Genomic DNA, 125,461 nt, shown 5'->3' on the forward strand with positions numbered 1-125,461 from the left:
CTTTCTTCTCCTCTAGATCCTTGGCCGGACAGTAGGGATTCGACCGCGCTCTTCCATTTTCCAATTCAAGGTACACTCCTCTCTCACTAATCTCTTAGCCTCACTCGTTCAATTGCCTTCGCATTTTGAGTTTTTATTCATTTTCTGTTTTCGATCGATGGCCTGGTCCTCCCGATCTGGTACAGAGCAGTGGACCGGTCGAACCCGAAGTTTTCAATTAGGGTTGGAACAGGGAGAGAAGGAGGAACCGGATCTGAGAGGCCTCAGGCTTGCGATCGCCGGCGAAAGGAGGACTCTCGGGTAGGTGGCCTAAATTTATTTGTAATTGAGTTCTTACTCTCAGCCAAACTGTGGATTCGGGGTCAATGTCAAAATCAATGCCATATCCTTGGAACAAAACAGAGCCACTTTTTTTTTCTTTTGGTTTGGTTTGGGGAGGGGGGGAGCTGATTAGCATTTATCTTAGTATTAAGTTTTCTGTTTTGAATCAAATCTTTAGTTTTGGTTGATGAACACTTTGAGGTTGCCGTGATACCCGAGAATGCTTTTGTATGGTTCCATTCAATGGAATGTGATTTTTTTTGTTTTCAATATATTTTTTCTGTTTATTTTTGGTTATACTGTAAGTGGAGATTAAGTATGAAGCATACTACCTGACTTGTATTTTTAATTAATTAATTAATTTTTTTTCTGAGTGAAGGTCACAGAGATTTTTTATTTGTCATTTCTAGTGTGTCTAGATGATCTGTGTACATGTAAAGAAATTTTACATTATAGTTCGAGATATTGGTTAGAGTGGCAATGAGGGTGGGTGCTGGTTAGTCGTGGATGTTGGAATTTGGTGGTAATGTTAATGTTAGTTTTATTGTCTGCTTATGTGATGATTGCGAAAGTTTTGTACGAGGCTTATCTCTTACTTGTTGCACTTCATTCAACTTATATGATATGTTGAATGTCTACTAGGTATGTTTCAGTACCTCCGTAGGTGGTGAAGGTTATGTATTGTCTATGCTTATGTGCCTTCTCTATGTAGAAGTTGCTAACTACAGCTAGAACTTGGGTTTTGTTCAAAGAATATTATCCAAAGATGGGGCGTCTAAAGCTGCAAACTGGAATCAAGGCAATTGAGGAAGAACCCGAGGACTATGATGCAACCTATTCTAATAAAGCTACTTTAGCATGCATCATTAATTCTGAAATAGGCTCTGTATTAGCGGTTATGAGGAGGAATGTTAGATGGGGGGGACGTTATATATCTGGTGATGATCAGCTGGAGCACTCTCTAATTCAATCTTTAAAGGCATTACGCAAGCAAATCTTTTCATGGCAGAATCAGTGGCATACCATCGATCCTGTTGTGTATCTCCAGCCATTTCTGGATGTGATTAGATCAGATGAAACTGGTGCACCAATCACTGGTGTGGCTTTGTCATCTGTTTACAATATCTTAACGCTTGATGTGATTGATCAAAATTCCGTGAATATTGAAGATGCCATGCACTTGTTAGTTGATGCCATCACAAGCTGCCGATTTGAGGTGACTGATCCTGCATCAGAAGAAGTGGTATTGATGAAGATACTACAGGTTCTTCTGGCTTGCATGAAGAGTAAGGCATCTGTTATGTTGAGTAATCAGCATGTTTGCACTATAGTGAATACATGTTTCCGTATAGTTCATCAAGCAGGAACAAAAGGGGAGTTGTTGCAACGGATAGCTCGCCACACTATGCATGAACTTATTAGATGTATTTTCTCACACCTTCCAGATGTTCAAAACACTGAACGTGCGTTGTTAAATGGAAGCAATACCATCAAACGAGAGGTACTACTATTATCAACATTGGCATATATTATAGGGTCTTAGCCTAGTGATTATCTGTTGATTAGGGGGCTTGAAATAATAAATTGATCTTGCAGATTTCTAGTCTTAAGACTGTTCTTCCTTACGTGTGTATTGTTTTTCCCCTGTGCAGATTGCAGGGCTAAATACTGACTATACTTTTGGGAGTAGACAATCGGAGAATGGCAACATGAGTTCTGAGTATGATGGCCAACCATTATCCACAAATCCTGCTTCAAATACTTCCTCAGTTCTGGTAGCATCTGGGTTGGATGAAAATACAATTGGGGCTTCTAACGGGAAGGAGGCTGTTCAATTTGACCTGCATCTCATGACTGAGCCGTATGGGGTCCCTTGCATGGTGGAAATATTTAATTTTCTGTGCTCTTTGTTAAACGTTGTTGAGCATATGGGAATGGGTCCCAGATCTAATACCATAGCATTTGATGAAGATGTGCCTCTTTTTGCCTTGGTTTTGATTAATTCTGCTATAGAGTTGGGTGGGTCCTCTATTCAGCATCACCCCAAGTTATTGAGTTTGGTTCAGGATGAATTGTTTCGAAATCTGATGCAATTTGGCTTATCAACGAGCCCACTTATTCTTTCAATGGTATGCAGCATTGTTCTTAATTTGTATCACCATCTGCGTACTGAACTTAAACTACAGCTCGAGGCCTTCTTTTCTTGTGTGATATTGAGGCTTGCACAAAGTAGGTATGGAGCTTCTTATCAACAGCAGGAGGTAGCCATGGAGGCTCTTGTTGACTTCTGCAGGCAGAAAACTTTCATGGTGGAGATGTACGCTAACTTAGATTGTGACATAACCTGCAGTAATGTCTTTGAAGAACTTGCTAATCTGTTGTCAAAGAGTGCATTCCCTGTTAATTGCCCATTGTCTTCAATTCACATTCTTGCTTTGGATGGTCTTATTGCTGTTATTCAAGGCATGGCAGAGAGGGTAGCGAATGGATCAGTTAGTTCTTCACATACTCAAGTGATTCTTGAAGAGTATACTCCATTCTGGATGGTGAAGTGTGACAACTACAGCGATCCTAATCATTGGGTTCCATTTGTTCGCCGAAGGAAGTACATAAAGAGAAGGTTGATGATTGGAGCTGATCACTTTAATCGTGACCCAAAGAAAGGGCTAGAGTTCCTTCAAGGAACACATCTATTGCCTGACAAACTTGATCCTCAAAGTGTGGCCTGCTTTTTTAGGTACACTGCTGGGTTGGACAAGAATCTTGTTGGGGATTTCCTGGGAAATCATGATGAATTTTGTGTTCAAGTTCTTCACAAATTTGCTGGTACATTTGATTTCCAAGATATGAATTTGGATACTGCACTGCGACTTTTTTTGGAGACATTTCGATTGCCTGGAGAATCACAAAAGATACAAAGGGTGCTCGAGGCATTCTCAGAGAGATACTATGAGCAATCCCCACAAATTCTAGCAAACAAGGATGCTGCTCTTCTGTTGTCATATTCAATCATAATGCTCAATACAGATCAGCACAACGTTCAGGTGAAGAAGAAGATGACAGAGGAGGATTTCATTCGGAATAATCGGCACATCAATGGAGGCAGTGATCTACCTCGAGAGTTCCTGGCAGAGCTCTACCACTCAATATGCAAGAATGAGATCCGCACAACTCCTGAACAAGGTGCGGGTTATCCAGAAATGACCCCTAGCCGGTGGATTGATTTAATGCACAAATCCAAGAAGAACGCTCCGTTTATTGTATCTGATTCCAGAGCCTACTTGGACCATGATATGTTTGCTATAATGTCTGGGCCTACAATTGCTGCTATCTCTGTGGTATTTGATCATGCAGAACATGAAGAGGTTTACCAAACATGCATTGATGGATTTTTAGCTATTGCAAAGATTTCAGCTTGCCATCATCTTGAAGATGTGCTGGATGATTTGGTTGTGTCTCTCTGTAAGTTCACAACCCTCTTAAACCCATCATCTGTTGATGAACCTGTGCTAGCTTTTGGTGATGACACAAAAGCTAGAATGGCAACTGTAACAGTTTTCACAATTGCCAATAGGTATGGTGACTATATTCGCTCAGGTTGGAGAAATATTCTTGATTGCATCTTAAGATTACACAAGCTTGGTCTTCTTCCAGCTCGTGTGGCCAGTGATGCAGCTGATGAGTCAGAGTTTTCTGCTGACATTGCCACTGGCAAGCCTATAACAAATTCTGTATCTTCTGTTAATATGCCTTCCATGGGTACTCCTAGGAGATCGTCTGGATTGATGGGTCGGTTTAGTCAGCTCTTATCTCTTGACACAGAGGAGCCGAGATCACAGCCTACTGAACAACAACTTGCTGCTCATCAACGCACCCTTCAGACAATTCAAAAGTGCCACATTGACAGCATATTTACTGAGAGCAAGTTTCTGCAGGCTGAATCCCTGTTACAGCTTGCACGAGCACTGATTTGGGCTGCAGGGCGACCCCAGAAAGGGAACAGCTCTCCTGAGGATGAAGATACTGCTGTTTTCTGTTTGGAGTTGCTGATTGCTATTACCCTAAATAATAGGGATAGGATTGTGCTTCTTTGGCAGGGTGTGTATGAGCACATATCCAACATTGTTCAGTCAACTGTGATGCCTTGTGCCCTGGTAGAGAAGGCTGTTTTTGGACTTCTTCGGATTTGCCAGCGGCTGCTTCCGTATAAAGAGAACCTTGCTGATGAACTCTTGAGGTCACTGCAGCTTGTCCTGAAGCTCGATGCTCGGGTTGCTGACGCATACTGTGAGCAAATTACACAGGAAGTCAGTCGACTTGTGAAAGCAAATGCTTCTCACATCAGATCGCAATTGGGGTGGCGCACAATTACATCCCTACTCTCCATCACTGCTCGGCACCCGGAAGCTTCTGAGGCTGGGTTTGACGCATTGTTCTTCGTTATGTCTGATGGAACCCACTTGTTGCCAGCCAATTATGTTCTCTGTCTAGATGCATCAAGACAGTTTGCTGAGTCTCGTGTTGGGCAGGCAGAGCGATCTGTGTGTGCACTGGATCTTATGGCGTGTTCTGTTGATTGTTTAGCAAGGTGGGCCCGTGAGGCTAAGCAAGCTATTAATGAGGAGGAAGCTGTGAAAATGTCTCAGGATATTGGGGAAATGTGGTTGCGGCTTGTTCAGGCATTAAGAAAAGTTTGTTTGGACCAGAGAGAAGAGGTTAGGAACCATGCTTTGTCATTGTTGCAGAAGTGCTTGACAGGAGTGGATGGGATCCCTCTTCCACATGGTCTGTGGTTGCAGTGCTTTGATCTGGTGATCTTTACAATGCTTGATGACTTGCTTGAAATTGCACAGGGACATTCCCAAAAGGACTACCGTAACATGGAAGGCACCCTTATCCTTGCCATGAAACTCTTGTCCAAAGTGTTTTTACAGCTACTACCTGACCTATCACAGTTAACAACCTTCTGCAAACTATGGCTGGGTGTTCTCAGTCGAATGGAAAAATATATGAAGGTAAAAGTTAGAGGGAGAAAAAGTGAGAAGCTTCAGGACCAAGTACCTGAGCTACTTAAGAACACCTTGCTTGTAATGAATTTAAGGGGTGTGCTTGTGCAGAGGAGTGCTTTAGGAGGAGATAGCTTGTGGGAGCTGACATGGCTACATGTAAATAACATTGCTCCATCCTTGCAATCTGAGGTTTTCCCTGATCAAATTATAGAGCAGCCAGAGACCAAGAAGGGTGAAACAGGGGGAGGTCTGGCATCTGATGAAACGGGTACTGTGCTTCCTACTGAAAATTCTGGCACTTGAGGTTAGCATGTTGTATGGTTGTTGGCAACTCGAGCTTGTCTTGTTAGTGCATGTTAATAAGCACGCATGATCATGACCACTGAGTAGTTATTTTAGGAGGCATTCTGTTCTGAAATTTGATGTAAAAACGGCAGACGGTATCTTAATTTTTGTTGTAGAGCTGCTAGATGTGTATTAGCACAGAGGGAACAGATATACCCAGTGGTTTGAAGACCCAAGCGGATTGGTCATTTTCTTAGTACTCATCTTCGTCTTCCTTGAAATGGTGTCTCATCCTTGCCACCACATAACTTTGTTGCGATCTACACCCCGGATAAGTACTGGCTTTCTTCTCTAAAGATGGCAGATTTGTCTTGCCTTCTATTAGGTTGCTAGTTAATCATTCTATATCTTTGTATTGCCTTGTTCAACAATGTACAGAACTCAAGATTTCTACTTCTAAGTAGTATTTTTACTCGGCGTGTAACTTCTAACGGTGGCATGCTTGGCATAGATAATTTCAGTTTCATGTATTTCAAATTGTTGGTTAATTCCAATGATAGGGTTGTATGATGGCCTTTTTCTTTTTTTGTGCGAAAGTTGGGATTTTATAATGCATTTTTGAGATATGCCATTGACATCTTTACTTTTGGATTTGCAGCATTAAATTAAGAGAGATTTAAAGTCTAATTTATTTTATAAGTTTCTTAGATTAAGACCGGTATTGATTTAAGATTTTTAATTAATTAATTTTTTTTGATGTTTTTATGTTAAAAGTTCAAAATTTCATAATTAAAATCTAACATGCAATTTTTATAAAGTTTATTTTTGCACAAAATTTTAAAGTTAAAATTTAATATGTAGTTTCTATAAAGTAACACTTTACATTCTAGAAGGGCAAATACCCTTCAAATTAGAGAATAATTTTATTATGAATTAAAATTTTTTTTTATAAATTAAAAAATTTTATTATAAATTAAAATAATTTTATTATAAATTTAAAATTTTTCCAATTAAAGTTTTATTTTTCTAAAAGACTCAAGCTTAATATCTTTTAAATTAGGAAAGTACCCTCACTTTCCCAAAATGCTTATGATTCTCGAGGCCAGTGAGACTAGTTTTGTATGATCTGTAGAATGGTGATATTAGTAGGGTATAAAACATTGACTTCTGAAAACTGTATTCCCAGTTCTATAAATTGGGCTTGTTATTAACTGAATCAAATTACTTGTAGAACACATTTAAATTTATAGTTAATGTCAAAAAGGCCATTGAAGAGTTTGTAAATTGTAATGCTAAAAGTCCAATAAAAGTTGATTTTAAATCACGTAAAAATGTAAAATCAACCTTTATTGGACCAAGATAAATGCTCGACGTGAACGCTCAAATACACAAATGCACAATGTAAATTTATTCGGACATTTAAAAATATACCGAACCCTAATTTTTGTTTGACATGTACGGATGTACCCTTCAGTTTGTCCTTATTCATAATTGACTTTAATAAGTAATCTCTAATGAGAGTGTAACAAAATGTGAGTATACTTTGGAGTGTATATATATACATATATATATATTTTGTTTTTTTCTCTTTTTGTTATATATCTTATTATCTTCTGATATATACAGAAATAAATTACTTTCTGATTTTAGTGGGCATTTTTTAAGAGATTTTGATAGTTTTTTTATTGTATAAATGTATAATTTAGACTGAGATGTTGATGGGAATATGGGATTAAACGCATGAAAAATCGCATAGTCCACGTTTTACGAGACACTGTACGGGAAGATCTCACTTTCATTCCCCCACCCCCCCAACAAAAAAAAAAATATGCAGCACTCTGCTTTACAATAACCGATCTGGTACCGAAGTGTTGGACGGTCAATCGAACCGGAATTTTACAATTAAGGCTGGCAGAGACAGAGGAACCGAATTCGAGAGCTTCAGGCTTGAGATCGCTGTCGAGGTGGTGGCCAAATGAAATTTGGAATTTGAATCCCTAGTCCCAACCAAATCTGATAATTGGGGCACATTTGGTATCCATTTGTGGATTCGACATTAGAGGGGCCAATCAAAATCAATGCCATGTCCATGGAACCGAACCGAGTCTTTATTTTCTTGGGAGCTGATTAGCATTGATTTTAGCTGTAAGTTTTCAATATAGAATTCAAATTTTTAGTTTTGATTGACAGCAATGCTAGAAGAGAAAATGATGAATACTTATGATTCCATGGAATGTTAATTTTATTTTTGTTGTTTTTTTATTTAAAAATTATTGTTTTTGTCATTTCTAGTATGTCTAGTCTGTCTAGATGATGGTCTGTCGAACATGTATAGACATTTGCATTATAGATTTTGATGGTTGTGGAATTGATTAGAGTGGCAATTTGGTAATGGTAGTTTCATTGGCTGCTTATGATATAATTCGCAATGTTTTGAAATAGGGATTCTCTATTACTTGTTGCACTTCAGCTGATTGGTTATGTTGAATCTCAAATAGGTATGTTTCAGTACCTCCATAGATCGTGAAGGTATGCGTTGCCTATGCTTCTTTGCCTTCTCTGCGTAGAAGTTGGTAAATACAGATAGAACTTGGTTTCTGTTCAAAGATATGGGGGGTGTAAAGATGCAAACTGGAATCAAGGCAGTTGAGGAAGAGCCCAAGAACTGTGATGCAACAAATTCTAATAAAGATACTTTGGCATGCATCATTAATTCAGAGATAGGCACTGTATTAGCGGTTATGAGGAGGAATGTAAGATGGGGAGGACATTATGTAAGTGATGAGGATCAGCTGGAACACTCTCTAATCCAATCTTTAAAGGCATTACGCAAGCAAATATTTTCATGGCAGCATCAGTGGCATACCATCAACCCTACTGTGTATCTCCAGCCATTTTTAGATGTGATTAGATCAGATGAAACTGGTGCACCAATCACTGGCGTGGCTTTGTCATCTGTTTACACTATCTTAACCCTTGATGTGATTGATCAAAATTCTGTGAATGTTGAAGATGCCATGCACTTGTTAGTTGATGCTATCACTGGCTGTCGATTTGAGGTGACTGATCCTGCATCAGAAGAAGTGGTACTGATGAAGATACTACAGGTTCTTCTGGCTTGCATGAAGAGTAAAGCATCTGTTATCTTGAGTAATCAGCATGTTTGCACTATAGTAAATACATGTTTCCGTATAGTCCATCAAGCAGGAACGAAAGGTGAGCTATTGCAACGAATAGCTCGCCACACAATGCATGAACTTGTTAGATGTATTTTCTCACATCTTCCAGATGTTCACAACACTGAACGTATATTGGTAAATGGAAACAATACTGTAAAACAAGAGGTACTACTTCTGTCAACGTTAGCATTTTTATAGGGTCTTAGTCTTCGCCTACAGGTGTTGATTATGTAAAATTGATCTTGCAGTCCAGTCTTAAAACTATGCTTCTTTACGAATATATGGTTTTCCTCCTATGCAGATTGCAGGGATAAATAATGAGTATGCTTCAGGGAGTAGACCATTGGAGAATGGCAACAAGAGTTCTGGGTATGAAAGTCAACTATTATCCACAAATTCTGCTTTGAATGCTTCCTCAGGTGTAGCATCTGATATGGATGAAAATACAACTGTGCCTTCTAGCGGGAAGGAGGCTGTTCAATATGACTTGCATCTCATGACTCAGCCATTTGGGGTCCCCTGCATGGTGGAAATATTTAACTTTCTGTGCTCTTTGTTAAATGTTGTTGACCATATGGGAATGGGTCCCAGATCTAATACCATAGCATTTGATGAAGATGTTCCTCTTTTTGCCTTGGGTTTGGTTAATTCGGCTATAGAATTGGGTGGGTCCTCCATTCAGCATCACCCCAAGTTATTGAGTTTGGTTCAGGATGCATTGTTTCAAAATCTGATGCATTTTGGCCTATCAACAAGTCCACTTATTCTTTCAATGGTATGCAGCATTGTTCTAAATTTGTATCACCATCTGCGCACTGAACTTAAACTACAGCTTGAGGCTTTCTTTTCTTGCGTGATATTGAGGCTTGCACAAAGCAGGTATGGAGCTTCTTTTCAACAGCAGGAGGTTGCCATGGAGGCTCTTGTTGACTTCTGCAGGCAGAAAACTTTCATGGTGGAGATGTACGCAAACTTAGATTGTGACATAACGTGCAGTAATATCTTTGAAGACCTTTCTAATCTGTTGTCAAAGAGTGCATTCCCTGTTAATTTCCCTTTGTCTTCAATTAACATTCTTTCTCTGGATGGTCTCATTGCTGTTATTCAGGGAATATCAGAAAGGGTAGGGAATGGATCAGTTAGTTCTGCTCATAATGCAGTGAATCTTGAAGAGTATACTCCATTCTGGATGGTGAAGTGTGACAACTACAGCGATCCTAATTATTGGGTTCCATTTGTTCACCGGAGGAAGTACATAAAAAGGAGGTTGATGATTGGAGCGGATCATTTTAACCACGATCTAAAGAAAGGGCTGGAGTTCCTCCAAGGAATTCATCTCTTGCCTGAGAAACTTGATCCTGAAAGTGTGGCCTGCTTTTTCAGGTACACTGCTGGGTTAGACAAGAATCTCATTGGGGATTTTCTGGGAAATCATGATGAATTTTGTATTCAGGTTCTTCACAAATTTGCTGGTACATTTGATTTCAAGGATATGAATTTGGATACAGCACTCCGTTTATTTTTGGAGACGTTTCGATTGCCTGGAGAATCGCAAAAGATACAAAGGGTGCTTGAAGCATTCTCAGAGAGATACTATGAGCAATCACCACAAATTCTAGCAAACAAGGATGCTGCTCTTCTGTTGTCATATTCAATCATACTGCTCAATACAGATCAGCACAACATTCAGGTGAAGAAGAAAATGACAGAGGAGGATTTCATTCGGAATAATCGACACATTAATGGAGGTAATGATCTACCTCGAGAATTCCTGTCAGAGCTTTACCACTCAATATGCAAAAATGAGATCCGCACAACTCCAGAACAAGGTGCGGGTTATCCTGAAATGACCCCAAGCCGGTGGATTGATTTAATACATAAATCCAAGAAGAACGCTCCATTTGTTCTATCTGATTCTAAGGCGTACCTCGACCATGATATGTTTGCTATAATCTCGGGTCCTACAATTGCTGCTATCTCTGTGGTATTTGATCATGCAGAACATGAAGAGGTTTACCAAACATGCATCGATGGATTTTTAGCAGTTGCAAAGATAGCAGCATGCTTTCATCTTGAAGATGTGCTGGATGATCTGGTTGTGTCTCTTTGTAATTTCACAACCCTCTTAAACCCATCATTGTTTGATGAACCCGTGCTAGCTTTTGGTGATGACACAAAAGCTAGAATGTCAACTGTGACTGTTTTCACAATTGCCAATAGGTATGGTGATTACATTCGCACAGGTTGGAGAAATGTTCTGGACTGCATCTTAAGATTACACAAGCTTGGTCTTCTTTCGGCTCGTGTGGTCAGTGATGCAGCTGATGAGTCGGAGTCTTCTGCTGACAAAGGTCATGGCAAGCCCATCACAAATTCTCTATCTTCTGTTCCTATGGTTTCTGTGACAACTCCTAAGAAATATTCTGGATTGATGGGCCGGTTTAGTCAGTTCTTATCTCTTGACACAGAGGAACCAAAATTGCAGCCAACTGAAGAAGAACTTGCTGCTCATCAACGAACCCTTCAGACAATTCAAGAGTGTCACGTTGATGGCATATTTACTGAAAGCAAGTTTCTGCAGGCTGAATCCCTTTTACAGCTTGCACAAGCACTAATCTGGGCTTCAGGGCGACCGCAGAAAGGGAACAGCTCTCCTGAGGATGAAGATACTGCAGTTTTCTGTTTGGAGTTGTTGATTGCTATTACCCTAAATAATAGGGATAGGATTATGCTTCTTTGGCAGGGTGTGTTTGATCACATATCCAACATTGTTCAGTCAACTGTGATGCCTTGTGCCCTGGTAGAGAAGGCTGTTTTTGGAACTCTTCGGATATGCCAGCGGCTGCTTCCCTATAAAGAGAACCTGGCTGATGAACTTTTGAGGTCACTGCAGCTTGTCTTGAAGCTAGATGCTCGGGTTGCTGACACATACTGTGAGCAAATTACACAGGAAGTCAGTCGCCTTGTGAAAGCAAATGCTTCTCACATCAGATCCTCATTGGGATGGCGCACAATTACATCCCTTCTCTCCATCACTGCTCGGCACCCGGAAGCTTCTGAGGCTGGGTTTGATGCACTGTTCTTCATTATGTCTGATAGAACCCACTTGTTGCCAGCTAATTTTGCTCTCTGTGTGGATGCATCAAGGCAGTTTGCTGAGTCTCGTGTTGGGCAGACAGAGCGATCTCTGTGCGCACTGGATCTTATGGCGGGTTCTGTTGATTGTTTGGCAAGTTGGGCCCATGAGGCTAAGCAATCTATGAACGAGGAGGATGCTGAGAAAATGTCTAAGGATTTTGGGGAAATGTGGTTGCGGCTTGTTCAGGGATTGAGAAAAGTTTGTTTGGACCAAAGAGAAGAGGTTAGGAACCATGGTTTGTTATCGTTGCAGAAGTGCTTGACAGGAGTGGATGGGATCCCTCTTCCACATGGACTGTGGTTACAGTGCTTTGATATGGTGATCTTCACAATGCTTGATGACTTGCTTGAAATTGCACAGGGACACTCTCAAAAGGACTACCGCAACATGGAAGGCACACTTATCCTTGCCATGAAGCTCTTGTCCATAGTGTTTTCACAGCAACTACCTGACTTATCACAGTTAACAACCTTCTGCAAACTATGGCTGGGTGTTCTCAGTCAAATGGAAAAATTTATGAAAGTTAAAGTTGGAGGGAAAAAAAGTGAGAAGCTTCAGGACCAAGTACCTGAGCTACTTAAGAACACCTTGCTTGTAATGAATTTAAGGGGAGTGCTTGTGCAGGGGAATGCTTTAGGAGGAGATAGCTTGTGGGAGCTGACATGGCTACATGTAAATAAAATTGCTCCATCTTTGCAATCTGAGGTTTTTCGTGATATAGAGCAGTCAAAGACTAAGCAGGGTGCAACACGGGGAGGATCTGATGAAATGGGTACTGTACTTCATCCTGAAACGATGTCCTCTGAAGGTTCTGGCAGTGGAGGTTAGATGCTATATAGTTGTTGCAACTTGAATTGGTCTTGCTAATGCATGCTAATAAGCACATATGATGATGACCACCGATTGGTTATATTTTGGTAGGCATTTTTTTATTTTCTGAAATTTGATGGTATAAAACTGGCTGGCGACATCTTAATTTTGGTTCTAGAGCTGCTAGACGTGGATTAGCACCGAGGAAAGCGATATCCCTAGTGGTTTGAAAACCCTATCGGATTGATCGTTATCTTAAGTGCACTCATCACCATCTTCTTTGAAATGGTGTCCTCATCTTTGCCTCCAGATAATTCCCTTAGATAAATATTAGCTTTTCTCTAAAGATATCATGTTCTTGTTTTCTAGCAGGGTGCTTCGTAGGCCTATAATTCCTCCACCCCAATTTTTTCATATTTAGAAGCTCGAAGGGACGGAATGATTTCTTCCCAAAGTGGTGTATTTTTTTGGCATTGATTTGTTCAACAGTGTACAGAACTCGAAATTGCTACTACGTATAACTGTATAAGTAGTACTTTTACTCGGCGTGGAACTTCTATTTGTGCCATGCTCAACATAGATAAATTCTATTTTCTTGAATTGCAATTTGTTTGTTAATTTAGTGCTAGTGAAGTGGTATGATGACTCTTTTTTCCTGCGAAAGTTGGGATTTTGTAATGGATTTTCAAGATAAGCCACGTTTACCAGAGACGTGGAGTTTGTATCACTGTAACAGTTATTTTTCTTTCATAAGTATACGTAGTTTTTTAGTAAGCCTGGCTTAGGTTGGCTCATTTGATCTTTGTTCATGTGCTTCTTCTTCTCACCCTGCTCTTGAAAGCCTCGTGCACTCTTTTAGAAAAGTGTATATCATACTATTACAACATAGGAGTGCAGAAATATACTGGAGACCGCGAATAACATTGTCCTAAAGTAAAGTTTTCACCAAGTTTGACCAAGTTATGTTTAAAACTATATATAGAGATTTTTTCTATTATTTTTTAACATCTAAGTATCTAACATAATTTGAACTTAGAATATACAACTTTCAAAACCTTGTTTTATGACTATAAGCCTCATTATAATTTATAATGGTGTTGTTAAATTGGTAATTTATTTTTTGTGGGTCTTTTGTTAACCTGCTTTTTAGAACTTGTAGATAAGTCCGGTCCCAAAGAGGAGAAGCCAGGGGAGGCCAGGGTTGGTCACAAGCCCACATCAACTTTTGAATATATAGCAGGCAGCAGGTCCAGGACAGTCACAGACTCACAGTGGTATTGGTAAAGCAAAAAAATTTCAAAAAGCGAATATATCATACGGTCGTACAGAATTACAGATAAACAATACATTACATTGTACACCCAAAACGGCAAAGTATTGAATGCAGTCCAATCCCAGTAGTCTTAGTCTTGTAGAGAGAGATGATTGAATGCAGGAGAAGATAATGTCTTATGAACATGCTAGTCTTATCGTCAACCACTTTTGAGCAGAGCATATAAATCTTTAGTTATTTTAGATTATAGGTTATAGTATTAAGTGTGAGTTTAATCTTTCTTAATAAGTCTATCAAATATGGAACAAGAAATTATTGTCTATTTTAATTGCTTACTCATGTCCAGTCCTATCCTCTAAACGAGGCCCTAGCTCTGTGGCTCATGGGGTGGTCTGTGGTGGCTCGGTTTTTGGCGGTGTGGTGTTCCAGAGAGACCAGACCTTGGCATTCGATACCTTGTCGGGACTCGCAGACAGTGACGTGTTCCCACTAGTCCATGCGCACGTTACCCCACACCCCACACCACTCTCTCTTTCTTTCTGTCTGTAAAAAACGAGAGATAAAGTCCCAACTCCCAACTCTTAAGAAACCCCCAAACAGCTCCGCAAGGTTCCTTGCACACATCTCCTACACCTTTCCACCACCAGCCCATTCTCTCTGGTCAAATCACAGTCCCACACGTAACCCCAAAAGGGTATCTCAGTAATTTCACATTTGGTGTAGAGAGTAAGGGTCTCACTCCAACTTGGAGCTTAGCTAGCTTAGCTTGGAACTTGTAGAGGCCCCGGCACCAAACACCGTTTAATTACCAGGGACAAGAAAAACCAGGCTCTCTGCAAAACCGCTTATTTACAGATTTGTAGAGGACGGATAGATAGATAGATAGGTACAGTGAGTGATGCACGAATTGTTATCGTACGCCAGGGAGTGTTGGGTCCCTTAACGTACGCCCGCACCCCCAGAAGTGGTAAAAGGTGCAGACCTATCAACCAGAGCTGCAGAGGCTTCAATGCTCAAAAATTAAAATACAGGAGGGCCCCCCACGGATAGAGAGAGATGCAAGGAAGCTGCTTATTAGCATGCACTAGCTTTGTATACGTATAAGATTGTAGTGGTATTAATGGAGTTGTTAGGTGAATCTCTGTGTACTTATTATTGAGGGTGGGTTTCGCAAGTGTCTTGACTCTTGAGGGTCAGATCTTTGAGTGTTATTGTTGAGCTTAAAGAAGGGTTTCTTTTCTCACCAATAAAAGAAGTGGGATTTCAAATGATCTGATATTTCTGTTTTAGGGTTTTCATGCAAAACAAAGGGAAATCAAGCCAAACCCAAGTGTTGTAATGTCCGATTCTGTCACCCAAAGATAGATTTGGGTAGGTGGGTTTTATAAAAGGGATAAGGTTTTGGATTGTATCTGTTGGATTTCTGGATTTTTTTTAGTAGTAGCTGTTAGGGATCTCTCAATCTACTACAGCAAGCAAACAAAGAACAAGGAGGAGATGTAAGTAAGTAACCGTGTGAGAGAAGCTAAAGATTTTATCTCTTGTATGAATCTAAGCTAGTCTTCCTTAATTGGCTAGCTGGGTGCTTTGTCGCTATCCTATTTTCTAACCAGCCAAAAACAGAAAGAGTGTAAAAGAGGATGCAGAGAAGGAGCTAGAAGAAGCTTGTTTGGTTTCTGGGATATATTTTGTTTGCTTCGATTTGGTTTTTGGTTTCCAAGATTTAGGAGTCCAGGCCATGGCGAATCGATGGTGGGCTGGAAATGTGGCTATGGGAGGTGGCGGTGGTGGTGGTGGTGGTGTTGACTCAATCTCCTCAGCTCCGCCGCCTTCACTTCACCTCAGAAACACCGAGGTCGAAGACCACCACCACCACAACAATGGCAATAACATCAACAACACCACTCCTACTAATAGCAGCACCAGCAACAACCCAAACACAACCCCTCAGAAGCAAAACCACAACCACAACGAAGGCGACGAAGATAGCAGGGATGACACTGATCCTCGTGGCGATGCTGAACAAGACCACAACAACTCGGGCGGCCGCGAAAGCGCCGAGCCCGGCAGCAGCAACCGCCGTCCTCGAGGCCGACCGCCCGGGTCGAAGAACAAACCCAAGCCGCCCATAATCATCACCAAAGAGAGTCCCAATGCTCTAAGAAGCCATGTCTTGGAAATCAGCAGTGGCAGTGACATTGTGGAAAGCATTGCAACCTTTGCCCAAAGGCGGCACAGAGGAGTCTCGGTTCTGAGCGGCAGCGGCATTGTCACCAATGTCACTCTCCGGCAACCCGCCGCTCCCAGCGGCGTTATCACGCTACACGGAAGGTTCGAGATACTGTCGCTTTCAGGGGCATTCTTGCCCGCCCCGTCCCCGCCGGGCGCGACCGGTTTAACAGTCTACTTGTCCGGCGGGCAGGGGCAGGTTGTTGGTGGGACTGTGATGGGGGCCTTGATGGCTTCTGGGCCGGTGATGGTTATTGCTGCCACGTTTACAAACGCAACATATGAGAGACTTCCGCTTGAGGAGGAGGCGGGTGGAGAAGGAATGCAATTGCAGCCGCAGCAGCAGCAGCAGCAACAACATTCAGTTGTGAATTCCGGTACTTCTCAGGCATTGGGTGATCAACAACAAACTCCAATTCCCATTTACAATTTGCCTCCGAATTTACTCCCCAATGGTCAGATGCCTCATGATATGTTCTGGGGTGCTCCTCCTCCTCCTCGGCCCCCTCCATCTTACTGAAACTGAGAGATTGAGGAAGAGGGAGAGAGTGGTGTTTGATTTCACCGACTGTTTTTTCTGTTTTGTGAAAAATGTTTTGGCAGCTTTTTGTAGGCACAACAAGCTAAGGTAGCACTCATTTGTTGTTTATATCTTTTGCTTGTGAATCTCAGTCTCAATATTCAGTTTGTTATTAGGTTTTGGATTTAGCTGTGTTAATTTCAAAACTCAGTGGATATATGTCTTTGTTCGTTCTTTCAATATTTCATCTTCTTGTGGAAGAATACAGTAATGACGGTGACATGGTATAGGCAAAGAAAAGATGGTCAAGAAATGGGGGTTGGAGCTATTGAAATTTCATTGCAAACTTTTTGTGAAATTCTTCTTTTATGGTAAGCCTTCCAAATATTATGTCATCTCCTACATAATTTCATTGCATATTTTATGTAACCATAGTTCCTAGAGAGAGACATATAGAGAGAGATACTAGTGTCATAGATATCTCCTAAGTTGAGAGAGAGAGTGTGTGTTAATACATCTGCATCTTCCCAAAAATAGGTGGTTTCAAACATTGAAAGTGCATGATCTGACATATCAATACGGTTTATCTGGATAGACTTTCCAGAATCGAGTAGCCTTGAGAGCAAGCCGATTTTGGTGCTTTATGCTTGCCGGAGCTTTATGATTTGATAGGTCGACATATTTGACCAAGTATGGCAAATGCCACTTGGCCATAGCTAGAGAACTGTTTAGGAACCATATCCCATCTTTCATTATATGAGCCTGGACTCAACTTACAGCTGTGGTAGCCCCAAGTTTTGATTGTTGATAATTATTCTATAATTTAAAAGCAGTTACCTTGATAGTGTCAATAGCTCCTAAGTTGGAAGCAAACCAATTGGTCTATCAATGTATTGTAATTAACTAGTGGTGTTTTGACCTTGTAATTATTTGGGGTAATTAAGTACCGAGAGACACTTAAGAGTTCACAATTTCTTAGTGTTGTGATTTCACTGATTAGGGTGGCATGACACTCATCCAAATTACTTGGATACAGAAGATTCTTCAGTTTTAATTGCATGCGTTTTTTCTTTTCATTTTATTCAGTATTATTGTTGATCTGTAACAAGAAACTTGGATCATTGTGCAAATGGATGTGAGCATTTTGGTTGCATGCATTCGTTTGATGTAGGATAAGATCTTTTTTATTGTTGGTGCTCTCATTTTTCTGCATACACTATATTCTTTCTCTAAAATTGTGAATGGATCATTGAAAATCGTTTTAGCAAGACTTGGTCCTTTTGGGTCATCGAGGTGTTCAATGGCATTATTTCCCTTTTATATATATAAACATAGATAGGATTAATTACTAATCTATGTTCAAACCTTAGATATGTGTGTGTGTAATATTCTAATTTAACAGTATATATTACCATTTGTTGAAAGTGAGTGATTAGAATTTTATATTAGAATTGTTTTAATTTATAATTCTTAAATAAAAGGTGGGAAGAAAATCAGAAGAAAGAAAAGAGCTAGCATGGGAAACTTAATTACATTTGTTATGTATGCCTGCTATAATTTATAGATATATTTTTTCCATAAATATTTGGAAAAGTTACAGAATTTGTAGGGATTTTGCCCTTAATTTTGTCTTTCACACCCCTCCACCCACCAAAAAAAATTGAAAGGACAACCAATTTATCTCTCTAGGTCAAAGGTGGCTGAACTAGTACTAGTAGTAGTTTCCAAGTTGGTAACTGATATAATGATATTGAAAAAATACAGACAGGTAAAGAAGTAGATCTTATCTTGAAATTTATTGATGCCCTTGACTTCTGCTACATGGGTACTGTGTTAACTTAAAAAAGAAACTACACAGGTGTCAAGCTGTTATTATTCTTTTTCTGATTGGTATGAATTCAATTTACATAATTGCAGATGATGGAAATAAATGAAGTAACAGTATTTGAACAATAGTAATGAATTGATGTGAGAAGGATGTATAAGTGGCTAGAAGATAATGTGAATTTGCTTTTGGCATTTGACTAAGCAAAATGTCAAAACTAAAATGTAAAGATCTAAATATCGAATGCACTGTTAGCATATTTGTAATCTCATTCTTGTGATCTTTTCCAGTCTTCCTGTAACTCATTCCAAAGATGAGAATGGCAATCTGAGTATTCCATTTTTATGTAAAGCAAATATATCAATGAAAGAAATCCCCATATTCATTTATGACAATTATTGTGCTCTAAAAGTTTAAACTGTTATATATAGGTTATCAATGTATATCAAGCTAATAATGTGAAGGTTGTGTGCTCTAAAGTTTAAGCTATTATATATAGGTTAATAATCCATATCAAGCTAACGTGCTGTGATGATGAGGAAGCCAAAGCTTTGTCATCTTATAAGTAGTTGATATAGATTCTTGCCTACCTCGACCACAAAGTGCTCTTAGTTGGCCAAGTTTTTTTCTTTTTCTATCCCAACAGGTTGGGTCCCAGGCAACAAGCTTGAGGTAGTGGATTGGTTGGACCCAGTTTGGGCCAGACAAGAATAAATAGCCAGTATGTCCTCATCTTATTTAGCCCAATTTTTCGTTGAGTTACATTGTTTGGTAGACTTGGTCCATATGCATAACTTTCAAGACTGATGACAATAGTTGCTTGATGAGGGTTAACTTAAGGATGCAAAATGATCCATTGACTTCGGATTGAGTTTTTTGTTTTTGGCCGAGACTTCGAATTGGTTTAGATATAACACCATTTTGAATACTTCATTTTAGAATAGGCTCAGTAGGTAAATAAATGTGAGTTTTTTTTTTTAATTTTTACGTCAGATAATAAGTTGGGCATAAATTTGTAGATATTTATAAAAGGATAACATTGCTCTAATTTGAGCAATATTTAAAAATGCACGATTTGAGGCATTTATTACTCTTAATTTTAAATGTTTTAATTAAGGAAAAAATTTACAAACAGTATATATACTTTGATGGTTGTTTCATTTTAGGACATTAATTTTGTTTTGTGTTAATGAATGACACATACTTTCATTTTGTGTCAATTAAAAACCTTTTTTTTTTTTTAGTTTTTATCTTAACTTTGACTCGACGTTAGACCCATCAAAACTCCACCAAATTCAGAAAAATTATACTGGGTTTAAAGATATGCATCTCCTCTTTACAACCATATAAAGATCACCCAAATCGGATCCTCTACAACTCCAGGCCCCAAAGTAGGGTATCCAAAACTGTCCGATTTTTCAAATTTTTTCTCAGAGTTCCGATTGAACAGTTTCTGGTACCCTACTTTTGGGCCAATTTTCTAGAGTTGTCGATGTCCGATTTGAGTGATCTTTATATGATTGTAAAGATGAGATGCATAGTTTTAAACCAAGTATAAGTTTGCTAAATTTGGTGAAGTTTTGATAAATCCAACGTCGAGCCAAAGTTGAGATAAAAACTGAAAAAATATGGTCCTTAATTGACACAACATAAAAGTATGTGTCATTCATTAACACGAATCAAAACTAATGTCCTGAAATAAAACAACCATCAAAGTATGTATCTGGTTTGTAAATTTTTTTCCTGTAATTGATGAAATTTCATGATTCATGCATCTAATTCAAAACAAAAAATTGTTACCAATTATGAACATGAATATATAAACACTCAAATACAAAAAAATTAAACACTCAATATACATATAATATATTTATAATATAGATTTAAAAAATGAACACAATAAGCCTCCACTTTGGGTAAAAAAAAAGTAATAAAAATATAACAAATCCAACACAATACAAATATAGCACTAAGATATATAAATACATTTAATCAATACATTGAACTCAGGTATATAAAAAAAATACATATCGCTCAGGTCAAGAAAAATGTATAATTACCAACCTTCTTTTGAGGTACGTATATATAATTACCAACCTCTTTTTGAGGTATATATACCAATGGTTTCATCACCTCTTATTTAGATAGAAAAATGTGGAAGAGAAAAACAAAAACCACAATCATGAAGGGCTTGGTGTTGAAAAAAAAAAAGATTGAAGAAAAAGATGGGAGGAAGAAGAAAAAGAATATCGAAGATTGATGATGAAGAAGGATAGAATATGAAGAAAAATCTAATAAGAAGAAAATTAAAAAAATAAAAAGAAGATTGAAGAAACCACAAACACAAACACAACCAAAACAAAATAATACATTACTTACCTGTAAGTAAGGATGAAATGAAACTTGAAAGATATTGCAAAAAACACCGTGTTGAACTTTCGAAATTGTTAACCTAAAAAACAAGTGAGGATGAAAGCTTAATGATGTTTAGAAAACGTAAATGACGTTTCTTTTTCATTTTTGAATGTTGGTCGTAATACACTAATTTAGACAAAAAAACACCCTATTTTGAAAATTTGAAAACAAAATTAAAAAAAATATACTTAATTTTCAAAGTCAAACATAAATGAGAATTAATTACCAAAAAAATAAATGACAAAACCTTTAAATAAAGCATTAATACACACTAATTTAGAAAACGCAATAAATTTTAAAATTTGAAAACGAAAACCAGAAATAGAAAATCTTAATATTCAACTTCATAAATTAATGGCAATTAATTACAAATTTTTTTCATGATAATACTTTGAAATAAGACATTAATTGACAAAAATAAAATTTATTTTTTTTCAACTCAAAGGGTAAAAGAGGAAATCACAAAATGAATTTTCTGCATAAAATGGATAATACCAACATGGCAAATTAAAAATGGGTGTATATCTAATTTAAAAAAAAATGAGGTAATATCAAATTGAATCTCCCGAAATGAATGTATTTCTAATTAGCTCTAAAGCACTTCATATAAAAACAGTTTCAAGCATATTAGTAATGCTTTTGCTAGGAGTTAAAAGAGAATTTAAGTATTTCTTATATATTGGCCTAATGATATTTTTCTACTTTGTTGAAAAAGGTCTCAAGTTTAATTTTTTTTTTTTTTTTTTTTCAGATTAACAAAAGAAAAAAGAATATTTCTCTGACTTCAGTAATATTTTTATCTGTTTCACTCAAACGTTATAGAAAGTTTTCATGGTTATTTAGAAGCACTTTTAACACTGTTAAACCGCTCTCAAACACAGGCCAGCTAGATACCATAGAAGAGAAGGATGCTTGTTAATAAAACTGAGATAGAAGGATGACTATTTACAGATTCAAACTACCAAAATCCAACACCTATGACTCAGAAGCTGATTGGACATATGAAAAAAGAAGAACAAGAACAAGGAAAAAGACGAAAAAACTATGATCATCTGACCAGATTGCAAAATAACTAGCTAAGCCAGTACAACCTTCTAGACAGTTCTCATATTGCACTACTGGCTCCTGCTTGTTCTGAAAGCTAATATAAATCCCAGCTAGAACCTTTATTATAGCTCCTGGGGTTGGCAGTGTCATTCAACCATGGATTCATATGTCCAAAGTTCTCTTGGTCAACACCTTCAAGAAATCTTTCTAAAGCATCTGGTGTAGACTCACCAAATAAGTTCACTTCTTCCCATTCATGTAAAGGAGGCATCTGCATATTCATCTGAGCATTAAGAACTTGGTTGGCAGTTGCAATTCCAGAGTTGGGAAGTAGTACTGGTTCAAGTTGGTTCTGAAAATATTGTGTTTGTATTTGATCAACAGCATCATGTTGTGAAAATACTTGTAACCCACTGAATGAGTTACTATTTGCTTCAGAACTACTTCCACTACTTGAATGGCCTGCAGATGCAAAGTTAACCATTTGATTCCCAAGAGTTTCGATCTCCTCCTGTAAGTAGGCAACCTGCAAGGGAAAGAGGTATAAATAACATGTACAATTGTGTGCATAGATTATTTACAAAATCAATCACACTCATTTAGGAGGCTAATAAGAATCATTGACATAATTAGTTACTGATGTCTCAATTAAATTTAAGAAACCTGTTGTTGGAGTGCAAATATTTGTGAAACACATCCATATATGGGGTCGCGCATACGAGCCAGTGCTTCATAAGACATGGTGATGGCAGCATCACTTCGGTTGTGTACTGGCAGGTGTAGTAAGAGTTTGGAAACATTGCTTGCACCAAACACCTTGTGCACTGCTGCAAAGTGGGCTGCAGCCTGGTCATAGCAGAAGTAAGGAGCAAACACACATTCACTTGTGCATTTTCTCCTCAGGAACTTGCAAGCTCCACATGAAGAGCCCAACCCTGTCATAGTCCTCTAATTCTTTTACTAATGATCTGTGGCAAAGATTTTTTTTCAGGTAGTACTATAAATTGTTACTGGTTCACATCCAAAGTTTAGATTTAGTCTTTATAGCCATCATTTACAAGGAGTTGGATGTTCTTTTTGTTTTGTACAGAAGACATTCTCAACTTTAGTGAAAAGTATTGTGCTGTTGGGTCTCCTTTATGGCCTACATTGTTAATCTCAAATTGGGTAAGCGTTTCCTGATTAATTAATGCCTCGAAAGGTCTTTATTCATAGAGAATCTTCAAGAATGAGACTATTTGATGGAAGACCTAATCATTATCATCATAAGTTGGGCTCTAAAGTTCAGTGATCATAGCTTTAATTAGTACAGTAAGCTTGAATCTCTAGTGGAGCCAAGTACAATAGCCTTATCGTTCTTTCTCATATATGGAATTGCCTTATCTCACTTTATTTCCCATACTAAGTTAAATAACATTAATGAGCAAAAGCATGAGAAAGGCTCTTTCACTTTTAAACATAATGGGAATATCTGTACAACAAAAGCTTAATCAAAAAGTAAGGAATCAATGGCAATTATATTGAACTAGTTTGATATACATGGCAGGCTTGGCAGGACATCAATGTAATTCAACCAAATTTTACTCTAGCTAGCTAGAGTAAGTTTATGAGTATCTAGAAGATCGAATTATCCTCTAGTTCCACTTACTTGGGCATTCATTCGATGATGAATCCATAAGCCAGTAATTAAGGAGCTTATGAGAAAGTTGTAGCAAATATTATATGTAAAATGTACCTGCAGTCAAAATCAAGTGATGGGGTTGGTGGATTTCGGCTATGTCATGCTTTTTTCAACTAATTAGAACAATTTTACATGTTTTTAATACTGCTAGTTTCCTAGCTTAGGGATTGGATATAGAGCCTGTGACTCATGGCGTCTAGTTGTCTGTATGTTACCAATCCTGCATTATTATGCTTAATTTAAAATTCATCATGCATGTACTTAATTCCTCATGTCCATATTTTAATCCTACATTATCAGGTTGGCTGTTGGCCACTTAATTATGGGTCGGTGGTAAGAGGACTGTTTTTGTCTTTGGAACACCACAAAAAGCTTGAATTAACAGCAAGCTTCCAATTCTCTCTCAACCCCAAGAAACAGGGTCACCTAGCTTAGCTATATATCTGGCAAGAGTAGTTGTAAGTGTATAAACTTGTACCTATACTGCTATACATATGCTTCATGGCTCTAGATCATACAAAGCATTATTGGGGAGACAAAATGCGATTTTCAGTAAAATGAAGTTGTGCTTTCTGTCATTTCAAGTCTGAAACTTTTGTTTTGAGTGAAGTAAATGCATGAGAAAGGAATGATATGGGGATGGTGGGGGAGGAACTTTTCGGCTTTCGAGTTTAACGATGAAAGTGTCTTTCTCTATCATGGATCAATTATCATTTTTAGTACCACCTGCAAAGCTAGCTAGGCTCCTTGGCTAGCTAGCTTGCTAGCTCTTCCAATGTGGTGTTCGTTTGTGCTTGTGTTGCAAGAACATTATACCATAGTTTCTGGCCATAGGTATAAGCTGCATGTGAATATATCCTTTCCAGTTTTGTTCTTGGAAATTTTTTAGCTGTCATCAACTCAAGTGATTACAGTAATTTTCCAATGAAAATTGCAAAGTTTTGACAGGTTTTTGTTCCAGTCAGGATCTGAACAGAACACTCGTGGTTCCTCAGAGAGTTTGAGAAATTTAAGTGTTCACAGTATGTGGCTTGATGCAAGCTACTAGTGAGAATAGTATTAGTCCCACATCAGAAGTTTAAAAAATCATAGCAAGTATGTAGTTCCGTGAGCCATCATTTGGATTAGGCTTGATATGCTAATTTTCTATGCTTTCTGCATAATCAACAACAGATAATTTGAAATTCTAAGACAGAAGTTCAGATCATTGTTTTACCTTCTTTCTTTCTTTTTTCGGTGGGGTGGAGGGGGGCGTGGTGTCGACCATTGTTATGTTACCAATGCCATTGTGATTTTCCCAATTGTTTTGTCTGTCATCAGGCCAAAAGAGGGAAAGAACAGTGAAAATAAGATTGGAAGTGTTGGGTCTCTGTGCGAATACAATTTTTGTGTGTGGTTATGTGGTATGACTACCCACTCAACATATGTAGAACGACCTTATTATATACCACCATAATTGCCATTAATACTATTGTTATGAAGCCATCACTATTTTTATTATAATTACTTTCAAAACACGTAAATAATCGATACACTAAAACGAAAGGATTCATATATTGAAACTGAAATTATGTTATATAACATAATACGATTGAGATATAAAAGTGTTTCTCTTCATAACATGGAGGATTAACTGGTTAAGGGGTTGAATTCCCTTTATTACAGAAAAAAAAAAAATTGAATTGTAATAAAAGTGACAATGGTAGTTATTTTATCAAATTTGTCAGGTATGTTGGCCAACACTTCGAGTCAACAACTCAATATTACCCATTTCCATCGTATTGAAGTGGGGAGCTAACTGTGGGCCGGACTCTTGATGCTTATTGCTGTAGATATTCGGGCCAAGACTGGCTTCAGTGAACCCAATATGATCCAATTGTAAGTTTTAATTCAAATAATGGGCCTGGGTCTCTACAGATTTTTTTTTTTTTTTTTTGTCATGGGGATTGGGGTCTCTACACTCTACAGATTGATTTGAGTGAAATTCGTCCCCTAGCAGCACATCTGATCCGAGCGCGTGCATGTGGGACCTCTAGATACAAATAGCACCACAAACATGCTATGAAAATATATGTATAAGGCTAAAAAAGAACTAATGAATTGTTCCTAATCACAAACATTTTTTTAACCTCATCTGCAATTTCCTTCTCCATGCATTTTCGTTGCAATAAAAAACAAAAACAATAATAATGGACATGCATGATGTGCATGGTTTCCAAGCTAGCTTGTGTTCTGATTTCTGTGGTACGAATTTTTCCCAATTTCTGGTGGAGAAGAAGTGAGCTTAAAACACAAACCGCACCATACACTCTCCGTCTGCCACGTGGCAGAAAGGCAATCTTGATTCTATGGTGGTGAACACTTGAAGAAGCCAGTCCTCAGGATAACAATTTGTACACACTCAAAACAAGTACTATAAGTCCAATCCCATTTCTCAGTTCTAAAGGCCACTCTGAAATATTTGCTTGCAGGCAACCAGGAGCTCTTCTCTCTCGGCCACCCTTCAACTCTCATTACATTAGAGCCATCACAACTGTCCGATCCAAGAGATCAATGGCTACTGCCTTCACTACTGTTGGAGCTGTCAACCGCGTACCGGTATTCTGCCTGTCCCGCCCTTCAGTTCTCTCTGGCATGTTATGTTATCAAATTGCAATCTGAACTATTAATTAAGTAAATTTTTATTTAAACGATTAGACAACATTAACATTCATTCCAGACATCGACTTGACTAGAGAACATAACTCAAACAACATATATGTTGTAATCGATCATTACATGGTTCATTCACTAAGTTGTCTTTAACTAGCTACTTGGTTCATTCATTAATTAATTAGATGCATACTTGACAAAAGTTATACTTGTGTGAATGCAGCTGAGCCTAAATGGGTCAAGCGGAAGTGCAGCAGTTCCAAGCTCAAGCTTTCTGGGCAGCAGCTTGAAGAAAGTGAGCTCACAAACAAGGTTCAGCAACTCCAAGGTTGGAAGCTTCAAAATTGTGGCAGAGGTGGAAGAGGAGAAGCAGACCAACAAGGACAAATGGAAAGGCCTTGCCTTCGACACCTCCGATGACCAGCAAGACATCACAAGAGGGAAGGGTATGGTGGACTCCCTCTTCCAAGCACCTCAGGGAAGTGGAACTCACTACGCCATCATGAGTTCTTATGACTACATCAGTACCGGACTTCGCCAGTAAGTAATTCAAATATTATAATAGGGGGTTTATAGATTTTAATCCATGAATAAGATTGAATATATACCCAATAAGACCTCGTGTAAGATTAGAAATTGATTTCAGTCCTTTGATTATTCAAATATCAATCTTTTGCAAGGACTAAAATCAAGTTTCCTGTATTATATATATGTACTTCTTTATCAAAGATTAGTACTTATTTGGTTCTGTTCAAACTTAATTAATGAGCTTGTATATATATTTATGATGCCTAATTTAGGTACTTGGACAATAACATGGATGGTTTTTACATTGCTCCTGCTTTTATGGACAAGCTTGTTGTTCACATCACCAAGAACTTCATGAACCTGCCTAACATCAAGGTATCATACTCTCATACTGGTCCTATATATATGAGTTTCTTTCTTATGTATTGCAGCAAACTTGAACTCTCACTTGATTTTTTCTGCAGATTCCTCTCATCCTGGGTATTTGGGGAGGCAAAGGTCAGGGTAAATCTTTCCAATGTGAGCTCGTCTTTGCCAAGATGGGAATCAGGTGAGTTCAATGGTTTCCTTTTCATATACTGTTCTAGTCTTATATTATTGTGTGTCTTACTAGACGAATTTCTGTGTCAGACCTCTGAACTAGGACCACACATTAACATGTCCTAATTCACGGTCTGACAACATAACATGTTAAACTGTCTAACAAAAAAAACATATTCAGTCAATATCTATGTTACTAGTTTATGATCGGGGCAGGTTCTGCTTCTTTCTTACTCAATCTAGCTTTTGATGATAAACTTTTCAGCCCCATCATGATGAGTGCCGGAGAGTTGGAAAGTGGAAACGCAGGAGAACCCGCCAAGCTGATCAGGCAAAGGTACCGGGAAGCAGCCGATATAATCAGGAAAGGGAAAATGTGTGCCCTCTTCATCAACGATCTTGATGCAGGAGCTGGTAGGCTTGGTGGAACAACCCAATACACTGTCAACAACCAAATGGTGAATGCCACACTCATGAACATTGCTGACAACCCAACCAACGTCCAGCTCCCTGGTATGTACAACAAGGAAGAGAACCCCCGAGTCCCAATCATAGTCACCGGTAACGACTTCTCCACATTGTACGCTCCTCTCATCCGTGATGGTCGTATGGAGAAATTCTACTGGGCTCCTACCCGGGAAGACCGGATTGGTGTCTGCACCGGGATTTTTAGGAGTGACAAGGTGGCTGAGGAAGACATTGTCAAGCTTGTTGACACCTTCCCTGGCCAATCCATCGGTAAGTTTCAAACAAAGGCCAGGCCCTCTCAACTTGACTATATTAGTACTGCTACTTTCATCAAATTTTGTTCACCACCAAATGATGCGACAGTGTTCATTTATCCAAATATAGATATTGTACTTCATTTAGTTCTAGGACATGTATATCGTCACATAATTTGGTGAACAAATTGGAACAAATTTAGTGCACCTAGCATTATTGATTCTCTTATACTATTTGAAATTGCAAGTCTGTTTCATGGTTTTGCAGATTTCTTTGGTGCCCTCAGGGCCAGAGTGTATGATGATGAAGTGAGGAAGTGGATTTCGGGTGTTGGTGTTGACAGCATTGGGAAGAAGCTTGTGAACTCAAAGGAAGGACCCCCAACTTTCGAGCAGCCAAAGATGACCCTGGAGAAGCTGCTTGAGTATGGCAACATGCTTGTCCAAGAGCAAGAGAATGTGAAGAGAGTCCAATTGGCCGACAAGTACTTGAGCGAGGCTGCTCTTGGTGATGCCAACTCCGATGCTATTGGCAGAGGAACTTTCTACGGTTAGCTCTCTTTGATCTTAGAGGTTTGCATCCAGCTTAATTACGAAAACTTGTACATGAATTTGGTTCAGCAAAAAGTTTTACTAAGCGTTTTATGGATGTATGGTTGTGATGCATGTGGTGCAGGCAAAGCAGCCCAGCAAGTGAATGTTCCTGTTCCTGAAGGTTGTACTGATCCAAATGCAGAGAACTTTGACCCAACTGCTAGGAGTGACGATGGAAGCTGTTTGTATACATTTTAAGTCAATTTTCTAGGTATTGGGAGGAAGGAGAGAAATCCCTTTTTAAGGATGTTGTTTAGGTAAAACAATAATGTTAATGTTGTTGGATTGGTGCATGTTCGCTTTCAATGTTAATAGGGGCTCTCTTCTTCCCACTAATTTCAGTTCATTAGTCATTGCTATTGTTCTGTTTATTGTTTTCCATGGAAGTTCTCTGCATCTTTAATATTCTTTTTAGGCTTACATAAATTGCACCCAAAAGACATCAGGGCTTTGCAGTTTTGGCCTGAGTCTGAATAGCAGAAGCAGACTTAGAGGTAAATCTCAAAATTTCATATGGGCTCTCATTTGGGCCTTATCGTGCTCATTTTAGTTTAGAATTACAAACATAGTCGAACCAAATATTTTGTCAATTAAACATGAACATGAGATGGAGATGGGTATGCGCCATACAAGTGAACCTAAATTAATATGGATGCCAAATTGAATAGTTTTGGAAGTGCTTAATCATTCAGAAAAATCCTCAAAATATTAGAAAAATGACAGGCATGAGCCATGGCTTCTAGATTGAGATAGGCATGCTTTGTATTTTAATCTCTGGTATTTTCACGTGGTATATGATAAACAAAAGTAATCATATCTGAAAGCACATCGTATTAAGTCATAATTAAATAAGCAAGCACAGCAACTGTGTGTCTTTGTCAAACATTAATGCCATATATATAAGGGGTATCACAAACAAAAGCTAGCAGTTTGGAGTAGTTGTTGACCTCTGTATATATGTCTGACGAATTTGTAGACCACATTTATGGACCTCTAGCCACAATGCGGATCATAATTATAAATGTGGTCTAATATGGCATGGCAATACGCGCAGACCAAAATACAATATGATTTCAAAGGGTACGTACAGTACAGTGGTCAAGAAGAAAAGTTTCCCTTTGCCTTCAATTTTATATTAATTTTATTTCTTTAATTGATTTGATTAAACTTTGTTTAGTCTTTTTCCACACAACTTGTGTTTGAGACCTTACCTGTAACCACGATGAGTTTGGGTGTGAGATCAAGGAAAAGGGTATCCACTAATTACATTGTCTTTTTTTTTTGTGTCTGTGTGTAATTTCCACTATCTACATTGTTGAGAATGAGAGACTAAATGACTAATTAATTTTTTGTTAGATAAAATATTTGGCCCATTAATTATCTGCAATAGTATTACCGTTTATTTAAATTTTAAACTTTATTTATTTCTAACTAGTGAGATACATCAATGTATGCATACATGTTATTTAATGATTAATTGGTGAGCTAACATTATTGTTTCACTTAAAATTAAGTTTTGCAATAGTAGTAGTTTTTATTTTCTTGATATAAAAAATACCCAGCTAAATTATCACCACCTCAAAGAATACCAATTTTGACGGTATTTATATGGTCGGTTGGGGATTCATTAAAGCCAGAATCATTTGGAATGTGATCCACAAAGAACATGTGTTTGAAAATTGGTAGTGGCAAGTCATTGTAAAACATAACCAATGTGGCAATGTCAATAAGATTCACAGCTGGGTTGGCTGCATGGTGGGTCAAGAAACATTTAATGAATGTTTGCACCTGGGCATGCAACGATTTGCTCTCCTCGTTGGCCTCCATATATTATAATTCGTTGGTTGTACATATCATTAAAAAAATTCTTTTTGTTCGGTGATGGTTTTTTTTTTTTTTTTTTTTTTTAAATCAAGATCTATTCCGACACAGAGTTCTTGTATGTAATTTACAAAACCAGACGGTTATTTGACTTTTTTAATTGCTTTAAACAAATGATGTTTTTTGTGGTTTCTAAATTTTAAAACATGTTTTTTTTTTGTTATTATGTTTTAAATTTTTTAATTTAACAGATTAATTATTTATAAATGTAGCCTTGTTAAGTATAATTTTATTTTTTTTCACTTGATAGTTTAATTTACAAAATTTTGAATGTATAACTTAGCTCAATTATTTGTTTTATACATCTAAATGAACTCTTGGATTCGTAATATTCAACAAAAATTGAAATAAAATCAAAGTAAACTCCAGTTATGTATGTAATATGTATGAAAAAAACTTGCCTCCAACAGTATCACTCAGGTAGCATTCTAGTGCAGAAAGAAGAGTGGATATCAGTGAGACCTATTATTTATCCAACCTTTTTTCTGCAACAAGATGCCTCCTCAGTGACACCTGTATAGATAAATTTCTCTAAATATATGTATAAGGAAAATGAGGAGGGAATCTTGCTGTATATTTAGTTCATAATTATTATTTAGGGTGGTGTCAGTGTCATAATAATTTAATTGAATAATTTAAGGTGGTTTATTTCTTGCATCTACCGAAAATTGTATTTGCATCACGGGTGACATACATATGATGATGATGATGTAGTACGTCTGTTACTATCAAAATACATCTACTTTGCACAAGAACACCAATAATGCTAAAGGAATCAAATTGGCAATTATCTTAATTATAAATTATAATTATATAATTTGTATGATAAGAATTAGAATATTTAACTTAAAACTATTAATAATTATTTAGAGACTCTTGTTAAGACAAAGTTTTATATTCCCGATATGCAAAATTCTTTTAACACATATTTTATCAACAAATTAACTATTAATTTAATAGTATTTCTATTTTTCATGTTATCAGAAATTTCAAGTCTAAATCATACCCAGATACCCTATTCTAGATAAAATAGAAATATTACTAAACTAATAGTTTATTTATTAAAATTGTTTCTTTAAATGACTACCTTCTAAAAGATAATGATATTAACCCTTTGGTTTTTAAATAAACTTACAATTGTAAGGGTCATTCTAATAACACTTATTAGTCTTATAATTATATTTCATCTAAACCCGAAAAAAAATAATTGTTTTTTTTTTAAGTATAAAAATGCATTACATCATGCGCGATATCGTGCCACCAAAAACTTGATATGTCAAGTAAACGTGGTCTGGTTATTTAGTGGACGGTATCAAACAGCAGTCTGCGTCCTTTATTATATACTCGACAACGACATATTGGAAGTTGCCACTACCAGCAATTCAATACGAAATTACGAACAAATACCCATAAGGCCATAAATGGCCACAAAAAGGACAAAAAAAAAAAAAACAAGGTGCACAATCATGTGTATGCACTATACAGTCTAAAGTTAATTTACATACCCACTGTTCCATTATTCATAATAATTTTCGAAATGTATTGAGAGTATAACACACATCATAATTCATAAATAAAAATATTTATATTACAATTTATATGTTTTATATGCTAAGTGGTTCTAGTTAGAGAGCAATTCTCTATTACATATTAAAAGTTGCAGAATGTGAGAAAGCTCTTGTAAATTCTGCAAAAATTTTACAACTTTCAGTGTGCAATAGAGATTTTTTCTCTAGTTAGATACTATGACTTGTTAAACTCAAAAATCACACGTGCTTTCAAACCATCTAATATAAATTATTTATTTATTTAACTTAAGTCACGTGCTGCAAAAATTGAACTTTTATTATTTAAGCTTATGATGTTGTTATATATATCCTTATTAGTTATTACCATTTGTTTTTAGAGATCGATTAAATTTTATTTTTTTTCTTAACAGCTCTAAAGGACACTCATTGAACTCCTGGCCTCGGAGGTTGAAGTATATATATTGCCGGGAATGTACAGATTTAACACCAAGGTCCCTCAGGGACATTTCTAAAGCTGAATAATTAACAATTCTTCTTCAAGTTTACCTTCACATTCACCACACACAAAATATTAATTTACATAGAAGATTACAATTAACAAATATGGTAACTTTTGTTTTTGGTCGAAACAAATATGGTAACTTATACAATTTTCTTTTACATAATTTGTTGGAAGTCTATTTGTGTAAGAACTAAGAACCAACAATCTATATTATTTAAAAGAATACTTTTTGAGCGTGTTGATTGTAACACACTAACACTGTCGTATATAGTTTGTGAAAGGTTGATACTTTTGATATGTACTAGTGAAGCTATAACCATGTGTGGTTTCAAATAACCAAGTTAAATTGGTGGTGGTGGTTGAGGCTCAAATAGCCTTAGTGGTAAAGTTGCCTTTAAATCAATCCTAATCTTCATCTGAATTATGAAATCAAATACCAAATATTTCTCTTTACAACCCAACATCCCCAAATGCTCTGCTTTTTTCTCTTTCCCTTCTTCCACAACCAGCCAAAGAAAAAAAAAATTAAATAAAATTGGAAAAAATTGGAAAAAATAAGGAAAAACAATTTCATATACACCGACACCGACGCCAACCCAGCTAGCTAACCCAGAATTACACTGTGAACGCCATTCCCATTCGTCCAACTCTGTACTCTCTGTCATGGCCGAAAGACTCCTACTTTTCTTGGTTTTTCTTCTCTTCCTCTCAAACCCAGCAAACTCCGAGCTATTCTTCAACGGCTTCAATGGGGTTGGCACCAACATAACCCTAACCGGTGTCACTGAGATCGAGAGCAATGGCATGCTGAAGCTCACAAACGACACGCTCAGAGTCCTGGGCCACGCTTTCTACTCACCCCCAATCCAGTTCAAGAACTCCACTGACGGCAAAGCCTTCTCCTTCTCCACCGCTTTCGCCTTCACCATAGTCCCCGAGTACCCCAAGCTCGGCGGCCATGGCCTCGCCTTCACAATCTCACCCTCTAAATATCTTCCCGGAGCTCTTCCAAGCCAGTATCTTGGGATTCTCAACGCCACAGTTGTTGGGAATTTTTCAAACCACGTCTTTGCTGTTGAATTCGATACTGTACAGGACTTTGAGTTCAATGACATCAATGATAACCATGTTGGGATCGATGTGAATAGCTTGGTCTCCAACAAATCAACTCCAGCTGGGTATTTCACTGATCAAAATTCGACCAAAAAAGACCTTAATCTCAAAAGTGGGCAGGTAATTCAAGCTTGGGTCGATTACGATTCAGTGGAAAACCAAGTCACTGTTAAGCTCTCCCCATCTTCTATCAAACCCAGATCTCCAATTTTGACCTTTAATGTCGATCTTTCTCCAATCTTTCAAGAGTTTATGTACGTGGGGTTCTCTGCTTCTACTGGGTTGCTGGCAAGCTCGCACTATGTCTCGGGTTGGAGCTTCAAAATGAATGGAGAGGCCAAGTCTCTGTATTTGGAAACCCTGCCTAAGCTTCCAGGGCCTAAAAAGAGCCACTCGGGTATTATAGTGGGTGTCTCTGTTTCTGCTGTTTTGGCTTTGATCTTGGCCATTGGATTGGGTTTCTTCATCGTTAAGAAAATCAAGAACCGTGATGTGATTGAAGATTGGGAGCTTGATATTGGTCCGCACAGATTTGCGTACCATGAGCTGAAGCAAGCCACAAGAGGATTCAGAGAGAAAGAGGTGATTGGGTTTGGTGGATTTGGTAAAGTATTTAAAGGAACTTTGCCAAACTCAAACACCCAAGTAGCTGTGAAGCGAATATCCCATGAATCAAAGCAAGGTCTGCAAGAGTTTGTGTCTGAGATTGCTAGTATTGGTCGTCTTCGCCATAGAAATTTGGTTCAGTTATTGGGATGGTGTCGTCGACGAGGTGATCTTTTGCTTGTGTACGATTTCATGCCTAATGGGAGCTTGGACAAGTACTTGTTTGAAGAACCAAAAGCAATTTTGAGCTGGGAACAGAGGTTTAAGATTGTGAAAGGTGTAGCTTCAGGCCTATTGTACTTACATGAAGGTTGGGAGCAAACTGTGATTCATAGAGACATTAAAGCAGGGAATGTGTTGCTGGATTCTGAGCTGAATGGACGGCTTGGCGACTTTGGTCTTGCCAAGTTATACGAGCATGGCTCGAACCCAACCACCACCAGGGTGGTGGGCACATTGGGTTACCTTGCACCCGAGCTCACCCGAACTGGGAAGCCCACTCCCAGTTCGGATGTGTTTGCTCTTGGTGCTCTTTTGCTTGAGGTGGTGTGTGGGAGGCGACCCATTGAGCCCAAGGCACTGCCTGAGGAGCTCATTTTGGTGGATTGGGTGTGGGATAAGTGGACACTTGGTGCAATTCTTGATGTTGTGGATCGAAGATTGGAGGGTGTGTTTGATGAGCTTGAGGCTGTTGTGGTGCTCAAATTAGGCCTAATGTGCTCCAACAATGCGCCCAAGGCACGCCCCACAATGAGACAGGTGGTGAGGTACTTGGAGGGTGAGGTGCCGCTTCCAGAGGCCGTGGTGTCCCCCGGCGCTTATGACGGGCAAAAGGGCGGTGATGGTAGTACTGGTGGCGGCGAGTTTGAGGATTATGTGCATTCTTATCCAAACTCATCATATTTTGAGAAGGCCAGCACATGGTCATCTGGAGATGCTGATTTTGAAGCTGGCTCAAGCTTATCACCTCCCTCAGTATCTGATAGAGGTGGTGGTGCTGGTAGCTACCCAAGATAGAGTGCCAATTCTCTGTCGCTTTCCCTACTGTCCTTTTTCGGATCTTCAAATTATATCATATAGTTATGTTAGAATTTCTGTTTTTGTGGACACCCTTTTTGGGGTTGTAAATATTATGGTACATGGTGTTTCTTTCATCTGCAGTTATAGAGAAGGCATTCCTCTTTGAAATTCATTTGGTGTTGAAGAAATTTTCTGTTTCCCATTGGAGTATTTTCTTTATTCATTCTGTTTTTTCCATGTGAATGACAAAATTGTGTTACTGTTGGAATCCAAATGGATGTGCGGTTAAGTTGAGATAAGTGAGTGAGTGATTGATATAGATGGTTTGGAACTTTTGACCCAAAACCATAAACTCAAAAGTCTCAAACTTAGGTACAAGTGGTGTTTAAAATGTTTTAAATCTTACAATGGACAAGTTCGTATCACATTGAATTAAAATTCCCAGCAGTCACAAGTAGAAATATTCATGTCTAGTCAAAGTAGGGCAGAGTTAACAAAGGACAAAGTGATACTGATAGCTATGCTGGAGTAGGTTTATTTAAGGGTTAATTATAAAGTACCCCTCTCAAGTTTGTTGTCATTTTCAATCACTCCCGTAGGGTTTTAATTTTTTCAATGTAGTACATATAGTTTTTAATATAAATCAATGTCACTCATTGCCAAACTTCCGTTAAGTTGACTGTTTGGTCAACCATTAAGCAGGAACATGGCATGCACGGAGTCCATTTTTTTCTTATGTGAAAACTTAGATGGCACTACGTGGACAATATATAATAAGTTAATAACCATTTTTTGAGAAATATAATCTTTTAAAAATGTAAAAAAGAAATTTAAAAAAAAAAAAAGACTAAGGAAACAAAATACCCAAAAGTTTTCCACTGCAGACACCCATACCACTCCCGTGCCCAACCCCTCCTCCCCCTTGCTGCTCATTCTTCTCCACCCACCCACACTCCTCAAGAGTCCCTCTTCACATCCCATCCACCCACCCTATATGAATGGAACTGCCCAATCCACCGAGAACGGCTCTACTAAGGCCGTAAAACCACCACCGACACCGTCACAACTGTCGCACTAAAGGGTTGCATTGGTCACATTGACTTAAATTGAAAATTACTTGTAGTATATTGAAAAAATTGAAACCTTATGGGGGGGGGGAATTGAAAATGGGGGCAAACTTGGGAGAGCTAATTTGTAATTAGCCCTTTATTTAATGTAAATTTGAAGGGTTAGTTGCAAAGGGCCAACCCAACCGCCAAAGTAGACTTTTATCCTAACAAATAACCTTTTGATGACAGTCTAATTTAAAAAAGGAAATTTTTATTATTGAGTCAGTTTTATTTTTTACACATAAGGCCGTGCTTCTTCAGTTACATTAAATTAACACATCGACTGGTGTATGTCACCTTCACCATTCATCATCAATTATTATGGTTTAGGGAGTTCTGAAAGATATGAGGAGCTAGAGAGGTAATATTCAAAACAAGAAAAAGATGGGTTTTCTGGGTTTTTTATTGTCCACTGAGAAGTTGAGTGCAATTTGGTAAGACTTATTTAGAGAGAAGGCTATTCATTCATTTTTTTTATTACTTGTGGCCTTGTGGGAGAGAACAGAGCAGCAATCTGCAATTGGTTCACAAGTTAATCCATGAAACTGAGTTCTCATGACAACTAAGCGAGATTCAAGTGGCCATAATTATATTATCTTAACTAACAATACACCAGCTCTTATGTAGGAGACATCAAGAGGTAGCCTGGTTCCTCTACTAGTCTACTCAAACTTATTGGGCAACCGAGTCTAGAAACCCATATACTAGCATGAAAGGGAATATTTATGTGAGGTCAAATTTAACTTACTGTGCTTGCTTCCTATATATAATAAGGTCCAAGTTCATCACGTTTAGGGTTTTAAGAAAACATATTTTGGTATGGGATGTGAAATGTGATTGATTACTCCTAATGCCAGAGTAGTCATGCTTGATTAAACTAGAAAATGAGACTTGCGTATCAAGCATATCTTCTATTAGCATAAAGAAACTGTTCATACATAATATTAAAGACTTTAGAATTGCCAAAACCTTCCTACTTCCAAGCGAAGCAAATATATGCATTAAAAAAAGACCAAACTGTTAAAGCTTCACATTGCAGCATATACAACTTTACATTGTGATGGTTTAAATAGTTCGAATGAGTACGAAATTACTAAGCTACAAACAGATGAGATCTATAGGAATTACTAACATTTTAATTGTTACAACTATCTGCTTCTAATTATCAGCAGCAATGCACTTTCTCTAAAATAAAAACTACCTGTCTTGGAGGCTTCAAAAATTTGCCAGACACCACATGGTTCATCTACTTTCCTATATCTTTCTCTAATGATTTTCTACATTGTCTTCAACATTTTCCTCTTCACTGTCTTTCCCCCTACTAAAAATTGCATAATCATAAAACCCTGCATATAGACCAAGATAATCAGCGTAATTAATAACAAGGCTTATTTAGTATTTAGTAACTCTCCCTAATCCAAGTATGATATTACCAGAGCCCAAGTCCTCAGCATCATCATTTGAGGGCCCTAAAAGCATTGTGCTAGCACAGGGTGAATCAAGTGTCATCCAATTTGAACTCCCATGGTCCTCCAAGCACATATCCTTCCCTGTAATCCAGTCTTCAATAATGCTAATGCTATCAAATGATATAGGATCCACATAATCTTGTCCAATGTTCTTACCAACCCTGTGTGGAAAAAGACATTATTAGCAAAATGAAAGGAAACTTTCTCCCTTCCAATTTTCAACCCCCATTCGTAAATCCATACAGGCTTAATTGCTTTTGGCTTACATTTGTCTCAGTCGCAAGTTGTACTGAACAAAGACCAGGTCACTGAGACGTTGATGCTCTAGGCAGTTCCTTATGTTGTGTACTTTCTCAAAAGGAATCTGATTTCGCCTACACCCAATTGAACAGCAAGTTTGACTGAGAATGCGGATTGCCAAGCGTGCCAAATTTGGGCAGCCTCCTCCATATGTTGACCACCATTCAGCTAAGACAAGTATATAAAATAAAAAATTAGCTAATGCAGGAAAGAGGTTAAAAAAATATGTGAAACAGAAAAGAACAATGACATCATCATGGAATACACCCAAAAGGTCAAACAGTTTCCATCTTCACAAAGATTAAACGAAATCAAAGGCCCAAGAGCTTTTCCAAATTACTATCCATATCTATCAATTAGAACTTAAATGAAGAACTCAAAGATCTAATACATAAAAATGCTTATAATTGGTCTTACAGGCTTTTTGAATTGACAAAGCAATGTTTATCTGGCTTAGCATGTACATATTTTACAGGCAAAGCATATAAGCAGCTTCTTTATGTTTCCAGTTTCCCTCAATGGTACTAGTATTCTTCAAAAGTGCTAATAATTATAGCATTGTAAGCTAAGCATGGCACAGCAGCTAAAAATAATAATTAAATCTAATAGAATGGGCCCTCACCAGGAAGCAGAGTGTCTCTAGCCCTAATTGCCATCTTCCTACGAAAATCCCCAGCAGCACTCTTGTATGAATTTAGTTCTTTGATGATTTTATCTTGGACTTTTGTATCAGGAATCAATCTCTCTATGCAATCAAACATCCCTGAGACGATATCATTATGCATATCTCCTTCAATACTATAAAAGATTTTGGGGTTAAGGTAGAATCCTGCAGCATGAAGAGGACAATGCCACTGCTGTTCCCATCTTTGATCAATAATATTCCAATATACCATGTACTCCTCCCTCTTAACAAGTTCTTTTTTAATTGTTTCTTTTGCTCGATACATTCCAGCATAAGTATAACCCATTGCAGGCCTCTTCTCACTACCAACCATTCTCAAAACTCGCAAGAGAGGATTTGTCAGACGAACAATCAAGATGCATGAGGACCAAAATGACTGATTACTAATAAGATCTAACATCTCCAATCCCTCTGGTTCCTTTGAATACGGGCACTCCATCCAGTCCTGTGAAGTAACCATGACCTGCAGACAGTGTTTAAGATCAACCAGTCGTTTTAATGTGGTAAAGTTTGTAGCAAAGCGAGTGACTCCTGGTTCTACTATATCATTGCCGAAAGTAGACCTTCGAACCATATTCAACACTACACTATGATTGTACACAAATTTTGTAATGGATCTAGCCTGTTCAATTACTGCATTTATCCATTCAATGTTACCAAAATCCTCAAGTATTAGATCTAGGCACCGAGCTGCACATGGAGTCCAATATAGAGTAGGGAAAGTATCGGTCAACCTTCTCCCTGCAACTATATATTGCTCATCACTGCTAGTAATCACTTGTAGCACATCTCTTACTCCAACGTCTTCTACCACTCTCCTAAGTAATTCGTAAAGAGCATCTGAGGAATTTATAATGTCTGATGCATCCACAGATTCCAAAAACACCGTTCCTTCAGGACAGTACACCAAAAAATTTAGTAAAACCTTACCTAACTCCGTGTTCCAGTGATCAACCAAAACAGAACAACCAGTCCTTCCCCATGTTGCCCTATGTTTATCAATATTATTCTTCACTTCTTCAACCGAATTCTTCAATATCCAACTCCTGATATCATGATACGTGGGAGGCACAACCCCTGAACCTCCTGAAGCAATTGCATCAATCATTGGTTGGAAATAAGCTGAGTTCACTGCATCTGGAGATGCCCCAATATCATACAAAAACCGTCCAATTGCCTCCTGAATATAATTGTCCATTTTTTTAGAACCTAATGCAGCACTATTAGTAATACCAAGAGCACCATGGGATGAAGAAAAACTTTTACCTCTCCCCCTTTTCCTTCTATCCAGACCACTCCTACTACTTGTCATTCCTTCTTGATTCACCAACAACCCCAAATTGGGTTCAAGTGCCTCCGTAACTCCAATCAACTGAAGCCCATCATTCACATCACTCTGAAGGGCAAGTGATTCTGCCTCACTATGAGGTGTGGGATTAATATTGGTAATCTCTTCATCAAGCTTTTGCCTATTCCGCTTCTTCACCACAACACCATCTAAACTCTGTTGCATTAGAACCCGAACATCCTGTGGAACTCGTAAACAAGTAGATGCATTACCCTTTTGGCCGGCAAGGTGTTCTTTAATCCTATGAATCCCACCTCCCTTAAACAATTTGCTACAGTATATACACTTGAGCTGTACCCTCTCCCCATTCTTGAACATTTGACAATGCTTCCATGCAGGGTCGTGTTTTTGGGACGTAATGGGAATGGGTTCCATTACCATACCCGAAGCCATTTCAAAAACCCCAACAAATTAACTTAGTATGAAAAAAAGGACAAGAACCATACAAGCACTTTCTTCCTCAATTCAATTCAAAGTTAAACCAAGTAATTCAATAAAGTCTGTGTCAATACCAACGCCAATATGGTGCATATAATTCAATCCCAACAAAAATTGAATAAGTAAAAACTGAGAGTGAGGGAGAGAGAGAGAGCTTACTTTGTATTTGGCTCTTTGAACATTTCTGATAGAGAGAGAAGAAGAAGCCTATGTGGGCAAATGAACCGAGTTAGGGTGGTTAAGGGGGGTTTATAAACCGTGGGCGAGCGACCGGATGGACCGGTTAGGGTTGGGTTCAGCCGGTTATGTTAAGTTGTTAAGTGTTAACCACAATTAGTTTGGGTTTAACCGGGTGACCCGGTCAGACCATTTAGGTGAAAAGGTTTCCAGAAACGAGAAACCGAGCCTCCCGGTTTCCTCGCTGACGGGCCGTGACTCTACTCAAAACTCGGACCGGCCGACGCTCGGTGAATCGATTGAACCGGCGATTCGTGTTAGTTATTACAGGTGTGGTTTCTTTTTATTGTCTCTCTCTCCCTCTCTACAGCAATTCGTTTTCTTCTTCTTGTTAAAAGAATCCATTTTTCTTCAGAAACAAAGTGAGTTGCATCCAACATTGGAAATCATTTCCATTTGGTGAAGAAAATGGAATTTCTGGGTGCCCAATTAAAATTAAAAAGTCATCGAATATTAATTTTTCTTTTTTTCACTTAGATGAATATAAAGCATTGTCTTGGAGAATTACTAGTTTCAATTTTGTACGGTAAAGGATGTGATAAGAAGAAAGGAAGAGTTGAAAGACAGTTTGAACCCCAAAAAAAAAAAAGAGATGAAAGACAATATTGATGTGCATTGAATGTAAACTCGTGGCTTGAGGAGCTCTGCCTGACCAAAATTAGTAGAAATGGTGCCATTGTTATTCTCTGACGTTCCATGTTTGAACTAATTATCTATTTCTATATGAAAATAGAAATATAATTTAAAAGATAGTCTAATAATTAATATGTCAAAGTTTAAAACAAGAAACGATTACCATTAAATTAAATCAATTTTTTTTTTTCAACATAAATAAAAGAGAGGATCAAAATCTCATGAAATAATTAAAGCTACAAAATTCAGCCTTTGAAAAAGAAAAGATGATGCCTTCTACCACTTTTCACAGTCTGCAAGATGGGTTCTTTTCAGCTTTTAAAACGAGTGCAGAAAAGTGGCCAATCTCCCTATTTCCCTTATAGCAAACTTTTTAAGGAGGAAAAAATTAAATAAATAAAAATTTAGAACTCCTGAAAACCGTTATTACATGTGCAGTTGTTCTAAAAGTTACCACTTATTTCATGGTAGCGAGAAAGAAGGAATCCCTCTCTCTTTTCCACGTACTAGAATCCTTAACATTTAAAACAGACACCCCCACACACCCCCATCTTCATTAATCATATCCAATGCCAATCTCATATGTCTTCTTCTTCTTCCTCTGCTTTTTCATCTCCCTCTCCTTCACAAGTAGAGTCTCTCTTTTGATACAAAATTTAATCCTTCTTTTTATAGCACAAAACTGATAATTGTAGAACTTACATTAACATTATAGCCTGGTGATATGTGTTGCAGATGGGACTCAACTTATTATAGTGAACAACTGCAAGGAGAGCATATGGCCCGGAATCCTTGGCACTGCAGGCCACCCAACTCCCAAAGGTGGTGGCTTCCATCTCTACAGCAGCGAACAACTAGTCCTTGACGTCCCTGAGAACTGGTCAGGAAGAGTATGGGGCAGACAAGGCTGCAGCTTTGATGAGCAAACCGGGCAGGGCTTGTGCCAAACAGGCGACTGCGCCGGGCTCCTACAATGCAGGGGCACTGGCGGAGTCCCTCCTGCCACACTTGTTGAAATGACACTTGGGACTCCCAAATCAACCTTGCATTACTATGATGTGAGTTTGGTTGATGGGTTCAACATTCCAGTCTCAATGATGCCAATAGGTGGTGGTGGGGGGTGTGGTGTTGCTGCTTGTGAGGCTGATTTGAATGTTTGTTGCCCATCTGCATTGGTGGTGGAGCGAGAAGGTAAAGTTGTGGGGTGCAAGAGTGCTTGTTTGGCTGCAAAATCAGACAGGTATTGCTGCACAGGGGAGTTTGCAGATCCAAAGAGTTGCAAGCCTACAGTCTTTGGCCATCTTTTTAAGGCTATTTGTCCAAGGGCTTATAGTTACGCCTTTGATGATTCTACAGGGCTTAATACATGCAAAGCTCCACAGTATGTCATTACATTTTGCCCTCCCAACTAGGGATGATGTAAGCAGAGGAAAGCTACTGCAAATGCTGGCTTGTGTTGTTGTCCCTAATTTTCAGTTCCATGTATTACTTGGTTCTTAGTTGTCCCAAATTGTCAGTTCCATGTGTTGCTGCTGCCTATGATGATTCTGCAAATGCTTGGTATTCTAAGTTTGGAGTTCAATTTAAAGTAGGGAAGTATGTCATTTCATAGTCTTTTTAATGAAGAAAGAAGTTAGAAGGGGGGGATAAAAATCTGTCTCCCTGAGCCCTGTTGCCCCTCTAAACCTCAATTAAAGCTTTTGGGAAGGCAGAGATGAAGCCCAAGGATAAGCCTTTCAAGAAACAAGGCACTCAAAACAGCCAGGAACCATCATCAATTTGAGCTTCAAAAGCCAATTAGTTTGGCCTCAAACATGACTAATTTGCCATGAAATTTTTCTTTCCTTGGGTACTTGCTCAAAGTATCAAGAAAAAACAGCAAAAAAAAAGCATTAAATTTTATATAAAGCATGCCAAAATCAATCTAATATTTCTAAAACAAGAACCTCAGTAGAGCTACTTTTAGGGGGAAAAAAGTTGATTAATTAGAAAATAAACAATTCCATACACATCAAAAAAAATTATGGAGGACTCCACCCGGTAACATTTTGTACAGTCACGACCACAAATTCTACAACCGCCTCGCTTTTTACACCCTTAAAACTTGTACACTAAATTTATCTCTCCTCTGCAGGGGCCTCAGCCTCAGGTGTGTTCACCGTCTGAGCCGCGACTACTCTAAGGTATATCCTCAAACTAACAATGTACAGTTTTAAGTACAACCAACAATCTTTATTTTCATTGCTCCTATCCATCTCAATGCATTGACAGAAGCTTTTACTTACTAGACATGAAAGAAAGAGAGAGGGAGGGGCTCATATTATCCTCAGTTAGCTGTACAACTTCATTCTTGTGCCCCATGCCCCACATCTAAGCAGAAGGTTGTGGATGTGAATGTGGAGTCAGAATGCTAATCCTCCTCTCTGCAAAAGATTGAACACCTCGTTAGCTATTTTGGACAGTTATGAATTCATGGTGCCTATATCTGTAGCATAAGAGTCCCAACACTCGAAGGGGAATGGCATTACATATTGCATGTGCCAGAAAATCATATTATTTGTTCTTCAGCATGTCTATTTGAAACAACAATCAACATCATTGTTGCATTGGGGAAAACCCCAGAAGATGACTTAGGAATATTTGTGTGCAACATATGTTAAAGCATCACTATGAAATGTAGAATTGATATGAACTTCATTTCTATTCCAAATGCTTTTTCATGTAAGACGAGATATTCTGAGGTATGAAAACAGTGAATCCCACACCTGACTAGAAAATAAACTTGCTTGCTTTAATACCTAATGGCAAGAAATACATACAAGCATGGTTTTCAAGTATGATATTCATTTTAATCTTTGAAAAAGCTTAGATTAAGTTTGGAAGTGTCTTAAATTTTCCATCCTTTGACTTAATAATGTCCAGTAGAGCACTGATCTGAAAGCACCTTAAAACAATCCTTAAGGTTCTCATTGATGCTTAATCAATTGACAAACAACATACTATAAGATTAAGATGAGGAAAATTTGATGAACCAAAGATCTGCAGAAGTGATGCAATTTCTTAAGCAAGGTAAAGAAAAGAAAAGAGTGGGGAAAAAAATAAAGACAATAGAGAAAGAGAACGAGAAATTACCCCCAGCAGCAACAAGTTTCTCTACTCGTGCAACTATATGCTTCCCATAAGTATACTTCTTCAGAGCATTCAGATGAACCTTAATTCGGTTAAGGATTAGTTCAAGTTGCTGGTCGTCACAAGTTTCCAGCACTTTCTGTACAACATAGTTTGCAAACTGGTCCTTCATCATTGCCTGAATTCAAACCACGAGAAACAAATGAGAAAAACAGAAAGGATACTAATAGTTTATGTGGCCATGAAAAACCAAACCCCAGAAAATCATTTTCCCAGAGCCACAAAGCATCAGTTAATTGGAAGATTTCACAACAACAAAGGAAAAACCTTAACGATTAAAATGTCGTGTGGAAATATATTGAAACACTACATTCATTTGAAGAAGGATAGGCCATGTTAACCAAAAAAGAAAACGAAAAAAAGAAGGCATTAATACAATTCAAGTTTTAAATAGCATACTATCATTCCGGACCTTCATTATATACAAGGGCACAATTCAAATACTTTGGCAAGATAGCTAGATACACCAAAAAGCAATTGATGGGAGAGACATGGTCAATCCATCACGGAGAATGTAGATGGCATACTTAACTTTTATCTGTAATTGGATATAACACACAACATGAACAGCTATTGATCAAAAGATCTAAACATGCTAACTGGTAGTAATCCCCACGAGTTCACTTGTACTTGAAACAGTTAGTTTCCCAAGGTCAACCAACCTAAGGGACCACCATTTCAGGTGACAGCATAATCATAAAAGCTTGGAAAGTGTATCGAGAAGTTACTTTAAAGTTTAAAATGTATCAGTATTATCATAGAGGCCCCAAAAGTCATTGAGAAGTTAACTTCATTAATAATTTGAAAAGGGTCCCCCTAAGTTCAGGAAACCCATTCTGATGCTGCAAAGTTGACCAGAGAGTAAAAAATACTTAAAATTGAACAAAGAGACAAGAAAAGAATTAAAGAAGCTTATACAACAAAACGAGAACACATTAACACTTTAAAATTTATAGAGACAGAATGCACAAAGATAATTGACAAACCTGAAGGGGCTCGCTTTCATCAGTGGTAGCAAGCATTAAAGAAGATTATACAACAAAAAGAGAACACGTTCACACTTTAAAATTTATAGAGTCAGAATGCCAATAGATAATTGGAAAACCTGAAGGGGTTCGTTTTCATCAGTGGTACCAAGCATCTCAGTTACAAGGGCTTGACGTTCAGCAGCAGAACCGAAAGTTAAACATTTTTCTATAACATTTGAGGCAAATTTCTGCTGGCTCATTTGAACAATCTGCCCAGTTAGTTCCTTAATTATAGCTGAACGTTCATGTGGCTTTCCATGCTCCAGCACATGCTGTAAAATTACATAAAAGCAATTAACAATGGAGTTCAATCTAAAAGTTAAGAAGAAAACAGATATTTTAGTATATACAGCATCATAGGGATACATATGAATATTTTTTGAATTACACCACAACTTTATATAGAACATGATGGTTACATAATTGCACCAAGCAAATACATGTGCTCATACAAGTTGGTGATGGTGGGTCGTTAGCAAGTGCATGCCAGTCCTTGAAGCAAACATCAAGCTATCAGCTTATAAAACATGGGTTCATTTGTAGCCACAGTGCAAAGAGAACTGTTTAATAAAACAATGGGGGAAATTGAACATTACATCTCAAGGAATCTTGTTGTGCGACCAAACACTTCAGATTAGACAACAATGTAATATCATTACCAACATTATAACCCCATATTTACACATCCAACCTAAAAGCCAAAGCTATTAAATAGAGAGTTTTATTTGATACTAATATCAAGAACTGTGGCTAACCAAGTGAGATTATTCTTTTTAACACTGCCCTTCAAATCCAGGCCCATAGGATGAAAATAATACACAACTAACCCTCCTGCTATAAGTATGAAACAAGAAAATGATGAACAGGTTCAAGATGAGACCTGGGACTTGGAGAGAAACCAAAATCGAACTTTACTACCATGTTAAACAAGTACCAAATGAACATCAAACCCAGACGCTTAGTCTATTAAGTGAATAGGTCATACAAAGGATTGTATCTAACCAATGTGGGATTAATCTCTTTACGAAAAAGAAACTGGAGTGATAGGTCAAAAGTTTCTTAGAAATGAAACAAACCTGTACAACATAATTTCCATATTGGTCTTGTGCTAAAATGCAAACAGACTGCAAAATCTCATCCATCATTATTTGCTGTGTTTTGGGGTCATGGCAGTGCTCCAAAACTCTCTGTTACATCAAAGTTATACCATTCAGAATCCCAATAGTTACCCTGATATTTATTTATCTTCAGACTATCCAATATGTATGATTACTAGACATGCACATATGAAAATGATTCAAAGCCAGCTGGGTTCTTAACCTGTATGACACGACAACCATATGGATGAGTAGACAGTGTCACAACTTGATCATAAAAGGTTGAAACAACAAACTGGATAGCATCTTCAGGAACACATTCAATACACTTCTGGACAACATGGTTCCCATTTTGATCACGAACACAACGCATAACATGACCATCCAGTTCCAAGACCATTTTAGTCTGCTGGTCCAGATCAACAACTTCTATAGCCTGAAAAGAATGTGAAAGTACATCAAACCCAAGTTCTACGGCAACGTCATATCAGTATCTGTCAACAGTGTACAATTTAATATACACTTCCCCTGAAGACTAGAAATAAGATTCTGTATAATTTGCTTTTCGTACAAATAACTTTCCAAAGAGACCCCCAAACATATTAGATAATATAATTAGCCAGAGTCTCCCCAACACATATTCATACAAAAATGTAGAAGGTAATGCTCCTGCTTTTATGCAAGGAAGCCCAGATAGTAAAACATGCAGAAGAATCAATATGACAGGTTACAGTGAGAACTTCGGTCAACTGACTGAACATACCTTCTGGATCACTCGACAGCCATACATTTGAAGGCTAAGGGTCAGCACATGCCCAGTAAGCTGGTCAGCCAGCTCTCTTACTTGTGATGCAGTTCCATGCTCAAAAAACTGAACTCAAAGTGCAAAAGTTAGCCATATAATAAATACTCCATATTTGTTTTCAATCCCTATGTGTTATGAATATGCTAATACACAAGAACACATGCAATTGGAACATAAAGGCAAAATTTAATCTAAGGGGGAAAAAGCACCTTCTGAATCACATAATTACCAAACACATCAGTCATCAGAGAAAGAGCTTGGGGCATGATTTCATCAAAAACCATGTTCTTTTCTTCGGTCGTGGCAGTTTCAAGTTTCTGTTGGATAAACCGACTCCCATATTGGTCGGCACTGTTCAAGGCATTATATGAGGGAATTAAATTCTGGGACCTGGATAAGATAAGAGGGAACAAAGTTTACTGAAACAGCAACAAATATATACCTGAACTCAACAACATGGCCTGCAATTTCTGAAAGTTCAAAGCATTTAGTCTTATTGCTTTTGAACTCATCTAGTAGAGAGGATGCAAAACTTTCATCCAAATTTCCACCAGTTTCTGAGTGCCAAGCTCCCATGAGACCTCCGCCCATGCTCCTCATCCCAGAAGAAAAACGCAAGTTCCGCTCATTGTGCCTGGCAGGACTACCTGGTCCAACAGGAGAGTTTGGAAGGGGACCGGCCAGTGGTGCTCCAGAATAAGGCATGCCAAGCCCAAATGCTGGATTTCTATGGTAACCATGATTCAAGCTACCAGATTTACCAATGTAGGGAACACCATATTGTGATTTTTGAGGCGAAAGCAATTGCCCCAGATAAGCTTTTTGCAACCCGAGTAAATCCATATACATATTACCCATGCCCTCCCTATCTTTTGAGGGGTCATTAAGGGCAGCAACCTGTGCAGCAGCATACTCATTTGATCTCAAGTACTGAAGATACAGCGGGTCCATCAGGTGAACCTGAAGAGCACCACCAGCACTGTGATTCCCAACCCTGCTAATATTCTGCGATTCGGCGGCTGCTGCCAACAAATTTGGTCCAAGAGACATACCTCCTCCAAATGCTCCAGAGTCCAAGCCACCCATTGCAGATGCAGCAGCAGCATTTTCAAATAAGGGTGGAAAATTACCATTACCAAGTGGACTCCCCATCATGGATGGAGACGAAGGACTAACAGAATACCCACCTAAGCCATAGTATGGAAATGATGAATTCGTATTGGCTACATTCTGATAGTGATTGACTGAGCTTCCTCGGACATTAAGAGCTGGTGCAGAGTGTCCTCTTAAGTATGAGTTAGCAGAAGATACAGCAGGTTTATTAATTTCCACAAATTCATCAGCCATTAATGAAGGGTTGTTAAGATCCCTCCCAAATCCACCGCTTTTACCCATATTTGGATAAGAGTTTTTAGTGGACTGGGAAACAGAATGCACATGAAAATTCCCAGAATCAGGCTTATTTAAATATGAATTTTGTTTAATATGGTTGTGATCACCTTGCATATCAAAGAGGTTATGGCAACTATCAATTTCATGTTGAATTTGTGAACGTGCATGGTTCTCTTCATCTATCAAACCATTAGTTGACAGGTTCATGCCAGATAACGCAGCTACCAGATCTGCAGACTCATTCACGTTGGGTGAAACACCATTGAATGAGTTTTGAACCACACTTTTTTTATCCATAGAGGAGGCCCTTCCTCCACCAACAGGTGGAATACGAGGACTAGGAGCCCTAGCTACAAGCTGAGGGTCTGGTGTAGTGCTTCTCGACAAGGAAGCACCTAGAGCTGAAGCATAAGTATGAGAACCTGATGAACTGCCATTCTGAGCAGCAGACATGCCATGCTTATTTCCACCAGTGCGCAAAGCATCTATAGATGTCAACTCACGATGCAAATGAGCAAACTGGGTTTCTGAAGTTTCAACACCATCTTCAAACGCATTCCGGCTAGTGGGACGAGAAGAGTGCCTTGACACAGTTGTATTATGTATACCATCCTGCATTGAAATACCAAATGTAAATACCGCAGCTTTGATAAATAAATTAACAAAAAAAAATAACTTATTAATTTATTTTGAAAAGTTATAGCAGATAATCAAAATTAACAGGGAAAATAATTAAACAGCAAAAAGACCACAGGGGCAGATCTGCCAAGAAAATTGAAATAAACAAGGATTTGACATCATTACTCATTTTTAACAGCATTCATGAGTTCAAATCTGCACAAACCTAAAAACCATGTAAATCACAAATTTAAGTAACCAGAAAATTTCATAGTGTACAGTTCATATATAGTTATAACTGATAACACCTGTTCATCAAAACACAGAATATAAGTGAAAGAGGAATGAATAAACATAAGGACTAATCCCATGTAAAACACATAAATTATAGATAAAATATAATCACTTAATATCACTAAGCATGAACTATCACACTACCGCTTCAGCCATAAACAGTTGCATCAAATATTTCCAATGGCAATCTAAATAAATCCCAACAAAACTTTAATAACGCCAACATATCAACATTCAGATAACAAGCCATCATATAAGACATTCAAAACGCCAACATATTTTCACTAACAGTTCACCTGAATGATCTCAGCAATACTCTTCTGCCTACTCCCAAGTCCCAAGCCCGGCAACCCAATCAACCCGTCACCGCCCCACTCCGCCGCAGCCTTCCTGGACCCCACTCCATTCTCCTCCTTCCCTCCAACCCCTGGCTGCACTGAAAAAAGTGACCTGTTCACATCCCCACCTTCACCGCCACTCCTACCACCTATCCTCCTATCTCCAATGCCTCCAACAGCAGAACCTCCACCACCGCCACCGCCTTGCAACCGCTGCGCAAAACGCCAATCCTCCTTCGAAAGCAGCGGAGGCGGGAGCCTTGGATTGAGATTAACATTGGAATAGTAGTAATTCACATAAGCGGGATCGGCACGGAGCTCCTCCTCGGTTGCAAAGCCTTTGCTGCTGTTGTTCATGAAACCCGACAGCGCTGAAGCGTCGAACAAGCCCCCCACGGCGTTCAGCGAGCCTTCCACGGTGGGTGGGGCTGACCCACTTCTGTACAGATTGAGTTCCTTCTCTCGCTCACTTGATTCTTGTTGGCGCCTCTGTTCACGAATCAACATGCTCAAATCTTCGTTGTAATCGCTGTTCTTCAGCATCGATCGCATTGACATCTCGGACATCATCTTCGAATATGTATCCGTGACCATATCATATACAACAATCAAAAATCATTAAAAAAATCGAAAACAAACACTGAAAACTGAAGAAAGATGGGAACTTTGAGCTTGGGCTTAGCTTAAAACTGCTAAAAACCAAATGGGATGGTTCCGAAGGCTTGAATAAAATGATTTTATTGATCAAAAACTACGAACCCATTACTCAAAATTTTGCACTGAGAGTGAAAGGGTTGGAATTTTTTCGTTTAGGTGTGGATTTTATACTCAACAAGACGAGGATCGGAGTGAGAGGAGCGAACTTAGATGATCAAATAAGAACCCAGCCATTTTTTACAAGGAGAGAAAGAGAGGGAGGGATGGAGACAGTGAAGTGAGGAAGAGGGCAATGATAAGCACAAGCAGTGCTACAATCTGAGCCGTTGGATATGAGGCGTGACGGTGATGATTTGTTCTAACAAAGGGGTTCTTTAGGGTTCTATTTCATGGACTAACTGCTGCGCTGCTGCTGTTGGTTTGTGATTAGTTTTACTTTTACTAAATTTCTTTTTTATATTAATTACTTTTTTTTGGTACTCTTAATTACTTTTTTTTTTTTAACTGAATTCAAGATTTTAATTGGCACGTTATTTATTTAGGGTTTGGTTTCTTGTATTTGGGAGAAAATGTCAAAATATGTAATTATGTAGTAGATATATATTGCCTTATTTTATATCACCCTCTTTTGGGACTGATGAATCATGCATCTTGGTCTTTATGGAAATCCTTTAATCCTTTAATTCTTTTCAAAGCTCTTTTTATGAACTTTTTCTTTAGGAAAAAGAAAATTTTCTTCATGAATTTAGTTGTGGGTTGCACAATAAAAAGATGTGAGAACCAATATATATTTTTTATAATTATATTATATTATACTTAAATACTTAAAAATATCATCAAGTAATTTTCTTACCAAAATTGTGTGAGATATTATCAAAATTGTGTATGAGATGCATATTATGACTACAAAAGTAATGTTGGTGAAGATTTTAATCAAAACCTACCAACTCATAGTTCATTATAATCTTAAAATTTGTGTTATAAATTCTTTATATCAAATTTAGTATTCCTTTATTTTCTTTTCTTTTTTGGCCAAAATTTAATATTCATTTCTATCGTTGAAAATAAAATATATAAAACTTGAATGAATGAAATTTTGTTTGTCGGTCACTAGTCTACACATCTTCATTCCTTTATTGTGGCTTTCTCTTCTTCCTCTCTTTCAATCCGTCATTTGATTGGCCACTCTTTCCACTTGACGTCTTCATTTTCAGTCTTCATAATCTAGGCTAGCGCCAGATGTCGGTTATTCATAACTTAGACTACTAAAATTTGTAGGAAACATAAGCTCTTTTTCTCCTTACCTTGTATTCATTCATTCCTTGTGGCTCCCTCTTATTCCTCTCTTCAATCGGCCATTTAATTGGTCACTCTATCTACATGATGTCTTTATTTTCACTCACCATGACCTAGTGGAGTGCCAGTTGTCGGTCATTCATAACTCAGACTAGTAAATTTTAAGAAACGAAAGTTGTCTTTCTCATCACCTCATCTTCATTCCTTACTCGTGGCTTCCTTTTATTCCTCTCTTCAATCGGTGTCTCTCTCCACTTGACGTCCTCATTTTCATTCCTCACGACCTAACATAGCTCCAATTGTCAATCATCCATAGCTCAAACTAGTACTTTTAAGAAACAAAAAGTCTTTTTCCCATCATCTTCATTCCTTCTTGGTGGCTCTCTTTTATTCATCTCTTCAATCGGTCATTTAATTGGCTACTTTCTCCACTTGACGTCCTCATTTTCATTGCTCATAACCTAGGCTAGTGCCGGATGTCGATCATCCATAACTTAGTCTAAATTTTTTGTTTTACATTAAAAAGTAAATGAGAACAAAATAGTAAGTATAAGAATCGCTTTTATTAGATGCCACGAACTTTTTAGATTTAATTGTGAATATGATAATAGGTGGATAAAATCACATCAAATTTTCCCGGTTCAAAAAAAGCAACACAAAATTTTGATACACATATTACTCCAATTAAAATCAAAATTCAATTGCACGAGTTGACTATCCATAGTGTCTTGGATTTTAGTTCGTAATCAATTGCAATATATATATATATATATCTATATTTGCTTCATTTGTGGTGACAAATCCACAATGCAATTAAATTTTGCCTTTTTCGTGGTCACATATCAACTTATATGTGAGATTCTGCTTTACAGGTTTAATTCCTAATTAATTAGTTTATCATTTTTCAAAAGGGGAAATGTTATCCACTTCCTCCAATCTACCTTCCCCACCGACTTTTCTTTTTTATTCTCATTTCATAGTATATTTTTATGATCGGAACCGTTCATTTTTTAAATAATTATTTGAAGATAATCTTTGTAAAAAATAAACTAAGAGCTTATTTGGCAGTGCTTTTATAAGGCTTAAAAGTGCTTTCAAATAGTTAAAAGCATTTTTTCTTATGTTTAGTAAAAAGAATAAGAAGTATTTTTGGGTTTTAAAAGTACTAGGAAACGCTTCCGGGTGAAGCACATGGTAGGTGTTTCTTCCAAGTATATTAACAAGAAGCAATTGAATTTTTTTTAACAAAATTTATGAATTTCTAACAAAAGTGCGACTGAGTAAAAACCACTCCCAAACAAGCTCTATTATATTGAAATAAAAAATACAACTTAAAAGTCTATATCAATGTTTGCTATTTCTCGGAAAACACTAGAACACTAGAACAATGAAATTAGAAGGACTAAAGACATTTGTGTACTAATACATTATTATTTTGTGAATAAATTTAAGGAAGATTTAGAGTTTAATCCATTTTATGAGTTTTTCTTAAACTAACACCGATAGTGATTTAAGGTTTTTAATCAAGTTCTTTGATTTTTATTCTTTAACGGTTTTATATTAGGTTTTGACTCCGGAATTTTGGGCAGAAACCTAACATGCAGCCTCTACAAAGCTCACTTTACACCCTAAGAGGGAAATATCCTTCAAATCGGGGGAGAACTTTATTATGAATTAAAAAGATTTTCTTATAAATTTTAAAATACCTCTAGTCTCCATCTAAAAACTGTTTTTCTAAAAGACTCAAACCTAATTATCTCTAAATTTAATAATTTTAGACCTCGTTTGGAATTGCGGTGGAAGACCCAAAAGCTATTGTGGATGACAATTCTCAATCACCTACAGCAGTTTTGGTGTTTGGTAAAAAAATTAAAAACTGCTTTTTCCCACAATTTTCAACTCCCCACAACAAAAACAGAAAGCAGGTTTCTGGGTGCTTTTGAAAGCTGCAGTGAATCACAGCAACAATGAATATTTTATTTTACCCATAATATCCTCATTGATTTCTATATTTTTAATTTGTTTATTTTAAATTAAAAAATATGTCTATTGTTAGTTATATTTTATATTGTGATAATTAATTATAATATTGTATTTGCACGATTAAAATTATAATATACCTAAAAAAATAATATACATACTTATTTAATAATGTTGTTCTTAGAAAAATTAATGCTAATAAAAATTTGTAGCCAAAAATTTAAAAAACAAGTAAAATACATGTTATTTTTAACAAACAAATAAGTGAAAGACACTTTTAGCATCATGTCTATTTTAGTAATTATTCACAGTCACAGCACTTTTACATTAACATTTATCAAACAATTTGATACTGTTTTTTGCACTCACAGCACTTTTGAAAACATACTTTACCAAACACTCAGCTGCTTTACTTTACAGCTGACTTTACTTCACAGCTGTTTTACCTCACAGCTATTTTTTCACACAGCAATACCAAACTGGCCCTTAGTATTATTGTCTATAAATTAAGTAACAAACTATCTTCACTAAAAGTTGAAGGAGAAATTTAATGGTGCATTTAAGCGTACCTTACCAAACCATGTCAACAGTAGTAATGTGGTTAATTCATACTTATTTTTAACTTGTTGCCTAACTTTTTGTGAACAAAAGTATTTTAAAACTCGAGTCATTAAAAACCTTAGAGATCAACATCTTTGTAGCGTCATCTAAAGTTGACCAAGTTGAGAGACTTGAGAAGGTAACATGTGGGTAAAACTATCTCATTGCTAAGCTAGGCATATAAAGGCATTACCCTCATGGTGTGTTTGGATGGAGGAAAAAAACTCAGAATTTAAACAAAACTCAGCATTTAAGAAATTACATGCTCTAATTTCCTTGTTTGGGTTAATAAATACAGAATTTTGTAAATTCTAGGTGGAAAAAAACTTGGGATTTGAAGGCTGTAAATTCCAACTTTAAATTCCACTTAAATTGGTGTCATTTTCAAAATTTCAATTTTTACAAAAGAAAAATAAATCGTGTCGACCATGTTGACACTGCTGCCAACGTCACCACCACTAACACCACCACCCCCGCTGCCGCTGCCGCCGCCACCACCACCAACACCAACACCAAGATCGCCACCGCCGCCATCACCGTCACCACCACCACCATCACCGTCACCGCCGCCACCACCATCACCGCCATTTCCAACACCACCACCGCCACCGCCACCGCCAACACCCCAATTTTAGCCACCACCATTTATCTTACCGCTTGTGGGCCATTACCCCTATCAATTTGGTCAACTCACCATAAACATCATTTTTATTGTTGCCACCATCACCATCACTCTTTTGAATTAATGTATCAAAAATTAAAACTACCATAAATTCCGTGTTTAAACTCCATTATGTTTACATGTTATCCAAACAAGAGAATTTACATATTCTAGAATTTTAAATCACATCGTTTTAAATTCCGTCATTTGTAAATTCCTTAGTAATTTCAAAATACTTCATCCATGTAATTTCAAAATACTTCATCAAAGACTGTACATAAAGGCTATGAATATATAATATAACTCTCACATGTAAAGACTATAATAATTTACGTGGTTTTTTATAATTAAAATTGATCCCGACCTATTCAATTAAAAAAAAAATCGAACTAAATGTATCAACAATATTCGCAATAGAATGATGATTGGATTATTTAACTCTGTCTAACAGTGGCATGCACCCACTATAACTGTAAGTACTAAAATGTGGAGAATAAAACTTGAAACCAAGTAGGCAAGTAGCAGTACAAAAGACCGAAAAACCAGGGGCAAAGAAGATGCCTTTGTCTTGTTTGTAATAAAGAGAGAGTTGAGAAAGCAAGTATGAAGTATGAAGTATGAAGAAGACAAGGTTAGTTTGGTGATTATGTCAGCCTCCATTAGTTTACATTTGGATTTTGCAGATCATGCAGTGGATAACGATGATATTGTAAGCATGTGAGGCCGTTCAGGCGGTTCAGTCACTCGCTCGCTCGTCATGTATACATATATCAATTAATACTTTGGGTAGGGGGGTCACGTGACTTGTCTGCAAATAAAATTACTAATATGCCTGCAGTTACTGGGTTAAACCTAGAAAACTTAAAATTAATATTAATTTTGTAAACATGTCCCCCAAATAAACAGAACATATAGGTTTTTTTTTTTTGTTTAAGCTAAAAAGAAAATGCTTGGTTAATGTCAATTTTAGCACCAAAAAAACAATACATATCCCCTTTTATTTATGTTATCTTTTTTTTTTGGCCAAAATATATTTCATTTCACCAAAAAAACACCAATTACAAGAGAAAAACAATAAAAACAACATAAATAACCCTTTTATTTATGTTATCTTTCATTCCAATATTTCAGTGTCAAGTAATTTGTCTTTTTCTTTTAATGGATAATTTGTTAAATATGATTAAAGAAATAGATGGATGGATAAATAATGAATGCAGTAAATAAAATAAATAAATGAGAGGTGAGGCATGGCCTCGAAATTTGGCAGCGGAATTCATGGTTGATGTGCACGTCACCTAGCCATGCCTCCCATAAATATCTTATCTTATGGAAATTAAGGTAATGATCTTTTGATGCTCACCTTACAGTCAAGCAATTAATTAACTCCCAATTCTCACCCTCTATTCTATAAAAATAAAATTATGAAAAATATATTGTTGCTTAGTATCGGATTTTTTATTGTTAATTTCAATGGGTAGGTGAGAATAATAGCCATAACCCAATTCAACATGCCTCTATTGCTTTTGCCTCAGGCCCTCAGCAGTCCATTTGGTTGAAATTTATTTCTAGGCTTTCATTCAATGACGGTGAATTGTGTTGAACTTAGACCCCGTTTTGGATTGAGGACCCAAAAGATGATATAGATGACAATTTTCAATCACTTACACCAATTTTGGTGTTTGGTAAAAAAAATAAAAAACTGCTTTCACTCATAATTCTCAACTCCCACAGCAAAAACAGAAAGCAGGTTTCTAGGTATTTTTGAAAACTGCAGTGAATCACAACAATAATTAATATTTTATTTTATCCATACTACCCTTATTGATTTCTATAATTTTTATTTGTTTATTTTAAATTAAAAAATATGTCCATTGTTAGTTATATTTTATATTGTGATAATTAATTATGATATTTTATTTGTACGATTAAAATTATAATATACTTAAAAAAATAATAGGAATACTTATTTAATAATGTTCTTCTTAAAAAAATTAATGTTAATAAAAATTTGTAGTCACAAATTTAAAAAATAAGTAAAAAAATATTTTAGTTTTACTAAATAAATAAGTGAAAGACACTTTCAGCATCATGTCTATTTTAGTAATTATACACAGTCACAACACTTTTACATTAACATTTACCAAATACTTTGATACTGTTTTTTGTACTCACAGCATTTTTTATAATATAGTTTACCAAACACTCAACTGTTTTACTTTTACAGCTGACTTTACTTCACAGCTGTTTTTTCTCACAGCAATACCAAACTGGCCCTTAGTGGTAGGATACCATCAATTAGCCCCCTCATTTTGTCTACTTAAAATGCATTGTTTTGTTTCCTTTTTCGTTTTTGGATTTCTTTGGGGGGAGGATTTATGCTCTTGTAAAATTTTTTTCAGAAAAATAGAGTTTTTGCATTTAGAGTCTAGAAATCTTTCTCGACTAGAATTGCACGGTGTGGATAAGTTAAGACTAAATTACCAATCATGCATGTCATTGGCAACTCAAATCACACAATATAGAAAATGATAATTTAATGGTCAATTAGGTCATTAACAACTTAGAAGACGCTACATAAACTATGACTAAAATTATATTATCAACAATTTGGATTGCATCACGTGGATAAGTTATATTTGAATTGCTAATTAGAGGTATTAAATGAGTCAAGCTATCATGAGCATAAAAGGAACTAGACCAGCACGAACATGACACAAATAAAAGGGTCAGATTGGACCAAAGTTAGCTTTTAACCATATAGGGGGCCAAGCTCAGCCCATGGCTCAGGGAAGCCAAGTGATCTGCACAGTTTTGTTCTTGATAAGAACTCTGGTATATCCTATATTCCTATATATAGCAAACATGGTTTATGTTTGTACAAGGTATGTACACACGCAGACACATACTCTATTAATGCTCATGTTTAATTTAGAGAGTTTTGGCAAAATATCACACTGGTCGGTGGTCCAGACTTCGGTTCAGACTTTTTTCCTTAGTAATTTACATGGGGCACTCTTATCAAACTCTGCTATATGGTGAATTCTGTCCACCACCACAACATAACTACTATTCAACACTGTGATTTTTTGTTCCATTGTATGTCAGTTTCGTTTAGGTCATCGTTGTTGTATACTTGTATTATATCAAAGCCCAAAAGACCGGCCCTTAGGCCCCTTACAGCAAGGTGGACTGGGCTTGGGAATTTGAACCAAGGTCCATTTACACTGATTTGGGGTAATCGGAAGGCCTCTGAACTTGGTCAGAATAACTTAGAAGAAATTAATGAGCACAGAGTACTGATCAAAATTGGGCTGCATTGTTTTGGAGACATATTACAATATTAATTGCTGAAATCATGTTTTCATGATCTTCAAACCAACCTTACCTAACCTGGAGGATGTAATTTACCGTGTGAACTTGACAAACCAAACAAATTAATTAACCAGCAACAGCATTCAGTTAATTTTGCAGAATTGTGTTGAAAGTAAGCGTGTGCGTACTGAAGAGGTTGAGCAACATACTCGAAAAGCTAGGTTTCTATTTTCTAACCTACTTTGAATTCTTCTAACAAGCTAGCTTTGCCATGCATGATACTGTAACAGCCAAAGAGCATATATATATGCAGCTAATTAATTTGAGACTCAAAAATCAAAATGAGATTGCTCAAGTCATTTTAAGATCAAGTGATTTGGGTTTCTATTCTAGCTAGCTAGCTAGAAAACTTAAATTCTACAGGAGATTTGTTAGGTATGACCCTCACATAGATATCTTTTCTGATTAATTACGATCAACTGCATTCGGTGCTTGCTAAAGGCTAAGTCACTTGTAACTTTATAAGCTAGCTATCGTAATTAATTATATTAACAAAAAATTGGATAGAAATTAATTGTGGGTAACCATTACATTAATTACGATATATAACTAGACAACTTAAGAACTAATTAAGTTAAAACTCGATTTCATGGCCAAAAACAATAAAAAAGTACGTTAAAACTCGATTTGAGAAGGGTGTTTGGGGTGGGATACTTGTGATCGAAAGTTTTACAATACCAAATCAAGTATAATTTAATAGAATCTATTTCTTTTAGAACAAATTTATTCCTACCATACATTAATTTATTCCTCTCTGTTAATATTTTCAGTGTTGGTGCTTCCAAAATTATGTCATTTCATATTTACATTTAATCATCTGTTTAATTAATATATATAAATGCCAAACTCTAAACCCACTATGTTGAATTCCAAATCCAAACACATAGCACTATATAGTTTGAGAAAAAAACAAATGACAAATAGGAAATTCGTACAATTAATGTCATATTCTTATTACAGTCTTTAGTCGATTTCCATAATGGGAAAAGCAGAAATTCAGAGACTTAAGAATTAAGAACAAGGAGAAAGCCAGACAAGAAAGAAAGAGGGTACGTTCTACTTTCTACAAGAGCTATAGGCTATATATAGTCGATGAATATATAGAAAACTATATATAGATATAGCAAAATCTAAAACTAAAAGGTAGCAAAAGCTAGCCAACATATATATGATAGTCAAAATCGAAATTTCCCAGAAATTTCATAATCAGCCAGCTGTTAATCTTAAAATTCCCCCATACAGCATGGTATTGAGGTGAGGTGAGACCATGTCCAATTGTCCATACATTTTAATTCACATAAACTTTTTGCCCAAACCTTATATACCAAGAGTAGCCCAATGTAACATGATCAGTACCCATCACGCTGTGATGTTAAAGTCAGTGACCGAAAGGCCCAAGTCAGACCTACTATTAGGTGTGGACAGGTGGACTTTGCTCAACAAGTCCACGTCACCACCTGTAGTTGTTGGGGTTAAGTAATCCATCTCTTTGTGTGTATTTACGTGGCGTATAATACTTTTTTCTTTGCAGATACATCCACTCAAATTTATTAAACCAAAAACAACGATCTTCATAAGTAATGTAAAGTGCATGGTAGTTGTGAACTGATAAACCGTTTTATTCCTAAATTAATCGACCCAATCAAATTTGCTACACCTTATAACCCACATATCAATTCTTGTGATCTATTAGAAACCCAATTAAGAAAAACACAAATGGTGAGACCAAGTAGTACTACAACGTTAATGGAGTCGTCCTCTGTTGTTTCGGAGCTGGAGGGAACGCTTGTGAAGGACCCGGACCCGTTTTCCTACTTCATGTTGGTGGCATTCGAGGCTTCGGGTCTGGTCAGGTTCGCCCTGTTGCTGATGACGTGGCCGGTTATTAAGTTGCTGGAGATGGTGGGTACGGAGGAGGTAGGGTTTAAGCTTATGATCTTTATTACGGTTGCGGGTTTGCCCGAGTCCGAGATCGAATCGGTGGCTCGGGCGGTTCTGCCGAAATTCTACGTGGATGACGTGGACATGGAGGCTTGGAAAGTGTTTAGCTCGTGTGATAAGAGGGTTGTGGTGACCAGGACTCCGAGGATTATGGTGGAGAGGTTTGTGAAGGAGCATTTGAGGGCTGATGAGGTTGTTGGTAGTGAGCTTGTTGTGAACCGGTTCGGGTTCGCCACCGGCTTTGTTAAGGGTGGACTAGTTGGTGGGGATAGTAGTAGCTCTCGTGACTTGGTGGCAAAGCTATTTGCGGAGGATGAGCCACCTAAGTTAGGGTTGGGAGGGCTTGCTTCACCATGTTCTTCGTTTTTATCTCTATGCAAGGTATAAATCAAAATTTGAATATTAGCACATTTAGGCTTTTAATTTCAACTAGAAAAAAATGATGTTTGGTTTATTTTCACGTGCTAATATTGTAATTATTTTTTAAACTACGTTATTTTGTGTTTAACGTTAACGGTTTATTTTTTAGTACTAATATTGTGATTGTGCCAAAATTATGTATTATGAGTATTTTGTATTTATTTTGGAAAGTTATTACAATTACATTTAAAAAGATGACATTATTTTATACAAAAACACTATAAAAAGCACGCATAAATAGATGATACAAACTTTTGTTGAGTAATAATAGAAGAATTATATTTTCTAATTATGTAATGTGGTACTAAATGACATGTTATATAATTAATGTAATAATTAGATGTGTAATAATTAGATGTGTAGCTAATATCATATGAAGCATATGCATGATCTTTTACTAATTTTAATGATGCATGGATGGGTCTTGTAACAGGAACAAATGCACCCACCATTCATCAACAACGAAAAGCAAGAGCAACAAGTCCTCCGTCCGCTCCCGGTGATTTTCCACGACGGCCGACTAGTGAAGCGGCCGACGCCGTCTACCGCCCTCCTAATCCTCCTATGGATGCCCCTAGGCATCATCCTCGCCTTCATTCGCATAGTCGTGGGGTTGTTGTTACCAATGTGGGCTATTACCCACGTGTCCAAGCTATTTGGCGGCAAGGTCATTGTGAAAGGCAAACCCCCACCACCCGTGACACCTGGCAACTCCGGCGTTCTCTTCGTCTGCACCCATCGAACCCTAATGGACCCCGTCGTCCTCTCCACCGTCCTTGGCCGCAAAATCCCAGCCGTCACATACTCCATATCTCGATTATCCGAGCTCCTAGCCCCAATCCCCACCGTTCGATTAACCCGAACACGACACGTGGACGCAGAAAAAATCCAGCGAGCATTATCCAAAGGGGACCTTGTGGTCTGCCCCGAAGGAACGACATGTCGTGAACCCTTCCTCTTGAGGTTCAGTGCACTCTTCGCCGAACTCACGAACCGAATAGTCCCCGTGGCCATCAATTATAGAGTAGGATTCTTCCATGCCACCACCGCCAAGGGTTGGAAATCCCTGGACCCCATCTTCTTCTTCATGAACCCTCGGCCGGTGTACGAGATCACGTTCTTAAACCAGCTGCCTTTGGAAGCCACGTGTTCATCTGGGAAGAGTCCTCATGATGTTGCGAATTACGTGCAGAGGATCTTGGCCGCCACGTTAGGGTTTGAGTGCACCAACTTCACCAGGAAGGACAAGTACAGAGTGCTTGCTGGGAATGATGGAACGGTGTCGTATACTTCGTTTGCGGATGGGGTTAAGAAGGTGGTGATGAGCAGCTTCAAGCCCCTTTACACTAAAACAAGGAAAGAATAAGAAATTGATTTATCAATTTCTTTGTTTGGTGTGGCCGTAAGAATAATGAATAATGAATAATATTAATATTTCTTTGTTTGTATTTTTTTGTAGATTTATTTATTTCTGAATTTGTTCAATAAGGTACGTACTACTGTAAATGTCGATCATTTTGTTTGCTAATTAATGACTCTGGGACTAGCTACTTGGAATATTATAATTAATTGGGAAATATAAGATTTTGTACGTTTTGTTGCTACCTAATAATGGATTATAGTGTTAATTTGTTTTGATCTGGATTATAGTGTCAATCAATTAATTAATTAGTGTATGTTGCTAATTAAGCATGCATGTGCTTAATTGGGTCCGTTTAGCTTTCAGCGCAGCTGTGCTGTTGTTTTGTCTTGCCGTCTTGGGCTGTATTCTCTGTTGTTGTTTGGCTTTAATTTATTAACCTCTCTAATACAAGAGGTGTACGTCAGTACGTTGCTGTTTTTATTTTCTATTGCATTAAAAATGATTGAAGGAGAAAGAAAACTAATTGGTACAATGCATGTCGATCTCAACGCAAAACATAAAGAAAGAAGATATATAACTCTGGAATAATTTTTATATAATTGATGATATTTATATATCTAAGAGCCTTATAACTTGTTATTGTATTAATAATGCATGCAGCCTAAATTGGAGTTTGTTTTTTATGCACAATAATTAATATTAATATTATAAAATAATTGAAACATCGTTGTTTAAAAAGATTATGCTATTCAAGCTCCTCTTTTGTACTCTTGCATTGGTATGTATTTGTTTTTAGAGTGAAATTAACCAAATTTTGAAGGATCGGATGATGGAGAATTGCGTTATTTTGTAACAAGAAAAATATCACTGTTCATCTTTGTCAAAACAAAATGGTTCGTCACATTTATGCAACTTGAAAACATCATGTGTAATGTGTAATATTATAGGTTACGGGCCTAACTGCGTGTGCATTAAATGTAGCCCATGAATAGAATTGATCCCAACATAAAAACAACCGGGCCTTATAATGTTGGTAGGCCCAATTACCTGCCTTATCTATATCACAACTATCAGAAGCCCAAAAAAGAATCATACGGGAGATGGGCGCAGTCCTGTTATGTATATGGTACCATCTTTAATAATATACGTGTTCTTATTTCAAGAAAAATTTACATTTTCTTAAAATAAATAAAACACATAACACCATGACCATACATATAATACTACTGCTCTATTTCAAACTTTTTTTTAGCTAAGCATAAGAATAAGGTAGCAGATTTGTTAGCTAATTAAGCATAACTTATCAAATTATCATGTTAATTTCTGGTTTGATGTAAACGTTGGGCCTCCTTGGCTCAGTCATGCTTTGTATGAGGACTTGGTTCATTGAATAAACTCTTCAATTTTCTTTAAAAAAAAAAAACATGAGGCCATATCACTAAGTGGTCATACAATAATACAATATGTATAGTATGACTGCCTAATTTAAAAACTTTTTTTTCCTATTTTTTTAAAGTTAATTTAAACTTGTAGTGTGAATGTGTGATTAGTCCACATATGCACAAAAAATTTAAAATTAATAATTCCCTTTGATTTGGTGGGTGGATTAATTAGAATTTGTGTTGCTTCAGTAGTTTGATCATCTTTTTAAAACTGTTGGCTGGTGACTGGTGAAGTAGTTTTGACATTTTTAATATGCTGTAGAAGTCAATAAAGAAAAAAGAAAAACAAATTCCTGTAGAAGAAGCACCAAAGTAAGTTTTGGTGGTTAAGCCTTTAATTAATACAGAGAGGCTGGTTTTGCAGCTGCAGCTTATAGGATTAGGCTTTGTCCAATGCCAACCACATGACTCAGTCTTTCCTTTTACTCTCGTCATCATACTTAAAAATCAAACAAATAAATAACTATCTCTATTTTTTTTTCTTATCTGACGTATCATTATTTATTACTTTACTGGATATAGTATTTTCTTCTATTTTTTAGATTTTATTTTTTATATCTAATATATGAATGTCTAAATTGAAAAAAATAAATTAAGATCCCTGACACTACTGATTTTAGTCAAAACTACCAATAGCCTCTCTATTTTCTCTCTTTTGCTTGGGTTTTTCCCCATACATATTATTGTGGAATAAAGAATGTGTATGAGTGGAATAATATAAGCTTTTTACGCGTAAATTAGTAAAGTTTATGAAAGGAACTTTTTTTTGGCCACTTATGAAAGGAACTTTGAACTTTGAAGAAAGGCACATAGTTTGCGTTGAAGACTAAGGTACGTACAATGACTTGGAAAAATTATTGTTTTCAAGTGTACGTCTGTACAATTTACATGCTTATAATTTTACATACATTTAATAATAATTTGACATATGTCAGCTTAAAAAAAAATGGACATACGTACGTCAAAATATTATGATCGGCTTGTGAAAAATAATTGTAAAAGCACGTGAAAAAAAAAAAAAAAAAAACCTTATCGATTGTGGGGGGCATACGGTCATGCAAATATAGATATATGGATGATAATATTTTTTTAGAATGCTGCTATTTGCACACATTTTTTTTTTCTTTTTACACACCATCTTCTCACTTTTTTTCATTTCACACACTCACGCTCCTCCCATAATTAAATTTTCTCATATACATACCTCTCTCAATTACCATAATATCCCTATTTTATCTGTTTTCACAAAATTTCTCACCAAAACTCATCATCCAACACACCCCATCAACTCAAAAAAAAAAAAAAAAAAAAAACACCCCTTCACCTACCCACCCAGCTCCCTCCTCCTCCCTCACCGAACAACCTCAGACCAAAAAAATAATAACACCCCATCCCTCATCACCGGACCACCTCCCTCCCTCTCCTTCTTCTTCTTTCTTCTCCTCGGCATGCAGCACCACCCTCATCCCTCTCTCTCCTCCCCACAGGCAGCACCACCCTCATCCCTCTCTCTCCTCCTCGCATGCAACACCACCTCCCTCCCTCCCCCTATTTCAACCGACCCGCTCAGCCCCTCTCCCCCTCACCCAACCACCTCATTCCCTCCCGAACCCTCCCTGCACCACATTCCTCTCTTTCTCTCTCCTCCCTCACAGCACCACCTCCCCGTCATAGGCCTTCGGCGCTGGGCAGCCGAAATAGTTAGTTTTGGTTTGGCAGTCATCCGCTGAACGTTTCCTAGTTATTCAATGGCTGTATGTCGAACGAAACTAACCATTTCGGCGGACTAGTGTCGAATGGTCTGTTATGGGGAGGTGGTGCTGCGGGGGAGGAAAGAGAGAGAGAGAGAGAGGAGTGTGGTGCGGGAGGGAGGGAGAAAGGTGGTCGGGTGAGGGGCGAGGGGTTGTGTGGGTCAGGTGAAAGTGGTGCTGCCTGCGGGCCGGGAAGAGAAAGAGGGATAAGGGTGGTGCTGCCTGCAGGGAGAAGGGAGGGAGGAGGGTGATGCTGCATGTCGGAGAGTAGAGAGAGATGAAGGTGGTCCGGTCAGGGGGGAGGGGCTGGGTGGGTCCGGTGAAACTGAGGGAGGTGGTCCGGTGAAGGAGGGAGGAAGGTGTGGATCGGGTAAGTGAGTGTGTGTGTGTGTGTTTTTTTTTTTGTCTAAGTTGATGGATGTGTAAGAATTGTCCGTTAATGTCTTTTTCTTTTGGGGTAATTAGTTAAATTCACAAATTAAATTATAGGGGTGTGCAAATAGCAACTTTTTTTTTTATCTGACAATTTGATGATATGTGATGTTTCCATACTGGTAATTTAGATTGTATACATTCATATATATAATCGATTAGTCTAATAATATATAAAATATTTTATATATATATATATTGAAAACATATCTATAACAATGGACATACATAAGGATTTTGTTGTAACTTCATAATTAAAGAGATTAATAAGAAAAATCAGATGCAAATTAAGTTAGAAACGAAATCAGGATCAGGGAAATTAATAATTTCGTATGCAATGCAATTTTCAAATGGATTGTTTAATATTATAGTTTGTCAGGAACAAACCTTAGTAATTTTATATATCTTATGACTAGTTGATCACGCGAGTATTATTTTATTAGAAGAAAGCTTCAGAAAATTAATTGTACGTATATCATTTCATAGTCCAGAAGTGAATGGTCGGCTTGCTCAGCATTAATAATAAAGAAATGATAATTCCACAGATAATTCCACAGTAACATATAATAATATTGCTACCTAGCTAGTTGCATGCATATGTGCACTTTAATTTAATTTAGGGGTGTAAACGAGTCGAACCAAGGCGAATATCACCGTGTTCAAACTTAGCTTGTTTTAAATTTTTTGAACTTGAGATTGGCTTGGCTTGTTTTTTATACAAACTGAGCTTGAACAAGCCAAAAAAAAATCAAACCCGATACGAACTCAAACTGTATTGAGCTTATTTATATAATTTTATCTAAGATATTTTATTAACTACTATTTTAAAAAAATATTAATTTCTATCAAACATTTTCTTCTTGAAAGCATTATAATATGTTAATTTAACTTAGAATTAATATATATTTTTAATTAAATTAGATAGACATCAAAGACTTTTTTAAAACACCGTATAGATGAATATGATTTCCTTGAAATACAACTGTACCAAATAATTTCATCTAAACATTCATAACTTATAGCAAGTCCTCATATAAGCTATAAAAAAGGAGGCGTGAAACATATATTTCATCTGAGCCGAATATATTAAAGCTCAAGCTTGACTTGTATCTTAACCGAGCGAGAGCTTCGGCTTGACTTGTTTTTTTACGAGCCGAGCTTAAAAGAACCAAGCTTGAGCTGTTTTAAGCCGATTTACAGCCCTAATTTAATTTATATGCCAATATTATTACCCACATATTTGAGAATTTTTTATCCAAATGATATAATAATATATTATAAATAAATAAATTTTAAAATGAAATTGAAATAGTTAATTATCATAACATTTACTGCACACTTTTAAATAAATTTATATTTTATATTTAAAATGAATTCAATGTGTAAAACGATGATTTAAACACTAATGGCAATCAATAATAAACATGTCTACATGTTGTGAATTGAAAATAACCATCGTTTTATCATTTTAAGATCGTTTTGTTAGGTTATGTAGTACTTTTTTTATTGCTTTTTCATATTCAAAAACAAAATGTATTATGCAAAGATCAGGGCCCCATAAAACATTACATTAACATTAAACTTTGAGATGTTTTGTGTATACATACTATTTTTAAGTATTAAAAGACGTTAGAAAAATTAAAGAAATGTTATGAAAATAATTGAGTTCTTTATTAATAAGCCATAATATATAATATTTTTTAGTTATAAACTCAAACTTCTAATTTATTTATTTTTAAACAACAAATAATATTTCTAATCCATAATTCAAGAAAAATCAAATATAAAGCATTCAATACTATTCAAACTCAAGCATACCCAAGTAATTAAGGTATTCAAGTATTCCCAAGTTTTAGTTAAATTAATTAAATTCTTTTGAGAGCTTAAAGTTTATAATATAGTCTTTAAAATTTAGGATTAAAACCCTAAAATTTTAAATATGAAGTCATAAAACTTAAACACTAAATACTTAAACCTTAAAACAATACTAAATCATTCAACAAAATATAATTCTACGAAATTATAAAATGTAACTCTACAAGACTAAATCTGAAATAATAAGATAAAGTGTTACATAATGCATCATAACAAAACAATTCAAGAGTTACTTATTGTATCATAATAAAATAAAATGTAACTCTTTACATACTGTATCATAATAGGATAAAATGTAATTCTATAAGATTTACATATAACATTAGAAGAAAAACTAGTTTTTAAACCACTCCTTGTGGTTTAAAAATAAATAAGTCTTTTCCATGAGTTTTTAAGTAAAATTTACAATTTTTTTGTGATTTTTTGCTAATTTACTTAAAATAATTCTTAGACCTTTAATTTCCCAAAATTAATAAGTATTTAGCCCTTAGAGTCGAATGGTTAAAAAAAAAAAAAAAAAGAATATCTGAAATAATATAGTACGCAACGGAAAAAACAAACCATATATATAAAACAATTGCAAGATTATCACCTGTAGTTGTTGGATTAAAAGTTAAAACTTAAAAGAACGTAATTTTGTCACGTCACTCTGTTTACTGTTTAGAATCTTCAGCGCCAAACTCTGGCGCTGGCTCACAAAACTGAAATAAGTTCTCAAAACGGTGCACCTTCTCCTTGTTGCTTCCAAAACCGTATCAGTTATCTCATCTCACATCTCTCGCCTGTAACGCCGTTAAGTGCTTCACCCAATCACACACCACCAGGTGTCCCAAAACGAACAGCGTTGGCGCCACGCTAAGCCGCTGTAACAAAGACAGACGCGCTTTGCCGTTAATAACTCCACAAAATCGTTCTGTCTTCAATCTCTCGACACGCAAAAACTCAAATTTGACACCCGAAGACTTTCATATCCTCGGGGTTTTTATTAAGTTTCCCATCTCCCAAGCACTACCTCAACCCCTATCTTTCTGGGAAAAAAGGCTTGGCTTCATTATTCAACGTGTCTCTAATCTCAATACTGATTGGGAATTTTCATTCTCGGATCGAATTCAACTCAATTGATTCAGTGCGGTGTTTATTTTGGGATCGAGAGTGAGTGATTAGCCTTCCATGTCCTCGACGACGCCGTCTTATTGGTGCTACAGATGTAGCCGATTCGTTAGGGTTTGGAACAACGACTCGGCAGTGGTCTGCCCTGGCTGCGACAGTGGCTTCGTGGAGGAGATTGACAACCCGACCCGCCCCGTACACGTGGACTCGCGTCGCAGGAGGTTTCCTGCTGCCGCTATGTACATGATCGGAGCCGACCGCTCCGATTCCAATCCGGATCACACCGGTTCCGGCCCGAACATCCGAAGACCTCTCAGAAACAACGGCGAACGGTCGCCGTTCAATCCGGTCATCGTGCTCCGCGGCACATCCGACGGCTCGAATGACGATGGAGGCGGTTCGGGCCGTGGGTTTGAGCTCTTTTACGACGACGGTGTCGGGTCGGGTCTCAGACCCTTGCCTAGCAGCATGTCCGAGTTTTTACTTGGGTCCGGGTTCGACCGGCTTCTGGAGCAGCTTTCGCAGATCGAAATCAACGGCATCGGGCGGTACGATCAGAGGCCGGCGGCGAAAACAGCGATTGAGTCGATGCCGAGGGTGGAGCTCGACGAAGCTCACATAGCGGCGGAGCCTCACTGCGCCGTGTGCAAAGAAGCGTTCGAATTGGGGACCGAAGCTCGCGAGATGCCCTGCAAGCACATATACCACTCGGACTGTATCCTCCCATGGCTTTCCCAACGAAATTCGTGTCCGGTGTGCCGGCACGAGATGCCGACCGACTCCGCCGCCGCCGAGAACGGGCAGCCTGTAGGTCCCAGCGAGGACGAGAACGCGGGGCTGACCATCTGGAGGCTGCCCGGCGGGGGATTCGCTGTAGGGAGGTTCAGCGGCGGAAGAAGGGGCGGCGAGAGGGAGCTTCCGGTAGTTTATACGGAGATGGACGGTGGGTTTAATGGCGGCGGCGCGCCAAGGAGAATTTCGTGGGCGACGAGTGGGGGGAGGAGAGGGAGAGATAGGGGTGGGTTGAGGGGGTTTTTTCGGAATTTTTTTAGTTGCTTTCGGGGCGGCGGTGGTGGGATTCGGTCGTCGCCGTCGGCTTCGAGTTTGAGTTCAGGTTCGGAGATGAGGATGATGGGGACGCCTCCGCGGCGGCTGCGGCCTCGGAGGAGGAGTGTGACGGAGCCGACTATGACGACGGCGCCGCGGCGGAGGCGGAGGACGTGGTCTATGGATGTTAATAGCGGGATTGTAAGATGGTGATAATTCGGGGGTGGAAGTGGAAATGGAAGGCATTGGTGTGTTCTTTATTCACTCATTGTAAATATTGGGGAAAGAATGAATGGGGAATGGGAATGGGAATCGACCTTTTTGTCTTTGGAGCTCACAATTTGTGGCCTGGGCTTGTAAACCCCATGAGAAGCAGAGCTCCAAAGATGGCTGTTGGGAGCTAACAAGGTACTCCTCCACCCCACTGTGCCTTTTCAAGCTTCATGGATTGAATCTGAATTAGCTTCATTACCTGCTTTCATATATATATTCTTTCAAAGTTTTTATTTTAAAAGATTTTCATGAATTTGTAATTTGTAGTCAGATTCAGTTTGTTATCATCGATCCCTCTATTCCCTTTTTGGGGTCATTATTTTTGTAAGAAATCTATAAAGAGGAAGCCCCCTTGCATGAGCTATTTCTTTCTTGAATGATTCCTATTTTTGATCGTGAATTATTGGGAATTCGAATTACAGTCGTTGTGAAATATTATTTCTTGCAATTCGGATCGAAAATTCTTTTCTCCTTAGATCTGTATGTGTGCCAGTTGCCAATAAAACTCCATAGGGACTGTGACAAAGGGGTAGCGACAAAGCTTGAGTGTTGAGACTTGAGGCCATTTGTCTCGATTAGTACTATTTTTAGATTCACCGTATGAGAGAACGATTCTCACAAGTCACAAACACACTCTTTAATTTAATTATTAGATCTTATGGGGTTCATTTTATTTTATTTTATTGTTAAATCTGTTTATATGTCATAAAGTATTTGTCGTCCATTTGGGACCGAACTCGTCCTTTGCTGAAGTCGTTGTTAGTTTAACTCTACCCAAGCAAACCCTATTTTGGGAATTACCAGAAGGGAATCGATGTGCACATTAGGGTCGCCAAGAATTACGAAGAAACAAATCATTGCACATGTTGGATGTGCTATATGTAAAATTGATACCTATTTTGGTGGCAACATTTTAGGCGTGTCTCCGAGCAATATCTTCAAGAACTGATGAGTATCTTGAAAATAGTACTAGAATGGGAAAAAAAAAAAATTACACTAATGCTAGAGCCAAAGAATGTGTCCCCCAATATTACTGTGTAGCATTCCTCATATCTTGAAAGGATTTGGAAAATTGGAACTCATTTCATTCGATTCTAAACATAAAGTAAAGTGCTTTGGTTTTTCTTGGCCAATTAAAAGTGCTTAGTTTTGTTTCCTTCCTTCTTTCCCCCAAATAAGCAAAGTTTAAGTACTTAGGTGCCACTGTGCCAGAAAGAAAACATGTTGGCCAGATATTTTGAACTAGACATGCAGGAGGGAGGTCTTGGATATTCAAGTGTTTTGCATGTATGCCATCTGGATTTGAGAATGACAGATGCCACACACTTGGGGCAGTACGACTGTTATAGTGTCATGTGTTATATATTTGGTTTACCTAGTGTCATAGTGCCATATGTTATATTTTTTGCAAGGCTTATTCACGCCAATGCCTCTAAAAGTAATTTTGATTTTCAATTTGTCCCTTGAAACTTTATTCCTCCCATTTTATCCCTCGAACTTTACAAAATATCATATTCCGTCAAGTCCGTTACAAGCTTCGTCAAATAAGCTGACGTGACAGTTTATTGTCCCTTCTACATAAACGTCACGTAGGTTTTTTTAACGGACTCATAGACAAACTTAACGGAATATGGTATTTTGTAAAGTTTGAGAGGCAAAGTGAGAGAAATGAAGTTTTAGGGGCAAATTAAAAATCGAAATTACTTTCAGAAAGCATTGACGCGAATAAACTTTTTTGCAATTGAGATCACATGATACACGATTACTTACGTTGGACTCAAAATTTTGAGCAGTCAATCCACAAAGTTACCTGGCAAGCCCAAGAGTTTGAAAAGCGGCTCAACAGTTTCCCCACCCCGTTATCTTGGCAAGCCCAAGTGCCCAAAGGTGTGAAGCTACCCCACCTCCCCTACTTTTTAGGGCCTTTTGCTTCATCTAGGAATCTCTGGATATTATGAGGGGTGGGCACCTTTTGTTTTCTAATTTTAGCTTGGGCAAGGCTCTTGGAAGGCTTATACAAGCTTGACTCAAGTGCAATATGATATTTTGATGGGTGGGATGAGTCTAAATTCTAAGTTCAAATCTTCTTAATTCATTGTAAGCAAATAATAATAAATAAATAATGCTAAAAGAAAAGAAAAAGAAGATCCAGCTAAGAAATAGAGGAGGAATAACTATATTGTGGGCAATGCTCATTGCCTCAGTCAAAATGAAACGTACTAAAACATTAAAAGCTTGGGTTGGAGATGGTGGACCTCATTGTCTACTGACTCTAATCTTTGCCAAAGTCGATCAACAGCAATCAGGTTGAAGGGAGGTATTTAATTATTTTAGTCAAACCAAATATTTATTATCCTAAGAGATATTAACCACCACTAAATCTATTGTGGGCAACACTCTACTTTAAAATGTGACTAATTATATTTGTAATTTAACTCTTTAGCCCATGCAACATGTTATGCAAATTCGATTTTATTAATTTTTTTTCTTCCATAAAATTTATTATTATTTCCAAGAGGGTTTTATTTTTTATCTTCTGACATAGAAAATTTATGACATGCCTCTTTCAAGGTCTCACTAACAAACCTTGGATTTTTGGAAGAAGAACAAATTGAGTGGGTGACTGATTCGCCAAACCACGTTATGATTGTGCTACGACGAATCGAACTCACATCACACAACAACGCTTTACATGCAACTTACCTTCCCTTCTCGATTGATTGTGAAAGCGCACCCAATTTCATTTGTTTTTTTTTGTATTGACTACTCCAACTCAAGTCTTGTCAAAGCTACTCATCATTTTTCATCAAATCAATTGCCACACCAAGTTAACCAACTAATCAATTTTGTTTGATGTTTTCTTAGTCTACTCAACCAGTGGAATCAAATCCAAATTTCAATTGTAGCTTGGATTTCTTACACACTGAGATTTCTCATAATATAAAAAAATTTAGATATCTAACACATTAATTATCTTGTTAGACTATATGACGGTATATTCAAACATGATTTCACCTAATAAACTCTACTAAGGTAACATATCAAACTGGCTAATGAAAAAAAAATAAAAAATTTGATTATGCATACCAAATCTTTGTCTCATTGTTGGGAGAAAAGTGGTCAGAAACTTCTGAGTTTTCCAATTCAGTCGGTCCCTATTCTTTAATTTGGTTTTTGTCATTATACAAAAGTTTTCAAAACCCTAAAAAGGGAGAGCTCTTTCTACTGGTATGACAGTACGTGCAGATGGTCCCAATGGGTAAAGTAATAGACAATCTGATGGATGCAAGGGGAGATGTGGATGGGCATGAAAGCTTGAGTGCTTGACTTGATCACTGACCTAAGAAGGCTAAGATTATAACACCCTATATATTGTAATTGACATTTGATTGTGTCATTTTTGCCGCCAAGGCTATGTCTTATGTGCTTAAAGCGTGGTTCGATATTGTAATAGTACTAAGCATCAAATCCAGCAACTCTCCGATTTCAGTCGCAATCGTTTTGGCATTTGGTGCACGTTCACATTTATTTCCAAGGTTTTGACCCTAATCCTTGTGGGAAGTGGGAACCAGCAAAGTGGCAACTCAGTTTGTGTGACTGATATGAATGACTACTCTACTTTGGTGGCCGGCTAATTGGGTACAACAATCATTAGTCAATTGCTCATAAATGCTTGAAAACTTTATTGTTTTCCCATCAAATTAAACTACTAACTAAAGTCTAAACTCTAAAGGTTAAGAAATTATTATTTTTCCCATCAACATTAGTCAATTATTCATAAATGCTTGAAAAAAGTATTATTTTCCCATCAAGGATTATATGTTAGGTTATGAAGTTATTAATTTGAAATGTGTATTCAATAAAACTTCACATAATCAATCCTTGAAATTGATTATTGATAGCATAACAATATAATATTTTACATAATAATAACATATCATATTATTTGCCAATCAGAATTGTTGTCGTGATTTGGTCCATATCTACTCTAAGTGTAACTATATTGCTGATGGGTTGGCCACTTATAGTCTTTTCTTGGATTTGAAGTGTTTCCATTGTGAATACTTCTTCTTATTTTTGTGAACATTTGTTCTCTGACGATATTAATGTGGTTTTTAGCCCCCAACTTGTTCAAGTTTATTTTCTTCTTCATTAATTGTTCGGCCCCCCAACATACTCAAAAATAAAAAGTTATAAAGGACATTTAAATTGACTGATTAGAATGTGAGAGTAGTTGTTCCAATGACCAAAATCTAGATTTTACGAGTATGCCAAAATTAAGTTTCAAACATTTGTTTAATTATATTGTGTGGGAGTTGACAATATAATACACACTTATTAGTTGCTAATGAAACACTTGTCTATTAATAATGCTCAAGAGTCGAGGCTAAAATTGATAAGTTTGTCATCTCCATGCAATATAGATTTTGGTGGGTGTTTACTTGGGGATTCTTTTTCACATTTTCATAAAGTTATATATTCATTTTTGTCCCCAGTTGTACCTTCCACATAACGCCTTTTCAAAGGGTATGTCGGGCATTCACGAATCACTTGCAAGTTCGCGTAAAGATTATTAGAGTGATTGTTAATCACCAGCTCATCATGTTAATATTAGTCATTAGACTATTAGAGAGATTGTCAAAATTAATATCTTAAAAATAGCGAAGGATCAAAAATATGGAAGTGGTAAAAATCTAAAGGACTGTGTCTTGAATATATTCTCGACAGAAAGTTACAATGGGATCTTTACAATATTGTAACACACTCTAAATATAAAGAGCCAATAAATATATTGAAACAAATGAAAGAAATCACATCATAATTACAGAAAAATTACAACAATATCTAAAATGAGATATCTAAGGTGATTAATTGCTTTCCATATTGATAAAAAAAAAACAAATTAATTGCATTCCATATGATGTTTGATTTGATACTTTATTTTCAAACAAGATTTAGGCCTTTAATACATGATATATAGCACATACATGACAAATGATAAAAGTGAAGGATTCGATAATTTGTCCTTTATTTCCTTTTTGGGATTGATGGATTCGAAGCTTAATCAATGAGGAAAGAAGAATGAAGCACAGTCCACTCATTTATATATATATATATATATTCATGGCTCATGAGTCATGACTAACAATCGAATTGAATGACAATCATATAAATACACACTAGCTAGAAAATTCCATTTTTACATTAGGAGTTAGGAATATAAATTTCCACTTTTACACTCATTCGTGGTTATTTGATTATAAATATATAGAAATGCTAGGGTTATTCAAACTTTCTCAATTGATGATCGATTAATATATATTATTTATTTAAATAAATAAGATTTTATAAAGAGCTTAAATGATTATAAAAAGAAATATTTCCACATAAATTAGTGAACAAATTTAATATATATAATAATATTCTATAAATGCATAAGTAAAGGAACTATATAATTAAAGAGAGAATCAAGTAAAAGAAGTAAAAAAGTATGGAAGGAAAACTTGTGGAGGAAATCAAATGAATATTTATTACATTCCTATTTTTATTTTCCACAATATCCAACAATATTTAAAATAAATTCATTTATTTGGATTTAGACCCATTTTAATAAATACGTTATTGACACGTAGGATTTGATGAAGCCAATTCTATATCAAATTGAAACCAGACTATAATTGAATGGCACATCATTTGATTTGATTTGCATCTAACAATTTTTTTTGTTTCTTTCTTTTGTTTATAATTTTCTTCATACCTTCCATGCTTGCTACGAAAACCAAGCTGTGGGCATGTCATCTTTCACACAGCTAGCAATAGCTTGTAGTATTTAAGAAATCAAAAGACTATTTACCTTTCACCACACACACACACCTACAACAAAACAGAGACCCTCCCTCCTCTTCATAAAGGCATTCAAATCCCAAGTTCCCAACTCAAAACCAAACCAAACCCAATATTCAAAACACATATTTGGAACATATACACACCAATCTCTCTTCAGAAACCCACTTTTTTCTGTATCATAGTTCATGAACATGCCCATTCTTCTATGTCTCCTCCTTCAAATCACAACCACCCTCTGTTTCATTCACTACAGTGTCTGTTCCTCTGTTTCACAACCACAATCACAACCAATCATTTTAGCCCTCAAAACCCAGACACTCCCACATGTTGGGCCACTCCCAAAATCCACAAACAAGCTCTCTTTCCACCACAATGTCACCTTAACAATATCACTAACCGTGGGCTCGCCCCCACAGAACGTTACCATGGTCCTCGACACAGGGAGTGAGCTCTCTTGGCTCCACTGCAAGAAAACCCCAAACCTCAACTCTGTTTTCAACCCACTTGCCTCATCTTCCTATTCCCCAATATCTTGCTCCTCTCCCACCTGCCGGACCCGGACCCGAGACTTCTCCATACCCGCTTCGTGCGACCCGAAAAAGCTCTGCCATGCCACTCTTTCCTACGCCGACGCTTCTTCCATAGAAGGCAACCTCGCATCCGAAAAATTTAGCATCGGGTCATCCGCCCAACCCGGTACCATTTTCGGGTGCATGGATTCCGAGTTCAGTTCCAACTCCGAAGAGGACGCCAAGACCACCGGGTTAATGGGCATGAACCGAGGGTCCTTATCGTTCGTCACCCAAATGGGGTTTCCGAAATTTTCGTACTGCATATCGGGTCGTGACTCGTCCGGTGTTTTACTTTTCGGGGAAGCGAATTTCGCTTGGCTCCGACCCTTGAACTACACCCCATTGGTCCAAATATCGACCCCGTTACCGTACTTCGACCGAGTCGCTTACACGGTTCAGCTCGAAGGAATCAGAGTTTCGAGTAAACTGTTACCGCTCCCGAAATCCATTTTCGTACCGGACCATACCGGGGCGGGTCAGACAATGGTCGACTCGGGAACCCAGTTCACGTTCCTTCTCGGCCCGGTTTACACTGCGTTAAAGAAGGAGTTCACGCAACAAACGAAATCGGTACTCACAGTTCTAGACGACCCAAATTTTGTATTCCAAGGAGCCATGGATTTGTGTTTCCGAGTCCCGATGAACCGGCCGAGTCTGCCCGAGTTGCCGACAGTGACGCTAGTGTTTCGGGGTGCCGAGATGAGCGTATCGGGCGAGAGGTTGTTGTATCGCGTACCGGGAATGGTACGGGGGAGTGATTGGGTGTACTGCTTCACATTTGGGAGCTCTGACTTGCTGGGCATAGAGGCGTTTGTGATCGGTCACTATCATCAGCAGAACGTGTGGATGGAATTTGATTTGGAGAAGTCTAGGGTGGGAGTGGCTGAGGTTAGGTGTGATCTCGCAAGTCAAAAGCTTGGTTTGGGTCCCTAGGATTATTGGATAGGAACCCCCAGCTGGGGTTGTACTGGCAATTTTTGTGGGCTTATGGTGGGTCCCCCTTTAATCAGAATACTGCACCGGCCCAATAATGGCCCACCTCCGTGTAGTACTAGAGAGGTGGCCCATTGTTCAGATGGTAATATGTGGTCATGATTGGAAATTTGGGTAAACATCAAAATCGGATGTACTTTGTTCAATAGTTCATTGTTACTATTTCAGTGTTTTTATTTGTTATTTTTTAGGTTTTGGTTTTTGATTTTTGAACAGTGAGATATCTCTGTGGGCTTTTGTGTTAGTGGGTTTATTTTATTGAGGGCAGGTGGGTTTTGTGGGTACATATATAGATGAAAGAAGCAAAGCAGGGTCCAATGTCCAAGAAACCAACTCCAAAGGCTGTATTTGGGTTTTCTGTGGGACCAATTGACCAAAGTGGATGATGAGGATTGAAGGGTGCATATAGTGGTTGGTCTATCAAGTGTCACTGACTCACTGCTACTTGTAAAATAGTTGTAAATTTGTAATCACATGTTTATGGTGTGGACCGTGTGATTGTTCTCAGTTCTCATCAGTTGTCACTTATCAGGTTCTCGCCTCTGAATTCTGAATCTTTTGAGAGCCGCAATGTATAGCATCGCTCATGGCTCATGCCTATTTAATATTGTACTGTAGGATCAAAGTCAATTTTGATTTCATATCCTCCCTATGTTCGGATAATGGATCACTGTCTTTTTCCTTTCAGTTACTTTATTTTTTTTGGTCGAATTCAGTTACTTTATAATTGTGAGACATCACTCTATTGTTTGAACATATCCTAAATGTACATTTACCTCTTTTTTTTGTTAATATGGGGAGGATTTGAATTTGTAAGCTCTTTAACATTAGAATGAGAAATATTATTAAATCAATAGTAGTTGGTAACTTTTTTTTTTTTGAGAAAAATGATGAATTTTATTCATGAGAAATGTCCTCATACAACTTAGCCTCAAGCCAATTAGGTCCGTCATCAACAGATTGCCACACATAGAAGCCATGCCGAGACAAGGCATACTTGGCCAAACTGTGTGCAACATGATTACAATTTCTACTTCGAAACTGACAGTTCAACCTCTCTCTATTTTCTCTCACAAGTTATTAACAGGTTTTGATTGAGGTTTTGATTGTGGCTTTGATTGAGGTTTTGTTTCTAGTTGCAGCACCATGATCGGTGGGAGGGGGGAGGTTTTGCTTCTAGGCAGAGGCATGCAGTCAGCCTGCTTAAGAGTTTGTGAATAGCAATGGTCGCGTTTGCTTTACCTTTGAAGCATAGGAATTGGCTTCACAAAAGTAAATATTGCACGGTTGTGTTATGATATTTCTAATTGTCACAAAATAGATATTTGTTTATTTGCTTAAGTGTCATGAAATAATTGTTTATTTTTGAGTGTCACAAAATATCTGTTTATTTTTTAAGTGTCACAAAATACATATTTATTTATTTGTTTAAGTGTCATGAAATAATTGTTTATTTTTTAGTGTCACACAATATCTGTTTATTTTTAAGTGTCACAAAATACATATTTATTCGTATATAATTATACTATATAAACATAGAAGTAATTTTTCTTAAGAACATATTTGTAAAAGTAAGGATGGTAAGAAACTCGCACTTCTTTTGAAAAGATAAAAGTTAGTTATCCTTCTTAGGATATATTGATTTGAAGTATTTATAATGCGTATTTTCTTATTAGTGTTTCATTATAAAAGTTGAAATGTAGTGAGATGTTGGGGAAAACTGAAAATATAGATTGTTGTGATTGGTGTGATGTGAGCCATCAACACATTAGCTTCCTACGTTAACCTCTATGATAACCTCCCACGTTGGGTGTCAACAGTGAGGAAGCCATTGAAGTAAGTGTTTATTAGTGTTTACAAATGCCACTTTGTCTTAATGTCTTCTATGTGGAATTCCTATTTACCTGTATGAAACTTTCTACCTGGAAAAGTTTGATAGCTAATTAAAGTCTTTTAACATGGTTCTAATCCTAACCATTTTTCCACCTTCCCTCGCGGACTAACCCAAGAGCTTGTTAGGTGGTAATATTGGTATATTATTAGGGGCATTTGTTGTTAATTTGTTAACAATGGTATGACTGCATCATGAAACTAATTAAGTTTGGGATACTTTCTTGGTTGTTGATTCTGCATGCTTTACCCCTAACATATGCAATCAATTACCTGCAAGCCTTGTCTTAATTAATGTCTTCTATGTGGAATTCTCATTTACCTGTATGAAGTTTGATAGTAAGGTCTTATAATATGTTTCTAATCCAAACCATTTTCCCACTTTCCCTCATCATTTAGACTAACCCAAGGGCTTGTTAGGTGGTAATATTGGTATATTATTAGGGGCATTTGTTCTTAATTTGTTTATCATGGTATGACTCCATCATGAAACTAAGTTGGGGATATTTTCTTGGTTGTTGATTCTGCCTGCTTTACCCCTAACATATGCAATCAATTGCCTATTCATTGAGGTGGGATGCCCCATACCTGTCTTCTTTTATTTTAATTTGTGCAGTTTCATAGTTCAAATGATGGGTTTATACTTTAGATTGACGTAGTGATTGACTATTGAAGGCTGAAATGTTGCTGAGGAGAATGTTGGAATTCAAGACAGTTTTGACAGACGTGTATGTCACCGGAGCTCAAGCTGGACTAAATTTTGAAATTGACTTGAACCACTGAGCACAACATAAAAGAATTGGGAATTAGAGACCAAAGACCAGAGACCTGAGATTTCGTGGCCCTAATTGATCCCTTTTTTTTTTTTGTTCATAGAAAAAAAATAATGGATCAAATGGTAATATTAGAATATTAGTTGCAGCAGTCACTGCAAACAATGATGTGGTCATGTGGGTTATTTTCTTAGTTTTAAGTTTTTAACTCATATGTGTATCAGTAGAGGCTTAGAGCAGTAGCTCAACTAGCTTGACTTCGATCCTTAATGTACAACACAGGACTTGGGATTTCGTACCCTTCATTGATCCCTTATTTTTTTTTTGTTCAAAGTAAAAAAAACAAATAATGGATCAATTGGTAATATTAGAATTCAGTTTTATGTCATGCATGTAGAACTTGAAAAATGATAAGAATTATAATTTTTATTGTTTGGATAACTCATAAAGTTTGTGTTAAAAATTTAACCTATTACTAACTCATACTAAATAGCAAAAATATTGAGTGGATATTTACTAGCGTGCATAATTTTTTAAATCCCAACTTTCCTTCAAATTCTAACTTTTCTTATCCATCCAAACACACGATTAAATGAAAGGAAGTGAGGCATTCAAAAATGTTTTCGGGTCTTTCTTCTTTCATTAAGTTTTACAAGTTCCGATCTTAACAATTGAAAGCAACAAATTTGGCCAAAAAAAAAGAAGAGAAACAACCAAATAACTTACAAGTTTCACCTCATGCGCATATTTGTGATTCCGAATCTCATATTTCTCTTGCATGCAAAAGATAATTTCTTTTTTAAGACACCAAATATAAAAAGTAAAAGTTCTATACCGATATCTTTAATCCAAACACTTTTTTGTTCAAAAACCCACATTTAATATACTTAAATTCATAATCTCTGGATGACTTTTTGGTTGAAAACAGAATTTGCTGGTAGAACACCAATGGTGCAATCTATTAAAGAAGAGTAAGAAAACTAATCTTACAGTGACCCAAACATTTCATCCAAAACACCAAACAGGGCAAGATGATCAATTGACCACGTTTGTCAAAACTTTTATCCAACATGTCACCTGCATTGACTTTTCATTGCTTTCATAACTAATGGCAATCAACCACTTTAAGCAAAAAAAAAAAACCAAGCATGTGACGAACACGATCAAGCTAGCCAGCAAAGGAATGCCCGTTGGCAGCTTCACTCCCCAGTCCCCAAGATTGTTTTTTTTTTTTTTTGACCAATTGCCAGTCCCCAAGATTGTTAATCCATCCTGAAGCAACACAACCAGCAGATAATAGAGGTTTTCAACTTTTCACTCAGCTGGCTTAATAAAAAAAAATAAAAAAGAATAATTATGCTAATTAAAACCGTAGAATATACCATAAATTATCAACTTTTACCTCCTCTTCTTATTTCCCTCAAAAGTTGTGTCACTGTTGAATGTAATTCCTTTCTTTTGGCCGGTGGACAAGTCCTCAGCGGAGACCCTCAAGATACCATTGGCGTCAATATCAAAGCAAACACTGCATTGATGAACACCCTTGGGAGCTGGAGGAATGTCCTCCAACACAACTGTACCCAAATAGTTATTATTTGTGGCTATTTCACTCTCACCCTCAAATATGTAAAAGGCGAAGATACATTGGTTGGCCACAGCATTAGTAAAACGCAGTTTCTTGGTCACGGGAATTCTAGAGTTTCTTGGAATAACAACAGTCATCTCATATTCTTTGCCAGTCAGCAGCCCAAGTGATAGAGGGGTGACATCCAAGAGAGTGAAATTTTGAACCTTCCCATTTCCATTCCCACTCAAGACTGCAGCTTGAACAGCAGCACCATATGCCACCGCCTCATCCGGATTAATGCCCTTGCACAGCTCCTTCCCCTTGAACACAATCCGTAGCAGCTGCTGCACTTTGGGAATTCTAGAAGACCCACCCGAAAGAACCACATCATCCACACTGCTTATGTCCATGTTCGCTTCCCTCAAACACTTCTCCACAGGCTCCATACACTTGTTAAACAAATCCATGTTCAGTTGTTCAAATTTGGCACGGGTAATAGTTGCATAGAAATCAGTTCCTTGATGCAAACCGTCAAGTTCAATATCGGTCTCAGGTGCATATGATAGTCTCCTCTTTGCCTTCTCACACTCACTTCTTAACCTTCTAAGAGCTCTGGAGTTTCCACTAACGTCCAAATTATGCTTTCTCTTAAATTGTTCAACACAGTAATTCACCATTCTGTTATCCAAGTCTTCACCACCAAGGTGAGTGTCTCCAGCCGTGGCTTGCACTTCAAAGGCACCACAACACATGGTAAGCAGTGACACATCTAAAGTCCCACCACCCAAATCAAATATCATCACATTTCTCTTCCTATACCAACCACCCTTGTCGTCAATCCCATAAGCGATGGCTGCAGCAGTTGGTTCATTGACGATACGCATTACCTTTAGGCCAGCCGTCTCACCAGCAATTTTTGTAGCCTGACGCTGTGAATCATTGAAATCAGCAGAGGTGTCACTAAATCTTCTACCAATTAACCGCTTTGCATCTATAAATTGATGCCAAATTTAGAAACTCAATTCCATGAAGAAACATGAGAGGAACTTAATTTGGAAACAATGGAGTAACATGCACCAACAGTTTCAAGTAGGTCGTATGAATTAATATAGTCATAGAAACAACAAAATGAGTAGCATATCTATATTCTAAACGATAGTTATGTCTATATGAAAAATGTTATACTTCTTCCAATTGTTCACCTAGCTAACATATCTTATCAATCAGCACAAAATTATGTAACGAGTTACTCTCTAGAAAGTACAATTCCTACGGTACATTCATATATATATATATATATATATATAATTGTATATATGCATATATACAGCAAATGAATGAAAGAAATAGTGGGATAAACAGACAGAAAATAGATTATTAACCTTACCAAAGATTGAGTTTGTGGGGTTTCTCAAAATCTGGTTAAACGCTGCATCACCTATGAACTGTTGAGTATCAGTGAAAGCAACATAAGATGGAGTTGTTCGGTTCCCCCGATCGTTCACTATGATTTCCACATGGTCGAATCGCCACACTGCCGCACATGAATACGTTGTCCCCAGATCAATCCCGATTGCATGGCCTTCTTTTCCTCCCATTCTCAACTCAAAAACTGGAACACCAAGAAAAATGATCGAAGCGAATGTCAAATAATGCTTGGCTGAGAATTTAAAGGTCGTAGGGGTTTCTGTATTTGAAACTAGTTTTACTACTTAACTTAATAGGCTAAAATGCAATAAACAGGTAATAATCAAGTGACAATATATAGCACGAAAATAAAAATGAAATAGAAGAAAGCAAGCACTCGTGGAATTATTATTCAAGTCTTTCAGATTTTAATTGTACGTTTTTCAAACTGGAATACTCTTTTTTTTATAGATGAATTAATATGGAATTGGAATATACAACATAAAACTAAATAATAGCAATGCATGTGTAGGTTCATGAATTTGTTTGAGATTTTAAGAGAGCATCAATTTTTTGTTTTTACTTGAGTGAGTGTCTCTGAGTGAATTTTGAAGTGGGAATAGGAAAGCAGTCCGAGCAAATTCATAAGCTGTTATGGCTAATAATCAAATGAAAATAGCATGGCAAAAAAAAAAGGGAAATAGAAGTATAACACAGAAAAATGTAATACTACGTACCCTTTGTTTTAGATGAATTAAAATGGAATTATTCATCACGAAACCAAATAATAACAATGGAGCAATCCTCTCTTCCAAACAAAAAAGAATGAAACAATCCAGGAAAGCTAGCCAATTAAATTCAATAATCTATTGATCTTCATACATGGTTTGAAATACACGTACGTCCCATGACTTAAACTGAAAGTAATAACAAAGTATGAGACCAAGTGTTTATCGATTTGTTTCAGGTTTTAGTTATACCCATGAACATAGCAACCTATATATACAACAGATACATTAGCGATATATTCATCTCGATCCAGTGTATGTAGTGGTTGATGCACATTTAAAAATTAATGAAATATTATTATTATTATTATGAGGGACTGAAATAATTAATTAAGGATCAATTAGTAAGAGAAGGAGATTCAAAGGTCTTAACTTTAACCATTTTAAAAGAAAAAGTTGTCAAACAAAACTATCAAATATATATAACTATATAAGAAAGAAATAAAAAAGGTTTTACCTTTAATATGAAGAAAAGAAAAATGATCAAAAGCAGAGTAAACCAGGACGCTTTAAGAATTAGGGTGGTTGTTGGCGCGCTGAAAGGAGCACAGAGAAAAGGCTTTGCCACTTGTTAATTTAAAGCTTTTTCAACCCTAGTCACTCATACGTCCCATCTTTTATATTAAAATTTTGGGTTTATTTCTTTTGGTACAAAGGGCCGAAGCCCAAAAGAAAAATTAGACTAAAATGACTCTTTACAACAGTTAATTACACTTATACTCCTGAAGTTTATCGTTTTTTCATATATACTTATTGAGGTTTTAAAAATTATACAACACCTCCTGAGGTTTCAAAACTGTTGTATATAATCTCCTACAGTGACACGAAAAATGGTGAGAAAGTATGCAAAAAGACATGCTAAGGAGTGAAATGGCCTAATAAGATTACTCGAGGTGTAAGGTCCAACCTCAATAGAAATAGTTTCTTTTTTGTATATTTATTGTTTTCTCTTGCAGGGGGTTATATGCAACAATTTTGAAATCTCAAGTGGTGTAAGTGTAATTAATTCGTGCCAAGAACATCAGCCTGCATTAGAGGAATCACACTAGTAAAAGGGAAATTTTGGGTTCTTTTTTAAGTACTCATGGGCCGGAGTATTAATTTAATTAACCAAAATAACACCAGTTCCATTTGTTACATTTAAAACCAAAGTGTTTCATAGAATGGTTATTCTGACGTTTGATGTTGTACTCATTAGTGAACGTCTGGTATATGGAGATATTTATACTTCTTTTCGCCTAAGGAAATATGAAATTCAAACTCATGTGACAAGCAACGGCCCTCAAAGAATCACTAACGAAATACTGCATCTAGAAGCCCATTTACTCTGCAATTTAGATAAAAATGGAATTGTGAGACTAGAATCTTGGGTAAAGACAAGGGATATTTTAGTACATAAATTAAGGCCTTAGATGGCGAAAGAATTATCTTATGCTCCAGAAGATAGATTATTACGAGCCATACATGGCATTTAGAAATTTCTCCAACCCGTGTTACAAAATTTAATTGTCCAAATTGCCTAAAGTGGGAGTTGAATTCTGGTTGGTATGGTTTGTCCAACTCAATGCCCACCCCTAATTTATATCACTCTAAATTTGAATATATCCTCTATATCTTTTTTTATGTTAGGGAAAGAAGTTCGAACTTGAAAGCTCTCCAACATTATGAAATGAAATCTCAGTAAATTACTTAGTACACCAACTTAAATATCTTATTAATTTACTCGAATGCTTATGGAATAAAATAAATAAATATTATTTGCACTTCTTCATCTCTCATATGTAGAGGATTGGGAAAAGTTTATTTTGGACTGCTATATGATTGCCCCAAGAACTTGACATTGAAAGAAGATTTGGAGTCTTGTTTTATTCCTAATCTAACTGCGATGTTTACGATAATCTAACTTGGAATATTGCGAGAAAACGGTGCGTTTTGGGGAGGGATGTGGAAACTCGAAACTCAAAAAGAGTCGATGTCGTAGTCAAACAAGCCGTTAATTAAAGACGACCAGGAAAAGCGGTGTCGTAACTGAAACTCGTAAGGAAACAGCAATTTTACTAATCTTAGGAAATGTATTATGTAACGTAGATGAACCATACCAAACAATTCCGGTAAGGCAAAGGTAAAGCTTTAAGCTTCCGCGGCAAAACGCGTTCCGAGTCGAATCGGATCTCTCTGCACGCTCCCACTCGCTCTCTCTTTTACCGAAGAACAAACCTTGCATTGCATTTCACCAAAACGCCGCCGTCTCTTGCGATCTGAACCATCTCGTGTGATCAGTAATTCTCTATCTTTCCCATTTCTCGGTTCCTGGTTTAATCTATGATTGCTTTGATTTTTTTAATCATTGGCAATTGAGGATTATAATCTTCCTCTGTTATTCTTTGTGTTTCACAGTATTGCTACCTTAAGTACTGCATTTTTCTTTTGGTTCATTGGGTTTTTAAAGAAATGTGATTTGGGGATTAGGGTTTTGTTTGACTGTGATCTGTATCCGGGAATTTAAATAAATTAGATTTATGTTTTTTTTCGTGGTTGAAATTGGATCAACTTAGTTTACATCAAAATGAGTGCTTCAACGGAAACTAAAGTTTTTTTTTCTTCTTAAGTTTTGTTTGTGTTTTTAAAGGTGTCATCATTTGTAGGTGCATGTTTGTTTAGCTGGAAGTTTTTACAGGTAATTTGTTTTCTTTTCAGAAACACGTGGGCCATTTGCAGTCATTTTCTAAAACACTGTCTAAGTTTTTCTGCCTCTTGAGTTTTCCAATTGCATGTCACTTGGGGCTCTTGGGTTAGGTTTTACCATAGTTTCTATTATATTAGCATCTATTAGTTTATGAATTATCAAAATTACTGAAAATATATATTTGGCGTTTTCAGTTCACTGAACTGGAAAATCAACAACTTTATACTTTTCAGCAGAGCTCTTCTAAACTCTACAGACATGAGTTTTGTTTTCCGGGGGACAAGAGCAGATATAGAAAGTGGATTCCCGGAATTCATACCAGAGCGGCGTGCAATGGTACATTTCTTGTATTTCAGATATTTTGTGTGTGGTTTTCTATTCAAGCCTGGGCTGTCTGTTGATTGTATCTCCAGTCTCAGCTATTGTTATCAGTTTTCATTGCCTTTGGGCCTAACAGCACCTTCCCCCCTTAAAAACAAGGCTGGAGGGTGAGTTCCATGGTTCAATCCAGGGAAGGTGTGTATGTAATCTCAGCTATTGTTATCAGTTTCCATTGCCCTTTGGGTTTAATTGCACATCCTCCCCTTAAGAGCAAGGGTGGAGGGTGAATTCTGAACTGGCGTTTTCAGTTCACTGAACTGGAAAATCAACAACTTTATACTTTTCAGCAGAGCTCTTCTAAACTCTACAGACATGAGTTTTGTTTTCCGGGGGACAAGAGCAGATATAGAAAGTGGATTCCCGGAATTCATACCAGAGCGGCGTGCAATGGTACATTTCTTGTATTTCAGATATTTTGTGTGTGGTTTTCTATTCAAGCCTGGGCTGTCTGTTGATTGTATCTCCAGTCTCAGCTATTGTTATCAGTTTTCATTGCCTTTGGGCCTAACAGCACCTTCCCCCCTTAAAAACAAGGCTGGAGGGTGAGTTCCATGGTTCAATCCATGGAAGGTGTGTATGTAATCTCAGCTATTGTTATCAATTTCCATTGCCCTTTGGGTTTAATTGCACATCCTCCCCTTAAGAGCAAGGGTGGAGGGTGAATTCTGGGGTTCAATCCTTGATGGGTGGGTGTGTAAATTACCTCGGGGAAAAAAGGGGTAATACCATGATTATCTCTTAATTTGTATTGATATTGGTTCTGTTTTTTTTCAGCGTGTTCATACAGCACTTTCTGTCAATTCCAACTCACTTTCTTTTCTTTTCACAGGTACTTAGAATCTTACCATTTTTCTTTTTAATCTGGTGATTTTGTTAATTGAGTCTAATTTCTGTTTATATTGTTGTCTTTAGCCAGTTCTTTTTCTACTCATGATACTGAACTCGCACCAAATGTCACCTAATTTTCTGGTATTGTTCTTCTCCAAGTGTGTAATTGTTTTAGTTTTACTGGTCAACACCTCCTTTATTCTGGGTTGCTACATAAGAAATTTAAGGTTGTGGGTCGTCAAACGTAAGTTCTCCAAATTTATATCTTAGCTTGGCTGTTACAGTATTGTTTTTGCTGATGATATATAGAATGTTCGAATGCAGCTCCTTTAGTGTTCTATCCTTTCTAAAGCCATTTTGTAATTGATTGAGTAAACTCTGCACTATATCAATAAGTTAGTTACAAGAAAAACATTCCTTTGTCTGCTTATTTGTGCATGCATCTGTGTAAAATATATACATGTGGCTTGTGCTACTGCATTAGCACTCCAAGCTCATGTAAATTCAGGTCACATCAACTTTGCATTTTGCATAACATTGGCCTACTTTTCAATGCTTCTAATACATAGATTAATGGCTTATTATGATTTTTGCCCCCTGAACTATGATCCCATTCCTAATGTGCCCCCTGACTTATTAATTTTATCAATTTACCCCCTAACAGTTACAACGTTAGTCTAATGTACCCCTTCGTCCAATTTCCGTCTCAACTTCCGTCTATTTTGCTGATGTGGCAGGGTATATTGGTCATTTCGACCTCCCTGGCATGCAGTTTGATTTCCAATTGGCATTTGATTTCCAATTGCCATTTGACTGCTTAGTAATTGCCATATCAGATGTCAACTGTTACATTACGGAATGTAAATTACTGCATTGATAAAGAGGGCCAGCTGAGCTGGCATCGGGTGGGTCCCACATGTGGGTATGTGGCATTTGGGGGCTGTCTAGGTGGAAAAAAATGGGATGCTGAATGGTCCAGGGAGGTCGAAATGACCAATATACCCTGCCACATCAGCAAAATAGACGGAAGTTGAGACGGAAATTGGACGAAGGGGTACATTAGACTAACGTTGTAACTGTTAGGGGGTATATTGATAAAATTAATAAGTCAGGGGGCACATTAGGAATGGGATCATAGTTCAGGGGGCAAAAATCATAATAAGCCTAGATTAATTTAGTTCCACAAAGTCTGAGTGGCTGATAAGAAGCACTGCCAGCTAAATAAAAACGGTTTTAGACCAGAAGAGTTAAGATATTTTGGTCTGGTGTTTACATGCCTGTGCTTTGTGAGAACACTATTTTGAGGCAAATGGTAGATGATTTGAATCATAGTTGTTTGGCCTTTGGGTTTGGAATACATTTATTTTATATGCCTTTGTTCTGTATGCAGTGGTGCTTCATCGTTGCAACAAGCTTCATCTTCACCACCTGCTAAGGTATCCCTTTGTCCTTTTTTTTTTTTTTTGGACCCTTCTGTCAGCCTTTGAATGTAAGAATGATTCCGGCATTTCATTATGCATGTCTAACTAATGGGCTTGATAGCATAAGATATTTACCAAGTTGTCTCAAACAAAAAAGAAAGTATGCTGAGAAGTTGCCCAACACTGCGACCTCACATTTCACAATCTTCCATATCACTCTGGAATCAGGTGTTTTCTTTTGCCCACCTTTGGAAATTGACAATTTTGTTTAATGGGTACTCAAATTTCTATGTTTTCCACTTTTTTATTTGTTTTCTTTTTCGGGTATTTGGTTGATTGCAGTTAGACATAGCTTATAACAAGGTCATTCGGACAACTGATCCCAAGCATAAAGCAATTGTCAAGGAGTTTTACTCTAGGGCTCTTTCTAATAGAGACATTTATTGGGCTGACTTTGAGGGACTTTATTGTGTCAACTGTGAAGAGTTTAAGATGGCCAAAGCAAAAAAACCTGTGAAGAGTATAAGGTGCCCTTTTATTCTAATCAAACTTGTTTCTCTGAGCATACAATTTCTGTATGCCTTTTAGTTTTAGATAACCCCCAACTCAATTTGATTCAACTGGGCTTATTTCTAGTGAACCTTTCTTGGGTTTAGTTTATTAATTGTATTTACGACATAGTTAACTTGATACATCCTTGTGCTAATTTGCTTCCAGAACATTGCCTTGGGTACTAAAAGAAGATGGCATGATTAAAGGTTGAGTGAGAATTCTATTGCTGTTCTTTTCAGCGTGTTCATACAGCACGTCTGTCAATTCCAACTCACTTGCTTTTCTTGTCACAGGTACTTAGAATCTTACCATTTTTCTTTTTAATCTGGTGATTTTGTTAATTGATTCTAATTTCTGTTTATGTTGTTGTCTTTTGCCAGTTCTTTTTCTGTTCATGATACTGAACTCGCACCAAATGTCACCTAATTTTCTGGTATTGTTCTTCTCCAAGTGTGTAATTGGTTTTAGTTTTACTGGTCAACACCTCCTTTATTTTGGGTTGCTACATAAGAAATTTAATACTCCTTCTTTCAAACTTATGTATGTAGCTATGGCTAGTTCTTGGCGTGTTTTTAATGGCTACAACGTTAAGGATGTACGCAACCTGTCAACAACTTCAAGCTCAAGCACAGGCTCATGCAGCAGCTGCCAGTGGCCTTCTTGGTCATACTGAATTGCAGTTGCATATGCCTCCATCCATAGCACTAGCAACAAGAGGGTGCCTTCAAGGGCTAAGACTTCAGCTTGCACTTCTTGACCGGGAATTCGGTGACCCAGGTTTGGTAGTTTTATCCGTCTAAATTTAGTTTTGTATCTTGAAATCCAATACATGACCGTTATAGCTTTCAATAACCAAACCATAGCTTTGTATACACAGTTACTGTTAATTTTTTCTTAGTCCGTTAATTTATGTCAAAAGATTCGGTTGTTGAATACCAGATTATGACACTCTGCAAGCTCTGTATTCCGATAATGATCCAACAGCTTCTTCTATGAGTGAGGAAGAGATAAATGCTCTTCCTGTCCATAAATACAAGGTTGTGGGTCCTCAAACGTAAGTTCTCCAAATTTATTTCTTAGCTTGGCTGTTGCAGTATTGTTTTTGCTGATGATATATAGAATGTTCGAATGCAGCTCCTTTAGTGTTCTATCCTTTCGAAAGCCATTTTGTAATTGATTGAGTAAACTCTGCACTATATAATAAGTTAGTTACAAGAAAAACGTTCCTTTTGTCTGCTTATTTGTGCATGCGTCTGTGTAAAATATATACATGTGGCTTGTGCTACTGCATTAGCACTCCAAGCTCATGTAAATTAAGGTCACATCAACTTTGCATTGTGCATAACATCGGCCTACTTTTCAATGCTTCTAATACATAGATTAATTTAGTTCCATACCTGATAAGTTATTTTCTCAGGAATAGCATCTGTTGTATACTTAATAATCGGTTTGTTAATTAGAGATCTGTTTGTTAATACAAAGCAAATATAAGATTTATAACAATCTGTGTTATTTATCACTAGACGTTCCTTTCCTTCTGGTTTCTCTTTTGGTTTTTATGTATGCTCATTAGAGTTCTTTTTATGTATTTTTTATTGTTGTTTGTTCTAACATGCAGTTTTGCATTGTAGAGTGACAGAAAGTGCAGTGGGCTAAAGAGCGGTTGGTCATGGCGCAACTTAAACTGATCTTTGCAAGGATTGAAAATCGAACAGAAGATGAAATTGAGGCTCAACCGCTCAAGCAGCTAAAACTGTGGCCAAAAAGGACAAGTTACCTCAGACTTAACGGGCTGGTAGAAGCTTTTAAAGATTTGTACTTGAAATGCCGACTCTACCTCTCATGCCATTTTCTTTTTTCTCCTAGAAATCATATAGTATCACAAATTTCTTTTTCCTGCGGATTACATTCATTTTGTGTAATGCTAATAATCAGATCAATTTATCTTTCAAAGGTGCGAGAACCTTTAGGTCCTCTTGAGTCCTGAGGTTTGGTGAATTGCTAGCTTTGGCACTTTAGAAGGGCACCCATTGCCTTAGACGCTAAAACAAGTTTCAAAATTTAAGTCTCATTTGTTAAGTAAATGTTTTCTTTGTTTACATATGTCACCTTTGAATTTTTTGAACAACATAATGATATGTAAATTGTATTATCATTTGTTGACAAAAATCTGGAAATCCTTTTTAATGATTTTAGTACTAATAATGTTTTGAACCGAATTTATCTATCCAATGAGATCGTTTCTTGTTAGATAAAGAAAGTATAGAGTCTAATGTTGAATAAATGTAAAATTATCACATCATATCCAAGGTATTAAATTTCAAAATTTTCGGCGAAATTAGGGTGTCGAAATCGAAACACATGTTTAATAATTTTTTGAGAAGATTTCAGCGAAATTTTTGAAATTTCGGATAAATTTACCGAAATTTATCGAAATTATCATATTTTCTATTTTTTTCAACTTCATAAATTCACCAAAAATAGCTCGAGCCTTCAAATAATTCACCGAAAAATTCTAAGGATTCGTATTAATAAGTGCTAATTTCCTATAACCTCAAAATAGTCAAATTGCTTTAAAAAAAATTATGAAAAATCCTACTCTTAATTTAATTCTAAAAAAAATAATAATCGCCAAATTCTTGAATTTTCATTTTCTAAAATTCATTTCCACACAACTAAGTTCTAGAACCACAACCAAAGGTCTAAGTTAGTTAAAATAAATTAAAGAAATTTCTAATTCCTTTAAACAAACCTTAAAACAAATTTGAAAAATTTAAGTAACAAAATTACCATAAGCCAAAATTTGGGTTGTTACACTTAGTGAAGACAAAGCTTGGCTAGGTGAGAGGCACGAGAAAAAAGGAAGGAAAGATTAAAAAAAAAAAACAGACTGAAGAGAGAGGCACGGGGAAAATAAGTAAGGAAAGAAAAAAAAAAAATGAGGGGGGGTTTGGGGCCTTCGGGCAATTGGAAAGAAAAAAAAAATGTTTGAGATTTTTTTTAGTTATTTTAAATCTTAAACTTTAATACATTTCTATATAAAAAAATAATTAAAAGTATCCTAAAGGGCTTAAAACCTAATATCCTAAAGAATATAGAGTATATAGGGTTTAATGTATAAATTATAGAGTATAAAGAGTATTAGGGTATATAGAAAATATAGAGTATTAGGGTTTAGATTTTAGTAATTAATTAAATTATACAAAATAAAGAATATACTAATTTTGTTTATTCATTATACTAATTTTATTTAACAATATTTGCTCCAGCGCGCATTATATTCACCTTATATCACATAAAACCTACTATATAATTTAATTTCTTTAATGTTTTTTATCAATTTAGTAGATAATATGTTAAATAAACATATGGTAAAGTTTCATTCAAAATTTCCGTATTTTGATAGTAATTTCCGTCTAATTTATGTCGAAATTTAAAAATCTTCGAAATTTCCGTCGAAATTTTCATCAAAATTTTCATCGAAATTTCTTTGAAACTCGAAATTTGATTCCTTGATCATATCATATATGTGTAATAAAAAAAAATTTGAAAAAAAAAAATTTGGTATATGAGCTCTTTTATAACAAGAAAGAAACCAGGTTCAAATATAAAGAAAGTGCAACAATAGCTGCGTACCCAATGAAACACGTCAAATCTTCAGGATCTAAAATCAAATACCAACCGAATTGTTTAAATAATACGACAACATAGAGACCCCAAAAAAAAAAAAAAATGATAACATTCATAGATATACCCCAAACTATGTGGCTGTCCCACATAAAAACTCAAAGGAAAAAAAAAAGTTGGAATATATTTTACCACTTAAATTTAAAATTTGTTACACTATTTTTCAATGTTATTATCATAGTTTTAAAAAAAATTTCAATCGTAATCTCGTGGTTAAAAATGACACTAATCTTAATCAAATTTCATGCATTCAACCAATTTTCGTAAAATAGTATCGCACGTGCATGTCACATAGTTGTGTAAAATCACCCTTTCACTTAATCAAGTGGTAATCTTGCTAGAGACCCTACCTTCTTACAATACGTGCACATGCACACTATTTGACGGAAATGGGACTAGGCTGAGTGGGGGAGGGGCGGTTGGGCCGCCGGTGCAGTGGGTGGGGACGGAGGGTTAGGTGGTGGTTCTGCTGGTAGGGATTGGGGAGGGGTTTGGTTTTTTTTTTTTTTTAGAAATTCAATTGACTTTTAAGTTTTGTTTTTTAAATATTATTTTCTAAAAAAGTTTTATTAAATTTATTTATTTAATTATAGTTTAAGATATATTTTGTGGCTGAAATGACGAAATGACCTCATTATGGCAACAATTCTAACGGTTGTGTAAACGAACATGACAGAAGGAGATAACTCAGGGGATTTTGTAAAAACAAAAAAATATAAAGAGGTAAATGTGAAAACAACAAAATAAGAGGGGCCAATGTGCAAACAATTCTATAACATAAAAGTAAAACCCACCCACCGACTAGCCAGTCTGGCACTCTAGCCGTAGCTTGAATTCAAATTTCCCAGAGGCTTAGATCTCTCTCTCTCTCTCTCTCTCTCTCTCTCCAACAAGCTATGGAGGAATTAAGGATGAGAATCTGGGTTAATATTGTCACAGACAGAGTAATTTTCGCTGAAGTGAACCAAGATGTGGTTAACTTTTTCCTGGGTTTTCTTGTAATTCCCATATCCGGGGTCGCAGATGTTGTCCTAACAAGAGGCAGACCAACGACTGGTTCTTACATCAACTTGTACAACAACATTCGGATTCTAGGGCCTCTAGGCCCGGATTTTCTGCAACCAGAAGCTGGCAACATCACTAAGCTCTCCCACCAAGCACCTCTGTGTTTGAGAAGGCTGTTCTCAACTCTGAAAGCAGAGGTCTTCTATCTTTGTGGTTGCTGCTACGGCACCAAGAAGAGGTGCAGAGGTGTTACCGGTGATACCCACTTCTGCCTGAACTCAGCCAGGCCATGTCCTTCTTGTGACAATTTGATGAGTAAAGCGATGACACCTTTGCCTCCCCCATCAGGGCGGTTTGTCAAGGAAGGACAGTATTTGCTTTTAGATAATATGGAGATGAGGCCTGCGACAACTACTCTGGCGGTTGCTTTAGCGGGAAATTATCAAACTGAGCAGAGGGAGGTTGTCATCCGACAGCGAGAGGTATTAGGGTTTGATGACTTTGATCTTGTCCATTAATTTTTCTTTAGTTTCATTATTCCGTTGGGTTATATCTGCTTTGGGATTGGGAATTAGGTTTTCGATTTTGGGTTTTGCGTGAATCTTTATCTGATTGTATTTTATGCTATTTAGGTTTATTTAATTTCTTTATTTTGTTGGGTTATATAGTTATATATGTGTTTTGGGATTTGGGGAATTCCCAGTTGGGTTTCAATTTTGGGTTTTAGGTGGGTTTCCGGTGGATCTATCATATGTCAATTAGGTTTTTTTTTTTTGGTTGGGTTATATGTGTTTTTGGGATTGGGGTTTCGATTTTGAGTGGGTTTCTGGTGGATGTTGTTATAATTTATGTCAATTAAATTTGTTGGGTTATGTGTGCTTTGGGGATTGGTGATTGGGATTTGGGATTTGGGATTTGGATTTTGGGTGGGTTCGGGTGGATTTTTATGTCAATTAATTTTTTGGGTGTTGAATTCATATCCAGATTTAGGGATTCCTAATTGATATTAATATAAATTGAATATCATTAGCATATGTTTGTTAATCTATATACTCGAGATGTCTTAAGTTTTCAGAAGGTACTTGAAATGTTTCCTAGAAACCACATTCAAGTTCCCTGATTTAGTTTTGTTGTGGGGATTGATTGAGTTTGGTATGTGCATTAATTTCCATGACTTTGTATTTGCTGCAAGCCTTGTCTTAATGTCTTCTACGTGGAATTCCTATTTATGAAACTTTCTACGTAGAAAAGTTTGATAGCTAAGGTCTTTTAACATGTTTCTAATCCTAACCATTTTCCCAACTTCCCTCACCATTTGGAGTAACTCAAGGGCTTGTTAGGTGGTAATATTGGTATATTATTAGGGTCATTTGTTGTTAATTTGTTTACCATGGTATGACTACATCATGAAACTAAATTTGAGATACTTTCTTGGTTGTTGATTCTGCCTGCTTTACCCCTAACATATGCAATCAATTGCCTATTCATTGATGTGGATTGTGGGATGCTTCATACCTGTCTTATTTTATTTTAATTTGTGCACTTTCATAGTTCAGTGGATGGGTTTAAACTTTAGACTTTAGATTGACTATTGAATTTGCTCTAAATTCGCAGGCTGAAATGTTGCTTAGGAGAATGTTGGAATCCAAGACAGTTTTGACAGACGTGTTTGTCACAGAAAAGGAGTAAGAGACCTGGATTTCGTGCCCCTAATTGATCCCTTATTTTTTTTGTTCATAGGAAAAAGAAAATAATGGATCAATTGGTAATATTAGACTATTAGTTCTGGGCAGCAGTCACCTCAAACAATGATGTGGGTTATTTTCTTAGTTTTAACTCATGTGTACATCAGTAGAGGCTCAGAGCAGTAGCTCAACTAGCTTGACTTCGAACCTTAATGTACAGCACATGACCTGGGATATCGCGCCACTAATTGATCCCTTATTTTTTTTGTTCAAACTTCAAAGTAAAAAATAATAATAATAATAATAGATCAATTGGTAACACTTTTTGTTCATGCATGTAGAACTTGAAAAATGATAAAAATTACAATTTTTATTGTTGGATAACTCATAAAGTTTGTGTTAAAAATTTAACCTATTAGGCTATTACCAACTCATTCGAAATAACAAAAATAATGGGTGGATATTTACTAGCTTGCATAATTCTTCAAATCCTAAAGTTTTCTTCAAATTCTAACTTTTTCTCCTCCATCAAAACATGGGATTAAAAGAAACGTGAAGACATTCAAAAATGTTTTCGGGTGTTTCTTCTTTCATTAAGTTCTACAAGTTCTACCCAATAATGGCCCACCTCTGTGTAGTACTAGAGAGGTGGCCCATTGCTCAGATGGTATATGTGGTCATTGTTGGAAATTTGGGTAAATCGGAGGTACTTTGTTCAATAGTTCATCGTTACTATTTTAGTGTTTTTATTTTTTGGTTATTGGTTATTTAGATTCTCTGAATCTCTGTGGGCTTTTGTGTTAGTGGGTTTATTTTATTGAGGGCAGGTGGGTTTTGTGGGTACATATATAGATGAAAGAAGCAAAGCAGGGTCCAATGTCCAAGAAACCAACTCCAAAGGTTATATTTGGGTTTTCTGTGGGACCAATTGACCAAAGTGGATGATGAGGATTGAAGGGTGTGGTTGGTCTATCAGGTGTCACTGCTACTTGTAATAGTTGTAATCACATGTTCATGGTGTGGACCGTGTGGTTGTTCTCAGTTTTAATCAATTGTCACTTACCAGGTTCTGTTCTCTCAATTCTGAATCTTTTGAGAGTCGCCATGTATAGCAATGATGAATTTTATTCATGAGAAATGTCCTCAAAGAACTTAGCCCCAAGCCAATTAGGCCCGTCATCAACAGATTGCCACACATAGAAGCCATGCCGAGACAAGGCACACTTAGCCAAACTGTGTGCAACATTATTACAATTTCTACTTCGAAACTGACAGTTCAATCTCTCTTTATTTTCTCTCACAAGTTATTAGCAGGTTTTGATTGAGGTTTTGATTGTAACTGTGATTGAGGTTTTGCTTCTAGTTGCAACACCATGATCGGTGGGAGGTGGGAGAAGAAAAAAAATTAAAGTGTAATTTGGTTATAAATTAAAGGGCAATTTGGACTTTTCAAATGCCAAAATGGTTATAAAAGTTATTTTTCAAAACGTGGGTTATAAAAGTAGGAGGATATTTGGGTTAGTAAGTGAAATTTCCCTATATATTTATGGTTTCTTCTGAAACTAGCTGCTCCTGTAACTCCCTTGTGGAATAGAATTAATCATCGAGTTATATAAAGCTGTTTTCAAACGAGCATTGCAACTGGTATAACAGTTTTACTTTTACCATGTTTTGCCAAAACAACAAAGTAAGGTTCTCTCAATTAACTGTCAAGTCCAAATGTATTCATGTTTTCCAAGTAAATGAGCTCTGTTATAACTTACAACAAGAAAGAAACCAAGTTCAAATATAAAGAAAGTGCAACAATAGTCATGGACCAAATTTTCAGGATATGAAATAAAATACCATCATCAACCGAAAACATTAAAATAACCATCCAAATTGTTCAAGAAATGTGAATTGGGATTAACTAGTTGACCGAGGACAAAAGCTCTTCCTTTACACACTCGGGTTTGAACCCTCTCCTTTTCCTATAATAAAAAAAAAAAAATTTAAGTAATACGACAACATAAAATAGAATATTAATACCACTTACTATTCTACTTGAGAAACATATAGAGTAGAGATGTGTCATACACAATGGAGGCAAGCAAATTTACAAAAATGCCCCTTCACCATTGCCGCCTTCTATGCTACACTCTTCCCTAATTTTTGGGCACACCAAGTCCTTTGCAGAAATTTCCCTTCATGAGGGGGAGACCATCCGCAACTTCATCTTTGGTTCCCATCCCACAGCTCCTTCGCATTTATGATGCAAGCAGAGGTATGCAGTCAGCCTTCTTAAGAGTTTGTGAATAGCAATGGTCGCGTTTGCTTTACCTTTGAATAGGGCTAGAAATCGGCTCTATACAGCTCGAGTTTGTATCGAGTTCGGCTTGAGCTTTAGTATGTTCGGCTCGGAAAATTCGTGAGCTGCTCGTATTTTCTAATTTATATGTTTCATACCTCATTTTCCATAGCTTATATGAGGACTTGCTATTTTTGTTTCCTACTTTGTTTTGTATTGTTTGGTTATAAACTTATAAGACTTCTACTACCTTATGTCTCTTTTTTAATGAAATTTTTTGCAAGTATTAAAGGTTATAAATGTTTAAATGAAATTATTTGGTACAGTTGTATGTCAGGGAGACCATATTCCTCTATTGGTGTTTTAAAGAAGTCTTTGGTCCCTATCTAATTTAATTAAAAATATATATTAACTCTAAGTTAAATTAGCATATTATAATGCTTTCAAGAAGAAAATGTTCGATAGAAATTAATATTTTTTTAAAATAGTAGCTAATAAAATATCTTAAATAAAATTATGTAAATAAGCTCGATACAGCTCGAGTTCGTATCGGGTTTGATTTTTTTTTAGCTCGTTCGAGCTCAGCTCGTATAAGAGACAAACCAAGCCAAACTAAGCTAAGCTCAAACTCAAAAAATTTAAAAAAAGCTAAGTTTAAGCACGGTAGTATTCGGTTTGACTGGGCTCGTTTACGCCCCTACCTTTGAAGCATAGGAATTGGCTTCACAAAAGTAAATATTGCACGGTTAAGTTACGATATTTTTAAAGCTTATTATCTACTTTACCACCGAAGTTACATGTTTATTTTACTTTATCTCATATAACTTTTTTTAATTTTATTTTACTATTCATAACTCATTTTTGTGTCTTACTTAATTTTTGTCTGTCCATTTTAAAATTAGTGACATGACATGGGCATTTTCGTCTTTTCATTCATTTGGACAAAAGAGTAATAAAAAAAAGAGTGCTGCTATTTGCACACCCTTTTTTTTCTTTTTGCACACCCTTTTCACCATTTTTCTTACTTCACACCCTCACACTTTCCCCACTATTAAAATTTCTCATATACACACCCCTCTCAATTACCTAAATACCCTAATTCATTAATCTTAACAAATTTCTCTTACACACCCCACTTAATTCATTTAAACAATACATCCCCACAATTTTTTTTTTCTCCCGTACACACCCCCTCCCATTTTTTTTTCTTCTTCTTCTTCTCCCTACCCGAGCCATCACCTTCTTCCTTCTCTCTCTCTCCGCATGCACCATCACCACGGCACCACAAACACCACCACCACCTTCTTTTTTCCCCTCTCTCTCTCTCTCTCTCTCTCTCTCTCTCTCTCTCCTCTCGCCCAAGCTGACAGCAAAAACAAATTGGGTGCAGTGGTTCGGCAGACCAGTGCCGAACCCGTCGATTTCGTTCGGCAGGTACCCGTCGAACAAACCTGGTATGTTCGGTGGGCACCTGCCGAACAAAACCAACGGGTTCGGCACTGGTCTGCCGAACCAACTGCTCCTAATTTTTTTTTTTCGCAAGATCTTTACAGAGGGACTAGAAGGAAGATGAGGATTTCTAGGACTGTTACTGATCATTTAGGGTAATTCTTTCTTTAAATCGTTATGGGTTCTTTTTATATTTATGAGATTGTTGCCATTTTCTTTTTTCTGGGAATTTGGAAATGATGACTTTGATTTGAATGATTTGGATCGAGTGGGAAAGGAAACTGATATAAGCAATGTGCATATAAGCATGGAAGTTGTCTTATATGGTTAAAATTGGATCGAATTTCAGGAAATAAACTTGGACTGGTGGATGGGCTGTTTTGGTGGTGGTGGCTGTTTGGCTCGGGTAGGGGGGAGAAGAAGAAGAAGGGGGGGTGTGCACCAGAGAAAAAAGAGAAAAAAAGGGAGGGGCTGTAGGGTCTTTTTCTTTGTGTTTATTTTTATTTTTTTAATAGGGGTGTGCAAAAAGAAAAATAAGGGTGTGCAAATAGCAGCACTCAAAAAAAATAGTATTTTACAAACTCTTAAATTTAATTAAAATAAAAAATTCCCCACGGAAAAAAATTAAAATTTGAAACAAAATAAAAGAAAAAAATCCCCCAAAAATAGAATTAAAATTTGAAATAAAAATAAAAATAAAAGAAAAAAATACCCTTCCCCTTCCCCCACCGAGGTCCCCCTCCCGAGCCCCAGCCCCCACCCAGCCTCGCCACCACCCCAGCCCAGCCACCAAAGCAGCTCCGGCGCCGCCCCCACCCACCTCCGTCCCACCCAGCGTCGCGCCCCACTTTGCTACCGTAGCACCATTTTCCTTCTGCTTCTTCACAATCTCTCTCAATCTCTGTCTCTGTTGGAAAAAAGGGGGTTTGGGTAATTGGGTTTTGAATCAAAGACTACCCACTCCCAAATAGCTATCAAAGACTCTAACTCTCTGTCTCTCTCTGATCTGGAATTTGGTGTTTTAAATCAAAGACTCTGAAAAATGAACTTGCCTGTGATTCATAAAATTTGTGGAACTCATAATGCCAAAAATAAAAATTACAAAAAAACTGGAGTGATAAAACATTCAAAGAATAGGAAAATAAAAAGGAAACCCATCAACCCAGGAATTCAATTCCATATCAGAGAGAGAGAGAGAGAAGATAGAGAAAAAAAAACAGTGCCAATTGTTGGAGTCAATATTGATGCCGTTATGTGGGGAAGAGAGGAAAAGAGAGAATGAGATGGAAAAAAAGAAAAAGAGGGGAAGTCGCCGGCGGCTTGGACAAAAAAATAAATAAAAATTCTTATATTTTAAAGATTTGTATGTGGCACCTACATGGCACAAAGAAGAATCACGCCAATTCTTTCCAATATTTGGTATGTTTCTGAATTATGTGAATGTGTGTATCTAACTTTCAGTTTTGTTTTATTTGATTGAAATTGCTTATCTTTCCTTTTGTGTTTGAAAAGTCTCACTTTTGGGCCTTTGGCCCCATTTGTAACCACAAAAAAAAAAAAAAAAACAAACTCACCTTTGGGCCTTTGGCCCGTTTGTAATAAAAAAAGACTCACTTTTGGGCCATTCGCCCTTCTGCAACTGAACAAAAACTCACTCAATTCATATTTGATAGGTATAATTTCCAGAAGACTCACACCATTTATATGGCTGCAGAAATTATGCTCTGTCAGTCTGTCTTTTTTTTCCTTTTTATCTTGACTGAGGCATCATTGCCTTAGAACATGTAGCAAAGCACACTCTATCAAACTCCAAATGCACAGCAACTTAGCTATTTAAACCTCCAAAGCTAGCTATCCCATATGCCCTTGAACGTCTAGCTAGAAAGCACAACAGTGCAGGTTGCAAAGAATCTTTGATTGAGTGAGTTCAATCTTTGAATCTCTGTGCTTTTTTAATCTAATCTCTTGTTCTTCTTGCTTTTGATTGCACTTTATTTCTTGAATTGTAATTTGAGCATATCTGTAATCCTCTGTTTGCGAATTAGATTTTGATTGTTGTTTCTTTTCTGTTTCTTGATCAATATAATGGAATCATAGACTCAACACTTTGTTTTCTACAAGATGGACTCCAACGAACTGACTGGTTCCGACATTTATGAGGTAATTACGTTGTATATTTTTCCTTTTATTTTTATTTTTCTTTCTTCTTAAACTAACTGCTTTCATTTGCAGATGTTGGCAAAAGAGTTCAAAAAGCAGTTGGAATCTATCGAGGCACTGCTCAATGAAAACAATGAGGCTCTTGCACTTCGTTTTGAACTTGAGATGGAACGCTCTGTTCTCAGAGCACTGAACAAGGTGCCAATATTTCTTCTCTGAAATTCTCTCTACACTCTTAGCTACTGCAATATTAACAGTAATAATGTAATTTAGGCTAAACAGACTAAGAAGGAACCATCAGCCATCCACCAAGATGCATTTCAGCCATGCCCACTCCACTCTGAAGCATGGATACGCCATTTTGGTGCCGTATCCCGTATCGGATACGTATCGGATACGGATACGCTTCAGATACGGACAGATACGCATTGGATACGTATCCAGGTCAACGGATACGTATTTGACTCATTGGATACGCGTATCATTTGCTCTCGACACGGGTATCCTTCAGTGTTCTTCAGCCACTTCATCTTCTTCATCTTGGAAACTCAAATTGGATGCGCAGAAATTCAGTACCCACTTCACCCAAATTGAAAACCCAAATCAGATGCGCATAAACCCACTCCAAAAGATCGACTTGCGCTGCACCGCCGACGAGTTCTGTTCCAGATCAGTTCGTAATCATCCATTTCTTGTGGGCTTGCTGCTTTTCTTGATATTTCTGTACAGATCATTTCCTTTACTGTCTTCTCTTTGGGTGTCTGCGTCCCTAGTTTTAGTCTGTAGTCTATACTAGTTTAGATTAATATGGAAACTTGAAAACTTGTAATATAATATAATATTATATTATTAACAGCTTGTATATTTGTTTCTTAACTAGTTAACTTTCTCCAATTCGGTGGCATAATATTATATGATATTATTGCTTGACTCTCCAATTCGGTGGAAAACCCAATACCATCTATAATATTAGTTAATAATATAATATAATGATATATGTTAATAATATATATGTTACCTAGTAGCATGTGTAATATTAGTTAATATATATGTTATCCAATACCATGTGTAATATTAATTAATAATATATATGTTTCACTTGTAATATATTTTTAGAAGAGCTATGCAATATATGTGTAAAATTTGGATGATTTTTTTAAGTCTTTAGAGTTTGAGTTAAATGAATTTAAATTTGAATTTGAATTTTTATGTTATTTAAAGTATGTTTTAAATTATTCATATTTTTATTATTATATATTAATATATATTTTTAAAGCCGTATCCATGACGTATCGTATCATAGTTTTTAGAAATTTGCCGTATCGCCGTGTCGTGTCGTATCGTATCGCCGTATCCGTATCCGTATCGGTGCTTCATAGCCACTCCAGAACCAGGTTTATAAAAGATTTATAAAATTTTTGGAAGTTTGAAGTCTTTACAATTCTTTTTAGCATTTATTCACAATAATGCTGATGCAGGTGCAGAGTTATCATGCCCATGCTACTGTTGAGAAAAAATACAAGACAAAGCTTTGCATAAACTGGGTGAAGGAGGGTACATGCGGATATGGAGGACGCTGTATGTTCGCCCATGGCTCTCAGGAGTTACGACCCCCTCATACTTCTCCAACAACCTGTGAATCCTTCTCTAAAGGAATTGAGTGCCCCTTCGGTGCAGAATGCAATGACAGCCACATTCATGGTTCTTCCCAACCACAACCCCTCTGCTGGTTCCTCAGTAGAGGCATGGACTGTCTTTGGGGTGAAGGATGCGATCGCAGCCACTGCAGAATGACTGAGCATAATTAATATGTTAGAAGGAAGGAAATGTATGATGGTGGCATAAAAGGTGTTAGAAATTGTTCATGTTATTGCGCTGTCAGTAGAAGCTCTAATTTGCTTACAGAATAGGGCTATAACTTTGTCTTTCTTCTGTCTTCCTTCTTGAAAATCTTGTGATGTTACTTGTCTTGTATTTTGGTCTTTTGACTTATTCTAGGGGTCTTGTTATGTTACCTGCTTGAAAGCTCTGCAGCTTGGTTAGAAAAATATTTATGAACAAAAGTCAGTGATATTACTGTCATTTTAACTTCTACAAATGTAAAAATTATGTGCTTTAACACACTATGCCTCTATACTTTTTTCTATTTATGTTGGTTTTTTAGTATAACTTTTGGTATGATGTCCCTTTTCGGGGTTGTGTGCATAATGGACTTAATCACCCCCTCTTTCTCTAACTATTATTTTGTGATAGCACTTAGACTTACTGATACAAACGCATGGAATATGGTTTGTCCCATGAGTCATCATTATTTAGTATTTACAACAAGTTACTTTAGGATTCCAAACTTCTTTGTTTTTTCTTTTTTGGGTGGGTGGTTCGTCCATCTGTCCCCATTGAATTGCTTGGATTGCTTACTTTATTTATACCAAATTCACTATTTTTCTTGCTCAGAGATTAGAACTCTTCATTAGTGGACACTTGTACATGAATTTGCATGTACAGCACAGAATTCACTTGTACACTTGTATATAAGCTTGGGGGACCATTGCATGGCAACCATGAATTTGCTGCTGTTTTCTAGTATTAGTTGGTAAATAATAGGAATCATAATTCATACCTACACAACACAGAAGCTTGGACCTCACACAGAGTCAGAGGCCATAATTTCCATTTCATTTCAATACATTTTTGGCCATTTTGTTTAGTAACTATTAACAATCATAATTCATAGCCAAACAAGACAGAAGCTAGCTACATCTAAGAGACATTCCCATTCCATTTCAAGTTTCTATCTAACTTTTTAACAAAACACAGATCAATTGCCCACGTATGTCAGACCTTTTATCCAACATGTCACCTGCATTGATTTTTCTAGGGGTGTGCATGGTTCGAAAAACTAAACCACAAAGAAATAATCGTAACCAAATTAACATTTTCGAAATGGCCAATTCGAGAACCAAAATCAAACCAAGCCTAACCCAATTCGATTGGTTTGGTTAACCGTGAATATTGGTTCGGTTAGTTTGGTTATCCAGAAATCAGATAACAACTAGACCAAAATATTAAACTCAACTTTGTGAGTTTTTTGGATAATGGCCCATTTTGCAAGCCTAATTTGGCTAGCTAAAGGCTCATTTTGCACACTTCATATGGCTATATAAAGGCCAATTTTGACAATTTAAACACTTTTCAGAAATTTAAACACAAGTTCTAATAAATTCCAACACAAACAAACAAGTGACAAATTCTAACTAGTTACACAACATAAAAAACAAAATGAACAGCCAACAAAATGAACAAGTGACAAGTTCTTACCCTTCTCTAGTCCTATTAAAATACAATACAACAAGAATGAAAGACTAAATTAAACCCTAAAAATACATCATCCAGCAACATGGAGTAAACGAAATTACAAACATATATAAACTATAGTAGGGACACTACTACAAAATAGCAATCAGACAACGGATATTCACCGTTGTCTGAGTTTATAATTTACCGTCGTCTAATCGAGTGTTGTCTATTCATACCCCCAATAGACAACGGATAAAATCCGTTGTCCTGGTGCACCTACACAACGGTTATAGATGTACAACCGTTGTATATACAACCTTTAAAATCAATGATTTGGAAGATACCGTTGTTGAGTGCCAATTTAAACATCGGTTTATATTTAAAAACTGATGTGTATATATATGTTAAACAACGGTTATGTTAAGTAAAGAATTGGTTTTACAACTATTTTAGGTAGAAACACGAGGTGAAATAGCCATTAAAACAACGGGTTATTGTTAAAAACCGTTGTCTAATCTATTGAATAATATGTGTATTGCCATGTCTATAGGTTTTTCAAACTACGGTGTTTTATATGAAACCGTTGTATTCATGCATTAAGAAAATTAAATATTAACCATATAACCGTTGTATATACTTATTTGGTACATCGATTTTTGGATTAGAAACTATTGTATGAAGGTACTTAGCACAGTGGCTTCTTAAGATTTGTGTGGTATGCTTAAGAATTAGACAATGGTTTATTATATTGAACCATTGTAAGTCAAGGGACAGACCACGCTTTTGATCGAAAAACTGTTGTATAATGTGCCTGTTTACATCTGTTTTTAGAAACTCCCAATTGTCTTTGACCACAATGCAATTATGAACAAACAATGCAGAATCTGATTGATGAGATAGATTGTTTTGGTACAACCATTAATTGTTCCAAATTGATTCCCTTCATAATTAACATTCCTAATAAATTATACATTTACAAAATACCAATTCACAATAATAAAGGATTGGAATTTCTAATATAACCAAATAATATAAGATATTTAAAGGTAGTAATTGTATATATGTACCTTGCTCCCTTAACCCAATTTCATTCACAAAACCAGCCATATATGCCATAAACAAAAACCCTCCATATATACCTTTCCAAAAAACTAGGCATCAATCTAATGAATCAACCTAATTGCTGCCATATATATATCAAAATATTATCCAGCAGCTAGCCTATCAATCATCTCAAGCTAATCTAGCAAAGTAATCAATATATCATATATACCCAAAGCTAGTCTAGCTAAACATATGGCCTACGTAAAAAAGGTGTCATGCAAAAATCCAACCAGAAATGTCTACATAAACTGGCCCACGAAGTTTGCCCATTCAGTCCGGACTTCATCGATATCTTCTTGGGTATAAGTGTTGTCTTGCCTTCGTTCCCACTGAAACAAGGCAAACATGGAGTACTAATTAAAAATAAAATTCAACCAAAAATGCAAACAGTCCAGCAGAAAGAAAAAAATAAAGAACATGCGCGCCCCTAAGTAGATGTATTGAAAAACATAGGCATGCAAGAGAAGAATATGCCCCTGTCAGGTTTCAACATCCAGTAGCAAGCATATATATATATATATAGTTAGCATCCACAAGATAAAATAGGGGCCTATATCCAGAATCAAGCTCCAATATATTAACACAAGTGATCATCAAAATTGTTTTCCTTTTATTCTAAGCTTTCAGCCACAATTTGTTTTCCTTTTATTCCAAGCTTTCAACTACATTTCCAAGCTTTCAGCCACAAAACAAATTAAAGCATTATAAATTGCAACAATACATTAACTTCTTTCTCAAGATTCGAATACCCATTTATAAATAAAATCAGAAAATAGTCCAAACAGTTCTTAAATATATAGTTAATAAGAAAAAAAAAAAAAGAGCAGAAATTAAACTTTCTGTTCATGTAGCAGACGGTACAAAACATCTGCCAGAGAAAATGATCTCCTTATAAATATAACAAACTTTTGGCTAGACCACTAGATTTATCAGGAAAATTTCAGAAATATTAATATTTAAACCAAGTGTTCCTAAATAGAGCATGATCCTGTTCTCAACAGTAAAATCAGTAAATCAATTTGCATCTGCCAAACCACCTATTTGTAACAGTGGCCATATTATCTAATATCATGATCTTTGCCCAATCAAGAGGACCAAGCAGTCAATACTAGATAGCTGCTAGGAGTAGAGCTCAGGTGTTGAACATAGCTGCACCAAGATGCAAAGTAAATAGCAGTCGCATTTACTACCCATGTCAAACTTTAAGAGCTCTAGTTCCTAAATAGCAAACTATAGTAACATTTTTGGATGGAACATACCATATAACGACTGCTTCACTGGAAAATAGTAAATATAACTTTACTGCACAAACCTGTACTTGGGATCAATTTGTTCCTTAACTTCAACCTGCTCTTTGTCTGTCAACTGTTTGCAGCGATTATCAAGGGAATATATGCATACAGAGAGAGGATGAGATGATGTAACAAAAAGCATCTCAAACATCTCACTGTTTCTCCGGGTCTCCTCTTCCTGCACCCCGGAAATGAAGGTGGAGTTAAAATAAAAACCATTCTGAGAATAAAAATACGAAATTAGAGAAGTATGCCGGTAGTGCAAACTCAAAAAAGATTCCATACCGTCAATGTATGTTCGAGTTTCTCAACCTCGGCAAGAAGACGGACTTCATCAATAAAAGGCAGTTTTGCAATACCCTTAAGAACAGCAAAAAGATGTCAAGAACTCCACTAGAGAGTCATCCCAAAAAAATGACCAGGAAAAAAAAATACATGTACAATATGGATTCAAAGAGAACACACCTGCCATGCATAACGTTTCCCATTCATATCCACTTCAAAGTCTGATACAAAACAAAGGTTCAGAATAGCATCTTACTAAGCAAGTAAAAAAGAATTAAGATCTAGAACACCAATCTTAGCCAGAAAGTATACCAGTAGGGTAAAAATCAATAATAGGTGAGTTGGGATCAGTCATCAACTTCCTATATTGCTCAGGAAGGGCATGGGAACTGCACATGTATAATCATTAGTACCTTGCTAGTTGAAAAATTTCCAACATAGAAGAAAATATCAACAGCATACCTTGCAGCAGGAAAAACCCCCAACAGCTGATTGAATGGTTTAAAAGGAGTGCCCAAATCAAAACTTATATTTAGCTGACTGAGGTCCTTGAGATCAGAAGCAAAGGGTGCAATTAATAAATTCTTATATTGTTGCCTTCTACTGTTCCAAACAAGAAAAGCTTCTGGTCTATGAATATCAGCAGAATGGAAGTCTATTTAGGCTCATCCACGGTACATATAGTTGACGATGATCAGATATAAACAAATGAAACACTGTCGCGTTAACAAAGATCTAAAATCTAGGGATTTCTTTTGGTGTCTCTAGCATTACTCTATTAATATACAAAGTTTGTTGATGCGATCTTGTGTTGTGTATGATTCAGGAACCCATAGGGGCCAAGCATTTGACTGGGCCACCAGACTTTCAGTTGCAGCTAGCATTGCAGAAGCATTAGCTTTCATGCACCAGGAACTTAGAGAAGAAGGGATTGGTCATGGTAACTTAAAATCTTCCAACATCTTGCTGAACAAGAATATGGAGCCATGCATAAGTGAATATGGCCTTATGGTGATGGATGACCAAGACCATAACTTATTGCCGCGCAATGTTTCTGGGGCCAGTGGGTCTAGCAGAACCTTTAAAGCAGACATTTATGGGTTTGGTGTGATTCTTCTTGAGCTACTTACAGGCAAACTTGTGCAGCAAAATGGGGTTGATTTGACAGTTTGGGTTCACTCAGTGGTTCAAGAGGAGTGGACTGCAGAAGTGTTTGACAAGTCCCTATTTTCAGAATGTGCAAGTGAGGAGACGATGGTGAACTTGCTGCAGGTGGCTATAAAGTGTGTCAACCGTTCTGCAGAGGCTAGGCCGAGCATGAACCAAGTTGCTTTCATGATCAACACCATAAAAGATGAAGAAGAGAGATCCACAATCTATGAAGTATGAACCAAAACATGGAAACTACTTTTCCTACTCAAAGTTGGATTAGCAATAGAGGACATGCAAAGTAAATAAGCACCTTTGTCCCATAACTATATTTCAATGTAGTAAGACCATATCATATAGCATATCACTTTAGCCTTTTAGGAACGTATTTGTATTTTCAACCAATAAGAAAGCATAATCAATGCAACCCCTTTCTCATGTCTTAATAGAGTTTATTCAACCTGTCTTCTCTTGTTCTGATATTTTACCCATTTCTTCATGTGGCAAAAATGATGAAATCTACAAATACTGCTTATCAAGTAATATGCATGCAGCAATCTAAAGATAGAAATTGCAGAATGGAATATAACTAGATATGTCAATAAAGTCTTCACATTAAAATTTAAAAAAAAAAAAAGAAACTGAAATTTTCTTACCTTTATGCTACTTCTTCTGCATCCCTAGCACAGAGGAAATAACCGAGAACTTCATGTGAGAGCTCTAGCACATAGGAAAAACAAAAGAGTAAAGTACGTGAGGGAGAAAGCACCTGAAAGTCAATTAATTAGACATGTTATCAAGTTCTAAACAAAGCACAAAATCGAACAGAAAAAAAACCCCAATATTTGGGGCTTTTCTAACCACAAAACAGAAATGCATGCCCTAACCCAAATTTGGGGCTTTTATTTAAAGAGGAAAAGACCCAATGGAAATCTGATTTTTCATACCCATATTGATATATATCTGATTTTATTTAATAAATTTCATACCCTAAACCAAATTTACCTGAGTGATAGGCGAAGATGATGAACGTGAGTGCTTCTTTAGTCGATTAGTGTTGAAATTAGGGCACAGAAATGGGGGATAAGGAATGAGCTAGGCGAACAAAGATGGGCGATTAGGAATTGAGCGATGGCGGAACAATGATGGCAGAAGTGTTGAAGATTGAGCGACCAGTGCTTCTAAAGTCCCAGTGATGAGTGAAGATTGAGCGATGAGTGTACGAATGAGGTTGGGGTGAAGATTGAGGATGGAGATGGAGTGTTCGATGGGGCGGCTGAGTGCTTCTTCAGTCCCAGTGCTTCTCGAACGGGGGATGAGTAGTGTTGTGTCTGATGAGTGGGTTAAGTTAGAGGGTTTGACCCAAAAGAATATATTTAAGGCGCCACCAATTTTTCATTAAAGCTAGCGTGCGCTTGTTAAATACAAAGACCCGCAAATTTTTAATTTTTGTATAACTTATCCTACACAACGGTTTTTCCTAAAACTATTGTTTTTAATAATTAGAAAAATCTATCTAACCAAATAGCATTGGATATGATACTTTCATATAACGGTTTTTTAAAATCCGTTGTGTGTTAAATTAAGATAACGGACAAAATACGAACCGTTGTCTATTGACTGTTGTCTATTTATATAATTGTAGTGGTGGGAATTTGGTTTACTCTATAATTAATAGGTATTAAAATCAAATATAAAACAATTAATATATAAAACTTAATATATATTATCAGCGGTGGTTCGGTTCGGTTAAAACTGAAAATTTCCATATTAAAAACCAAAACCAAACCACAAAGTTTGGATTGGTTTGGTTTGACATCCGAAAACAAAAATAAAATAAAAAAGTACCAGACCAAACCGATCCGGTCGATTTTAATTCGGTTCAAAACTCAGTCTTTCGGTATTTTTGCACACCCCTAGATTTCTCATTGCTTTCATAACTATGGCAATCAACCAGACAAATAATTAAGCAAAAAAAAAAAAAAAAAACCAAGCATGTGACGAACACGATCAAGCTAGCCAGCAAAGGAATGCCCGTTGGCAGCTTCACTCCCCAGTCCCCAAGATTGTTTTTTTTTTTTTTTGACCAATTGCCAGTCCCCAAGATTGTTAATCCATCCTGAAGCAACACAACCAGCAGATAATAGAGGTTTTCAACTTTTCACTCAGCTGGCTTAATAAAAAAAAATAAAAAAGAATAATTATGCTAATTAAAACCGTAGAATATACCATAAATTATCAACTTTTACCTCCTCTTCTTATTTCCCTCAAAAGTTGTGTCACTGTTGAATGTAATTCCTTTCTTTTGGCCGGTGGACAAGTCCTCAGCGGAGACCCTCAAGATACCATTGGCGTCAATATCAAAGCAAACACTGCATTGATGAACACCCTTGGGAGCTGGAGGAATGTCCTCCAACACAACTGTACCCAAATAGTTATTATTTGTGGCTATTTCACTCTCACCCTCAAATATGTAAAAGGCGAAGATACATTGGTTGGCCACAGCATTAGTAAAACGCAGTTTCTTGGTCACGGGAATTCTAGAGTTTCTTGGAATAACAACAGTCATCTCATATTCTTTGCCAGTCAGCAGCCCAAGTGATAGAGGGGTGACATCCAAGAGAGTGAAATTTTGAACCTTCCCATTTCCATTCCCACTCAAGACTGCAGCTTGAACAGCAGCACCATATGCCACCGCCTCATCCGGATTAATGCCCTTGCACAGCTCCTTCCCCTTGAACACAATCCGTAGCAGCTGCTGCACTTTGGGAATTCTAGAAGACCCACCCGAAAGAACCACATCATCCACACTGCTTATGTCCATGTTCGCTTCCCTCAAACACTTCTCCACAGGCTCCATACACTTGTTAAACAAATCCATGTTCAGTTGTTCAAATTTGGCACGGGTAATAGTTGCATAGAAATCAGTTCCTTGATGCAAACCGTCAAGTTCAATATCGGTCTCAGGTGCATATGATAGTCTCCTCTTTGCCTTCTCACACTCACTTCTTAACCTTCTAAGAGCTCTGGAGTTTCCACTAACGTCCAAATTATGCTTTCTCTTAAATTGTTCAACACAGTAATTCACCATTCTGTTATCCAAGTCTTCACCACCAAGGTGAGTGTCTCCAGCCGTGGCTTGCACTTCAAAGGCACCACAACACATGGTAAGCAGTGACACATCTAAAGTCCCACCACCCAAATCAAATATCATCACATTTCTCTTCCTATACCAACCACCCTTGTCGTCAATCCCATAAGCGATGGCTGCAGCAGTTGGTTCATTGACGATACGCATTACCTTTAGGCCAGCCGTCTCACCAGCAATTTTTGTAGCCTGACGCTGTGAATCATTGAAATCAGCAGAGGTGTCACTAAATCTTCTACCAATTAACCGCTTTGCATCTATAAATTGATGCCAAATTTAGAAACTCAATTCCATGAAGAAACATGAGAGGAACTTAATTTGGAAACAATGGAGTAACATGCACCAACAGTTTCAAGTAGGTCGTATGAATTAATATAGTCATAGAAACAACAAAATGAGTAAAAGTTGCATCTATATTAACTATCGTTTATTTTGTTACAATTATATATTCTAAACGATAGTTATGTCTATATGAAAACTTCTTCCAATTGTTCACCTAGCTAACATATCTTATCAATCAGCACAAAATTACGTAACGAGTTACTCTCTAGAAAGTACAATTCCTACGGTACATTCATATATATATATATATATAATTGTATATATGCATATATACAGCAAATGAATGAAAGAAATAGTGGGATAAACAGACAGAAAATAGATTATTAACCTTACCAAAGATTGAGTTTGTGGGGTTTCTCAAAATCTGGTTAAACGCTGCATCACCTATGAACTGTTGAGTATCAGTGAAAGCAACATAAGATGGAGTTGTTCGGTTCCCCTGATCGTTCACTATGATTTCCACATGGTCGAATCGCCACACTGCCGCACATGAATACGTTGTCCCCAGATCAATCCCGATTGCATGGCCTTCTTTTCCTCCCATTCTCAACTCAAAAACTGGAACACCAAGAAAAATGATCGAAGCGAATGTCAAATAATGCTTGGCTGAGAATTTAAAGGTCGTAGGGGTTTCTGTATTTGAAACTAGTTTTACTACTTAACTTAATAGGCCAAAATGCAATAAACAGGTAATAATCAAGCGACAATAGCACGAAAATAAAAATGAAATAGAAGAAAGAAAGCACTCGTGGAATTATTATACAAGTCTTTCAGATTTTAATTGTACGTTTTTCAAACTGGAATACTCTTTTTTTTATAGATGAATTAATATGGAATTGGAATATACAACATAAAACTAAATAATAGCAATGCATGTGTAGGTATGAATTTGTTTGAGATTTTAAGAGAGCATCAATTTTTTGTTTTTACTTGAGTGAGTGTCTCTGAGTGAATTTTGAAGTGGGAATAGGAAAGCAGTCCGAGCAAATTCATAAGCTGTTATGGCTAATAATCAAATGAAAATAGCATGGCAAAAAAAAAGGGAAATAGAAGTATAACACAGAAAAATGTAATACTACGTACCCTTTGTTTTAGATGAATTAAAATGGAATTATTCATCACGAAACCAAATAATAACAATGGAGCAATCCTCTCTTCCAAACAAAAAAGAATGAAACAATCCAGGAAAGCTAGCCAATTAAATTCAATAATCTATTGATCTTCATACATGGTTTGAAATACACGTACGTCCCATGAGTTAAACTGAAAGTAATAACAAAGTATGAGACCAAGTGTTTATCGATTTGTTTCAGGTTTTAGTTATACCCATGAACATAGCAACCTATATATACAACAGATACATTAGCGATATATTCATCTCGATCTAGTGTATGTAGTGGTTGATGCACATTTAAAAATTAATGAAATATTATTATTATTATTATTATGAGGGACTGAAATAATTAATTAAGGATCAATTAGTAAGAGAAGGAGATTCAAAGGTCTTAACTTTAACCATTTTAAAAGAAAAAGTTGTCAAACAAAACTATCAAATATATATAACTATATAAGAACGAAATAAAAAAGGTTTTACCTTTAATATGAAGAAAAGAAAAATGATCAAAAGCAGAGTAAACAGAACGCTTTAAGAATTAGGGTGGTTGTTGGCGCGCTGAAAGGAGCACAGAGAAAAGGCTTTGCCACTTGTTAATTTAAAGCTTTTTCAACCCTAGTCACTCATACGTCCCATCTTTTATATTAAAATTTGGGTTTATTTCTTTTGGTACAAAGGGCCGAAGCCCAAAAGAAAAATTAGACTAAAATAACTTTTTACGACAGTTAATTACACTTATACTCCTGAAGTTTATCGTTTTTTCATATATACTTACTAGGGTTTTAAAAATTATACAACACCTCCTGAGGTTTCAAAACTGTTGCATATAATCCCTTACAGTGACACGAAAAATAATGATAAAGTATGTAAAAAGACATGCTAAAGAGTGGAATGGCATAATAAAATTACTCGAAGTGTAAGGTCCATCCTCAATAGAAAGAAATAAAAAAAAGGTCTTACCTTTAATATGAAGAAGAAGAAAAACGATCAAAAGCAGCAGATCGAGTAAACCAGAACGCTTTAAGAATTAGGTGTGGTTGCTCCCCCTCGCTTTAACATTTTTTTTAGAGCTTTCAACCCTAGTCACTCGTAGTTTCCATTTTTAGATTAAATTTTGGGTCCTTTTAACTTAGGGCCCAAACACTAATTTTTTTTTGGCCAAGAAGGCCCAACCACTAATTTAATTAACCAAAAGTACACCGATTCCATTTGTTACATTCGAAACCAAAATTCAAAGTGGCCCGTTTAATTGACAAAAACATTGACCCGTCTCAAAGTAATTACACCATTTGGATTGATCCTACATTCCTACCAGAATTTTTGTTTTTTATTGTCATTTCAAAAAGTGAAACTAGTAGTCCTTAGAGTTATTGGGGTAATTCCTTAAATTAAATAGCATCATGATTTTGTTTTTTATTGCGATTATTTCTGATCATAATTACGAAAGAGCTGGTCATCTCTCATATGTTGTTTGTATAATACCTTTCTCTCAATCCAGAAACTGTAATTTGTAAGTTATTTAATAGGATATCAGGGCTATAAGATATAATTTCTTTTTGGTGAACCCTCAAGATGTATTTTTGGTTATAGAAATAGTACAATATATATCCATTTTGTATTGTAGGAAACAACGTTTCCTAAAATAGTTAGAATTATTCACAAGTATATGACATGTAAAAGACAGAGAGCTTCAGGTGTGTGGGATATCTCACATTTACGCTTATATGTGAGATCTTTTATGGAGCCCACTTCACATTATATTTTGATAATCGGAATTGTTTATTTTTTTTATTTCCATTGAAGGATCGTACATGTTTGCAAAAAATTGTGTTAATTGGAAATCATTTGACTGTTGATTAAATGATCATCATTTCAAATGTTTATCGAAAATATTTTGTTCGTCTATTTATTTGATCAAAATTTGATAGCTTAATGGTTTACGATTTATTTAATTTTTTGCAAGAATAATATTTAAATATATAGTTAAAAAATAGATAATCGGATCGTTGAAATACTATATAGAGTCAGCCCCATAACTGATCTCACAAATAAACCTAAATGTGAAATCTCATGTCTAAAGGGGCCTGATGTAAAAGATATGTTTAATATATCTATTGTACTTTGTAGGATCATAAGTCAATTCTAATTTCAATTTTTCCTAGGCTCAGTGTCTTCAATTGAGTTATCTTATATATTGTTGTGAATTATATCACTCTATGTTTGAACATTTCTCTATGTTCTTTTTTAAACTATGGAAAGGAGTTCGAAAAAAAGCTCTCTAATATCATAAAGTGAAACATCACTAAATTACTTGGTATACCAAGTTAAATATATTATTAATTTAATTGAATGTTGAATGGAAGAAAATAAATAAATATTAGAGATAATTAGACTCAAATCTTTTAGAATGGAATCAGTGGTGTTTTAAATTCATAATAATTTATAAAATTTTTTTTTTAATTTATAAGAAAGTCCTTTTAATTTATAAGAAAATTTTTTTAATTCATAACAAAGTTTTTTTTTCGATTTGAAGGATATTTCCATCTATTTGAAAGATATTTTCCCTCATAGGGTGTAGAGTGGGCTTTATAAAGGCTGCATGTTAGGTTTTAATTCGAGATTTAGGGCGGAGCCCAAAATTTTAGAGTTAAAACCTAACATAAAGCCGTCAAAGAAGAAAAATAAAAAGATTTAATTAAAAATCATAAATTCTGTTTTAGTCTAAGAAATACTTATAAAATGAACTTGACTTTAAGTTTCCTTAAATATTATTTGTGTAGAGGATTGTGAAAAGTTTATTTTGGAATGTGGACTACATATACCATTGGCCCCTATTATTGGAAGAAGATTTGGACTCTGGTTTTATTCATAATCCATCTGCGATGTTTATGATAATCTAACCTGGAATATTGCGAGAAAGGAAAAACGGTGCGTTTTGGGGGAGGGATGTTGAAACTCGAAACTCAAAAAGAGTCGATGCGCAGTCAAACAAGCCGTTAAAGACGACCAGGAAAAACGGTGTCGTAAAAGAAACAGCAATTTTACAATTTTTACTAATCTTAGGAAATGTATTATGTAACGTAGATGAACCATTACCAAACTGTTCCGGTAAGGCAAAGGTAAAGCTTTAAGCTTCCGCGGCAAAACGCGTTCCGAGTCGAATCGGATCTCTCTGCACACTCCAACTCGCTCTCTCTTCTACCGAAGAACAAACCTTGCATTGCATTTCACCAAAACGCCGCCGTCTCTTGTGATCTGAACCATCTCGTGTGATCAGTAATTCTCTATCTTCTCCCATTTCTCGGTTCCTGGTTTAAACTATGATTGCTTTGATTCTTTTAATCATTGGCAATTGAGGATTATAATCTTCCTCTGTTATTCTTTGTGTTTCACAGTATTGCTACCTGAACTACTGCATTTTTCTTTTGGTTCATTGGGTTTTTAAGGGAATGTGATTTGGGGATTAGGGTTTTCTTTGATCTGTGATCTGTATCCGGGAATTTAAATAAATTGGATTTATGTTTTTCTTTCGTGGTTGAAATGGGATCAACTTAGATTAGTTTTGTTTGCATTGTACACTTCACAACTGAAAAGTCTTATGGAATTTACATCAAAATGAGTGCTTCAATGGAAACTAAAGTTTCTTTTTTTCTTAAGTTTTGTTTGTGTTTTCAAATGTGTCATCATTTGTAGGTGCATGTTTGTTTAGCTGGAAGTTTTTACGGGTAATTTGTTTTCTTTTCAGAAACACGTTGGCCATTTGCAGTCATTTGCTAAAACACTGTCTAAGTTTCTGCCTCTTGGGTTTTCCTATTGCATGTCACTTGGGGCTCTTGGGTTAGGTTTTACCATAGTTTCTATTATATTAGCATCTTTTAGTTTATGAATTATCAAAATTACTGAAAATATATATTTGGCGTTTTCAGTTCAGTGAACTGGAAAATCAACAACTTCATACTTTTCAGCAGAGCTCTTCTAAACTCTACAGACATGAGTTTTGTTTTCCGGGGGACAAGAGCAGATATAGAAAGTGGATTCCCGGAATTCATACCAGAACGGCGTGCAATGGTACATTTCTTGTAGTTCAGATATTTTGTGTGTGGTTTTCTACTTAAAGCCTGTGCTGTCTGTTGATTGTATATATGTCTACTCTCAGCTATTGTTATCAGTTTTCATTGCCTTTGGGCCTAACCGCACCTCCCCCTCCCTCCCTAAAAACAAGGGTGGTGGGTGAGTTCCATGGTTCAATTCATGGCAGGTGTGTATGTAATCTCAGCTATTGTCATCAGTTTCCATTGCCCTTTGGGCTTAATTGTTCATCCTCCCCTTAAGAGCAAGGGTGGAGGATGAGTTCAGGGGTTCAATCCTTGACGGGTGGGTGCGCAAATTACCTCAGGGAAAAAAGGGGTAATACAGTATTATCTTTTAATTCGTATTGATATTGGTTCTGTTTTATTTCAGCGTGTTCATACAGCACGTTCTGTCAATTCCAACTCACTTGCTTTTCTTGTCACAGGTACTTAGAATTTTACCATTTTTCTTTTTAGTCTGGTGATTTTTTTAATTGATACTAATTTCTGTTTATATTGTTGTCTTTTTGTCAGTTCTTTTGTTATTCATGATACTGAACTCGCACCAAATGTCACCTAATTTTCTGGTATTGTTCTTATCCAAGTGTGGAATTTGTTTAGTTTTACTGGTCAACACCTCCTTTATTTTGGGTTCCTACATAACACTCCTTCTTTCAAACTTATGTATGTAGCTATGGCTAGTTCTTGGTGTCTTTTTGATGGCTACAACGTTAAGGATGTACGCAACCTGTCAACAACTTCAAGCTCAAGCACAGGCACATGCAGCGGCTGCCAGTGGCCTTCTTGGTCATACTGAATTGCGGTTGCATATGCCTCCATCCATAGCACTAGCAACAAGAGGGCGCCTTCAAGGGCTAAGACTTCAGCTTGCACTTCTTGACCGGGAATTTGATGACCTAGGTTTGATAGTTTTATCCGTCTAAAATTAGTTTTGTATCTTGAAATCCAAGACATGACCATTATAACTTTCAATAACCAAACCATAGCCTTATATATATACAATTCTGTTAATATTTTCTTAGACCGCTAATTTATGTCGAAAGATTCTGTTGTTGTATACCAGATTATGACACTCTGCGAGCTCTGGATTCCGATAATGTTCCAACAGCTTCTTCTATGAGTGAGGAAGAGATAAATGCTCTTCCTGTCCATAAATACAAGGTTGTGGGTCCTCAAACGTAAGTTCTCCAAATTTATTTCCTAGCTTGGCTGTTGCAATATTGTTTATGCTGGTGATATATAGAATGTTCGAATGCTGCTCCTTTAGTGTTCTATCCTTTCCAAAGCCAGTAAACTCTGCACTATATCAATAAGTTACTTACAAGATTAATGCTCCTTTTGTCTGCTTATTTGTGCATGCGTCTGTGTGAACATATATACATGTGGCTTGTGCTACTGCATTAGCAGTCCAAGCTCATGTAAATTAAGGGTCACATCAACTTTGCATTGTGCTTAACAGTGGCCTAATTTTTTATGCTTCTAATACATAGATTAATTTAGTTCCACAAAGTCTGAGTGGCTGAAAAGAAGCACTCACAACTAAATAAGAAGTGGATTAGACCAGAAGAGTTAAGATATTTTGGTCTGGTGTTTACATGCTTGTGCTTTATGAGAACACTATTTTGAGGCAAATGATAGATGATTTGAATCATAGTTGTTTGGCCTTGGGGTTTGGAATACATTTATTTTATATGGCTTTATTTATGTATGCAGTGGTGCTTCATCGTTGCAACAAGCTTCATCTTCAGCACCTGCTGAGGTATCCCTTTGTCCTTTTTTTATTTTTTGCTCCTTCTGTCAACCTTCAAATGTAAGAATGATTCCCGAATTTCATTATGTATGTCTAACTAATGGGCTTGATAGCATAAATATGTGTACCGAGAAGTTGTCTCAGAAAAAAAAAGAACAGAAAAAAAAGAAAAGAAAAAAAAAGTATGCTGAGAATGCTGAGAAGTTTGATATTAGTGCTAGTGCTATATGTAGAACTTTAATAATATTTCAGCATATTATCTTCATACAACTAGATGGAAACTAATGAGTAATGAGTATTGTTAAATTTAGTAGTATTCAAGTTAGCATGTTGTCAGATATTATGATGTCGCTGAACCAGTTGATGCAGTGTACAGACCAGAAAAAGTTGCATGCTAACTATGCAATCTCATATACGATATCATTGCTTTTATGTATGTACCATTAAATCTTTTCTGTTTTTTTTGGCAGAAGAAGCAAGAAATTGCCAACACAGTTGGGAGCACAAAAGCCATGGAAGATGAACTGACTTGTAGTGTTTGTTTGGAGCAAGTTAGCGTGGGAGAGCTCATCCGCAGCCTTCCATGCTTGCATCAGGTTTGGTTTCTTTTTCAGTGACTTAACATTCTTAGCCAGTTTTTCCTCTACTTTTTTGTTGTGGGATCTTTAGGGAGTTCTTACTTGACTAAAATGTTTGCAAAGAAGAAATTATTCTGATGCTGACTATACATGATTGATAGCAACTACAAAATGCATACAGTTCCACTGACCCAATACATATGCACATGCACATTTGTACTTGCCCGAAATATGAACAGAAAACACAGCACCTGAAGGATGGATTTATACTTTGTTTAGGGGTAGATTACAGGGACCTTTTAAACCCAGGATTCAGGAACCTAGGCAGTTTGTTCCCAGTGAATAAGCTAAATCCCATAATTCTTGTACCATCTAATGAAGTCATTTTCCATAGAAGCCTTGCGTTGTGTACAGATTTGTCATTATATTTATTTTGTAGAGGGTGGTCTTGGTATGTTTTTTGTGATTGAGTGATGTTTGTATTTTAATATCTTGATTTTATTAATTTTGTTTTATTCTTTGTTGCAGTTCCATGCTGGTTGCATTGACCCTTGGCTGAGGCAACAGGGAACATGCCCAGTGTGTAAATTCAGAGCCGGATCTGGGTGGCATGAAAACGGACAAGGTGCTATGGATCCTTCTTACATGGTTTGATTGTAACAATGTAATTAGTAATTCTCTGCATAATTAGGCTCTTGGTTTTGAGTGAAAGGTAATGCCTAGCATTGGTGTAATTATCTTGATATAGGCATTGGAGTGGCAGAAGATTGTGTCATCAATACAAGAAGTTTTATATTTTTGAATCTTGGAAGTTCATCTTTATAGCACTACCTGATTGATCTAAAATTTATTACAGAAGCTTGTTTACTCGATTCTTTGATTTTGGTCTTATCTGACCTTCATTTGCAATGAAAATTTCTGGGTATAGAGAAATGAGCATATATCCAGATGACGGTGCTGGCCACTTTTCGGTGATTCATTCACATTTTGGCCGAGGCTGATTTGCAAATTCATATTATTTTGAAATTTGAATTAGGGTTTCAAAATTTCTAAATACTTTTTACTGTAATCCAATTTCAGATTTCATTTAAGATGTCAAATCAGTAACTTTTGAATTTATTTGGCTCAAAATCGAAATTGATGCCAATTGGAGGCCTAAAGTTTATGTCATCCAGCCATGATAAATTATCATGTAAACTTTGTTCCAGACAAAAGAATAAAACGCACAAGAGATGAATCAAGGGGCAAAGTAAATACTAAATTCAAACATGGATATGAAATACTAAACTCGAAGTCAATCATACTACGGCATTGCATGAAGATCTCAGTTCTATCCAACTCATGATTAAACTCATTTATTGTGTATCTACTCAATTATTATTAAGGGTCATGAGATCAAGTCCCTATTTTCCTTGCCTTTTCCCTTTCCTTGACCCTTTTCCCTTTTCCCTTCCACATGAGTTAAAACTTAAATCTCTTGATCGAACAAAGTGTTTGTATAGTTATTGGGAGTATGTTCTTTGGGTTGTTAAATATTTTAATTTTAATTGTTGTTATCAACTTATCAACATGTTTTTTTTTTGCCCAAATGAATGCAACATTTGATTAACTAAAAACTGGAATAAGCCCATTAGGCCCAAGAAAGGATAAGCCCATTAAGCCTTAACTAACCTCTGAAAGCCCATGACAAAGAGTCCAAGACCGGTTAATTAATAGGGTTTAGGATTCCTTGAAAGTTGAAACTGATAGCCTCTTCTTTTTCCTTATTGCTTTGTAATATAATTAAAATTCCTTATGTAAACAAGGGTTGCACTCCTATAAATACAAACTTTTATTCTATGTTGTACAGAGCAAGCCTAAGGTCCTAGGGTCAATTTTGTTCTTTCTTAAACTTTTGTGTATGTAGCAATTTTGTGGAATATTGAAAATAGGAGTAGAATCCGGTTAATTTAACTGCGGAATCTAACCCTGAGTGCTGTTTTTTTGCTTGTGTGTGTAATAGATCGATATATATAAATAGAAGAGGTAGAAGGCGAAAAGGGAGAGGTTGAAATATATATATACATATATATATATAGTAGAGCAATGACAATGTACTGCAAATTTGGACCAGACATGTTGAGGGCAAATCCTTTCAAGTCTGCCTCCCAAAGCTCTGATGCGATTCAAGTGTGTCTCTAAGTGTGTCTCTGAGCAATCCCAGGTTTGTAGCCAAGCACCTCTCCAATGGACCAATTCCATGCACAATAATCTCTCTACTTATGTCTTGTTCACGCGGTTACTTGACGATACCAACCATTTTCACGGCGCTGAATCTGTATTCCCATTCAATGTCCCAAAAAAAAAAAAAAAAACTTCATTCTCATTGCTTAATTTTTGCAATGATAATGACTATGGTCATGAGCATAGCTTTCTTTCTCTTTCTGGTGTAGGGGACACCAAATTTCCTCTTCATATAAGTCCACATTTCTTTTCTTTTCAAGGCCATTGTGATGGGATCATTTGTCTAGTTCTACACTTCTACAACTAGACATTTCTATGGACGTGTTTTTATGGAATCCAGCTATTGAGGAATTCAAACTTCTTCCCTGCCCGCCATACCCACCGCGTTCCGCACATCCCCCAAACGAAATTTTTGATTATGTGTTCAGAGATGCTTTGGGATTTGGCTATGATCCTAAGTCTAAAGATTACAAAGTACGTTATTAATATTGGATTTTCTGGTTGGGAATATTTCAAAGTCGGTAACAAAGTTGATAGAACTACTGGAGACAATATTTATAAGTTTGGATATGAAACTTATCATACTCCTAAAGCAGCAATAGACACCCTAGGTACTGATTCTTGGCAATATTTATAAGTTGTTTATGTTTATTACGGAGATGGACGAATTTTTGTACACGATTTTATTTTGTATACAAAAATGTTGTCGTCGCATTGATGGATTACAAATTATTATATTAGAGAGAGACGCATCTAGTAAGAGGCAAAGTAAATACTAAATTGAAACATGGATATGAAATACAGTACCTCGAAGTCATACATACTATGGCATTGCACGAAGATTTCAGTTCTATCTAACTCATGACTAAAAACCATTTATTGTATCTACTCAATTATTAAGGGTCATGTGATCAAGTCCCTATTTTCCTTTGCCTTTTCCCTTTCCTTGACCCTTCTTGGCATCTAACTTGGCTTGAACACGAGCAGCAGCAGCAGCTTTGGCCTCTTCTCTCCTCTTCTTGTCTTCCTCTTTGGCCGTAGCAGCAACCTCCCTCTGCTTCTTCAGTTCTCTGATGCAAGTTCCAATAAGTGCAACGTAAACCATCATATACTGTTTTTTGAAAGTTGGTAGATTTCAACCAAACCAACAAAAAGAATAATGATGACAATAAGACTTGCTAAGTATCTCCAGAATATAAGTCATGGAAAAGATGAAAGTATAGAACTTACTCTAGCCTAGCCCTTTCCTCTGAAGCACTACCCAAGCTTACTCCCTTCCGCGGATTGCAGGCAACTAACTCCACCTCGAATATAAGGGTTGCACTGCAGGATATATGTGTAATGTACTATGCATTAATTCCAAAGAAACTATGGAGAGACACCATTTCTGAAACAAAGATGATTGACAAAGCAAACTGATGTAGATTTCATGAACACTTTGATGCATCATAAACCAAGTGGTTAATGCACAAACTGGCATGTGTATGAAGACTCATCCTAGAGGAGTCTCACCACCCAAGTTTTATGTACTTTTCTTCCGACATGTGTCTGGAAATCCCACATCTATCTAACAGATATGTCGGTTTGTACTTGGTTTATTGAACTAATTTTGCCAAAAGACTGGATAAATGTATTTTTAAGTTCACAAAGCTACTAGTTGTTTCGTTGAGTTCCTTAAGACAAATTTTGATAGGAAAATAGGACAATGAAATTACTCTGGTGGGATATCTGGTGGAGAGCCTGCACTGCCATAAGCGTATTCTGGCTTGCAAGTGATTTTAGCAATCTCCCCAACCTGGTGAAACCAACAAAGAGAAAATGTGTAAGAGGAAAACTCCTAAAGTTCTAAAATTTGCTTGAAGAGAAGCATATTTCAACCTTCATGGTCCTCAGTGCAATATCCCAAGCCTTGATTACAGAGCCCTTCCCCACTTCAAATGAGAAAACTGTATTATCTTCATGCGTCGTATCAAAGACTTCTCCAGTTTCCTCAAGGGTGCCTTCATAATGAACTGCCCAACACAAAGCATTTGATCATGGCCAAGTAAAGACAAGATTCCGAGGCTATTTTTACCAAAATTAATAAGAAAATGTAGTCACTTGTCACTACACCAATAACAAATAAACATAAGCTACAAACACTATAGTCTATACCATCAACGAGAGGAAGGTCTTGGGTCGGAGCAATTGCATCTGGTTTTGCATGCCTTACAATTTTCTTGAGGACACCTCCGTCCCCGGTTAAATCAATTGCATCACTCATGGCTGCAACACTTGCAATCTTCAATGGTCTAGTCATGTCGCACAAAAAAAGAAGCATTAAGGCATTAATTAACAAAATGGATAGGAAAAAAATCCCAATATTTAGGCAAAGCCAGCGCATAATTACCTAGCCATTAATAACCCTCCAAAAGAATTAAACCCTAAAAGCTAAGACTGACATAGAATCAATATCAGCATGCAAATTCAGTGTATAGCTATTAAACTCTC

At 36.7% G+C, this 125,461-nt stretch overlaps 19 protein-coding genes and 1 pseudogene across 26 annotated transcripts in view; 13 read left to right on the top strand and 7 right to left on the bottom strand.

The window, feature by feature from the left end:
* LOC147289964 (ARF guanine-nucleotide exchange factor GNOM-like) overlaps positions 1-6,199 on the top strand; it is a 6,327-nt gene extending 128 nt beyond the window's left edge. Inside the window, exons 1-4 of one of the 2 annotated variants that reach the window (XM_086237165.1) lie at positions 1-70; positions 186-300; positions 964-1,822; positions 1,974-6,199. The exon at positions 1-70 is cut by the window's left edge and continues 128 nt beyond it. In XM_086237165.1, the coding sequence (XP_086093291.1) occupies positions 1,088-1,822; positions 1,974-5,633 (4,395 nt within the window). In that variant the 5' untranslated portion in view covers positions 1-70; positions 186-300; positions 964-1,087 and the 3' untranslated portion in view covers positions 5,634-6,199. The remainder of the gene's footprint in view (positions 71-185; positions 301-963; positions 1,823-1,973) is intronic. The other variant, XM_086237166.1, reaches the window with a different exon arrangement.
* Positions 6,200-7,427: 1,228 nt separating this feature from the next.
* Positions 7,428-13,456, top strand: LOC147289965 (ARF guanine-nucleotide exchange factor GNOM-like). Its single transcript, XM_086237871.1, has 3 exons — positions 7,428-7,760; positions 8,114-8,959; positions 9,096-13,456. Exons 2-3 carry the CDS (start codon positions 8,225-8,227, stop codon positions 12,759-12,761), a joined length of 4,401 nt encoding a protein of 1,466 aa, XP_086093997.1. The 5' UTR covers positions 7,428-7,760; positions 8,114-8,224; the 3' UTR covers positions 12,762-13,456.
* Positions 13,457-14,821: 1,365 nt separating this feature from the next.
* On the top strand, positions 14,822-17,073 carry LOC147289966 (AT-hook motif nuclear-localized protein 15-like). The gene has a single exon (XM_086235496.1). The coding sequence runs from the start codon at positions 15,755-15,757 to the stop codon at positions 16,763-16,765; it is 1,011 nt and encodes a 336-aa protein (XP_086091622.1). The 5' UTR covers positions 14,822-15,754; the 3' UTR covers positions 16,766-17,073.
* A 5,073-nt stretch (positions 17,074-22,146) lies between these two features.
* Positions 22,147-22,994, bottom strand: LOC147289967 (LOB domain-containing protein 4-like). The gene is made up of 2 exons (XM_086238415.1): positions 22,716-22,994; positions 22,147-22,578 (listed from the first exon to the last, which is right to left on the bottom strand). Exons 1-2 carry the CDS (start codon positions 22,992-22,994, stop codon positions 22,147-22,149), a joined length of 711 nt encoding a protein of 236 aa, XP_086094541.1.
* Positions 22,995-26,168: 3,174 nt separating this feature from the next.
* Positions 26,169-29,115, top strand: LOC147289968 (ribulose bisphosphate carboxylase/oxygenase activase, chloroplastic). 2 transcript variants are annotated; one of them, XM_086234651.1, is made up of 7 exons: positions 26,169-26,331; positions 26,609-26,925; positions 27,186-27,288; positions 27,378-27,463; positions 27,719-28,191; positions 28,444-28,748; positions 28,852-29,115. In XM_086234651.1, the coding sequence occupies exons 1-6, from the start codon at positions 26,287-26,289 to the stop codon at positions 28,728-28,730; spliced, it is 1,311 nt and encodes a 436-aa protein (XP_086090777.1). In that variant the 5' UTR covers positions 26,169-26,286; the 3' UTR covers positions 28,731-28,748; positions 28,852-29,115. The 2 variants fall into 2 exon arrangements, with proteins under 2 accessions (XP_086090777.1, XP_086090776.1); XM_086234650.1 differs by having other exon boundaries at positions 28,444-28,725.
* A 3,953-nt stretch (positions 29,116-33,068) lies between these two features.
* Positions 33,069-35,592, top strand: LOC147289969 (L-type lectin-domain containing receptor kinase S.4-like). Its single transcript, XM_086235559.1, has one exon. The coding sequence runs from the start codon at positions 33,345-33,347 to the stop codon at positions 35,415-35,417; it is 2,073 nt and encodes a 690-aa protein (XP_086091685.1). The 5' UTR covers positions 33,069-33,344; the 3' UTR covers positions 35,418-35,592.
* Positions 35,593-37,526: 1,934 nt separating this feature from the next.
* LOC147289970 (uncharacterized) lies at positions 37,527-40,902 on the bottom strand. The gene is made up of 4 exons (XM_086237394.1): positions 38,921-40,902; positions 38,265-38,466; positions 37,963-38,159; positions 37,527-37,875 (listed from the first exon to the last, which is right to left on the bottom strand). Exons 1-4 carry the CDS (start codon positions 40,722-40,724, stop codon positions 37,796-37,798), a joined length of 2,283 nt encoding a protein of 760 aa, XP_086093520.1. The 5' UTR covers positions 40,725-40,902; the 3' UTR covers positions 37,527-37,795.
* A 1,306-nt stretch (positions 40,903-42,208) lies between these two features.
* On the top strand, positions 42,209-43,051 carry LOC147289971 (thaumatin-like protein). The gene is made up of 2 exons (XM_086238315.1): positions 42,209-42,269; positions 42,375-43,051. Exons 1-2 carry the CDS (start codon positions 42,209-42,211, stop codon positions 43,049-43,051), a joined length of 738 nt encoding a protein of 245 aa, XP_086094441.1.
* A 527-nt stretch (positions 43,052-43,578) lies between these two features.
* Positions 43,579-51,352, bottom strand: LOC147289972 (pumilio homolog 1-like). The gene is made up of 9 exons (XM_086235479.1): positions 50,359-51,352; positions 48,201-49,762; positions 47,968-48,109; positions 47,717-47,824; positions 47,177-47,389; positions 46,933-47,043; positions 45,934-46,128; positions 44,772-44,946; positions 43,579-44,062 (listed from the first exon to the last, which is right to left on the bottom strand). Exons 1-9 carry the CDS (start codon positions 50,992-50,994, stop codon positions 44,010-44,012), a joined length of 3,195 nt encoding a protein of 1,064 aa, XP_086091605.1. The 5' UTR covers positions 50,995-51,352; the 3' UTR covers positions 43,579-44,009.
* A 9,348-nt stretch (positions 51,353-60,700) lies between these two features.
* On the top strand, positions 60,701-62,693 carry LOC147289973 (glycerol-3-phosphate acyltransferase 5-like). The gene is made up of 2 exons (XM_086238040.1): positions 60,701-61,288; positions 61,761-62,693. Exons 1-2 carry the CDS (start codon positions 60,713-60,715, stop codon positions 62,691-62,693), a joined length of 1,509 nt encoding a protein of 502 aa, XP_086094166.1. The 5' UTR covers positions 60,701-60,712.
* Positions 62,694-69,092: 6,399 nt separating this feature from the next.
* Positions 69,093-70,997, top strand: LOC147289974 (putative E3 ubiquitin-protein ligase RHC2A pseudogene; annotated as a pseudogene).
* A 5,358-nt stretch (positions 70,998-76,355) lies between these two features.
* Positions 76,356-78,748, top strand: LOC147289975 (Eukaryotic aspartyl protease family protein). The gene has a single exon (XM_086236900.1). It carries the CDS (start codon positions 76,653-76,655, stop codon positions 77,970-77,972), a length of 1,320 nt encoding a protein of 439 aa, XP_086093026.1. The 5' UTR covers positions 76,356-76,652; the 3' UTR covers positions 77,973-78,748.
* Positions 78,749-82,093: 3,345 nt separating this feature from the next.
* LOC147289976 (heat shock cognate 70 kDa protein-like) lies at positions 82,094-83,860 on the bottom strand. Its single transcript, XM_086234939.1, has 2 exons — positions 83,650-83,860; positions 82,094-83,253 (listed from the first exon to the last, which is right to left on the bottom strand). Exons 1-2 carry the CDS (start codon positions 83,858-83,860, stop codon positions 82,094-82,096), a joined length of 1,371 nt encoding a protein of 456 aa, XP_086091065.1.
* A 2,764-nt stretch (positions 83,861-86,624) lies between these two features.
* Positions 86,625-121,620, top strand: SDIR1 (RING/U-box superfamily protein). 3 transcript variants are annotated; one of them, XM_086236681.1, is made up of 10 exons: positions 86,625-86,736; positions 118,075-118,166; positions 118,256-118,397; positions 118,791-118,845; positions 118,934-118,986; positions 119,092-119,320; positions 119,484-119,598; positions 120,134-120,179; positions 120,644-120,766; positions 121,277-121,620. In XM_086236681.1, exons 2-10 carry the CDS (start codon positions 118,147-118,149, stop codon positions 121,400-121,402), a joined length of 909 nt encoding a protein of 302 aa, XP_086092807.1. In that variant the 5' UTR covers positions 86,625-86,736; positions 118,075-118,146; the 3' UTR covers positions 121,403-121,620. The 3 variants fall into 3 exon arrangements, with proteins under 3 accessions (XP_086092807.1, XP_086092805.1, XP_086092808.1); XM_086236679.1 differs by having other exon boundaries at positions 86,636-86,736; positions 120,641-120,766; XM_086236682.1 differs by lacking the exons at positions 86,625-86,736; positions 118,075-118,166 and adding an exon at positions 117,404-117,605 and having other exon boundaries at positions 120,641-120,766.
* Positions 87,785-92,273, top strand: LOC147289978 (E3 ubiquitin-protein ligase SDIR1-like). The gene is made up of 6 exons (XM_086237907.1): positions 87,785-87,914; positions 88,299-88,353; positions 90,706-90,758; positions 90,874-91,102; positions 91,265-91,379; positions 91,957-92,273. Exons 1-6 carry the CDS (start codon positions 87,837-87,839, stop codon positions 91,979-91,981), a joined length of 555 nt encoding a protein of 184 aa, XP_086094033.1. The 5' UTR covers positions 87,785-87,836; the 3' UTR covers positions 91,982-92,273.
* Positions 94,909-96,870, top strand: LOC147289979 (uncharacterized). The gene is made up of 2 exons (XM_086234940.1): positions 94,909-95,499; positions 96,632-96,870. The coding sequence occupies exons 1-2, from the start codon at positions 94,909-94,911 to the stop codon at positions 96,704-96,706; spliced, it is 666 nt and encodes a 221-aa protein (XP_086091066.1). The 3' UTR covers positions 96,707-96,870.
* On the bottom strand, positions 106,883-110,920 carry LOC147289980 (5'-3' exoribonuclease 3-like). Of its 4 annotated transcripts, none has more exons than XM_086237612.1 (8): positions 110,731-110,919; positions 110,382-110,445; positions 109,039-109,124; positions 108,889-108,965; positions 108,757-108,797; positions 108,577-108,651; positions 108,312-108,469; positions 106,883-107,328 (listed from the first exon to the last, which is right to left on the bottom strand). In XM_086237612.1, the coding sequence occupies exons 4-8, from the start codon at positions 108,929-108,931 to the stop codon at positions 107,184-107,186; spliced, it is 462 nt and encodes a 153-aa protein (XP_086093738.1). In that variant the 5' UTR covers positions 108,932-108,965; positions 109,039-109,124; positions 110,382-110,445; positions 110,731-110,919; the 3' UTR covers positions 106,883-107,183. The 4 variants fall into 4 exon arrangements, with proteins under 4 accessions (XP_086093738.1, XP_086093737.1, XP_086093736.1 ...); XM_086237611.1 differs by having other exon boundaries at positions 109,039-109,179; XM_086237610.1 differs by having other exon boundaries at positions 109,039-109,206.
* LOC147289981 (putative inactive receptor kinase At2g26730) lies at positions 109,264-110,309 on the top strand. The gene has a single exon (XM_086237609.1). The coding sequence runs from the start codon at positions 109,375-109,377 to the stop codon at positions 109,963-109,965; it is 591 nt and encodes a 196-aa protein (XP_086093735.1). The 5' UTR covers positions 109,264-109,374; the 3' UTR covers positions 109,966-110,309.
* On the bottom strand, positions 111,971-113,759 carry LOC147289982 (heat shock cognate 70 kDa protein-like). Its single transcript, XM_086234941.1, has 2 exons — positions 113,549-113,759; positions 111,971-113,130 (listed from the first exon to the last, which is right to left on the bottom strand). Exons 1-2 carry the CDS (start codon positions 113,757-113,759, stop codon positions 111,971-111,973), a joined length of 1,371 nt encoding a protein of 456 aa, XP_086091067.1.
* A 2,108-nt stretch (positions 121,621-123,728) lies between the features above and the next one.
* LOC147289983 (FKBP-like peptidyl-prolyl cis-trans isomerase family protein) overlaps positions 123,729-125,461 on the bottom strand; it is a 2,096-nt gene continuing 363 nt past the window's right edge. Inside the window, exons 2-6 of the mRNA XM_086237095.1 lie at positions 125,126-125,262; positions 124,850-124,983; positions 124,687-124,766; positions 124,202-124,294; positions 123,729-124,041 (exon numbers count right to left, since the gene is read on the bottom strand). Coding sequence (XP_086093221.1) covers positions 123,891-124,041; positions 124,202-124,294; positions 124,687-124,766; positions 124,850-124,983; positions 125,126-125,234 — 567 coding nt within the window. The 5' untranslated portion in view covers positions 125,235-125,262 and the 3' untranslated portion in view covers positions 123,729-123,890. The remainder of the gene's footprint in view (positions 124,042-124,201; positions 124,295-124,686; positions 124,767-124,849; positions 124,984-125,125; positions 125,263-125,461) is intronic.

This window comes from Dryas octopetala, chromosome 3 (assembly GCF_963921425.1).
Source record: "Dryas octopetala chromosome 3, drDryOcto1.1, whole genome shotgun sequence".
In the NCBI taxonomy this organism is placed as follows: Eukaryota; Viridiplantae; Streptophyta; class Magnoliopsida; order Rosales; family Rosaceae; genus Dryas; species Dryas octopetala.

Coding starts and splice junctions, on each gene's coding strand:
- LOC147289965 (XM_086237871.1), top strand. CDS start 8,225: ATGGGGGGTGTAAAGATGCAAACTGGAATCAAGGCAGTTGAGGAAGAG. Junction 8,960..9,095: donor ACAATACTGTAAAACAAGAG/GTACTACTTCTG, acceptor CCTCCTATGCAG/ATTGCAGGGATAAATAATGA.
- LOC147289966 (XM_086235496.1), top strand. CDS start 15,755: ATGGCGAATCGATGGTGGGCTGGAAATGTGGCTATGGGAGGTGGCGGT.
- LOC147289967 (XM_086238415.1), bottom strand. CDS start 22,994: ATGACAGGGTTGGGCTCTTCATGTGGAGCTTGCAAGTTCCTGAGGAGA. Junction 22,579..22,715: donor TATTTGCACTCCAACAACAG/GTTTCTTAAATT, acceptor TTTCCCTTGCAG/GTTGCCTACTTACAGGAGGA.
- LOC147289968 (XM_086234650.1), top strand. CDS start 26,287: ATGGCTACTGCCTTCACTACTGTTGGAGCTGTCAACCGCGTACCG. Junction 27,289..27,377: donor TGAACCTGCCTAACATCAAG/GTATCATACTCT, acceptor TTTTTTCTGCAG/ATTCCTCTCATCCTGGGTAT. Junction 28,726..28,851: donor TGGCAGAGGAACTTTCTACG/GTTAGCTCTCTT, acceptor CATGTGGTGCAG/GCAAAGCAGCCCAGCAAGTG.
- LOC147289969 (XM_086235559.1), top strand. CDS start 33,345: ATGGCCGAAAGACTCCTACTTTTCTTGGTTTTTCTTCTCTTCCTCTCA.
- LOC147289970 (XM_086237394.1), bottom strand. CDS start 40,724: ATGGCTTCGGGTATGGTAATGGAACCCATTCCCATTACGTCCCAAAAA. Junction 38,467..38,920: donor TAGAGACACTCTGCTTCCTG/GTGAGGGCCCAT, acceptor TACTTGTCTTAG/CTGAATGGTGGTCAACATAT. Junction 38,160..38,264: donor AACTTGCGACTGAGACAAAT/GTAAGCCAAAAG, acceptor TTTTCCACACAG/GGTTGGTAAGAACATTGGAC.
- LOC147289971 (XM_086238315.1), top strand. CDS start 42,209: ATGCCAATCTCATATGTCTTCTTCTTCTTCCTCTGCTTTTTCATCTCC. Junction 42,270..42,374: donor CATCTCCCTCTCCTTCACAA/GTAGAGTCTCTC, acceptor TATGTGTTGCAG/ATGGGACTCAACTTATTATA.
- LOC147289972 (XM_086235479.1), bottom strand. CDS start 50,994: ATGGTCACGGATACATATTCGAAGATGATGTCCGAGATGTCAATGCGA. Junction 47,825..47,967: donor GTAATTATGTGATTCAGAAG/GTGCTTTTTCCC, acceptor CTTTGAGTTCAG/TTTTTTGAGCATGGAACTGC. Junction 47,044..47,176: donor ATGGTTGTCGTGTCATACAG/GTTAAGAACCCA, acceptor TTGATGTAACAG/AGAGTTTTGGAGCACTGCCA.
- LOC147289973 (XM_086238040.1), top strand. CDS start 60,713: ATGGAGTCGTCCTCTGTTGTTTCGGAGCTGGAGGGAACGCTTGTGAAG. Junction 61,289..61,760: donor CGTTTTTATCTCTATGCAAG/GTATAAATCAAA, acceptor GTCTTGTAACAG/GAACAAATGCACCCACCATT.
- LOC147289975 (XM_086236900.1), top strand. CDS start 76,653: ATGAACATGCCCATTCTTCTATGTCTCCTCCTTCAAATCACAACCACC.
- LOC147289976 (XM_086234939.1), bottom strand. CDS start 83,860: ATGGGAGGAAAAGAAGGCCATGCAATCGGGATTGATCTGGGGACAACG. Junction 83,254..83,649: donor CCCCACAAACTCAATCTTTG/GTAAGGTTAATA, acceptor ATCAATTTATAG/ATGCAAAGCGGTTAATTGGT.
- LOC147289978 (XM_086237907.1), top strand. CDS start 87,837: ATGAGTTTTGTTTTCCGGGGGACAAGAGCAGATATAGAAAGTGGATTC. Junction 87,915..88,298: donor TACCAGAGCGGCGTGCAATG/GTACATTTCTTG, acceptor GTTTTTTTTCAG/CGTGTTCATACAGCACTTTC. Junction 90,759..90,873: donor AAATGTCACCTAATTTTCTG/GTATTGTTCTTC, acceptor TTATGTATGTAG/CTATGGCTAGTTCTTGGCGT.
- LOC147289979 (XM_086234940.1), top strand. CDS start 94,909: ATGGAGGAATTAAGGATGAGAATCTGGGTTAATATTGTCACAGACAGA. Junction 95,500..96,631: donor TTGTCATCCGACAGCGAGAG/GTATTAGGGTTT, acceptor CTAAATTCGCAG/GCTGAAATGTTGCTTAGGAG.
- LOC147289980 (XM_086237613.1), bottom strand. CDS start 108,931: ATGACTGATCCCAACTCACCTATTATTGATTTTTACCCTACTG. Junction 108,798..108,888: donor TATTGATTTTTACCCTACTG/GTATACTTTCTG, acceptor GTTTTGTATCAG/ACTTTGAAGTGGATATGAAT. Junction 108,652..108,756: donor GGAAACGTTATGCATGGCAG/GTGTGTTCTCTT, acceptor GCTGTTCTTAAG/GGTATTGCAAAACTGCCTTT.
- LOC147289981 (XM_086237609.1), top strand. CDS start 109,375: ATGCGATCTTGTGTTGTGTATGATTCAGGAACCCATAGGGGCCAAGCA.
- LOC147289982 (XM_086234941.1), bottom strand. CDS start 113,759: ATGGGAGGAAAAGAAGGCCATGCAATCGGGATTGATCTGGGGACAACG. Junction 113,131..113,548: donor CCCCACAAACTCAATCTTTG/GTAAGGTTAATA, acceptor ATCAATTTATAG/ATGCAAAGCGGTTAATTGGT.
- SDIR1 (XM_086236679.1), top strand. CDS start 118,147: ATGTCACTTGGGGCTCTTGG. Junction 118,167..118,255: donor ATGTCACTTGGGGCTCTTGG/GTTAGGTTTTAC, acceptor TGGCGTTTTCAG/TTCAGTGAACTGGAAAATCA. Junction 118,846..118,933: donor ACTTGCTTTTCTTGTCACAG/GTACTTAGAATT, acceptor TCTTTTTGTCAG/TTCTTTTGTTATTCATGATA.